Source organism: Gopherus evgoodei, chromosome 3 (assembly GCF_007399415.2).
Source record: "Gopherus evgoodei ecotype Sinaloan lineage chromosome 3, rGopEvg1_v1.p, whole genome shotgun sequence".
NCBI classification, from domain to species: domain Eukaryota; kingdom Metazoa; phylum Chordata; order Testudines; family Testudinidae; genus Gopherus; species Gopherus evgoodei.
The window spans coordinates 203530298-203674476 of record NC_044324.1 but is presented as its reverse complement, the minus strand read 5'-3'; the positions used below and the strand labels follow the sequence as shown (position 1 = coordinate 203674476).

The 144179-nt window shown below is 43.6% G+C and overlaps 1 protein-coding gene across 1 annotated transcript; it reads right to left on the bottom strand.

The window, feature by feature from the left end:
* Nucleotides 1–24185: 24185 nt before the first annotated feature.
* Nucleotides 24186–121192, bottom strand: PAPOLG (poly(A) polymerase gamma). The gene is made up of 22 exons (XM_030558373.1): nt 121050–121192; nt 114190–114315; nt 80533–80691; nt 80389–80455; nt 78398–78479; nt 78203–78312; nt 73232–73285; nt 67666–67777; nt 66522–66611; nt 51038–51176; nt 50778–50850; nt 50570–50690; nt 50000–50084; nt 45654–45707; nt 40817–40936; nt 40120–40229; nt 35534–35655; nt 35259–35431; nt 35036–35145; nt 34729–34955; nt 26267–26326; nt 24186–24284 (listed from the first exon to the last, which is right to left on the bottom strand). Exons 1-22 carry the CDS (start codon nt 121190–121192, stop codon nt 24186–24188), a joined length of 2436 nt encoding a protein of 811 aa, XP_030414233.1.
* Between the last annotated feature and the right edge of the window lie 22987 nt (nt 121193–144179).

Genomic DNA, 144179 nt, shown 5'->3' with positions numbered 1-144179 from the left:
GGAAGGCAGTCAGGAACTGCCCTCCACTCCAGAGGTGTCTAGCCAGTCTCAGCAGTTGCTCTCTGGTGAGCTAGAAGCAGGAGAGGAGAAGCCTAGTAAGTGGCTGTGACTTGTGTAGTGCAGAGGTGGGTTCAGGGTATAGAAATGTGGAAGGCTGGCTGTGTTTCTGTGAGCTGGACATTTCCCTGTGTATCTAATCAGTATGGCAGAATAGGGTGTTGATGCACGCTGAGATCTCACAGGCAGAGTATCAGGGCAACCACTCTGGGCCTCACGCTCTGGGGGGGCCCCCTGGGCCAGTGTGATTCACCGGTGCCCGAGACCCTGTGTTCATGGGGCAGCAGCCAGAGGAGAGGCAGTAGCAGAGCCCCGGGCATGTGGGGCTGGCAGCTGGGACCCTGGGCACCAGCTGGTAGCAGAGCCCCAGGCCCGTGGTGCCAGCAGTTGGGACCCCAGGTATGGGACTCGCAGCCGGGAGCCTCGGGGTGCTGCAGCACCCCTGGCACTCTTAGTTCCCGTGCCTATGGTGGGGGATGATTTGTCCCAGGCCCCACACCCACCTAGGGATGGCCGTGCTCACAGGAATCCTTCAGCGAGATCTCCAGGAAAGTTTTCTGGAAGTACTTGGTAATCCTCTGCCGAAGGTTCCCTGGCAGAGCAGCTTTGTTACTTTCCCACACCATTCAGCAATCACTTGTGCAGGGACCAAAGTGGCACATAGGCGAGCAGCATAAGGAGCAGGGTGGAAGCCACAAGCATGGAATAGATGTACCCTCATTTCCCTGCTTTACCCTTAGTAATGCGATGTCTGCTAGAATGACCCCCCGCCTGTGGAAAAATGTGGGAGAATTTTATTTTTTCCCCTAGTTGGCTGCACCACAACCCTTGCAGAGTGTGTGCTCTTTTCCCCATATGGAGTGCCCTGCCCCCCTCCAACACTCACCATGCTTTGTGTGTGCCTGCCAAGGGTCAGTGAGAGAGTGACTGTTATGTTGCAAAAGGTTTATTTAACTGAGTTTTTTCAATGTTGTGCGTGAATTTAACAATCCTGCTTCTGTGCATTGTCCCTTATGCTTTGGCAGATGTGACCTTCAGGAACTCCCCACACACCCCAGCCGAGTGTCTCAGCCAGATAAAAAAGTACCCAAGATGTAGTGAAGAAGACATGTTCCGGGAGGTACTGAACTGCTCCAATGCAGAGAAAAGGGAATGCAAGGAGTGCTGGGAAGCCAAATGGCAGGACAGAAAAGAGAATCAAGAGTTTGTTAAGGACTCAGCTGAGCAGAGAATTAAAGTAATGGAGGAGCAAACACAGATGCTGAAGTCTTAATTATGCTGCAGAATGAACAGACCCATGCCTGCCCTCCCTTGCAGCACATTCAGAACTCTCTTCCATGCCTCCCAAACTTCTTGGTTTCCTCTTCACTCCCCACCTTTGGACTACTTTCACAATGATAGCTGCACCTACACACAGCAACGAAAGTCTACCCTTCCCTGGTTCCTCCTTTCCCACCAAGCATCTTTGTGCGTTTGTGTGCGCTGTTTCTTGTTCAATAAAAGCAAAGTTTTTAAATGATAACTCATCTTTATTTGTTTCCTACAAATTGAGATAGCAGGCACTACCAATACATGCACAGGCATTTTAATAATTTGCTTACTGGAATGTAAGGTCCCAAATGTCACCATGGCTTCCTAGGAAAACTACATGTAATGTAACATTGCAGCACCAATCACAGAGACATACATTACTGTAATCTCATTTTCAAAGTGTAGCCTCAAAGCCACCTTGATTCAAATTGCTCCCCTCTGGGCTCCTTTCAAAGCCCTCATATCTGGCTGCTCAAAACCAGCAGCCAAGCAATCTGCCTCAACACTCCACCCCTGAGCAAACTTTTTACCCTTAGCTTCACAGAGATTATACAATGTACAGCACACGGCTATAACCATGGGAATATCGTCCTCATTAAGATCTAACCTGCCATAAAGGCATCACCAGCGCACCTTTAATCTGCCAGAGGCACATTCAACTGTCATCTGGCACCTACTCAGCCTGTTGTTGAACCGCTCCTTATTGCTGTCCAAGTGACCCATGTAAGCATAGGTGCCAACTTCCTCTCTACCCAGGGGGTGCTCGACCCCGCCTCCATGCCATGCCTGCCCCCACTCCACCTGTTCCTCCAAGCCCCCACCCCTGCCCTGCTTCTTCCCACTCCTGCTCTGCCTAAGGCCCCACTCCACTCCATCTCTTTCCCAAAGCCCCACTCCTTCCCTGCCTCTTCCTGCCCTATCTCCATCCCTTCCTCCCTCTTTCCACTCCCTCCCCTGACCACACCCCATCTCCGTTCCTCCCCAGCACCTCTTGCACTCCTCTGAAAGGCTGTTCTGTGATGTGGAGGAGGCACTGGGAGGGAGAGGGAGGAGTTGATCAGGGAGGCCGCAGGTGGGTAGGTGCAAGTGCTGCATGGAGGGAGAGCTAGCTGCCGGTGGGTGCTAAGCACCCACTATTTTTTTTCCATGGGTCTGCCAGCCCTGGAGCACCCACAAAGTTGGCACCTATGTGTGTAAGGTTTCATGAGTCATGGCTGTAAGGGGTACACCGGGTCTCTCAGGATCACTATGGACATTTCAACATCTCCCACTGTAATCTTCTGGTTTGGAAAGAAAGTCCCCACTTGTAGCTTTCTGTACAAGCTGGTGTTCCTGAAGATGCATGCATCATACACCTTCCTGGACCATCCCATGTTGCTTTCAGTGAAATGCCCATGGTGATCCACAAGTGCCTGCAACACCATGGAGAAGTTGATATACTCTGTTGCAAGGTGGTCTGGTGCTGAAATTGGAATGTGTGTGCCATCTATCAACCTTCCACAGTTAGGGAAACCCATTTCTGCAAACCCATTCACTATTTCACGCACACTTCCCAGAGTCACGGTTCTTCATAGCAGGATGCAATTTATTGCCCGGCACACTTGCATTAATGCAGCCCCAGCGGTCGACTTCGCCACTCCAAATTGATTTGTGACCAACCGGTAGCAGTCTGGAGTTGCCAGCTTCCACACAGTGATTGCCACATGCGTCTCTACCGATAGGGCAGCTCCCAATCTGGTGTCCTTACACCCCAGTGCAGGGGCGAGCTAAACACACAGTTCCAGGAAGGTGGCTTTCCACATCTGAAAGTTCTGTAGCCACTGCTCATCATCCCACACCTGCATGATGATACGATCCCACCAGTCAGTGCTTGTTTCCTGAGCCCAAAAGCGATGGCCTACCCTATCCAGCTGTTCTGTGAATGCCGAAAGCAATCTAAAATTGCTCCTATCCATATCACGCAGCACGTCAGGCACCTGGAAGTCTTCTTCAGCTAGGAACTTCATGATTAACTACACTGCCATCTGCGAGATGGCGTGAGTGGACGAGAGCTGAGGAAGCCTTGTTCCAGGTCGGCCATAAAAATATTGGCATATTGTGGGGCCAGGCAGATGCCCATAGCTGTGCCACTGATCTGGAGATACATATTGTCATCAAATTTGAAATAGTTGTGCGTGAGGATAAAGGCACAGAGCTCAGCAGCCAGTTGTGCTGTAGCATCATCAGGGATACTGTTCCTGACAGCTTGTATTCATCTGTGTGTGGGATGTTTGTGTAGAGAGCCTCTACATCCATGGTGGCTAGGATGGTGTTTTCTGGAAGGTCACCAATGCATTGTAGTTTCCTCAGGAAATCAGTGGTGTCACGGAGATAGCTGGGAGTGCTGGTGGCATAGGGTCTGAGTAGAGAGTCCACATATCCAGACAGTCCTTCAGTGAGAGTGCCAATGCCCGAGATGATGGGGCGTCCAGGATTTCCGGGTTTGTGGATTTTGGGTAGTAGACAGAATAATCCTGGTCGGGGCTCTAAGGGTATGTTGATTTGTTCCGGTGTTAGTGTAGGGAGTGTCCTGAGTAGATGTTGCAGTTTCTTAGCGTATTCCTCAGTGGGATCTGAGGGAAGTGGCCTGTAGAATTTGGTGTTGGAGAGTTGTCTGGCAGCCTCCTTTTGGTAGTCAGACCTGTTCATGATGACAACAGCACCTCCTTTATCAGCCTCTTTGATGATAATGTCTGGGTGGTTTCTGAGGCTGTGAATGGCATTGCGTTCTGCATGACTTAGGTTATGAGGCAAGCGATGTTGTTTTTCCACAATTTCTGCCTGTGCACGTCGGCGGAACGCTTTCTCAGCTCTCATCCACTCACGCCCCTTCTCTACCTACGCTACACCGATGACATCTTCATCATCTGGACCCATGGGAAGGAGACTCTGGAAAAATTCCACCACGATTTCAACAGCTTCCACCCCACCATCAACCTCAGCTTGGACCAATCTACACAGGAGGTCCACTTCCTAGATACCACGGTGCAAATAACTGATGGTCACATTACCACCACCCTATACCGAAAACCTACCGACCGCTATGCCTACCTTCATGCCTCCAGCTTCCATCCCGGGCACATCACAGGATCCATTGTCTACAGTCAAGCACTGAGGTACAACCGCATCTGCTCTAACCCCTCAGACAGAGACCAACACCTACAAAATCTCCACCAAGCATTTCAAAACTACAATACCCGCATGAGGAAATAAGGAAACAGAGCCAGACGTGTACCCAGAAGCCTCCTACTGCAAGACAAACCCACGAAAGAAACCAACAGGACTCCACTGGCCATCACATACAGTCCTCAGCTAAAACCTCTCCAACGCATCATCAGGGACCTAAAACCCATCCTGGACAATGATCCCACACTTTCACAGGCCTTGGGTGGCAGGCCAGTCCTAGCCCACAGGCAACCTGCCAACCTGAAACATATTCTCACCACTAACTGCACACCGCACCATAATAACTCTAGCTCAGGAACCAATCCATGCAACAAACCTCGATGCGAACTCAGCCCACATATCTACACCAGCGACACCATCTCAGAACCTAACCAGATCAGCCACACCATCACCGGTTCATTCACCTGCATGTCCACCAATGTAATATACGCCATCATATGCCAGCACTGCCCCTCTGCTATGTACATCAGCCAAACTGGACAGTCGCTACGGAAAGGATAAACGGACACAAATCAGATATTAGGAATGGCAATATACAAAAACCTGTAGGAGAACACTTCAACCTCCCTGGCCACACTATAGCAGACCTTAAGGTGGCCATCCTGCAGCAAAAAAACTTCAGGGCAAGACTTCAAAGAGAAACTGCTGAGCTTCAGTTCATCTGCAAATTTGACACCATCAGCTCAGGATTAAACAAAGACTGTGAATGGCTTGCCAATTACAGAACCAGTTTCTCCTCCCTTGGTTTTCATACCTCACCTGCTAGAACAGGGCCTCATCCTCCCTGATTGAACCACCTCATTATCTCTAGCTTGCCTGCATATATATACCTGCCCCTGGAAATTTCCACTACATGCATCTGACAAAGTGGGTATTCACCCACGAAAACTCATGCTCCAAAACGTCTGGTAGTCTATAAGGTGCCACAGGACTCTTTGCTGCTTTTACAGATCCAGACTAACATGGCTACCCCTCTGATACATGACAGTTACAGCGCATAGGAGAGCAGTGTGGGATCCAACCTTTCTCACAAAGATGCCGAGGTGCACAGCAAAGAAGGCTGTTGCAAAAAAGGCCACAAAAGAAAACCCAGGGAGTGCTGGGACAGAAAGCAATGCATCACAGGATATTGAGCCCAGTCCCAAGATGCACTACGATCCACTCCACCTACCCACAGCACTTAGCAACAGAAGGTGTTGAGCTGAACTGTGAGATAGGTATTAACAGTGCATTGCTCACACTGTCGATGATAGTGCTCTAACTGTGGACACACTCTGCCTACAGAGGGAGCGAGTGTGAACATGACATTTCAGTTTTCAATATGCCGATTTCTGAGTGTGGACATCACCTTTGTTGACAAAACTGGATAGTATAGACAAGGCCTAAGATAGACTTTACTAGACTATATATAATTTAGTAACAGGAAGACATTTGTTTATCTTTGAAGCCATGCAATACATTTAAGTTAAAAATTTAAGGCCTAATGTTACACTCCTTTTGCAGTCAAAACATCCATCAAGTTAATGGGAGTTTTGGGTGAGGATGGACACAAAACTTTTTTGAATGAGGCCCTAATAATGAAAATACTCTACTCACTTCAATGTAGTAAAAGAGATGGATACCAATGACTAAATCTAATCTCCATCAGACAGTTACAAAAATTTAATACATTTTTACTTTAGATATGCATATGACTCAGTACCTATTTCCTCTTTCCTAAATAAATGCATCTTGTTTCCACTAAAGTCAAGGGGAGTTTTTATACACACACACACACACACACACTCTCTGAAAACCTTTACTAAGGACATAACCTCCAATATGCAATCTCCCATTTTAAATAATAGACACCTGTACAATCAATTTCTGCTATGGCCTGGGGTGATTTCTTAGGAAAAATTTCACTATTAGTAAAATTTGCACCACTTTATTTTTGAGAATCACTTCATCTTCCAACTCCCCTTTCAAACCCCCGCCCCCAGCCCAAAATACACCAGAACTAAACTGTGAGAGCTCACACACTGGCACAAAGTGAGTACTTAACTCAGAAATGCTATTTCCAAAGTGGTGCCCATTTTTGCTGCTATTATCAGGGCCAGCGCAACCCATTAGGTGACCTAGGGCACTGACATTTGGGGGGTGGTGACTGCGGCGGCCGAACATCTGGCTGCCACAGTCGTTGGCAGTATTTCGGGGGTGGGACCTTCCACCGCCTCTCTCGGGGGTGCCATTTTGGGGGCGGGACCTTCCGCTGCCTAGGGCACCAAAAAGGCTGCCGGCACTCCTGGCTATTATTAATTATGCTGTTGCAGACAGACAGCAATAAACAAGGACCTACGCTGTGGTCTTTTCTGCTCTGTTAAAAATCCCCACTGCTGATGTAGACACGATGACATTAAAGAGGAAGGATCATATTCTGATTAAAGCGCAGAACAGTCAGGAAATCTGGCTTCTATTCCTGATGCTGTCACAGTTTTCTGTGTGACCTTGAATAAGTCATTCAACTTCTTTTTGTCTCAATTTCCTGTCTCTCAGGGGTGTTGTAAGACTTAATTAATATTTGTAAAGCACTTTAAGAACCTGAGATGGAAGGTATAAAAAAAGTACACAGTATTATCATGTGCTTTTAGAGAAAAATGCAGCTATTAGCAATGTTTGTCTGGTATCTTGGGCTTACATTCCAGGTGAAGATTTCAGAACTGTGCAGACAGCAGTTACGTTCAATCTATTAATTCTCATTGGCAGAGGATTTTCACAGTTTTCCCACAGAAAATCTCTGTTAAGAAAAAGAATAGGGATGAAGAAAAGAACTAAATTCACTAATACACACATACACACAAAAGAGGAAGAACATAAGTAATCCAATCCTTAGTTAATTATCGGAAAATGTTGGCATTTATTAAGAGTTTGTGGCAATTGCTAAACTTAAGACCTCGGCTTACAGCTTTGCTCTTCTATTTGATGTTTTAGTTCTTAATATAATCAAAGATAAATAAAGGTCCTCCTGTATTGCAATCACCAAAATTAATGACGACTTGAATTTGAACACCTGTGAATTTTGGGGACATTTGAATCCAGACCTGAGCTTCCCTATGTAGGCCCATCTAACAGAAATTCAGCCCTTCTTTGTTACTGGTAAGTGATATGAGAACAGCTATAACTCAGCATACTATGCCTGGAGAGGGTGTGGACACTTCTTTTTCTGAGTTTCTCACATCTGAATCAACAATGAGGGTACATCCACACTACCCGCTGGATCGGCGGGTAGCGACCGATCCCCGAACATGCTCCCATCGACTCCAGAACTCCACCAAGGCGAGAGGCGGAAGTGGAGTCAATGGGGGAGCCGCGGCCGTCGATCCCGCACCACGAGGATGGGAGGTAAGTCAATCTAAGATACGTCAACTTCAGCAATGCTATTGTCATAGCTGAAGTTGCATCTTAGATCTATCCCCCCCCCAGTGTAGACCAGGCCTTAATAAAAGAGGGAAATAGGATTAAAAACTAGTGATAAGACATTCCTATACAAAAGGAATATCATTTGATGAATAGGATTCATAACTTTCCAGGTATATGTTAAGTACCCACCGTGAATTACAAAAGTCTTTGTATTTATACTACCAATCATTCTCTGTTACACGAGTGATTTTTTTAGTTGGGAAACAGAGGCAGGGAATTCCCCCTCTCTGTTGTCTGCTACTTACTTTTCTCCTCTATATATTAACTTAGCTGAATACGTCACATAACATTAATTTACCTCAGCCTGTGGCTTCCACACCTATGTGTTGCTCTTCCCCCAACAGTAACTGCACAAATAAATCTCTGTGAGCAACTATTATATTGAAATTACGACTGCATAGCTGTCAGATTATATTACAAATCATGAATAACATGAAAGTGGTTCTTGCATGTAAATGCTCTGAATGAAGTGTAAATAGTTATACAAATTTTAATCAAGTCCCTTTTATAGTAAAAAAAATTACAGTGAGGGAAACATATGTAAAAATGTATTACAAAAATGAGTCATATGAGGGTATGTCTACACTAGAACCACTACAGCAGCATAGCTACAGCATTGTATTGAAGACACTTACTACGTCAGTGGAAGGGGCTCTTTTGTCACTGTAGTAAATCCACCTGTCTGGAAGTGGCAGCTAGGTCGACAGAAGAATTCTTCCATCTACCCAGCAATGTCTACACTGGGGCTTAAGTTGGCTTAATTATACTGCACAGGACATTAAATATTTTGTAACCAGAGCAATATAGTTAAGACAACCTACTCTTGTAGTGTAGATCAATGATTCTCAACCAGGGGTCCGCGAACCGGTTTCAGGGGGTCCGCCAAGCAGGGCCACCTTTAAACTCACTGGTGCCCATTACAGAAAGCCAAAGTCCTGCAACATGAGGCTGAAGCTGAAGCCTGAGCAATGTAGCTCAGGGTCCCTGTGGTATGGGGCCCCAGGCAATTCCCCTGCCTGCTATCCCCTAATGTTGGCCCTGGCTTTTATATGCAGAAAACCAGTTATTGTAGCACAGGTGGGCAGTGGAGTTTTTATAGCGTGTGTGTTTGTGTGTGTGTGTAGGGGGGGGCGGGCTCAGAAAGAAAAAGGTTGAGAACCCCTGGTGTAAACCAGCCCTAAGTCACATATACCAGGATATCCAGACATGAGCAAAAAATGCCTGCAGCGACCAGTAGCAAAAAAACAGCCACTGATCCAATTAAAAGTCTTCAGTTTCCTTGCAGAAGATTCAGAACCAGAACCAGTTTTTGGACTCCCCATTGCCATGGACTTGCCTAATTTGGAGGACCAGATCTGCTGTCAGCTAATATAGTTACTCCTTTAGCTTAAGTAACAGACATCTGTATTGCTGCTGTGCTGAAGCTCCTGGGTTCAAACTGTGCTGATCACTAACAAAGAAGGTTCTTGCATATGATAAAGCACAGATCTGTTCTTTTAAAAAACTTGCGAACTATATACATATAACCATATTAAAAAGACAATATGATATTGCAAAATCAAACATTCACACATTAATAACCATGCTACCCTCGTTTGCCTCCTTGTGTGTATGCATTCTGATAAGTAATCACATGATCACATACTATTTCTTCCACATGACCATGCCTCATTCAGTGAATGAGGGTGCAGAATTAAAGTTGCACAGACAACATTAATTCTGGCATTTCCTAACTTTTTGAGTCCTTGGCTTTTGTGACTTTACTAAGGTTCTTTTAACAAAGATTTCTACTATGTTATTAAAGGCAGAGCTGGTAATGCTGCCTATCATTTAGGTTGCCAAACACTTCCCATTATATGACTATTTTCAGTTGCTCATAACTTTGGCAAACTTTAATGTATGGACTGAAATTTCCCATGCTAGGTGTCTGGTTCAGGCTTAATTTTTCTGTAAAGTTAGTCATTTTTGAGAATGACATTAAGGGAAAATATATTGTTTTACCTATATTAAAAAGATTCTTATAACTTTTGTTAAGTTCTGGCAACTACATGTTATGCAGTGGGAATTTGATATTTGACAGGGAGATCACCCTAGCATCAGGCATGTGCCTTTTGCTATTTCAATGAAAAACCACCCACAACTAGCCAATTTTTAAGCCTTTCAAAAATCTCAGTTTGTACATGCTCAGCAGACACTTGAGTTTAGTAGTTAAATTCTCTGACGTTTCTGTCTCCACTGAGTATGCTCCAGCCTACGAACGCAGGGACTGAACGGTACATTCCCTGCAATTGCTTCTTTTGGTTGCTGGCAGTGAATGAGGCTGGATTTCTCACTGCTCACTTCCACACTTATTTTCTAGCCAGGAAAACCAAAAAGTCACGAAACCTGGAGACAAAGTTGCCGCTGCTCCAGCGGGAGACCTGGAGCCCTTCACCCGCTGGCTCCCCGAGCCCGCCTCAGCGCCACTCCCGGGTGGAGGCGGGGGGCGAGCGGGCGGAGACTGTGCGCTCAGCGGGCTCTCTTCCCAGCCAGGCTTCCCCAGCTTTCCCCGCGCCGCTGCCAGGGCATTTCCCGGGCTGGGAAACACCCCGCCCTGAATTCGAGGAAACCCAGGCAGCCGTGGGACGGCCCGGGAAGCCGCGGCCGAGAGCGGCGGCGCCCGCGGCCAGTAGCGCAGCCCGCGGCCGCGCTCCCGAGCTGAGGGGCCCGAAACCGCGGGGCGAGCCCGCGTAGGAGGCGAACGACGTCGGCGCGGTCTGGCGCTGCTGCGAGGGGGAGCCTCGCTGCGTCCCACGCGCCTGTCCCGCGAGAGGGAAACTGCGGCAGCCGCCCCCACCCGGCCGGGCCGGGAGCCGTCATGTGCGCCTGACGCGCCCGCTGACGCGTCGCTGCTCTCGCTCTCCCGGCCCCCGGCTCGCCCCGGGAGCCGCGCGCCTCGCCCCCGGGCGCTGGGCTTCCTCCGTTCAGCGCCGCCCCTGCGGCAGGGCAGGACTCCGCCGCACGGCGCCTGGCTCAGCGTGGCGCTAGGGTGGAAGCACACCGCCCCCCCCCCCCCAGCTGCTGCGCGAGGTGCAGGACACCCCCGGCGCAGGGTGGCGTGAGGCAGGAGAAGTGAATGCCAATAGGGTTGTCATGCTCTCCCCGCAACTCCTCTGTGCATCAGCATCCCCAGGGCCCCCCACAATTAGAGGTCAGTTAAGCTGTAGGAGACCCCGCTGTTGCCTCTGAAGCAAGTGGAAGGAGGAAATTGACTACACAGTAAATGACATAGATAGGTGCAAGGGTCCTCCTAGTTTATTACCTAAACAGCTCAAAGCATTGAATTAAGAATGCGTGTTCAAGGCTATATTATAATTAAAAAAACGGAGGCATTCAGCGATCCGTTACTTGCTCCTTTTAAGTTTTAACTTACTGAGTGCATGCAATCAGGGCCAGCACCAGCAAACCAAGCACGTGCTTGGGGCAGCACATTTTCAGGGGTGGCATTCCTGCAGTGTTTTGTTTTTATGCTTCAGGCAGCAAAAGCTTAGGGCCAGCCCTGGCAGCAGCAGCACATTGTGCGCTGGGGGAACACCCTGGGGCCACTGCAGGGGAGCAGTGCCCACACCTTTTGGCTGAGTCAGGCAGGCTCCGAGTGGGGGACACTCAAGCTGAGGGCTGCCCTGGGGTGCACATGGAGCTACCTCCAAGTGCTGCAGGGCGGCCGCCCCCCAGCGTTCCAGCCAGGGCCAGGTGAGGCAGCCCCAGCCACCCAGGGACTGCAGCAGGGTGCCAGAAGCAGCAGCAGTGTCACAGAGGGTGGGGCACTGCTGGGCAGGTCCTGTGTCCCACTCTCTGGGGCTGCTCTGCCCCAGCTCTTCAGCCTTCTGCTGGGGATGTCCTCTGGCTCTGCCCTCCCGGGTCCCAGCCAGTTCTGGAGGGACGCTGGGCTGAGACGTGGCCCAGGAGGCACACTGCTTACCCCGACCGTGCCAGCACCAAACCAGCTGGAGGCAAGAGGGGAGCAGGCAGAGGCAGCAGTCTTGTCTTCGAACAGTGGTCAATGCCAGGTGCTCCAAAGGAAATGAGCAGTACAGGTAATCATCAAGTGATCCATCCCATCATCCATTCCCAGCTTCTGGCAAAACAGAGGCTAGGGACACCATCCCTGCTCATCCTGGCTAATAGCCTTCTTGAATGTACGTAGGTCTTTTTGAACCCTTTTATAGGCTTGGCTTTCCCCACATCCTCTGGCAAAGACTCTGGGCTGAGGCATGGCTTGGGAGGCCTACTGCTTACTCCGACCTTGCCAGCGCCGGACCGGCTGGAGGCAAGGGGGGGAGTAGGCGGAGTCAGCAGTGTAGGGGGAGCCCAGGGCTGGGGTGGCAAGAGGTGGTGGGGGAGCGTGAGAGCCCAGGACTGGGGTGGGGGGCAGCCAAAAATGTTTTGGCTTGAGGCAGCAAAAAACTTAGAGCCAGCCCTGCATGCAATGTTCATTTTTACTTGGCCACTTTTATCTGTGGCCCTGTGGCAGCAGAAACATTTCAATAGTACTAAGATGTAGATGATTTTCATTAGCTGGTCTCTTCACCTTGCATTACCCAAAAACTACAGGAGAGAATTGCAAAACATGGAGACTGATTTTCCTAACAGTGAGCCATTCTTATTAAAAAAAAATACTCCTGAACTATCTTAATGGCTGTAAGAAGCCCTTTTTTTAAATGGTTAGAGACAAGGCACAGTTTAAGTTTAAAGCTCTACGTAGGCTTTTTCTTTTGACAGGTTACCATATATACTCACTCATTAGTCCATTCATTTATAAGCCAACCCCTCCCCCCCGGCTCGTTAGGTAAAAATAGCAAAAACTGTATGAACCTTTCATAAGCTGACCCTATATTTCAAGAATTGGCAAACTTTGGCTCCTAGCCTGTTAGGGTAAGCCTCTAGCACCACTTCACGCAGCTCCCACTGGCTGGGAATAGCAAACCACGGCCACAGGGAGCTGAGGGGCTCCGTGCCTGTGAATGCTCCAGGTAAACAAAACAACAATGCATTAGATATTCAATTCAATTATACCATAGAGTTTAAAGTCATCAAATTTTGGTGTCGACCCGTTTATAAGCCAAACCCCGCTCTCTGATACATCACTTTTTACCAAAAATATTCAGCTTATGAATGAGTATATACGGTAACTAAATTCCTTTTGCTGCATTGCTCAAACAAAAACAAGCCCACAAGAAAATCACTACACCAGAAGTGGCCAGCTAGAGAAACTGAGGGGAAAGCACAGTGTTGCAAGATTTTTTGCTATAAGCATACTGACATGAACTCCCATTTGTGCAGTCTTTTTACAAGGGCAATTCCCATAGCCTAGTTAGTTCAACATACACAGCATTACACCCATATTAGAACAGAAAGCATGAACAAAAATTACTGTAATAAACTCTATTTGAAGAGCTGTTAGATCTTACCCTTCAAAAGGAATGGGCGATAGCTAAGAGACCAAAGTTCAGAGTAAGTGATGAAACTACCAGATTACTGGATAACAGTGGGGTAATAATGCTCTCTTACAACATCCACTGGAAACTCCACAACAGTAAAATACATTCTTGGTCCAGCATATGGAGGTGGTATTTAATTCAGGGTATAATTAAGAAACGGAGAAAATACATGATCCTGTTTAGGCAGGAGCAAATCCCAGTGAGTATTTAATTAGAAGCTTATTTCCATATAAGGCACAATCTGTTTAAAGCATCTGAAAAGCAGGAGGAAAAAAATTGAACAAATGTATTTAAAATGTGAACTGGAAAGCAGTATTGAAAAATGAGTAAGTAGATGCCTGGATAGTAGGTGGGGTATTGAGCCCAACATTTTTTTTCAAATACTCATTCCATTACACTGTAATTGTCTTGTTACTTCATACTGCAGAGGTATTTTTCTGAGCTAGATGGACAACTCTTATAATTTGCAATCCTTTTACTATGACATCACACACTGGGATCACAGAATCATAGAAATGCAGGGCTAGAAGAGACTTCAAGAATTCATCAAGTCCAATTCCCTGCGCTGAGGCAAGACCTGCTAAACCTAGACCATTCCTAACAGGTGTTTGTCCAACCTGTTCTTAAAAACCTCCAGTGATGGAGAATTCCACAACTTCCCTTGGAAATCTATTCAGAACTTAACTACCCTTTCAGTTAGAAATTTTTTTCAAATATCTAAAACTTTGCTCCAGACTAAGCCCATTACTTCTTCACCTACCTTCAGTGGACATAGGAACAGCCATACAGGGTCAGACCAAGGATCCATCTAGCCCAGTATCCTGTCTTCCAACAGTGGTCAATGCCAGGTGCCCCAGAGGAAATGAGCAGTACAGGTAATCATCAAGTGATCCATCCCATCATCCATTCCCAGCTTCTGGCAAACAGAGGCTAGGGACACCATCCCTGCCCATCCTGGCTAATAGCCATTAGTGGACCTATCCTTCATGAACGTATGTAGGTCTTTCTGAACCCTGTTATAGTCTTGGCTTTCCTCACATCCTCTGGCAAAGTTACACAGGTTGACTGTGCGTTATGTAAAGAAATACTTCCTTTTGTTTTAAACCTGCCTGTTAATTTCATTTGGTGACCCCTAGTTCTTGTGTTAGGAGAAGGAGTAAACAACACTTCCTTATTTACTTTCTCCACACTAGTCATGATTTTATAAATCTCTATGATATTCCCACATAGTTGTCTCTTTTCCAAACTGAAAAGTCCCAATTGTATTAATCTCTCCTCATACGGAAGCTGTTCCATACCCTGAATAATTTTTTGTTGTCCTTTTCTGAACCTTTTCCAACTCCAATATATCTTTTTTGAGATGGCGCAACCACATTTGCATGCAGTATTCCAGATGTGGGCACACCATGGATTTATATAAAGGCAATATATTTTCTTATTATCTACCCCTTTCTTAATGATTTCCAACATTGTTAGCTTTTTTGACTGTTGCTGCACATTGAGTGGATTTTTTCAGAGAACTATCCATGATGACTCCAAGATGTTCCTTGAGTGGTAACAGATAATTTAGACCCCATCATTTCATAAGTATAGTTGGAATTATGTTTTCCAATGTGCATAACTTTGCATCTGTCAACACTGAATTTTGTTGCCCAGCCACCCAGTTTTGTGAGATCATGTTGTAGCTCTTTGCAGTCTGCTTTGGACTTCACTATCTTGATTAGTTTTGTATCATCTGCAAATTTTGCCACCTCATTGTTTACCCCTTTTTCCAGATCATTTATGAATATGTTGAATAGAACTGGGCCTAGTACAGACCTCTGGGGACCACCACTATTTACCTCCCTCCATTCTGAAGGCTGACCATTTATTCCTATGCATTGTTTCCTATCTTTTCACCAGTTACAGATCCATGAGAAGACCTTATTTTGCTTAAGAGCCTTTGGTGAGGGACCTTGTCAAAGGCTTTTTGAAATTCTAAGTACATTATATCCACTGGACCCCCTTTGTCCACATGCTTATTGACCCCCTCAAAGAATTCTAGTAAATTGGTGAGGCATGATTTCCTTTTACAAAAACCCTGTTGACTCTTCCCCCAACAAATTATGTTTGTCTATGTGTCTGATAATTCTGTTCTTTACTATAGTTTCAGCCAGTTTGCCCGGTACTGAAGTCAGGCTTACCGGCCATTTTTAAAAATTGGCATCACATTAGCTATTCTCCAGTCATTTGTTACAGAAGCTGATTTAAATGACAGGTTACTAACCAGTTAGTAGTTCTGCAATTTCACATTTGAGTTCCTTCAGGATTCTTGGGTGAATACTATCTCTGGTCCTGGTGACTTATTACTGTTTATCAATTTGTTCCAAAACCTCCTCTAATGACACCTCAATCTGGGACAGTTCCTCAGCTTCGTCATCTAAAAAGAATTGCTTGGGTTTGGGAATCTCCCTCACATCCTCAGCCACGAAGACCGATGCAAACAATTCATTTCGTTTCTCTGCAAGGCCCTTATAGTCTTTGAGTGCTCCTTTAGTATTTCGATTATCCAGTTGTCCCACTGGTTGTTTAGTAGGCTTCCAGCTTTTGATGTACTTAAAAAAAATTGCTATTACTTTTTGAGCCTAATTATATTTTTACACTTCACTTGCCAGAGTTTATGCTACTTTCTATTTTCCTCACTAGAATTAACTTCCACTTTTTAAAAGGATGCCTTTTTGCCTCTCTCTGCTTCTTTTACTTTGTTGTGTAGTCATGATAGCACTTTTTGGGTTCTCTTATGTTTTTTAACTTGGAGTATACATTTAAGTTGAACCTCTTTATGGTGTCTTTAAAAAGTTTCACATGGCTTGCAGGGATTTCACTTTTGGTGCTGTACCTTTTAATTTCTGTTTAACTTCCTCCTTTTAGTGTAGTTCCACATTCTGAAATTAAATGCTACTGTGTTAGGCTCGTGGTGTTTTCCCTGCCAGAGGGATGTTAAATTTAATTATATTATGGTCACTATTACCAAGTGGTCCAGCTATATTCACCTCTTGGACCAGATTCTGTGCTACACTTAAGACTAAATCAAGAATTGCCTCTCCTCTTGTGGGTTCCAGGACTAGGTGCTCCAAGAATCAGTCATTTAAGGTGTCAAGGACGTTTATCTCTGCATTCTATCCTGAGGTGACATGTTTCCAGTCAATATGGGGATAGTTGAAATCCTCCTTTATTATTGAGTTGTTTATTTTTATTGCCTCTCTAATCTCTGAGGATTTCACAGTCACTATCATCATCCTGATCAGGTGGTTAGTAGTATATCCCTACTGCTATAGTCTTCTTATCTGAGCATGGAATCACTAGCCAGAAATTCTATGGTACAGTTTGGTTCATTTAAGATTTTTACTTCATTTAGTTCTATGCTGTCTTTTACATATAGTACCACATCTCTACCAGCACAGCTTATTCTGTCCTTTCAATATATTGTGTGTCCTGGTATTACTGTGTCCCATTAATTATCCTCATTCCACCAAGTTTCTGTGATGTTTATTATACCAATATTCTCATTTAATATGAGGCACTCTAGTTCACCCATCTTATTATTTAGACTTTAGCATTTGTACATAAGCACTTAAACTTGTCACTTTTTAGCTGTCTGCCATTACATTATGTAATTGAATAGGACTCTTTTTCATTTGACTGTTTCTCATAAGAGCCTACCTGTATTTAATCATCTTCCATCCTCTCCTTACTAGGACATAAAGGATCTCCATTAATAGATCCTCCCCTAAGGGATGTCTCTGCCTGAACCACATGCTCCTCTGCACCTGTTGGCTTTCTCCAGCCCTTAGTTTAAAAACTGCTCTACGACCTTTGTAATATTAAGTGCCAGCAATCTGGTTCCATTTTGGTTTAGGTGGAGCCCATCCTTCCTGTATAGGTTCCCCCTTTCCCCAAAGTTTCCTGAGTTCCTAATAAAGTGAAACCCCTGCTCTCTACACCATCGTCTTATCCACACATTGAGACCCTGCAGTTCTGCCTGTCTAACTGGCCCTGTGCATAGAACTGTAAGCATTTCAAAGAATGCTATCACGGAGGTCCTGGACTTCAGTCTCTTACCTAGCAGGCTAAATTTGGCTTTCAGGACCTCTCTCCTCTCCTTCCCTATGTCTTTGGTACCTATATATACCACCAGCTCCTCCCCTACACTAAACACAAGTCTATCTAGGTGCCTTGAAAGATCTGCAACCTTCACACCAGGCAGGCAAGGCATCATGAGGTGCTCCTGGTCATGACATACCCAGCTATCTATGTTTCTAATGATCAAATCCCCCCCATTACTCATCTCTTCCTAATAACTGGAGTTCCCTCTGCTGGAGAAGTATCCTCAGTGCGAGAGGATACCACATCATCTGGGAGGGTCCCAACTATGGATTGTTTTCCTCTACTGCAATTTGATGCTCTCCTTTCCTGAGACTTTCATCCTCCTGAACAGCACAGAGGCTGTCAGAGTGGGGGTGGGACTGTTCTACTGCATCCCAGAAAGTCTCATCTATGCACCTCTTTGTCTCCCTTAGCTCCTCCAGCTCAGCCACTCTGGTCTCCAGAGCCTGTGTATGGGTTTTGAAGGCCAGGAGCTCCTTCCACCAAATGCACACATACGCCATCTGCCAGATATCATACATGCTGCATTGGGTGCAATAAACTGGATATTCCCCACTCTGTTGCTGGACTTCTGCCTGCATTCTATTTTTACTCCTGCAGCTCATTTCATTGTTGATGTTTTGTTTTCATGAGGGAGTGTTTTTGGCCTTAAGTTTAAAGAATGTTATGAGTATCTAGCCCCCTACTCTCCTGCTCTAAACTCCCTCACAAAACTCCCATTAGCCGCTCCTGTTCACTAGTTCTTCGTGAAGAATTGATCTCCATCCTCTTTCTGGCAGCCCTTAACATAGTTGAAGACTTATAAGGTCTTCTCCTCAATCTTTTTTTTCCAAATGCTCATTTGTAAACCTTTCCTCACAGGTTTTCTAAGTCTTATTTTTGAAGCTCTACTCCCCACTGCCTCCCATTTACTCACATTTCCTAAAGAATGGCTCCCTTAGACTCAATAGTCCAGGTGAGGCTTCACTAGTGCCAAGTAGAGTGGGACAATTATTTCCCATGTCTTTACATACGACATTCCCATTAATATACTCCAGAATGACATTAGCCCTTTTCACAACTGCATCATATTGTTGACTCATTCAATTTGTGCTCCACTATAACACTCACATTCTTTTCAGCAGTATGACCTCCTAGTCAGCTATTCCCCATTCATAGAATCATAGAAGATTAGTGTTGGAAGAGACCTCACGAAGTCATCTAGTCCAACTCCCTCTTCAAAGCAGGACCAATACCAACTAAATCATCCCATCAAGGGCTGTGACATGCCAGGCCTTAAAAAACCTCTAAGGACGGAGATTCCACCACCTCCCTAGGTAACCCATTTCAGTGCTTCCTCACCCTCCTAGTGAAATAGTGTTTCCTAATATCCAACCTAGACCTCCCCCACTGCAATTTGAGACCATTGCTTCTTGTTCTGTCATCTGCCACCACTGAGAACAGCCAAGCTCCATCCTCCTTGGAACCCCCCTTCAGGTAGTTGCTATCAAATCCCCAACCAAAACTCTTCTCTTCTGCAGACTAAATAAGCCCAGTTTCCTCTGCATTCCTCATGAGTCATGTGCCCCAGGCCCCTGATCATATTCATTGCCCTCTGCTGGACTCTCTCCAGTTTGTCCACATCCCTTCTGTAGTGGAGGGCCCAAAACTGGAAGCAATACTCCAGATGTAAGCTCACCACTGCTGAGTAGAGGGGAATAATCACTTCCCTCCATCGGCTGGCAGTGCTCCCACTAATGCAGCCCAATATGCCATACGCCTTCTTGGCGAGAAGGGCACACTGCTGACTCTCATCCAGCTTCTCATGCACTGTAATTCTCAGGTTCTGTGTTGCGGAACTGCTGCTTAGCCATTCTGTAGTTGTGCATTGGATTTTTTCCTTCCTATGTGTAGTGCTTTGCACTTGTTTTTACTGAATTTAATCTTGATGGTTTCAAATCAATTCTCTAATTAGTTAAGGTCATTTTGAATTCTAATCCTGACCTCTAAAGTGCATGTAACCCCTCCCAGCTTGATGATATCTGCAAATTTTATGAGCACACTCCCTCCTCCATTATCCAAGTCCACTACTGGACCCAGTACTAACCCTGTGCATGACACCATTATAGATGGCTTCTGCCTCATTCAAGATATCAAGCCAACTTCATATGAAATCTCTTTTACATTTGTTATTATTCTACATGCTGGTGTGATGGAACACACCCCTGTATTCACACCCTACACACTATTACAAAGTATGCCTTGTAAGGTACCATTTGCAAACTCATAATTTGCTAGTCAGTATTGTTCTGGTTAATTGCGTGGCAACACTGTACATGAAGTTAAAAGATTCCCCTATATTATGTTACCAACACATATTCCAACCCCCCAGCACAGTCTAGGCAGAAGTCAGGTTTATTCTGAACAAAAAGGAGGAATGTGTGCTTTTCTTAATTTTGCATTTAACCTGTAAACAGTCATCAGCCAGGAAGGGAAAACAAAGGAAATTCAGACAGGTGCAAAAACAGCAGGGAATATCCTTCCACAAAAGAGACTGTCTCCTGGTTCTCAGCTGGAAATGTTTTTCGGGGGGGGGGGGGGGGGGAGAAGAGGGGAGAGAAAGACAAGCTATAAAAGAGAAGGACCAACATGCCAAGGCATCTCTCTCTCTCTGTGTCCACCTCTGAGAAGACAAAAGGGAACAGCCACTGGACTCTGTGGGAGGAGTCCTGACCTGAAGAGTTTGGTCAGTACACTTACTGGAACCATGGTGACAGTCTGCTTTACAACTAAGATAGTTTAAGGAGATATTAGTAAGCCTTTTGTTTTTATTTCTATTGTAACCAGTTCTGACTTTTCTGCCTCATTATTTATACTCAGTTAAAATCTTTTTGTAGTTAAACTTGTTTTACTGTATTCTCAGCCAGTGTGTTTAAATGGAAGTGTCTGGCTAACTATTTATGGTAATAAACCAGCATATTAGTCCCTCAGAGGAATAACTTAATATATTTGTACTGTTCAGGAGACAGCTGGGAAGTATAGGACATAATATTTGTGAAGGGATGACCTGGGACTGGTGGTATGTTGGGGTCACCATGTAGTATAACCTAGGCTAGTGAGAAACAGGGTAGAGCTGGCAGGCTCCAGTTACACAGCCACTCAGGGTGTGGCTTGCATGCTGCAAGGCTGTTTGTGAGCAGTGAGGTGGGAGTTACTACAGCAAAGAATTGTAAGGCATCCCAGGTTGCAAGCATGGGTGACACAGCCCACCACTGGTCTGGATTGCGTTCTGGTATGGCACAAGTGGTTGGTAAATATTAAAAACAAGACTAGTTTTAGTATTTGTTTTGCAGTTTGTCACTTTGATCACCTTTAAATCAGTTCTCTAATCTTTAAATTCATAAATCTTCAGATACAATATACAGATGTTTAGCATGTATATAAATTACAGTCAAACCTATAGTTTTTGTATGACGATCTGACAATTTAAATCAGGCTATTTAAATTATAGAATTACAAAAGTGAGCGGTAGCCACATTTATAATTTTAAAGAGTAGTTCTATTCCGAGAAGCCACTAAAATGGCACGAGTGTTTCTCTCTTTCCACATTAAATTCCCATTTCAACTTTTCTTAAACAGAGCCCTGCAAACCTGCCATGATGAGTGAAAGTCACATTGCATTGATGAGTGGGCCAGGGAGTGGGGGCGGGGGAGGGAGAGACAAACCCCATCCACCCCAAAAAACAAAAATTAGATTCAGATACCAGGGAGAGCTTGCAGTTGAAAAGGACACAACTGATTAAGTAGCCTTTGAGAGAAATATAGAATCCCAATGTCATTTTTACAGTAATTTCTCAGATCAGACCTGCACGATGAGGCACACTTGAGAACCAAAATCTATAGGTTAGAGCTTTAGGTAAATCATGCCAAAAGACATGATGAAACTTTTCTGTGCTGGACATTAAGTTTCCATATCTGTGTGGAAATAAGGTAAGAGGAAGGCCTGGCAAGACATGTATTTCTCTCCCTTGCTCCCATCCCTTATGTCTTAGGGATTTTAAAATTAGATGAATTGAAGTTTAGAGCTGTGATCTATTTCAAGCAATTCTTATTCTTGAAAAAAAAATCCAGACACACTATGATCAGGATGCTGAACTAGTACCTCAGCCATCAACTCAGCTGTCAGATGCAAAATGTAGGGATTGTAGTACAAGAAAAGCTGTGTTATCTGGCACTTTACCAGCTCGAAAGATCTATAAACTGGCATTTCTGATCTTCAGTGAAAGTCTGGTTTATAGTCTGGTTAGCATGGGGCTAGCAGGCTCCCTATCTGGCTCCCTGCTGCTTCTAGGTGGAGGAATGATCACAAGGGGTTTGGAGTGCAGAAGGGGGTGCAGGTCACAGGCTCTAGGAGGGAGTTTAGGTGTGGGAGGAGTCTCAGAGCAGGAAGTTGTGGCACAGAAGAGGTTTCTGGGTGCAGGATACAGGTGGTGCTCACCTCTGGCGACTCCCCGCAAGCAGCAATATGTCCCGGCTGCTCCTAGGCAGAGGCACAGCTAGGCAGCTGTGCGTGCTGCCTCCACCCTGCCCTGAGCACTGGTTCCCCAGCTCCCATTGGCCAGGAACTGCTGCCAATGGTAGCAATGGGGGCCGCACCTGTGGGCAGAGGTGGTGCGCAGAGCCACCTAGCCACGCCTCTGCCTAGGAGTCGCAGAGATACGTTGCCACTTTTGGGGAGCTGCCAGAGGTGACCACCTGGATCCGTCACCCCGCACCACCTCACATGCCTCAAGCCCCTGCCTCGAACCCAAGCTCCCTCCCAGAGCCCCTTCTCACACCCCAACTCCCTCCCTCTTAGTTAACTGGAATTTTTGACTTACTGGCATCCCCCCATTTCCCCCCACCCCCAAAATACCAGATAAAGCTTTTACTGTATATACGTTTTAGCAAGCTGCACCAGATGTTACTACTTTCTAATGAAGGCACACACTGCATGGTAAGATTTTATTTAGTATTTGTCTCAAAACTATTAGCGTTTCTGGTTGCCTTATACAGCTGACAAATGAAAGCTGTGGTACTGAGGGAAACCTACCATTAAGGAGTATCTGCAAATTAGAATTCTATTCAAAGCAGAGGTATTGCATATATTCGTATGTTCTTCAAAATGCTTGTATGTTAAGGGCTTTTAGAAGATTTGACCTACGTAAAAAAAAGTGAACTGAAGAAGAAACTGTAAAGTTTTTAAACTTTTCTTTTTGAAAAGATGTTATCTTACAGTACATACAAAAATACTCTGAAAATACATACAACTTCATTTACAAAACATTAAATAAATTACAAGAGAAATTACATAGTCTAGGATTTGCTTTGTAGAAGATGCATTTTTCCCCTGAAACTTCACTCTATTTAACTGGATAAGTTGTATTATGATTCTGTTTGTTTACATGAAGACTGCAATGGTCCTAAGCCAGAGTTCCATAACCATTGTTATTCAAAAGGAAATGTTTTCAGGCATTTTATTGAAAACAATGTCTGTTTCTGCATGCCTAATCAGTGAAGAATCGTTCTGCATTACTGCAAAATGAGTAGACCGTAATGTCACAACAGGTTTTTTCTAGTCTCAATATTTAGCTATGTCTTAAAATATTTTGGGTAAGAAATGTTGCTGCTGTGGGGAAATTTGTTTAATTAACCAGTGAAAACTAGAAGTCCTAAGCCTGTTTCAGAACAAGATTTACAAGAATCAGATTCAATAGCATAAGACATCCCTACCATTTCAGTATCTTGGCAGATATCCTTAATGGTTGAATTTTTATTTTTATATTACGGATTGATTTTTTGGGCCTCCATGGGAGGCAGTCTGTAAAGCTTGGGCAGTGCCTGGCTACGTGCTAAATACCATAAAGCTATTGCCTATAGATGCGGAGCATCAGCGTGACAGATGTAGAAAAGAATGTGTGCTAAACCAGAAAAAAAAATTGAAGTTCACAAAATAATGTATATCTACACCATTAGGAAAGCAGAAACAATACTAGGACTTACATACACTTCTAACCAGAATGTAGCTCCAGTGACTAAAGTAAACATGTTTACATACATTCAGAAAAATGGTATCACGGGACTTTTTTTTGTATTTTTCAGAACAATTTTTTTCGTCTCAAGACAATGGATTATAACAAGAATTTAAAAAAAACAAGGACTGCTGTTGGAAGAGTGTTCAAAATGAAAAGTAGTAGATCAGTCAGAAGTAGCAAATATTTAAACTAAAGGCAATTAAAAAAGACAAGCCATGATTTTGTCGACAGTGGCTTGTCAGCAGGCGATCTTGGAAAAGCTATACAGTAATGGAAGTATCCTACAGCATCTGCAGGTCAAAATGCAGACAAAAAATTAATAACTGGAAAAATCTCCAATTCGGTGGCAGTAACTCCATATTTTATGTGGGACAGCAACTGCAGTTTCAAAGTTAATTGCTTGTGTAAACCACTAAACAAGTGCATATTATCTTTACCTGAAAAGGCACTGTAGTTACCGGTTAAGGGTCAATCTGATCGAATGTTTAATGACACGAATGTTATTTGTTGGAACAGGAGAAGATGAATCTGGTAGTTCTTTACTGGCAAGTCTCTACAATAGAAAAATGGAGAAGGGGAAAATATTTTTAAATATGCATAATGTAAAACAGAAGTTGGGTAGAAAGTGAAACTGTTTCAGCTATAAACAAGACCTACAGATTAAATTTCATGACCTACCACACCAAACCAAGAGGTTTAGAATATGCTATTCCCCCCACCATAGTGATTATCTGCCAATTCTCTACTAGAAGTTACACACTTGCAGGTGAAGTGTCTGCTTCTCACTGTGATGGCATTTATTCACTACAATAGTGTAGGGAAAGGACATTCCCCCATCCTGCACAGTCTTCCCTCAAGAGTTCAACTGAATTAGGCAAACCAGCATCAAGCGTCATGTTAGGGTTGCCAGGTGTCCAGTCAAAAAGGGACCCTGGCTGCTCTGAGGCTGGCAGGCTCCCTACCTGGCTCGGTGTGGCTTCCCAGAAGTGGTGACATGTCCCTTGGCTCCTAAGTGGAAGGACGGCCGGGGGGGCTTCACGTGTTGCCCCTGCTCCTGCCCCAAGTGCCGGCTCAGCAGCTCCCATTGGCCAGGAACAGTGGTCAATGGGAGCTGCAGGGGCAGTGCTTATGGGCAGAGGCAGTGTGGCTGCCTGAGGTAAGCGCCACCCTGAGCTCACACCACTCACCCCCTCCTACACCCCTGCCCCAGCCTTGAGACCCCTTCTGCATCCATACTCCCTCCCAGAGCCCATATCTCACACCTCAATCCCTTGCCCCAGCCCTGAGCCTCCTCCTGCACCCTTATTCCCTCCTGGAGCCAACACCTCCTCCTGTTCCCCAGCTGCCTCGGCTCCAGATCAGAACCCCCTCCCACACTCTGAACCCCTGGCCCCAGCCTGGAACCCCCTTTGCACCCTGAGCCCCTAATTTCTGGCCCCACCCCAGACACCTACCGCAGCCCAGTGAAAATGAGCAAGTGAGGGTGAGTGATAGAGGGAGAAGAGATGGAGTGAGTGGAGGCAGAGCCTTGGAGATAGGGCAGGGCAGGGATGTGGCAAAGGTGTTCAGTTTTGAGTGATTAGAAAGTTGGCAATCCTATAGGAGAGTCCAAACTGTTGGCTGAGTTTAAAGAGTGGTGTAAAAGTCTTTAATATTAAATTTCAGACTGCATATCTTGATTGGCCTAGCTTTAGATCAAGACTGCATGAAAAAAAGTAGGCTTCAGAATCTGAAGTGTATTGCTATAATTTACTGATGTTTTTGAGCATATCCAGTTTTTGACATTCAAGTCCTGCATGGTTGATATGAAGGTTGATTAACAGCTCAGAGCACTCAGTAAAAAATGTGATTGAGGCAGAGTATAGATTCTAGTGACATTAAAGGTATGTCTACACTACCTAATGGATCAGCAGGCAGCGATCAATCCAGCGAGGGTCGATTTATCATGTCTAGTCTAGACACGATAATCGACCCCGAGCACTCTCCTGTCGACTCCTGTACTCCACTGCCGCAAGAGGTGCAGGCAGAGTTGACAGGGGAGTGGCAGCAGTCGACTCACTGCAGTGAAGACACTGCCGTGAATAGGTATAAGTATGACAACTTAGATCCATCTCCCCTCCCCCAGTGTAGACCAGAGGTAAGAAGGCAGTTTGGAAAGAAAGGGGCTTTGTCTAGTTTTTTGAAGGAGTTGTGAAGTTTGAATGCCTGAGATGGTAGGAGACAGATGCTTGTGCATGCAAATGAAGTGTTTTCAATCTTTGGCTGGATGCCTAAACCTTTTAAAGTAAGTATGGCAGTTTGGGGCTTCTGTCTGAGAGCTGCTAAAGCAGCTCTCCAAAATACCACTGCATAGTGTTTAAGTGAGAATCTCAGTTACCCTATGTTGCCACAAGAGTTAAAGAATTATAGTAAATCAACAGAAAAGTACTTGACACTGTCAGATAGCTTGTGTGTGTAAACAAATATTACCTTAATGTATGCAGGAAATATTCACTAGTTTATGTTCACTGATAAAGCAAAAGACTCAGACAGTACCTGTGATCTTGATGTGTCAATAGTTGGAATAGGCATGGATTCCCCTCCTCTACAGCTATCCTAAAAACCCAAAAGTATATAAGAATGGCGTACTGAATGCATTGCAATTAAGTTCCTTTATATGGAAAGCACAAATATCAGCTAACAAACAAATGTTAGCTGGAACCAGAAATATAGATACAGCAGGCAAGAAAGTATTTATGAAACTTTAGAAGTCTCATGACATCTATTCTTTATGTGGAAGGCATTTTGGGTTATTTTATTCTTCTGTAAAGGAAGGCCTACGTATGTACCCAAAGAGATGAATCACAGGGTGTGCCCGCTCAACATGATACTTTTTAGCTAGACTTTTGTTACATGAGACATTCAGACCTTTTTCACAGGAAAGGGGAAGTGAGAGAGAGTGTCTTTAAAATTGCTCAAAATTTGAATTTACATAAAACAGATCATTCATTTGACATGGTTATTTTACATATAAATCCAGGCTCTGTGAACTTACCTAAGCAGTGCCTAGCTTCTGCCTATAGGTTGGCTGCCTTTTCTTTAAATGTTTGAAGGAGACAAGATTTAAATTTTGTTTGTTATAGAAGAGTTAGAAGAGCTGAGCAAGTAACTGCTTTTTTGGTTTACTAGCAGTTCTGAAAAAAAAAATTGATTTGGGTCGACCTAAATTCAAAAAAGTTTTTGCCAATGTGAAAAAAACACTTTAGCTCATACAAAATGTTTAATTTGATCCAAAAATATTTAATTTCATGGCACTTTTAAAATAAAGCAGCAAAGGAAAGGATTCTCAAGATAGCCAGAGGTAGTGGTTGTACCTCCCTTATACCTTCTATCCCACTGGTCAGGGCACTCAGCTGGGATGTGGGAGACTGGGGTTCGATTTCCCCTGCTCCCGAATTGAGTTTCCCACATTGCAGGAAAGTGCCCAAACGACCATACCATAGCATGATCTGGGCTGGGTGTCTCAATCGCTCCCACTGAAGCTGTTCCTCTTGGTATACAGAAGTATTTGAATAGTCATTGGGAGAGACAGACTATAGCCATATGATTAGGGTACTCATCTGGAAGGGGAAGACCCAAGTTCAAGTCCCTGCTCCAATGACTAAGAGATTGAGAGACCTGTCCCATAATATTCCATAGCCCAGTGGCATAATGCAACATCATATAAAAAGAAGGCACCACCTCCTCCCATTATTTTGTGAATGGTGCCTAAGCTAAAAACATTGGCTGAAATCATTGGGCAAATTCGTATCAAAAATTCAAATAGTTTAGAGTTGACCAAAACTGAATTTTTCATCCAATAAGCTATTTGTCAAAAAAATTTCACCCAGTTCTAGTTTTAGGTCCAGAAATAATTCAAATGCTCCGAGAGAACTAAACCAGGTTACACTTTGGCTTCCCAGCAAATAATTTCTGGGTGTGATGTGTAGAGAAACAGGAAAATGGATAAAGCTTGATAAGAGCTGTAAGTAATACAAAAAAGTTTGTCTAACCGTGATTAACTGAAATTTATTCTTAGTCATGTCATTAAGTAGAATATCTAAGGACTTTCCCTTAAACTAGTTCATTCAGGATTAAAAAAAATTAAGATGAATGCCTCAAATTATATTTTTTCCCTGCAGATTCTCTCTTTACATCATCTTGGATGTGACAATCTTTGAATGTTGAATCCAGTCCAAGATAGGATACATAGTATCAAGTCATTTATATGGTTAGAGCTCATGGACCAAACTACACTCAGATACAAGTACAGCTTTCATTCAAACAAGAAGGAATTGTGAGAACATATTGAGGCTGAACTTGACCTAGCACAAACAGTCCTTAGTGAAGAAAGCATTGCTGTTTGACTACAAAACGCAAGCAAGAACAAGAGGAGTTGGCCTATTCTGCGGCCCAATAGGAACTTTCAATTAGTTGAGAATTAAGAAGTTTAAATTTTTGGGAATGTATAAACTAATTCAAAAAATTTAGTGTTTTCCAGCTCTTTCTTGCCTTTCCACAAAAATGGAGGTAGAATTAGCAAAAGCTGTTTTTCCCCCCAGGGAAATGGAATTGATAAAAACAACATAGTGCTCTGTCAATGTCAGCTGCTGATAACCTGTCCAGCAGGTTAAGCGTTTGCTCCCAAATGCCACCTGCACTTGATATTATACAAAAAAAACAAAAAACACACTACAGGGAAGATCAATCATAGTAGGAATACATCCTACAGCCATTTTCTCCAGTGTATTACCCTTTTTATAAGTATATCAGAAGACACATACTGTGACTGTCAACTGTGCAACATTGGACAAATGAACTCCATTTCTACCATTTTAACCCATCTTTGTGGTTTAATCATTAACGTTGTGTAGGGAAGATTCTGTAGTTTTCTTGGTCTGCTACCTGTCAGTGCAAATTTTACAGATTAACCAGGACTCACTCCACAGAATTTTCAGCTAATCCGAATAGCTGATGAACCTTCTTAACAATCAGTTTCATCTATAATTTTGCTATACTACCAACACCTATATCTACTAGAAGTGGTGGGAAAGGAATTATTTACTTCAGCCAAAATGCATAATTAATGCTTCTATAACTAATTCTATAATCCATATTTAAGATACTTGATAGCAATTATGGAGTAAACAAGTGTGGCTTTATGCAACTGGACTGCAGAAATGGAATACTTCCTTACATAACTGCTGCTTAGACCAATGAGGTTTTAATTTTTGAAAGATGATCAGCAAAACATTTGGCTTGTATTTTTTGATAATTTGACATAGAAAAAGCCCTTTCGGGCTTCATTCTTTTGTCATAAAAATTGATGTTTTGCTTAGAAGCTTGCCTGAACTAGTTAAATGACAGCATTTCAAAAGTTGGTGACAGCTGAGCAATTGAAAGTGGAGGTTACTTACCTGTAACTGGAAGTTCTTTGAGATATGTAGTCGTTATCATACGTTCAGAGCCAGAGAAAAATAGCGTCTGTTGGTGCCTACATGCAGCCTGGCTCACCTCATTGCCTCCTTCTGAAGTGATACAGGGTTGGGTGGACCAATTGCCTCTTCAGTTCCTTCTCTACAGGTGAATCAGATAAGATCCAAAAGCAGAGAGGAAGGAGGACAGGTAGTGGAATATAGATAGTGACCACACATCTAAAAGAACCTCTAATTACAGCTCAATAACTTCCTTTTCTTTGAGTGATGGTCCCTATTGTATTCCACTGGAGGTGATCGACAAAACAGTACTTAAGTAGGAAAAAGGGTGCAAGGACGTAGACGGTGGGCTGAGAGGAGCACTGTGGTCCTAAAGGAGGCATAAGCAGAAGAGTCCTGCACCAGAGCGAAATGTCTTGCTCATGTGCCTGCTTTACAGGTGTCCAGGAGGGGTACCTTCTGAAGAGATGCCATAGTTGTTGCTTGTGCTCTGGTGGAATGAACTCTTATCCCATCATTGGAGAGAAGATTTGATAGCAACAGAATTGAATGCAGCCAGAGATCCATTTAGAAATTCTCTGGGTGGAGATTTCTGACTTTCTGCTGTAGTGATGAATAGTCTCAGGGATTTCTTGATTGGTTTTGCTCTGTGCAGGTAAAAGGGAGTGGAGTTTTCGTTCCTTTGTGGAAGTGTGTGGTTTTGGGAATAACACAGGTAAGCGAATCAATGTGAAATTCCAAAAAACTATTTTAGGGGTGAATTTGGGGTGTAGACACAAAGAAACCTTATCTTTATGGAATATAGTGTATGGAGAATCTGCCATCATTGCTCCAAGTTTGCCAGTTTTTCTAGCTGAGGTGATGGCTACAAGGAAATTGCCTTCATGGAAAGGAGAGATATGGTGCAAGAAGCTAAAGGTTCAGAAAGGGGACGGGGGCACCTTTGAGTACCAAGAGAACACGTTTTAGGTGCCACTGGAGAGTAGGCTTCTGAATAGCTGGGAAAGTTCTTATTAGGCCTTTCCAGAATCTAATGGTCAGAGGATTTGCCGAGACTGGGTAGCCCTGAGAAGGTGGATGGTATGCCCTGATCATCACCAGGTGGACTCTCAAGGAGTTAATGGACAAACTTGATGTCTTCAAAAGATAGGTTTAGTCCAAGATGAGAGGAATATCTAGTTTCTAGGAGAATGCTTCTTTGATATACCCAAGAAAAGCGCTTCCATTTAGCTAGGTAACATTTTCTAGTAGAGTCCTTTCTATTAGAGAGGTCTTTTACAGCTGTGGAGCATGAACATAATGATGATGCCCATCCAAATACCAAATCCTGATGTGAAGAGGATGTCAATCAGGATGCCTGATCTTGCCATTCCACTGGGTCAGGAGCTCAAAAAATGTTGGAAGGATGATTGGTGGTCAAGATAAAATGTGTAGGAGTTCGGGAAATCAGAACTGTGGAACAGAAGAGGGCAATCAGGATAACCTTCTGGACATCCTGACACCCCAATATTAGGGTGACCAGACAGCAAATGTGAAAAAGCGGGATGGGGTGGGGAGGTAATAGGCACCTATAGAAGAAAATGTCCCAAATATCAGGACTGACCTTATAAAATAGGGACATCTGGTCATCCTACCCAATATTCACCATTGTCATGTAATTAGGACACATTTTGTACAAAGTATATCTTTGAGGTATCATTATAAAAGTCTTGATCTGCTAGACATTAATATCTTGTTGGACTGTGTGTGCTATCGTCACATGTGAAGTTAGGCTATGTATGTGTTACTGAAACTTGTTGTGAGGGTAAACATCCAAAAGCAGCTTTTCAGGTACAACAGTAAAAAGGCCAAACAATGGTAATGGCTTATTGAAGAAATGCACACAAGCACAAGGATTACCCCAGGAACTGTGTACAATAGAAACCTCTGAGAGATAGCACTGTACAATGGGAACTGTTTGACCCATGTCACAGCAAGAGAGCTTTCCAGCAAGTGGAAAGATATAAGAGGAGGACAATGACATCATGAGGGTGCTAGACTCGAGATGTCCAGGTACTGTGAGCTGTGTGATTGTTCATGTGGGCTTCCCATCCCACAGGGATGCATCTGTAGTAATGGTCCTGTCTGGAGAGGAAGGGAGAAAAAAGGAGCCCATGCACAGCTGACAAGGATTTGGAGGTGTTCACCATAGCAGAGAAGACACTGGCCAGAACGGTCATCATGAGGGTCACTGACTGACATTTTGGGAAATACACCAACTGCTGCATTTGAAGGCAATGAAAGTCAAGTCTTGCAAGTGGAGTGCTGTAGTTGCATGAGACAATATGACCTAGTAGAGAGACACATGACTTGACCAGTACTTGAGACTTGTTTGTGATGTAGACTAGGATATCGTTCATAGTCTGGAACCTGTACTCTCTTGCTGTACAATTCAAGGTTGCTTGGATGAAATCCAGAGATCACGTGGGGGGTGAGAACAGCTTTTTCAGTGTTTACACTGACTCCCAGTGAGGAGAGCAGGTGTAGCATCATGGAAGTTAACACACAAGTTTCCCTGCAGGACTTGATAACAATGAGCCAGTCATCAAGGTAGCGGAAGACAATGAGACCAGTGTCTGACATGGGCAGCTACTACAGAAAACATCTTGGTAAAAGACTCTGGGGACAGTCGCTGTTCCAAAGGGGAGTACTCTGTACTGAAAATGGATAGAGCCCACCATGAATCTGAGGAAGCATTTGTGGGTGGAATGAATGTCTACATGGAAGGAAGTGTCTTTCATATTGAGTGCCATAAACCACATGCCCTTTTCTAAAGATGGAATTATTTCTGCCTACATGACCATGCAAAATCCTAGTTTTCAAATGAAGTGGTTGAGATGGGAGAGGTACAGAAGTGGTCTCCAACCAAACTTTTTTGAGTACCAGGAAGTCAGTCAAGTGAAACCCTCTCCCTTGGTATTGAGGCAAGACAAGGTCTATTGCTCCTTGCTGCAACAAGCAGTTCACCTCTTGTTTGAGAATACTCCCAGAGTGGCTTCTAAAGGGAGCGGGCCGGGGTTTTTGAAGGTGGTACGGATGCATACTATCATAGCCTTAGTGGATGACATTCAGCACCCACTTATCTGTTATTGCAGCAGTCCAAATGTTGAAGTAGCATAGAAAGACCCCCAAATGGTATGTGTGTGGGGGGGAGGGGTCAGGAGGTGTGAAGCTTGGTGTTTCGTGGCTCTCAAGCACCCGTCAAAAATAGCACTGAGCCAGGAGCTGATATTGAGATGCCGAACCTGTTGAAGAGGATGTATGAAGCAGGGCTTTTGAACCCTCTGTCTCTTACATGGTTCATAGGGCCTCTGATGGAAAAAAACACAGCTGAGCCATGTGCTTATGTGTGACCGATGTGCAGTGAAACTTCCTCTTAGAAGCAGGTGTGTATATCCCCAGCAAACAAAGGGCAGCCCTGGAGTCCTTCAGGGTACAGAGGGACTCATCTGTTTTCTGATTGAAGAGGTGTGATTCATTGAAGTCTTCAATGTTAATTTGGACTTCTGAATGGCCTTTCAGAAGTGGGATGGACCACCACAGAATTGGGAGTGGGTGAGAAAAGATTCTGTTTCTTTGGCTGGTATGTAATAATGCTTTTCTGCCCTTTTCAGGGTAGGAGTGCAGGTGGCAGAAGAGCACCAAACTGTTCTAAATGGCTCCAGTATGGCTTCATTAGCAGGGGGACCTGGATGCATGGAGGATGTTTAAGAATTTGTGCTGAGAGTCCTGGATCTCCTGGAGAGGAATCAAGCTCTCTAGCAACTCTATGGAGATGATCTTGGAACTTCCTGAAGTCATTGGGGGAAGAGAGGTGGAAGGAGACGTAGAAGTCATCGCTTCATCCAGGGATGAAAATGGCAATCTTACTGGTTCCAGTGGAACCACCTGATCCATAGCATAATGTCCCTCCTCCTCCTATGCCAGATCTGGGGGAAAATTGGAGTGTCCCTTTAGAGGGGAGGCAAGGGGTGACTCCCTGGCAGATCGGCTAGACTCTGCATGGGACTACTGGTCCCAAGGCCCCCAGTAGGAAGGGTCAGTAAGTGGTCATGAGGATCCCGATGGCATGAAGTACCAGCGGCTCCAAGTTAGATGAGGGAGAGGTTGGTCCCAAACTGGTGCAGGTCTCTTGAGTGGTGGTGAACACATGGGTAGGGGAAGAAAAGTTCATGGGATGACTCAGAATCCCCTGAAGAAGAGAAGTCTGATTCAGGTTTCAGTGGTGGTACTGTCAGTGCTGTTGGAGGGGAGATGTGTTCTGTGTATGGGATAGGTGATAAACTCCTTCCCATGGTCAGTTCCCTCAGAGGTGGATCTGACTGGGGCCTCATGGCCTACTCAATGAGGTATTTGTGCCTTTCTTTGGTATGGCTGAGGGACAATTGGCAGATAGCCCACATCATGATGAGGTGCAGTTTCCCAAGGCAGTACAGACTGAGGTGTTCATCGCTGACCAAGAAGGATCATGGGAAGGAAGCATGGCATTTGATGCCTGGAGTCCTGGGCATAACCCTGTACCTAAATGGGTTGGTTGTCCCCAGGAAACTGATCTATAAAACACTAGACTGTTAAAGCTGTTTACAAACTAGGTCATTCTTATTTTGTAGGATGTAGCCAAAGCTGCAGACACTGAAGATTCCAACCTGGACCATGCAGTGGTGAGAAGAAACTGAAGAGGTGATCAATCTGCCCTGCTCTCTATCCCCTCGGACAGAGGCACAGGAGAATCAGAGTGCATGTGCAGACCAACAGAAATTACAATCAAATTCTCCAGCTCCAGATGTATGGGTTAAGCATGCACACCACAGTGGAATACAATAGGGATCATCACTCGAAGTAGAAGAAATTTAGACTCTTTAGTCAAACTTCAGTGACTAATGAACATTTTGGAGAAAGAAAGGCTTTGGTAAATATTTCAATACCACCCCTATAATGAAAGGCACTAACAATATGCCTCTAGGTCATTCAACAAAAAGATCATCATCATTGTTAATTTTGGACTATTTCCATGGTTAAAATAAGTGTAACAATAGGAACTTTGGGCCCTCTTTATAAATCACTAGGCAACAAAGGGCACAAGCCTAGTTTAAAAAAAAACAAAAAAACACAAAAAAACATCTTTTCCAGGTTATTTAAAAATGTTTCAAAGCTTCAGATTAGATGTTGTTCCTATGAGACTGTTTCTCTCTCTTCCTATAGTATCTAGTGGTAGGTGTGGTATAGCAATGGTTTCAAACTTTCCAAGAGCCTATAATCAAAGTTTAGGATTCAGTCACTGGATTGCTGGAATGAAATGGTCATGTCAGATCTGAAAATGCATTCTACATACATGAACTCTGAACATTAAACACTAGGGTAATTCTAGCAGCCAGTATTTTCTTTTTAAAGGACAGTATAAGAAATTGAAGAAGATAGGATTACCTGCAGAGTCTTTTGGAGTTTATCTATACACATCTCTCCAACTCCTCCTCTCTTTGATTCCATATTGAAGTGTGTTTTTACTTTTTCTATATCTTTAAGTCTTTTAGTGCATTCTTCTGAGGAAGGTGAATGAGGTCTTTTAGGTGCAGCATTTTTAGAGTTTATAGTTGAAATTCCATTTAGGAGCTGTTGTCCCTGTGCAGAAGGAGGTGTAATAAGTCGAGGAATCACATTTCGTCCTACTACTGTAGGTATGGTGTATCCAGTTGGAGGTAGGACTGCTTTTGTTGTACCTGCAATCTGGGTCTCTGCACAAAGAAAACAGCCTTTAAAATATAATTACATAGAGTTAAAGGTTACATTTTCCTCACTATGTTTGGATACATACTTGAACCAATAACTGGAATGGACAGTCCTTTAACAGGCACTGATAGCATAGTGACATTCAATGGCTTCTCTCTATTGGTAGCAGCACTGGTTCTCTGAAGTACAGTGTTCCTGTTAAATAAGCATTGTATATGCTCTTACACATTTTAGGTTACAAAGCTAGTCTATCAATTGGTAACAAGTGTACAATCTCCTTGAATTATCCAAGTTTACAAATTACTAACCTTTCTGTTTCTATCAGAGAGTTGTTGTCCAATTTAGAGATCCTCGTTAAAGAAGGGGAGCTATATTGTGTTCCTGCATCTGTGGTTGTGGAACCATCCAAAGAGCTTACATCCACTGAAGCCCTTTTGGATGGAAGTCCACTAAAGTTTCGACCAATGTCTGGTATACTATGCTGAAAACAAAAGGTTACAAGATATCAAGATAAATATATATTTTTAAATTAAAGAGATGCACACATGAAAATGTTATGTGAAGGATCAAAACTTCATCATACCTTCTTTCTTTTCTGGAAGATTTCAGCAGGCAAATAATAATGTAGTTGCTTTTTCTTCACATGAGTTGCTTCAATCTTCATGCCTTCTTTTAGCATATTGATGTTATTTGCCTGCCTATGAACTGTAACATGCAATTACCCAATTTAAAAGCCACAATACATGTAGATTCCAATTCCCTCAACTTAAATTATATTTTTGTAAAATTATGTTTCTGAATGAAGAAGCCAACAGCAGACCTTCATTAAGTGTTTTTACACTGAACATATCATATTGGAATATTGTCAATAATATGTTGAAGCTCATTTAAACTAAAGCTTCAATAACAGAAGGTTACCAGGAGAGAGTTTCTAAATTTCATGCTAGTTGATAAAAATGGGGGAAAACTGTTACATTTCATAACCAACTTGATCCATTTGATATTTGTAGTCTGTCACCATCCTGTAGTCATTTTAAACTTTGTTTAAAAGAACTAATTACAGGTGTCTGTGCTGCTTAAAAAGGTTGCAAACAATGGTGGAAAGTAGGAGGAATGTAGGTTTTTTAAATAATCTTAACTTTAATTCCCTCTGATTCACAGGACTAAAAGTTCAGTTAACTTTAGCCTCTGCAAACAGTGTTGGATTCAGATGTGTAATTTGCAGATCAAATAACTCAGCTGTTTAAATATTTAAATCTAAAAATGCAGACCAAAAAAGCTTGAGGCAGTTTATTTCGTTTTACTAGCATGACTGACCACAAATTGAGCAGACAGGCAAAGCAGAGGTAGACAAAAATAGAACTGATAACGTAAGTTAAAATTAGGCACATCTTTTTTGATAGTGTCCCTTTAAGACAGCATCTTCAGTTTCCATCCCCTATAAACCAAGTACAGTGGTACCATCCTTACTCTTACTGATTCAGAGTTTAATACTGGGCATCACATTTGTGGATATTCAGTCTTAAGGGTTTACTTGTTGGACTTTATATTCTGAATGTGTTTAACTGATGTATAGCAATTTAAGTTTGTTGTTAATAGGCTGCCAAGAGCATGTGGAATACTAGAATTAAAAGATCCTGGGCTTCAATTGATCTTTCACCCTGCTCCACTCAAAACCCCCACATCTAGATCTAAATCAGTGGGTTTATGTACCAATTTAACTATGTACTATTAGTATAAAGGTGTTAATATTGGTAAGTTTATGTATAGCTTATTTACCAATGTAAACCCCTTTTCATAGGTATAACTGCAAATACACTAGTGAGCTGCACCAATTTAGCTATATTGATTTCAAATCAGTAGAAAAGACTTAAGGGCTTACCTAAACACAGGGTTTCTGTATCACCCCTCCCCACTGCCAATCTGATTAGGAAAACCTGTGCCTCAGGGCAGAGTTTGGGTAAGCAAGGAATAAGCTGTATCATATAAAGCAAATTTCTAATGTGGATGCAGTTATACCAATTTAGGTGTTGAACTATACTGGTTATAATTAAAATGGTACAATTTGTTTAGAAAGGCCCAACATTTGCCTAAATGACTTCAGAACTGGTGTCTGGTAACAGAGTTGCACAACAAAACATCCATAATGACATCCATAAATGCATTCATAGAATATCAGGGTTGGAAGTCCAACTCCCTGCTCAAAGCAGGACCAATTCCCAACTAAATCATCCCAGCCAGGGCTTTGTCAAGCCTGGCCTTAAAAACCTCTAAGGAAGGAGATCCCACCACCTCTCTAGGTAACCCATTCCAGTGCTTCACCACTCTGAGTGAAAAAGTTTTTCCCCAATATCCAACCTAAACCTCCACTACTGCAAGTTGAGACCATTACTCCTTGTTCTGTCATCTGCTACCACTGAGAACAGTCTAGATCCATCCTCTTTGGAACCCCCTTTCAGGTAGATGAAGGCAGCTATCAAATCCCCCCTCATACTTCTCTTCTGAAGATTAAATAATCCCAGTTCCCTCAGCCTCTCCTCATAGGTCATGTGCTCTAGCCCCTTAATCATTTTTGTTGTCCTACACTGGACTCCTTCCAATTTTTCTACATCCTTCTTGTAGTGTGGGGCCCAAAACTGGACACAGTACTCCAGATGAAGCCACACCAATGTCGAATAGAGGGGAATGATCACATCCCTCGATCTGCTGGCAATGCCTCTATTTATACAGCCCAAAATGCCGTTAGCCTTCTTGGCAACAAGGACACACTTTTGACTCATATCCAGCTTCTCATCCACTGTAACCCCTAGGTCCTTTTTTGCTCAACTGCTGCCTAGTCACTTGGTCCCTAGTCTGTAGCAGTGCATGGGATTCTTCCATCCTAAGTGCTGGACTCTGCACTTGAACCGCATCAGGTTTCTTTTGGCTCAATTCTCTAATTTGTCTAGGTTCCTCTGTATCCTATCTACCACTCCTCCCAGTTTAGTGTTATCTGCAGACTTGCTTAGGTGCAGTCCATGCCATCCTCCAGATCATTAATGAAGATATTGAACAAAACTGGCCCCAGGACCGACCCTTGGGGCACTCCACTTGAAACGGCTGCCAACCAGACATGGAGCCATTGATCACTACCCGTTGAGCCCGATGATCTACCCAGCTTTCTATCCACCTTAGTCCATTCATCCAGCCCATACTACTTTAACTTGCTGGCCAAATCATTATAACAACTTAAACACAATAAAAAAATACATTGGTTCACTATTAAAGTTTTAAAAGATTAAATAAGACAGTTGACATTCAAATATATACATGCACAAAAGCTTTGCAGTGTAAGTATCAGACAGTCCACTCCTAAGTCTAACAAACTAGCATACTGGGCTTCCACACTAAGATTTTCAAATGCTTACACATTTGTATGCCAGATTTCTTCAAGCTTCTCAACTGCTTTAACTCTCAGTGACTCTTGCCCTAGGAATTTTTAGAAGTTACCATATTATCCAGGTTTCAGAGTAGCAGCCATGTTAGTCTGTATCCGCAAAAAGAACAGGAGTACTTGTGGCACCTTAGAGACCAACAAATTTATTTGAGCATAAGCTTTTGTGGGCTATAGCTCACTTTAACTGATCACTTTCATTAGAGTGTATATGGTAACATCCATTGTTTCATGTTCTCTATGTATATTTTATATACATCTTCCTACTGTATTTTCCACTGCATGCATCCGATGAAGTGGGGGGTAGCCCACAAAAGCTTATGCTCAAATAAATTTGTTAGTTAGTCTGTAAGGTGCCACAAGTACTCTTGTTCTTTTTGCATGTTATCCAAGCACCACTGCCACCTCATTTACAACTGAAGTCTAACAAGCACCTTTTCCATTTCCCATCAGATGCCCATGTGGAATTTAACTTAATTTTTCAGATAGAATCATTGGACTAGATGACCAGTTCCAGTTCTGTCACCTGCACTCAAGGCAATACGTTCACCATAGCTCCAACAACATACTGAGAAACTAAGTCAAAGAGCAATGAGCCAGATTGCTGTCAAATGATCAAACTAAAACACAAACTTTTTCCCCCAATTACAGTAGCCTTGGGAATTACTTGTAACAATATTAAGTAAAATATTATGGGATTAAATGAATGTTGTCCATTCAGATCTACACTTCAGTGGCTCCAACATATCACAAATGAAAGGGAAGAGAAGGGAAGAGTTGATAACCTGATGCTCAAGGTGGCTAATAAAGGTTGTATGTTTGTAACATTAGAATAACTCTGTGCTCAAATCTTGAGAAGAGTATTCTACATTGGTAAAGGCATGAAGTGTCCATGACAATACAATACGTTTTCTGATGTTCAATCTAGTTTTAAGACTCAGATGGGAGTTAGTTCAGAACTATCAATAGTATAAAAATTTTGGGTTTTAAGTTCTTGGTTGCTACTTTTGACAATTCCTATTACAAATTACATACAGCAAGCCTGTTCTGATGGTCTTAAATATGAGTTTCCAAACTTCATGCCCCTTTTTGACTTCCATACATATGATGCCTTCACAGGCATCTATTTCAAATCACTGGCACCAGCTTTGCTGCCTTTGGCCTAGCAAGTGCAGGGTTAACATCACTGAGCCAGCTGTGCCAACTATGCCAGAGAAGAGGTTCACACATCTACTGTGCTGCTTGAGTTTTAGCTCTTCCCTCATTACCCACTGTGCTACATGGATAGAATATGTATTTTAATTGTTTTACAGGTAGCTCTGATGTTATGATTTTTCTACCACTAAGAAAAAAAGAAAATATGATGGATGTAAACAGTGTCATATTTACAAGTCTAGCAGAACTCTTTAGAGTAAGAGACTATAGAGTGCTTCAACTCAGAGTCTTCACCACGTTCCTAATATGGTTTGTGTATCTGACAAATAATGTTCCTTCTCACTTATTGTATGGCTATAGCCATACATGTCCAAGATAGATATCTGTTTTGTGGCCAAAATAGTATACTTCCTATTTTAAAATGAAACCTCCACATGCTCTGCACTGAGAGCTTCACCATAACTACTCTGGAGGAGGCAGAGTTTGAGAAGAGTTTAACTGATTGTCTAGATAGCCAATATAATCTTGTAAGAGAGTCAAATTAAAAACTATACCAAGACTAAAGTGAAATATAAGCTTACCTGTATCTGTGAATGACTGTATGTCATATGTTAAGTCAATGTTAACACTTTCTGCATTTTCCATTTTCCTAAAAGTTATTCCAAGGAACCACATTGATACATAGTTGCTCCTTTAAATAAAATAAAATCAATCAATCACAGATGTGTCTCATTTGTGTGTTAATGTCAGTTCTATTTGGATGTTTCAAATTGACCGTCAGGCAGTGGATTAAATAAAATAATCTCCATCATTTAGCTGTTCATTAATATTAGAGTTTCAGATTTAATCTGTAGTTTAGTACTTACATGTTTTGGTATACTAGTCAGAGGTACAATATTTCACTCATTCTTCAATGTTACGACATGTTTAGATGGCCTTTTCTTGAAGATACACAGCTGTGAAGCAATGTTTGACTAGCTTGAAATACCTCAACATCAGGGCTGGCTCTAGGCACTAGCAAACCAAGCATGTGCTTGGGGCAGCACAATTTCAGAGGTGACATTCTGCTCCCCACCCCTTTATTTTGGCACGCTTCGGCAGTTGCGCTCCCGGAGGTTTTTTTGCGCGCTTGGGGTGGCAAAAAACCTAGAGCTGGCCCTGCTCAACATGCATTCTTGCAAGATATCTAGAATGACTGAAGACTATCAGATTTCAATTTAATTTTAACAGTGACCAAACAACCACATTCTTAAAAAATTTTAAAAAAATGAAACTTACTCTTTGCAATGTTCCTTGTTGACAGGGAAAGACTGAGGATTAACGTGTGCAAGGTTTATAAATTCATTCCTTTCCAAGTTCCCAACAAGTACACGAATTTTAGATTCAACTAGACCAACCCTAATAAAAACATCAAGTGTTAGGTTAGTTTGGTTTTACTGAATCAGGCACAATACAATAGTTTGAGCTACTAGTTAGAGTTTAAAAAGTGTAAGACCAGTACAATCGGCCCAACATGACACATAGCTCAGTGGGATTTAAATACAACCACCCAAGGCTGGATCCCTCAAAATTTATGTTCACTTTAATTAGGACTAGAGGAAGTTCCCTTTAGACAATAAATATTGCTTTACAAGACTGAAAAACTTGTCACAAGTTCATAACCATCATCCTCTAAAGGAGTTAAAATACAGCCCTTACCATTCTAGCCTATGTCATCAGGGGGCTGTAGGATCATGATACTAGGTTGCAAGTTCTAACATTGGTTGGATTGTAGGAAGGCAGGAAAGTCAGTCTGAAACAAACTATACTTGGAAAGGTACCTTAGTTTGTAGCTTGAGATGTCATGGGCGAATTGTGTTTTAAAAACTGCACTTTAGAGCTTTTTAGCTGGAAGAGCAGAGTTCTTGCTAGAGCAAAGTGGAGAAAGTTCTGTTTCTGAAATATTTAGACATTCTGAAATTTGATCTTGTTCTGATTTGGAAGGTAAGCAAAAAATTCCCCGTAAAAGGGAAAGCAGTGGAATACTTGGGTTCTGTTGGAGCTTCTCCTGTGTCCCATCAGAACCTTGCCTAAATCTAACCAACATGTTTAGATTTTGCCAGCAAAACAGTTGGTTGGCATTTTCCCAATTAGCTCTAGCTGTCCATCCTTATGAAAGTGTAAGGAGAATGCCTTCCTCTCCAAACCAAAGAGGAAAGTCTGTAATGAGGATAAGCAGGGGTGGCTCTAGGTATTTTGCTGCCCCAAGCACGGCAGGAAGGCTGCCTTTGGCAGCTTGCCAATGAGAGGTCCCCGGTCTCTCGGATTCAGCGGCACGCCTGCGGGAGGTCTGCCAAAGCCGCGGGACCAGCGGACCCTCTGCAGGCATGCCGCTGAAAGCAGCCTGCCTGCCACCCTCATGGCGACTGGCAGAGCGCCCCTCGTGGCTTGCCACCCCAGGCATGCACTTGGTGTGCTGGTGCTTGGAGCCACCCCCGAGGATAAGGGCAGAATAACCCAAGTTATTCTGGAACACACTTAACATTATGTTGAAGACCTGAACAGCAGTGTGTTTTCCTCAGTTACTTAAAGGAATGCTGTTAACCTGAAGCCAGTTTAAAATTTAAAAAGAAAAAATTAAAAATCAAATTTTCTAGTCAATTCCATAAATTTCAAAGAATTCAGGTACTGTATTGACCCCTGAATTCACCTGAAAATTGTTTGACTTTTAAATTATATTTTCCTAACTCTTATGTCTGTGTGGAAGGCAAACAAAAAAGAAAGAAAGACTTGACATCTCTTTCTGTTCACAGTGACAAACTGACTAATTTCCCCCTTTTCGTTAATACTTTAGCATAACTATTGCATAAACCAGTAAGTTTAAAAAGTCAAACAATTAAACATGATACCATGAAAAGAAGTGTTAAGGACAGGAAAAAGACCAAACTTGTCCTTATGTTGCTTTATTACATAAAGAGTGATTTAAAATAAATATATTTTCTTTGTTCCTTAGAATGTTATTGTACGTAAATTGTTTCATCCTACATTAGAACTGTAACATTAGATATCAGTCATGCTACAATTAAAAAGCTACATGGATCATGTCAAAAGAAACTCCTTAAGTGTACGGTAACAATTGTTAGCCAATACATACATATATGTTAGGCATAGTATACACTACATTAATTGGTATTATGTACACAGTGTTAATATGTATAGGTATTGGAAAGTTATGTTAATTGGGTGTATTATACTCTTCTCACAATCCTGTTCACTCATGTCAAGTATCCCACAACACTGCAAAGCTGAAGTCAGCTTTGGCATTAGAAAATAAGAAGCCTGTCAAAGCCAAATTATGCAAATGGTGTGTCTTATAGGTAAATCTCAACCTGTTCTAAGTCCAGCTGGTTTGGAATGTGGTTTCCAAAACAGAGATAATGAAAGGTACAGAACAACATGTTAAGGAATGGTGGGCTGGATTGTAGGTGATGTATAAAGTGCTTTTAAAACTTGTAAACAATCATGATATAAATAGAGGTAATTTTGGAGGTGCCTCTTCAACGCACACTTACTGCAGAAGGTGAACATGCTGCAAGGTAAGAATTGCTTCCTGAAAGGTGGATATGTCTATCTGTCTCCTTTTTGCATTGTATTTCTTGTCTATAGGCCATACATTTTGGTAACATTTGGTTATTTGGGCTTGAACATTTTTCATAATGAACCAAAAGTTTAGTGAAGCAATCAGTTATACTATTAATCAACATAGCATAAGTTATATCCTCAGAACAGCCATGTTTTACAGATAGATTTTGCTCGAGTAGCCACCTGTGACAACTATTAGTTCAGTTAAAACAATATTTTATTGAAACTGCGACAAGCATGTTACTGCATTTATATAGTGTGTCGTAGGTTACTCCTGCCTGTATACATACACACACACACTTAGGGTTGCTACACTAATATGTGACTCAAATCCACAAAAACAAACGGATGTGTCAACTCAACAGTACATGTCCTCTGACACCCAGACACCTTATCATTACCACAATTATTTACACTACAAACTTTACTCTTACCCCTACACATGCCAGCCTTTCATCACCTCTGAGTTATCCCCTCCCAGTGGATCACAACACACACCACTAGGAGAGGGTCATTTGGTAGAGGAGCGTGTGAAGGGAAGGTTGAGGGGAGCAGCATCTGAGTGAATGAATGGTGGCATATACTGTACTGTTTTGGCATGTGTGCATGCAAACATACATCCATTTTATAAAGAGAAAGCTGCCATTGGATGGTCAGACTGCCAAGGAAAATGAGAGCCAAACTTCAAAATCCTTCCTATTAAAATGAGAAAAAGTCAAGGCTGCACAGAAAAATCAAAGGGCCTTAAAAAAAAAAGTTTTGCATCAAAAAGCCACTTAATTTTAGAGCAGTAACAGAGATTTATGCTCCATTTTAAAACAGAACCCTAACTATGGAGTTTCTAGCATGCAGCCTTAACACAGTTAAGCACTTCATTTGAGAAACAAAAACTAATGCTTAACGTAGGCTATTATGACATAATACATAGTTTTGGCTTTAAAAATGATTGGTATTAAATATGGTATTGTTTGATTGAAATGAACACATTTGGATTGTTACAGAACAAAGAGGAGGATATTGTGAAATATGTACCTATTACCTGGTGTTGCTACACATAAGATAAAGTATTATAACCAAACTTCATTAGAGCAAATAGAAATAGGTTAGAATATAGCAAGTGGTGCCAACCAATTTTTTCTTGAATTGTTATTCTGATATAGTGCTCTCACAATGAGTCCTGCAGATTAGTTTAAAGCTGCTAGTGGGGGTGGAATAGGTGGTTTGAGCATTGGCCCGCTAAACCCAGGGTTGCGAGTTCAATCCTTGAGGGGGCCACTTAGGGATCAGGGGCAAAAAAATCTGTCTGGAGATTGGCCCTGCTTTGAGCAGGGGGTTGGACTAGATGACCTTCTGAGGTCCATTCCAACCCTGATATTCTAAGATTCTGCAGCCTTTTAAAAGCATATGGCTACACAACTGTTTTTGAATCCTGACTGCTTTTAGCACTGAATAGAGAGGAGCTTGATCTGAAGGCAATGCTGTTGGCTAATATAGGAAAAAGTCCATCACCATGTCAGTGTTTAAATTCTCAGCCTCAGAAGTGTGATCCCACATCTAGAGCTCAGAGAAATGGTTGATTATTGAAACACAAGTCCCTATAAGAACAAATCATGTAATATGTTGATACTATAACTACTGAAAAATTTTTGAAACCGAAGCTTACTTGTGAACCTCAGCATACACTTGCAATTAAGAAAGTAATAAGGAGAAATCGTGCATTTGGAAAGATATGAATTGAAGAGCCAATTTCAGAGAAGTGACCATACAGGTGGCATAACATAAGAGGACTACACCACCAAACACTCCCCACTTGCTTCAGAGTCACCATACCAATGGAGCTTTTTAGAGAGGAGCAGGTTTACCCAAGGTCAAAAAACACAAAAACAAAAAACCAAAACAAACAAACCACAGAACACTCAAGAATATTTTTCCTTGTATGCTTTCACATACTGCTTATATCCCAATCCTTTATCCTCTTTCAAATTCCTCATCAGTATTGGTGGCCTGTGCAGAAGTTTGATCAGCCAAAATTTACCACCACCTATATTAAAAATGGTTAGTTTTATGATTAAATTGGTCACTTGATGCATTATTGTTCTCCACTGTGTGTTTTAATTGCAGGTTATCTGGTGCAGATAGCATGTCTTCCTCTTGCATACTGCCAAACAGTCAGGCAGCACTTAAACTGCACATTTTGTTTCATCTTACTAGCTCTCATCATTGCTTGTGGGGTTTTGAGAAAAAAACCCTCCAACCTTCTGGGTTAGAACCCCACTGATCTACCTTTTCAAAGAGAATTATACAGAGCTTTTCCACATTTAGCATCCATACCTGTGTTTTCAAATACACTACAATAGTTAATTCTAAGTTGTATAGTTTTAGACAAAGGAGAAGTTAGTGCTCTACCATTTTCCCCATTACATGAAGAAAATCCAACTCTAAACCATGTTTCAAATTAAAAAGAAGAATAAACCCATATTTAAGAATGACTTACCATTCTAAATGATGTTCTTCGGTAGAGGCACTAGCAGTCAACACAATATAATGCCTGAAAAACGTTAAAATATTTATTTAGTCCGTTTCTGGAATCAGAGAGCTTTGTTGTCAAACTCAATAGAAAACTCATTGCAACAATTCCAAGACTTCTTGACATGAAAGAAGTCATGGATCATACTTTCCCAGAACTACGAAGAATAAATCTACATGGAGTAGTTGTGTAACTGAAAACAGTTTGAAAGATCACATTCCACTGAAGCAAAAACATACACATGCAATTTACTCTTGTAATACATTAATGAACTAATACAATACCTTACTGCTTAACCACTCATCTAGCATTATACTATATTTTAATGAAGGAGCAATCCTAAAACATGAATGCAGTTTGAAAAGTTAATCTCTCCAAACTAGTGGAATATTTTAACTGTTCTAGGATGGCTCTTAAAAGAACTCTACTTATGTAGAAAGCTCTCTCTTCCTTTGGGATAGGTACCCATGTGTCTAGGGGTACATCTACACACTTATGGAGGTATGTAGAGACACACATATATACATATGTACAGACACTGCATGCCCTGCTAGCATGGATATAGTTTAGTAGAGTAAGCCCTGGTCTACACTACGAGTTTAGGTTGAATTTAGCAGCATTACATTGATTTAACCCTGCACCTGTCTACACGATGAAGCCATTTTTTCGACGTAAAGGGCTCTTAAAATCAATTTCTGTACTGCTCCCCCGACGAGACATTCAATAAGTTTTAAAATGCAGTGTGGCCTTCCCTCCTATCCCACCCCTCCTGGGTTACCTTGGCAGTTATACCCCATTTGTGTGATGAATTAATAAAGAATGCATGAATGTGAAGCAACAATGACTATTGCCTCTGCAAGTGGTGCTCAAAGGGGGGGGAGGAAAGGGGGAGGGTGGTTAGCTTACAGGGAAGTAGACTGAACCAAGGGGGAGGGGGGGCTCATCAAGGAGAAACAAACAGAACTGTCACTCTGTAGCCTGGCCAGTCATGAAACTGATTTCCAAAGCTTCTCTGATGCTCACTGAGCCCTCCTGTACTCTGCTTACCACCCTGGCATCTGGCTGCACATAAACAGCAGCCAGGCAATTTGCCTCAATCTCCCACCCCACCATAAACATCTCCCCTTTACTCTCAGATATTGTGGAGCGCACAGCAAGCAGAAATAACAATGGGAATATTGGTTTTGCCGAAGTTTATCCAAGTTAGTAAACTGCACTAGCGCACTTTTAAACATGCAAATGCACATTCTACCACCATTCTGCACTTGCTCAGACTATAGTTGGACAGCTCCTGACTACTGTCCAGGCTGCCTGTGTACAGCTTCATGAGCCGTGGCATTAAGGGGTAGGCTGGGTCCCCAAGGATAACTATAGGCATTTCAGCATCCCCAATGGTTATTTTCTAGTCGGGAAGAAAGTCCCTTCCTGCAGCTCTTGAAACAGACCAGAGTTCCTGAAGATGTGAACATCCTGTACCTTTCCTGACCATCCCATGTTGATGTAGGGTGACCAGATGTCACTATAAAATATTTGTGTGTTTGTCCTGATATTTCGCTCTGCCAGCAGCACTCACTATTTTTTTTGTGCTCCGCCAGTGGACCACCCTGCCCTCCCCCCCATGTGTCCCAATATTTTCTCCCTCTCATCTGATCACCTTATGTTGGTGAAATGTACCCTTGTGATCCACCAGTGCTTGCAGCACCATCGAAAAGTACCCCTTTTGGGTTATGTACTTGCTGCCTTGGTGCTCTGGTGCTAAGTTAGGGACATGGGTTCCGTCTATCACCCCACCACAGTTAGGGAATCCCATTGCAGGAAAGCCATCCACTATGACCTGCACATTTCCCAGAGTCACTACCCTTGATATCAGCAGTTCTTTGAATGCGTTGGCTATTTGGATCACAGCAGCCCCCACAGCAGATTTGCTCACTCCAAATTGATGCCTGACTGACGAGTAGCTGTCTGACATTGCAAGCTTCCACAGGGCTATCGCCACTCGCTTGTGAACTGTGAGGCTGCTCTCGTCTTGGTATTCTTGTGCTTCAGGGCAAGGGAAAGCAAGTCAGAAAGTTCTGTGAAAGTGCCTTTATGCATGCGAAAGTTTCGCAGCCACTGGGAATCGTCCCAGACCTGCAACACTATGGAATCCCACCAGTTTGTGCTTGTTTCCCAGGTCCAGAATTAGCGTTACACGGCATGAACCTGCCCCATTAACTCCATGATGTCCACATTGCTAGGGCCCGTACTTTGAGAGAAGTCTGTGCCTATGCCCTCATCACTCTTGTCACCGTGCTGCTGTCGCCTCCTCGCCTAGTTTTGCTTTGGCATGCTCTGGTTCTGCATATCCTGCAGGATAATGCACGTGGTGTTTACAGTGCTAATAATTGCTGCGGTGATCTGAGCGGGCTCCATGCTTGCAGTGCTATGGCATCTGCGCTGAAAAAAGGTGCAAAAATGATTGTCTGCTGTTGCTCTGACGGAGGAAGGGGCGACTGATGACATGGCTGGTTTACAGGGAATTAAAATCAACAAAGGGGGCAGGTTTGCATCAGGGAGAAACAACTGTCACACAGAATGGCCCCCTCAAGGACTGAGCTCAAAACCCTTGGTTTAGCAGCCCAATGCTCAAACCACTGAGATATCCCACCCCCCTACTATTCATGGAGAGAGGGAGAAGCAAATTAATACAAATTAATACAAAAAAATCTGGTCTCTTTCTTGTTTTGATCTACTCCATCTCTCTTATACATCTTAGGCTGGCAACAGATGGTGCAGTACGACTGCTAGCCATTGTCTACTGGCTGCTCGCCAGAAGACAGTGCAGTACGACTGCAGGCAGAACTTGAATTTCCATGAGATGAAACTTAAAAAGAGAATGACCTGGAACCACTCCCATTTGTGTCCAGGCGTCCCTCACAGAGGTTTGCCAGGAGCTCCCACATCTGCCCAGGTGCCCTTCACCGACCTTACTGAGGTCGGCTAAAAGAGCACCCAGGAGATGACAGCTACCAGTTGTAATGCACCATCTGCTGCCAAAAGGCAATGAGCTGCTGCTGTATAGCAATGCAGTAACATGTCTGCCAGCACCCAGGAGACATACAGTGATGGTGAGCTGAGCGGGCTCCATGCTTGCCATGGTATGGCGTCTGCACAGGTAAACCAGGAAAAAAGGCTCGAAATAATTGTCTGCCATTGCTTTCACAGAGAGAGGGAGGGGGGCCTGACAACATATACCCAGAACCACCCGTGACAATGTTTTTGACCCCTCAGGCATTGGGATCTCAACCCAGAATTCCAATGGGTGGCAGAGACTGTGGGAACTGTGGGATAGCTACCCACAGTGCAATGCTCTGGAAGTCAACACTAGCCTCGGTACTGAGAACACTCTGCCGAGTTAATGGTCTTAGGTGGGGATACACACAAGTCAATTTTTTAGAAATCAAATCAATTTTTATACAGTTTTCTATAAATTTGACCTAATTTCGTAGTGTAGAAATAAGAGTTCTACACACCTGAAGCCCTACGGTATGCAGCATACACCAGTGGTTGTCAGACTTTTGCACTGATGACCCGTTTCACATGCAAGCTTCTGCGCGTGACATCCCTTTATAAATTAAGGCACATTTTTATACATTTAACACCATTATAAATGCTGGAGGAAAAGCAGGGCTTGGAGTGGAGGCTGACAGTTCATGACCCACCATGTAATAACCCTTGGGGGGTCCTGACCCCCAGTTTGAGCACTCCTGCCCTACTTGGTGCTTTCACATGCACACAGTGTTTCCCACATCTACACTATTTTTAGCTGCTTAGGATCCCCACTGCCGGAGCCCTTCCCTGCTGCCAGAGCCTTTCACTACCACATGTAGCTACATGTGTAGTGCCTGTACTCTACATGCCACCGTAAGCTAGGAGTTATGCTCTTTAGGGTAATGCTTCTTCATAGCTTTAGAATAAATGTGGGGAATAGTTCAGCTATTTCAGCCTAAATGGAAATAAGCCTCTTCCAACTGCCTTTTCTTCAAACTATTTTCAAGCCACATTTAGAGATATTAAAAACTTTTCTGCATAATATAAAAGTTACACGTTCTTTTACTGAAGAGTAATTTGCATTTTACTTTTACTGCATTTTAATTCATTGGGCAGAATGACGATGGGAGAAAATGAAGTCCCTACAGGCAAACAGCAAATTTTGGCAGTTGTACTAACTCGGAAAATTTCTCCTTTTTTTATTTTTTAAATCAGAGCAAAAAATTTATTCCAATTACACTGTAGTTCAAAATATTTCAAACAGACAATGGAGTCATACATACTTGTACTTTTGAAAAAAGTTTGGTGGTTCAAGGAGTTTTGGCCAGTCTGATTTTCCTTGGAGAATTTCATCTGTGACAGCAAGACCTGTGTTTAAAAAAAGGTTGCTATGTTTTATTTTTGTAGACAGTTAACCTGACCAGGTAAGCACATTAAATTTCTACCCAGATCTTGGATACCAACTCCTTTGAGATTTATGTATGAAAAAAGGCTATATGAAAGCTAGTAATTATCATCCTGCACTGTTAAAAGGATAGAACAAATGAGAATTCCTGCCACTGCACAGAACGGGTCACCTACTATCCTAATCTCAATACACTATGGAAAGTTGACCCCTTGCATCACCATGCTAGTCCAAACGGATTCCTAGAAGTGAGAAACAGAAGAGACTCAGCTAATCTCTTCCATCCTCCCGCCAGTGCAGGACTGGTTCTCCCAGGATATAATTGTTTTACATGTAAATGTGTTTTCTTTTAAGGGGAGAGACTGAACAAATTTTTACTTGGCATCTATTTACTTTGGCTCTTTTATTACATCATGTAAAAAGTATGAAGAGGTTTGAAATGCTTTACCTTGCTTGAACTCCTCTACCATTACTGCTCGTGTTGAAGTAGACACATTATATGTAGAGTTCTGCTGTGGATAGGCTGGCGTGATTACGGGCATTAGATGATATCTGTCAGATGGGTTTACCTATGGCATTAGAATGGTTCAAGTAGTGTGTTTAAAGGGATTATAAATTACCGGTAAGAAAATACATCATCATCATCATCTACATACCCTAGGGTCCCAGACTGGCAAATTTAGATTGCTATCTTCAGGTTGTTTGAGCAACACAGGATTTGGCCATTCCCTGTACAAGAGACCAAAGAATGATTATTATGCATAGTTTTGTCCATTTAAAGTAATTTTTTTTAAAATTACACAAACTGAAGACAATTTAGCTTAAGTCTAATTAAGGTGTAGAGCTAGTTTGACAAGACAATGCTTAGCTACTTTTTTTTTTTTTTTTTTTTGCTATGAGAAGTGTTTAAACTTACCATTTTGAAAAAATTAGGAAGAATTTGTGAATTAGAGTAGATGCCAATGCATTTGGATAGAGCTGACATGTTCTTGCTACCAGCATTGCCCAGGAAACACCACCAAGAAATCCCAGCACATTGGAATAAATACCACGTCCTAGAATAGATACATTTTAAAGTTAGCCTTTATTTTTCAAGTGTGCAAGTATGTTTCCTTCCAAACTTAGAGCTCTAGAGAAGATTTCCAAAACTAGTTACACAACTCAAACTTTACAGATTATACTTAGTTATATTATGTCTACTTATTCATATTTATAAGCCAAAAAAAGAGATTTGATTCCAGTTGCCTCTCTCTCATAGTAAGATATACTGAAGGCCCCATTCATACTTCCAGTTTGCAGAACCAGAGTGCTCTTTGGCTGTGCTCATTTTGCACTGATTCTTGCACTGTTCTGGCAGCTGGAGAGGGGAGCCTTTAAAAATTGCCTTCCTTTTCAAGACTTGGGGCTGATGGGCCTGAACCACATACAGACAAGTGCCAACAGTGTATTTGTAGCTGCTTTAGTCAATGAGCATTTTCATCAGTGTTTTCCAGGCAGCTTTCCTCAGACCCCAGTCATGCCAGGGAAGGAAAGCATTTGTAGCCAGATTCAGCAAGTCATCTCCCTGACTTCACTGGATTTCAGGTCCTGCTCAGAGACTAGAGCTAGTCAATATTTTGACAGAGGCCTAGTAAGAATTTTCTCATGAATTTTGTGAAAAGTTTTGCCAGTTTTGGATCAGCACCGAGATCCCTCCTATGAAGGTAGATTGCAATTCTTTCCCATCTCAAAGATCATAGAATGTTTCTCAAGTTAACATATATAGTCTGGTGCACATGATTACTCATGGACTTTTCCATCCTAATCTTGTCATATTTCAGGCTGACCAAGATCATAGGCTAGAGAGGTTGTAATTTTCATTCAAAGACCAAAAGCAGATCTCAGAACACTTCACATTGCCCATAGGCAAGACAAATTAAGAGTAGCCATTGCTATCACAAAAGCAGCATCAAGTCTAGAACAGCAACAGTTCTCAGTCATCCATTTAAACATTAGCCAGAGTCAGACTGGTTTACTTTTAGAAATCAGACAAGATTAAGTCTGTTCAGGTCAAGAGTCATCTATCAAACATCTAGTTTACTGCTCCAATTCATTTCAATTCTCATAACATTTATCTTGAAGGCAATAACTTGGTGTCTTTTTTTTTTTGTTATACATGAAGGTTACTCAGTCATGACCCAATTTCTCTGAAACGGACTCTGCATATTCACTTTTGTGATATGCCATCTGACGGAACTTTCTGGTAATACGGCCAGTGAGTGCCCACATGCCCCTCCTACTAGTCCCCTCAGTGTTCAAGCATGTTGTAACGGTGTGGCTATAAAAAGGAGCCTGGTGTTGAGCACTTGCTCAGTTCTCCCCACAGCTAGTGCAGAGTACAGGAGTATTAATTAGTTAGGACTCCGCAGAAGAGGAGGTGGTCAGTGGAGAGCATGAATATGCGGAGTCCATCTGGAAGAACTCCAGTTACCTTCATTCCTTCTTTGAACGTCTTCTGCATATTCCCACTCTTGGAGTTGACAAGCAATATTCAAAGGATGGAGGGACACAAGGTCCTAATTAAATAGGGAGATTGAAACATTGCCCTGCCAAACTGAGCATCATATCTACTAGAAACCTAAAAGCATAAAATTTAGTGAAAGTGTAAATTGAACCCCAAAGTGGCATTTATTTATATATATAAAAATATATATAATCAATAAGGGGATCATATCTAACATACACTACTGAGGTAGGAACTGCTTTAGTAGAGATAGTTCTGAGACAAGATTCCTTATAAGTTTATACTTTGTCTAACCAACCTAGACAATGTCTGCACAGAAAAAGCACGGCATTTGCAATTGTCGGCACAGTCAGAATAGTTTTGGGTAAAACCCTAAACTCGTCAGTCCTGTCTAGGCAGTAAAATAAGGAGATTTTAAAATCTAAATAATGCAATCCAGATTCACGTATCAACATTAGGTTAGGAAAGGGGGAGAGAAACGGATTTTCATGTTAACCAATCAATAAGTTTAGAGAGAAATCTGGGGTGAGGCTTAAGTGCCTCCTTGTTTTTACAGAAAATTGTAAGAGGAGGGTCAGCCATCAAGGCCTACAATTAACTAATTCTTCTAGGTGAAGAGATTGCTATTATAAAGGCTGTTTCATCTCTCCATTAAAAACAATGAATTTGAGAGATGTCTAAATATACAGTCATAAAATATATAAATGACAGATTTAAGAAATCCAGTTCCTCCATGGTTATCTAATGACGGATGAAGACCAAAAACCCTTTAAAAGGTTTTTAAAAACAGAGTCAAGTGAAAATATAGATTTACCATCAATAGGATTATGAAAGGCAGCTATTTCCATAAGATGGACCTTAAGCAAAGAAATAGACAAACCCACACATTTTGGGTGTACTAGATATTCTAAGTATCAGAGGGGTAGCCGTGTTAGTCTGGATCTGTAAAAGCAGCAAAGAGTCCTGTGGCACCTTATAGACTAACAAATGTATTGGAGCATGAGCTTTCGTGAGTGAATACCCACTTCGTTAGATGTATCTGACGAAGTGGGTATTCACTCACGAAAGCTCATGCTCCAATACATTTGTTAGTCTATAAGGTGCCACAGGACTCAGATATTCTCAAATACATTGAATTGGAGCAGATGCTGGATCAATAGCCTTATCAGACATATTTTCCATTTAGAATCATAACATTTTCAAAATGATTGTTTCCTAGAATTAGGACATGCTGCACTTCTGTAGAGCAAGATCTTTCTAGATCTATTAAAGTCCTATTGCCCAAAGCAGTTAGACATAACAATTGGAGAGCTAGATAAATAACTCTCCCTCTCTGCTGGGACAATCGGACTGGTGTTACTGGTAGAAGTTTGCATTTCCTGTTGGAAAGAATTAGGTGCGTCTACCATTGCAGTCTCAGGTATGCTAGAGTAACTTGCATAATTTTGACCAAGTTTGATATATCTTTTTCACTAGCTTTAACATTATTGGGAAATCAGGAAAGGCCTACAGTAAACTGGTTCCCCAGCAGAGAAGGCAGGCATCTGTCACTTGAACAAAAACAAAGGAATTTTGTATTGAACCTGGTGCAAAAATATCCCTGTCCAGAAAGTTGCAAAGGCTGAAAATGTCCTGAATTATTGAGTCCTTTACTAAGCGCTCAAGCATCTTAGTCTAATCTCTGTTCAGCTTACCCTTGAACTGCTTGTGAGTTCCCACTACATGCAGAGCGATCAGACTGTGTAAAATACACCAGTTCCATAGCTTTCTTGCCTCCTTGCAAAGCTGAGATGAACATGTGCTTCCCTGTTGGTTCACATAAAACATTGCGGACATATTTCTGTGGTGACTTGAACCACCCTGTCCTGTACTTGGAGGAATGACTTGACAGCCAGAAAGATGGCCATCAGTTCTAACGTTCATGCGCAAGTGTGACTCTGAGAAATCCAGAGACCTTGAATAGATTGAGATACCTCTCCTCTATCCCTTCTTGGATACATTTGATGTAGCAGGAGTGTGGAGGAGGTAGAATGATACTCCTCTGAGAGCATTCTCTGGGCTCAGCCACCATATTAGAGAGAATAGTGGCTTTGGGGGGGGGAAGAGAGAAATGGTCATGACTTTGAACATACTGTCCAGCTCTAAGATTGGTCTGGGACTCCTTTTTTCTTTGGAATTAGAAATAATTGCAATAAACTCCTTGGTTCCAGAACCGCCTCTATTGCTCCTGCCTGTAACACTTTGTATGTATGTTCTTAGTACCCCCTTGTGAGATGGACCCCCTAGAAAGGGAGGTGTGGGGATGGGGTTGTAAGGAGGAAGGTATTCATATTGGATGGTATAAGCCTTCCTTTATTATGTCCAACATTCACTCCTGTTTGAAGTGATATTTTTAGAACTCATGGAATTCTAAGAGACTCCTCCTAAAACAAGGATAGATTGATCCAGGATTGGTTCATAGCACTCAAACCTTATGTCAAACCTGCAGCCTAACATAAGGCAACAAAGAATTCTTCATCCTCCTCTCATGCTTGAAGGTTCTCTTCCTCTCCTAAGACAAAGGAGAACTATTGTTGATGCTGATACTGTTTGAGTGTAGTAGGATGAAGGAGGGTAGTATTGCTAGGATATCTAAACATGGGACCAGGTGACCATCTAAAGGATTGAAACACTTCCAGTGACCTTGCAGAAAAAAAACTGTTTTTGTCTTTTCTAGAACTTCATCAGTTTTGACACTACATAAACAGTCACTCCTAAAAGGAAGATCCTCCCTCCTAGGCTGTTTCCAGAAGCAGAGAAGAAGAAAGAAGAGGAAGCGGATCTTAGCCACGTATCTGCAGAGATCAGTGAATGAAGGAACTGATCCTGATGCAGTGTCAGATACTTCAGATGATGCTTCAAGTACATGCTTTGTGATGTTTGATTTTTTAGGAGGGCATTAGCTAGTTTTGTTGATCTCTGGAAGATTTAGTGAAAAGGGAGATAATCATGTCAAGGTACCAATTTCATTTTTGGGAAACTGTTTAGTAATTGGCCACTCATGTTCAATAAAGTTTGCAGATGACACAAACCTGGGAGGTATTGCTAACACAGAGAAGGACCAGGATATCCTACAGGAAGATCTGGATGACCTTGTAAACTGGAGTAATAGTAATAGGAAGAAATTTAATAGTGAAAAGTGCAGGGTCATGCATTTCAGGATTAACAAGAATTTTAGTTATAAATTGGGGACACATCAGTTGGAAGTAACGGAGGAGGAGAAGGACCTTGGAGTATTGGTTGATCACAGAATGACTGAGCCACCAATGTGATATGGCCGTTAAAAAAGCGAATGGAGCTTTAGGGTGCATCAGGCGAGGTATTTCCAGCAAAGATAAGGAGGTGTTAGTACTGTTATACACGGTACTGGTGAGATCTCATCTGGAATACTGTGTGCAGTTCTGGTCTCCCATGTTCAAGAAGGATGAATTCAAACTGGAACAGGTTCAGAGACGGGCTACTAGAATGATCCAAGGAAGGAGTCTCCTTATGAAAGGAGACTCAAAGAGCTTGGCTTGTTTAGCCTAACTAAAAGAAGGTTGGGGGAGGGGGGGAATATGATTACTTTTTATAATTATATCAGAGGGATAAATATTAGGGAGGAAGAGGAATTATTTAAGCTTAGTACCAATGTGGACACAAGAACAAATGGATATAAACTGGACACTAGGAAGTTTAGACTTGAAATTAGACAAAGGTTTCTAACCATTAGAGGAGTGAAGTTCTGGAACAGCCTTCCAAGGGGAATAGTGGGGGCAAAAGACCTATCTGGCTTTAAGACTAAGCTTGATAAGTTTATGGAGGGGATGGTATGATGGGATAGCCTAATTTTGGCAATTAATCTTCGATTATCAGCAGGTAAGTATGCCCAGTGGTCTGTGATGGGATGGGATCTGAGTTACTACAGAGAATTCTTTCCTGGGTGCTGGCTGGTGAGTCTTGCCCACATGCACAGGGTTTAACTGATTGCCATATTTGGGGTCGGGAAAGAATTTTCCTCCAGGGCAGATTGGTAGAGGCCCTGGAGGTTTTTTGCCTTCCTATGCAGCATGGTGCATGGGTCACTTGCTGGAGGATTCTTTGCAGCTTGAAGTCTTCAAACCGCAATTTGGTGACTTCAATAAGTCAGACATAGGTTAGGGGTTTGTTATAGAAGTGGATGGGTGAGATTCTGTGGCCTGCATTGTGCAGGAGGTCAGACTAGATGATCATAATGGTCCCTTCTGACCTTAAAGTTTATGAGTCTAATTTTCTTCCTAGAGAATTAACTTTCCCTTTTCTTTGACAAGGAGTAAAATGACCAGTTTTGGATCATTTAACCATAGCTGATACAACAAGTCAGTTAAGAGGAAGGTGTACAGGAAAACAGGAATCGGATATGACTTGTCAGCTTTCTTTGAAACTGGCTGATAGGAAGAAGGGTTGGACCATATTGATTTATCTGGTTCCCAAAGTCCATCTAGTATTGGTAAAAAAGTACTTGATTTCTTGAAATGGTATATAAAATGTCAAAAACTGGATTGGTGACCTCTTCAAAAGCCACTGAAGGTAAAAATTTATCTCCCTTAAATGTAATTGTTGGTCTTCAAGATGAGAGTGCAGATACGTATTCCATTCAGGTGTGTGCATGCCCAGCGCACGGCTGCTGGTGACCTTTGCTTAGCACTACCTGTCAGGGTGGTACTCTGACCCCTCATAGTCCGCCACTGGCTATTTAAATGCAGTACCACCCTGACCTCTCTTAGTTCCTTCACACTGAACATCAAACAGAGAGTGGGTTGTGGAATAGACATCTACACCCACATATCAGTTACACTACAAGTAGGTAACAGTTTTTTCTTCGAGTGGTTGCAGATTTGTATTCCACTCAGTTGATTCACAAGGAGTAACAGAAGGACTTGGGGCTCAGAGTCTACTTAAAGCACAACTGAAGAACTTTCCCAAACTTCCAAAAGTTTCATCTGATCTAGATGCAGTTGTAACAGCATAGTATTTGGTAAAAATATGCATTGAAGGTCTTGCAAATGTCCAATATCAAAACATTGCTGAGGAATCATAGAATATCAGGGTTGGAAGAGACCTCAGGAGGTCATCTAGTCCAATCTCCTGTTCAAACTTGAGACCATTGCTCCTTGTTCTGTCATCTGCCACCCCTGAGAACAGCCTAGCTCCATCCTCTTTGGAACTCCCCTTCAGGGAGTTGAAGGCTGCTATCAAATCCCCCCTCACTCTTCTCTTCTGCAGACTATGATTGTTGTAGTCTGAATTGCTCCATATGCCGTGGTAAAGCAGGAAGTTGTCCACCTGGAAACTGTCTGAAGAAATTGCCTGATACTTCATCCATCCTGCATAGGAGACAAAGAATCAAGGCGATGAAGGAGATGGTCTAGCCTTCTCCACATAGGATGCTGTCATAAACATAGAAATGAGGTTAGCATAAAATCCCTCTGGGGCAGCGGTACTGAGCTGCTTTACCTGTAAGAGGTTAAGAAACTCAAATAACCTACTTGGCACCTGACCAGAAGGACCAATGAGAAAAAAAATAATACTTTCAAGTTGGGGGGAGGAGGAGGATGATTTGTTTGTGGCTCTTTGTTTGTTCCCTCTCCGGATGGGGAGAGAAGCCAAGCAGGAATAACATCTCTTGAAAATATACCTGGAATGATCCATCTAAAATTATAAAAATTGTAAGTAGGCAAGGAAATTCATTAAGTTCTTTTGTTTTGGCTTGTGAATTTTCCTATGCTACAGAAGTAGTTTTATTCCTGTTTTTGTAATTGTGAAGCTGAGCCAAAGGGGAATCTTCTGTTTTAATTTTTTTTTTATTACCCTTCCATTCTGATTTTGCAGGAGAGATTCTTTTACTTTTTCTTTATAAAGAAAAATTTAAGAACCTGATTGATTTTCAGTGTCCTAAGACAAAAGGTTTGGTCTGTGCTCACATTGCTAACCAATTGGTTGATATATTATTCTCAAGCCTCCCCAGGAAAGGAGATGAAGGGGTTTGGGAGAATATTTTGGGGGAATAGGAACTCCTGGTGACCCTTTCCTAAATTTTTGTATAAAACACTTGGTGGTGACAGCAGTACTGTCCAAGGACAAAAAGAAATTTGTGCCTTGGAGAAGTTTTTAACCTAAACTGGTAGAATACAAGATTTCATGCAGGTCCCCGTATCTGTATCCCAGAGTTCAGAGTGGGGAGGGAACTCTGACAAATGCCAAGCATTTTCTTACATCCAACATATGAAGCCGCAGTACATCTAGACTTGAGCGTAGCTTAGGAAAGAATACCAGTAAGCAAATTGCTCTTAATAGCTAACTGTGGAACCACTTCAGAAAATTTTTTTGAATGTGGCCTTAGGGTCACTTTATCTTTGAAATACTTGGAGGTCCTTCCATTAGAGAATTCAGTTTGCTTGCTCTCTTTGCAGATGTTATGGCAGTAAGAAAAGCTGTTTTTTAATAAAGGAGGGAGAGGGGAAAAAAAATGGCTAGCGTCTCAAACAGGTTCCATGAAGGCAGCTAATACACTGTTCAGGTCCCACAATGGAAGTTTTCTTTGGAGGTAGAAAGAGATGGACAGCACCTTTCAGAAATATGACTACCATGGAGTTAGAAAAAATGGACCTCCACTGAATCAGAGGATAGAATTCAGAGATTGCTTGTAAATAGACAGCAAACAGAGATAAACCTGAGGACTGAAGGTGTAATCAGGTAATCCAAAGTGGAATTCAGGTGAGTCTAGCTCACATTCAGGACCTGAGCTAGTGACCAAATTGAAAAAATGTTTCCACTTGGCCAAATCAATCATCATAGTGGAATGTTTTTTACTATTATGTAAAAGTCACTGAACTGCTTCTGAACAGTGTCCTTCCTCTTCGTCTATCCATACAGCATCTACACTGAGGTGCAGACTGCCTAGTGCTGGATGCCAGATTTGACTATGGTGTTGAATCAGTAGGTTGGGATACAGCAGAAGATATCTGGGAGGTCAGATAGCTTGAGGTAAATCAGAGAACCAACACTGCCTTTGCCACAGTGGTGCAACGAGTATCAGCTTGGCATAATCTCACTTCAGTTAGAGAATAATCTGAGGAATGAGTGGGATTGGCTGGGGATGGGAGAGGCATACATCATTGCTAATCCCCAGTTCAGATGGAAGGCATCAAAGGCATTAAAGAGCCTGCACTGAGATCTGCTCAAGAACAAAACTGACAGCACGGTTTGCTGTCTTTGTTCTAAGCAGGCAAGTCATCAGAATACTCCATTCTTTGAAGATGGACCTCAGAATCCTGGTGATGGACTGATTGTGATTCTGGGAGAAATGCCTGCTAAGGTGATCAGCCACTGATTCTGAGCACCCAGTTAGAGTGCCGCTGTGGGAATGATGACTTCCTTGATGCAAAAAAGTGCCAGAACTTCATTGCTCTAGGACAGAGCTGGTTGAGGCAGTGACTTGTGAGAGGGGTCCCTGAAAAGGGATGGGGTAGGGAGTAGGAAGGGGGAAAATGGACAGGAACAGAATGGCATAACCTGATCCCACAGTACTTAGGATCATTTGTTCATAGTGGGGAGGAAGAGCTCAGTGGTTTGAGCATTTGCCTGCTAAACCCACGGTTGAGAGTTCAATCCTTGTGGGGGCCATCTAGGGATCTGGAGCAAAAATCTGTCTGGGAATTAGTCCTGCTTTGAGCAAGTGGTTGGACTAGATGACCTCCTGAGGTCCCTTCCAACCCTGATATTCTATGATAGTTACTGTTTCCCCAAGCCCTGTAAAAGTGAAATAGCTTGCCCTCAAATGGAGGCGATATGGTCAGGAAGTTGATTACTGGAGTGTTGCTCTTGATAGGTAAGGGGCTGGCTGGTTTCCATTGGGACCAGAAAATCACTTCTTCTGGGACTTATGTCCCTTCCCAGAAAAAAAAGTCTTGCTGCCTAGTGGGAGAAGCTGACTGAGTGGTGTCGCTGCTTCTGCTGACTTCCATGATGCCTCTATCACTGGAATATAAGCCCCCAATTAACAAAGTAGTATGACAGTCCTTAAAAGAATGGAATATCAATTTTTCTGGAAACAAAAACCAACCATCAAAAGTTAAGCCCTCTATGCTTTGTTGGACCTCAAAAGCTATGCCAGAATTCTGTAACCATGAGGCTATTTTCATTGTTACAGCCAAGACAATAATCCTGGGGGTGTGGGAGGTGGGAAGTGTCCTCCATGTATTGCAGACATCTTGGCCACCAGACAACCTTCCACAATGAATGTCTTAAACTCTTCCCTGGAGGATTCTAGCCATTTATATGTAAATTTGGACATACGATTTTGTAAATTAGGAGGCGAACAGCACCTGCTGATTAGCAATGTGAATTTCTAAAGAAGAGGTTGAGTAAGTTTTTCCTTCCCATTAAATCTAACTTTTTAAACTCAGTCTTTAGGTGCTGACTTATATCTCGCCTGACGCAACCTCTCACTTGCTGCTGTTATGACAAGTGAGTTAGAGGCTGGATGAGAGTAGAAGCACTGAAAACCCTGCATAAGAGCACAATATCTCTTTTCAGTATGCTTCACTGCAAGTGGTAAGGAACTTAGGGTACATTTTTGCAGGCTCCAAAAAGTGCTTTATTTATAGGGAGAGCTACTCTCCCTGGAGAGAACAACTGGAGAAAATATACCAACTTATTAGTACTGTCTGTAACAAACTATCTGAATGCCCAAGCCTGTAGCCATTCACCTCAGGAGATCTTGATACGACTTAAAATCCTCAGGTACAGGATGAAATCTCCTGTAAAAACATCTGCCTTTATAACAATGGTTGAGGCTAACCTTGCTCAGAATGGAGATGAACAAAGATCAGTGACCTTGCCCTGGACTGACCTAAGCATTGGAACCTCACAGATAGAGAGAGAAACATCCCAGACAGGCCATTGAAGATTGGTGGCCAGTGGGAACTGGACCAAAACCCTTATCCCTACTGTGGGAGCAGTGCTAATCTCTGTGCTGCTAATGATCCCCAGGAGGTCTCAAAGACTTTTGAGAATGGTACTTTGAAGGTGACGGAGAGGCAGATGATGTTCCCAAATCCCCTCTTGAAGAATCTTCCAAGCAGTCCTGTGGCAATGGAGAAACCACTCAGGTAGAGCAAGCAAACATCCAGACTCATCTGAAGCCCAATGTGCAGGCTGCATCAATGCTGATGATGGTGTCTGGAGTAGCAGTAGAGGGTATTGCACTCATGCGACACTGGAATGGACATCAGTCATGAAGTCAAGCCCAGTACCAGTCCTGCAGATGTGGTCTGCTTCTAAACTGACCATTACTGAAGATGGTAGCTGCAGGGATGACCCCACAGTACCAATAAAGGGGCTCAAACTCAGCTCTGCATCCTGATTTTTAAGCGGTGCAGAAGACAGTGCTGACAGTGAATATTCTGTAATCCAGTCTATGAGGTATTGATAGCACAGAAGAGGCCACCACAGTTGAGTGCTACTGAATTAATAGAATGTCTGGGGCTGAAAGGCAAAGCAAATCAGATTTGCCTGATATGACACCGATTTTGTTTCTGGTCTGACAACGCCAATGTTGTCTCTAAAGTGTTGTCTTTGAATGACTTACTGACGGAGCACTTTCCTTTAAAAATGTGCCCTTCTCCAAGGCAGAGTAAATACAGTGTGTGTGTGTGGAGGTCCCTATTACAGATAGCTACCCCACACAACAGGCAGTATTTAAAACCTGGTGAGGGCATCACATCAGTATTTAATTTAGTTAGGATTTAGCCTAAGGGTACTTCTAAAACTATATACACAAGCTCACAGCAAAGCACAAACAGTGAAGTGTGAGGGATGATCTTACACAGAATACACCAAACCCAGCTGCATAGTGGTGAGAAGGAACTGAGGGGGCTGCCCTTGAATAGCATGAGGAGGAGCTAGAAGGGGCCAGAGGATGTGAGTGCCACCCTGCCATGTACTACTAAGTAAAGTTCCCCAGCTTTGGTGCACTAAGGCCATGTCTACATCTAAAATTTTGCAGCGCTGGTTGTTACAGCTGTATTAGTACAGCTGTATAGGGCCAGCGCTGCAGAGTGGCCACACTTACAGCAACCAGCGCTGCAAGTGGTGTTAGATGTGGCCACACTGCAGCGCTGTTGGGCGGCTTCAAGGGGGGTTCCGGGACGAGAGAGCAAACCGGGAAAGGAAACCAGCTTCGCCGCGGTTTGCTCTCTCGGTCCCGGAGCCAGCCAGCAAACCGCAGGGAAGGAGACCTGCTTGCTCGGGGTTCCGGGACCGAGAGAGCAAACCGGGAACGCCGCGGTTTGCTCTCTCGGTCCCGGAGCCAGCCAGCAAACCGCAGGGAAGGAGACCTGCTTGCTCGGGGTTCCGGGACCGAGAGAGCAAACCACGGCGAAGCTGGTTTCCTTTCCCGGTTTGCTCTCTCGGTCCCGGAACCCCGAGCAAGCAGGTCTCCTTCCCTGCGGTTTGCTGGGTGGCTCCGGGACCGAGAGAGCAAACCGCGGCGTTCCCGGTTTGCTCTCTCGGTCCCGGAACCCCGAGCAAGCAGGTCTCCTTCCCTGCGGTTTGCTGGCTGGCTCCGGGACCGAGAGAGCAAACCGGGAAAGGAAACCAGCTTGATTACCAGAGGCTTCCTCCTTCCACGGAGGTCAAGAAAAGCGCTGGTAACTGTCTACATTGGATTACCAGCGCTGGATCACCAGCGCTGGATCCTCTACACCCGAGACAAAACGTGAGTACGGCCAGCGCTGCAAACAGGGAGTTGCAGCGCTGGTGGTGCCCGGCAGATGTGTACACCTTCAAAGTTGCAGCGCTGTAACTCCCTCACCAGCGCTGCAACTTTCTGATGTAGACAAGCCCTAAGTGTGCACACCTGAGTGGAGGACATGTCTGCAACCACTGGAAGAACTTCTAAACTGGCACCTTCCTGTTCACCAGTTCATGAAACTGGATAATGTCTTCAGAAGGGGATGATGCAGAAGCAACACTCACATTCTCATCAGGAGGAGAATCTCTCCAACTCTTGTTCGAAACTCCACTTGAGGAGATGGATCCTCCTTTTCTTCAGAAGGTGTACCAGACACTAAAGTGGGTAAGTGTTCCAAATGTTTGTTCCAAATTTTGGGGATCCAATTGTCTCAAGTCTATACAGCTAGATTTCCCTTGATCTGGAACCGGGAATCCTGGCTTTTGAGAATGCTTAGGGCAACTAGGAGTCAGGCAGGATGCCCATGGCAGCATATGCCAATCTGGCCATTTACTTCAATCTGGCATTATTTCATAAAATGAACAGGATGTCATTCTCAAACTGAGCAGGGGAACAGTGTTGTGAAGAAAAAAAAGTCTACCTCTGAAATCACTTATCAACTTATCACTTCTTCAAAATGCAGATCCAATAATGAAAATTAGTGAGAATTTTTTTGATGAGTCACCAGAGTGGGAAGGTCAGACATGTTTTGATTTAGTCTTCCTTTTCCTTGGAACTGAAATACTTTGTCCTGGTATGTTATCTGGCTGTTTGGGTCCCTTATCTGAAACTGCCTCCCTACAAACCATTGTAGTAATCTTTGTACAAAATATGCTTTGTGAGGTATAATTTGAAAACTAACTAACAACTTGCTGCTGAATAAGATCATAGTGAAATATATATAGCAACATTATATATTAAGTTATGAACATAAGCTGAAATTAGGCTTGAAATGTGTTTACCGGATAAGTCTGGGTAAGCCAGTTCCTGAAAGACAAAGGACAAGCTGATGCCTCTAGCCAGTTGTCAAAATTAATGGGCAATCACCTGTCAAATGGTGATTCTGTGGCAAAGCAGCAGGGCAGGAACGGATTAATCTACATTTTAGCAAACAGCATGGAACCTCTTACCATCAGACTCCTTGTCTCCATCCTCACAGTGGGAATTAACTTTATCTGGAGGTAACCCTCAGTAAAATGTTTCAGAATGCCCCTCATTTTTACAGTTCAGTCACAGAGACCCCAAGTTATCTTTCCCTAACCATCTCTCACCTCTTTCCCTTAAGAGGAAAGAAACAGCCTTTGGGAGCAGATTCTGGCCTGAGAAATCAGTCAGCAATGTTACTGGGAACACATGGTAATGGACTTCACCTTGAACAAGTCTAGTTTATTAAGTTTTAGTACTAGGAAGCATTTTATCTTTGTTTCTCTTGTAACCATTTCTGACATTATGGATTTAGACTTGTACTCACTTAAAACCTATCTCCTTGTAGTTAAATAAGTTGGTTTCATTCTTTCATCAAAACCAATCCAGTGTTTTAAACTGTGCAGGTAACTCCCTTTAGGGTAGAAATACTGGATCCATTTCCCCTCTAAGTTATTGGGACTGTCCAGGACAGGGCTGGACAGTACAGAACATGTTTTGGGGGAAACTTCGGGAGTGGGAATATGTTGGGGTCACCTTGAAAGTGAAAACCAAGCCTGGTGGAAGCCAGAGTGTGACTGATGTGTGGATGACAGGCTTCAGTATACACAGATACTCAGGATCTTACCTGCATGCTGGAAATCTGAGTGGCCCAGCTGAGAGCTACAGCAGCAAAGCATTGTGAGGCACCTAAGTTTGCAGGGTAGTGCTGACAGCCCCCCCTGGTCTGGATTGCCCCACAGAATGTCAAAGGGGCTCCAGTGTTTTGGAACCAGATTTGACATCTTGGGTATCGATGGCTCTGTTGATTTGGAACCAGAACTTGGTGCTAAGGCAGACATTTTTACCGTGGTATTCTGCTTGTATGCAGAAATACTCTGAGCCTATTCAGGCCTCCTATCCTTTCCTTCAGATCTCTTCAACACCTACAATCCCAGAGGTCTGGCAATCAAAGCCTCCTGCAATAAGGCGGCTTGGAGTCTGTTTAGCCTCTTTCTGGCCTGGGGAATGAACATACTATAAATAGTGCAAGGCAAAGGGGAATGCCTTTCCCAAAGCATTTAAGACATCTGGTAAGGATGTCTGACTGCACGACATGACATCTTTTAAAGCCATGTTTCTTCATTTTCAGATCTGCCGTGGACACCTGTAAAGAGTCCTGCTGAATATCTGAACTACTCTAAAACCTAAACCTAACAATTAATTGATTCATCTTAAAAACAACAACAACAACAACAACACACACTCCTTCCCATCCACCACTAAGGCACTTAAAGAACTATGCCTCTGAGAGATCTAGATAAGCCCACATCCATCTGTCTGCTGCTGTTGGAAGAGGCTCAGGCAGCATTTGGTGCCAAAGCCTCAGAACGTACTCAAACACTGGGGTGAGGGGCAGGAAGGGTGTGGGAGCACTCTAATGGAGTACGCTTACCAGAAAATTGCATTATCCAAATTGCACTGGTTGGCACATCCCAAGGGTGAAAATATGCAGAGGACACTCAAAGAAGAATGTTAGTTAAATTTATACAATCCATTGTGCCAAGTAGGCACATGAAAAGTAGAGGGTTATTGTGTAAAAAAGGTTGTGTTCAGCCATTCTCATGACAAATATATGAACATGCTTAAGCTACTTTGACCTCCATGGAGACATTTGCCTCATCTTCTATGCATGACTATTTACCTAGCATCATGACTACTCAATACTCTATTTATGAGCGTTTACTACTTTAGCATGTCTGAATAAAATTTAGTTTTGAAATAAGATCACAGTTCTTATTCACGATCACATACATGGCAAGTTTGGCATTTTAAAAGATTCCTGAGTTACCCCATGAAATATTCCTCAACTGGTTAGACATGTCACTCTCAGCCTTTAGTTATCTAGACTTTTCATGAACTTTTTTCAAGCACAATTAAGCTTCTGGGTAGAGATCAAGAATGATTGTGTGTTTTACTCACGTTTTGCCCACAGTTTAATTGCTCTAAGTGTTAGTCTGAAGTTCTCCTTGTGTGGCACTAAATGCAGAATTTCATCAGTAACTCTGCAACCTGCAAGAGAGATTTAAATTGCAAATTTAATCATCTCAGGTTTTTACTAGTTTACCACTTTTTTGTCTTGGTGAAAAGGTTTCTAAAGTAAGTATTGGATAATATTGCTTTTATAAATGAAATCCATATTTTACTACTATAAATCCAGTTAGCAGACATGTTAGTATCCTCCAGTATGCATCCATATACCTTGTGAATATCACAGGTTTTTAGAGTTTAGGCTGCAGCTATAATCACTCAATTTTTTAACAAGTGAAAGGCCATTCTGCATGAGATCATTTGGGGATGGGGGGGATCTGAGAGTCAAGTCAGTCAGTTTTAAGAGCCATACACAATTAGACAGAACTCAGGATTGCTGAGTAGAGAGGTTAAGCTCGAAGTATCAGAAGACGTCAAGTAATTCATAGCAATAGTTTACTTTTATAGGTATCACCTCATGTCAAATGCTTTAGCTATTTACATACAGCAGCACTGTGTTATATCCTTGGGGCAGCCGGTTTAGGAAGAAATCTCTTGAGGCCAGACAGCAGACAGCTAACAAAACTACCATTTATTTACAGACACAGAGCTTGCCTAACCGGCCGAAGCTGGCTGGGCTATCCCCTAATAATTTAACTCAGTTGCCATAGGAACAAAAACCATGACTACCAAATCCACTACACGGGGAGCCATATTCCAGTGTGTTGTGTAAGAGGCAACCAACTGACATAAGCACAGTTAACAAAGAAGCAGGAAAATGGTGGGTATGGTCAGACGTTTGCCTGACTTAAAGCGTCTAATATCCAGAATTAACCGAACCTTGATCAAGAATTTTTTTTTTTAAACTTACCACAGTGATGGGTATCTGAATATCTCAGATCTTATCCAATAAAGCATACAGGAGAATATTAGGAATCTATGCAACAGGAGTAATGTCTTTTTTATATAAAATTGGAAAAGGTAGTAATTTGTAAACAAAACATGTCTATTTCTAATTCAACTTAACATTTTACAAAATATGTTCGTATCTCACATGAATAAAAGTTATCATGTTTAAGATTAAAACAGAAGTTACCATTTAAGCTTCGTATACATCTTATATCCAGGCTCCTTAGACGTGAATCATCTCGAAGATCCAAGTTATCAGAAATAGTCTGTACAGCCAGCCTTGCAAACACAAGATCAATCTTAGGAAGAAAAATTTAAGTGCATTATACTTTGTATCTATAGAGAAGTATAAGCTGAAGTAACAATTTTAAATTCTCCTCAACAAATGCTACAACTGTGCAAGTCTGGAGAGTTCATCACCAGATTATTATGATATAATGCATTAGATACATCAAGAAAACAGGACATATACTGGAGGTGTCAAGAAGTACGTTTCATGGAAAACATTTTTTTGCCTTGTTTGAAATTTCACATTTTTTCTTTTGACAGGAAAGGCCACTCTTCTCCACTGTTCCGCCCTTTTAAAAGGGAAGACTACATTTTGCCTATAATTTAAGTTTCAAAACAAAATTTTCAGGAAGTGGAGGTTTTCTAAACAAATTGACATTTCATTGAAAACCAAAAATGGAACTTTTCTATTCCAGACATCAGCCCCTTTCTTTAAAGAGTTTGACCAGCTCTGCTATACATGACTAAAGGCTGGGTAACTTTCTTTCTGCATTAATGGTTCCTGTGATATTACAGATGCTATGTTTATTTTGTACTCAGGGGCAGCTCCAGGCCTCAGCACGCCAAGCGCGTGGTTGGGGCGGCAAGCTGCGGGAGGTGCTCTGCCAGTGCTGTGAGGCCGGCAGGCAGGGTGCCTCTGGCGGCTTGCCTGTGGAGGGTCCGCTGGTCCCGCGGCTTCGGTGGACCTCCCGCAGGCATGCCACCAGAGGCAGCCTGCCTGCTGTGCTTGGGGCAGCAAAATCCCTAGAGCCGCCCCTGTTTGTACTTTCTACAAAAGTGTCTCTCTTTTCATGATGAGAATAGTCTTTAAATATACAAAAGTCTGTGTTACAGTTCATATGTTATGATTAAGTTTCAGGACCAGATTCTTCTGCCTGTTAAAGCTTCTTTCAGCCATTAGAGCATCACATTCTCCCTACATCTGGGAATCCTTGAGTGACATAGAACCATAATAAAAATAATCTTATGCCACCCCCTCCTTGGGTCCAGTCAAGGTGTTTGTGGGGCTGATCCCTGCATGCAGGAATAGCTAGCATAAGATCCATGAGTCTGCAGACCCCTATTATGCAATAGACCAGCACAACTGTAATTGGGGGAAGGTAAAAGGTAGCTTAGAGCAACCTTTGCCCATGCTCCTCCCATTAACTTGTGCCATGTAAAGCTCAGCTTGAAGAATGTGGGCCTTGAACTTTATGTCCTTTGCTATGCAGCCACGTGTACTTTTTCCACTATGTCAGGAAGTATTTAGACTCAGACAAGGAAGATTTGCTTTAAAAAAAAACAAAAATGCAACAATTACCAGATGCTGTTTTCAGTAGGAATGTAAAAGGTTAACCAGTAAGCATTATGCTTACCGTTAACCGACCTTAACTGTTACCCCAGCCCCTGCCATGCCAGACCGGCCAGAGTGACCTTGGTTAAATGATTAAAATTATATCATTTAACCAGTTAACTTTTAAAACCCAATATTTACAGTTTTCAGTACTGTTTCTTAATCCCCTATCCTCTGAATTTTTAGATTTTGATTTAGTCTTGCCAGCAACACTATACTGCTCTGCCAACAGCTTCATTTTTCTAGAAGGTATCTGCCCATCAGAATAGACATACTGTTTTGAGTATTCTAACTTGTCCTGTCAACACATTAAGGCAATAAAGTAATCCAATTCATTTTTGGTGGAAGAGAAATAGCAATATGACCTACTTATATGAAAGCAGTGCTTAATCTCAAGGAAATAAGGACCCAAAATACAATATCTTGTTTAGATAGTGATCCAAAACAGGAAAGATTTAAAAAACCCAGTCATTACCAAAGTTTTCTGAAACCCCCTCATTTTGCAGCTGCTGTTCCTTGATGTATATTTAGTATTTAGACAGTTTAAGTGGAATTGTAAACAATAAATCTACTTTTGTAAAGAGTTAAGTCTACACCAATATACAGCGCCAAGACTTTCTGGTGATGTACTGTTTACATATTAACCATAGAACAAGTATGTTAGCACATAGAACAAGTAAATAGCACCCTGATCCTCAGACACACTACTTCTGACAACAACATTTCCCGCAACTGGCAGACACTGTGAACCAGAACTTAAATGAGGAACTTTTAGAAGTCTTTGTTTGACACCACCTTAACTTTTGTGCCTCAAACTTTCACGTTTGTCCCATGTCGCTATCTTGGTGTTTGATCAACTAGTTTCTGCAACTACCTGCTTATTATTCTGCCCAATGAATGTATTCAACCAGCTCATATGGCTCCCCTTGCACAGCCAGGAGTTGCTGGAATATGCTTGCACCTTTCTCCAGCTTAGTCTTAGTCATAAAGGGCCCATTTGCCAGATGACTCAAGGAATCTGGGGCTGAGATTCAGAGAGAACTGGTTGCTAGTTCCCAGCTTTGTCTTTCCCAGGGTAACCATGTAGGGGAGGAGAACCAGCTTTTGCTCTTAGAAAACGCTTCCCTTGCTCAGGGACAGTTTCTGGAGACAAAATCCTGCTCTGGGTCTCTGGCAGACAGGAGCAAATGAGCCACTTGCCTCCCTCTGCTGGAATATGGTAGCCAGCCAGCAGGAAGCTAAGTGGCTATAGCAGAGAAGGGACACTAGCTGCTCAGCATACATCTGGCTCACACCAGAACTACTCCACAGAACTGCCTTCCTCTGCAACACTCTACCCCCCCGCAGTGAGAGCTAATTCAAATACTTCATTTTAAAAGTCTCTGGCTCAGGAAACACATTTTTAATTCAAGGAAACTTATTTAAATACACATTTTCTTATGAAGGGTCACAAGCAGCCTCAGAGAGGAACTGGAAAATTCTGTTCTAAAAAGGTGGCAAGTCTGTTTTGCTTCATTAATGTGATATGTTCTTCCTTGAAAGTCTCACCACATTTACTCCAGTCAATTCATGCTACACATTGTAGGGACAGAGGGGAGAAGAAAGGCGGTAACCCCAAACCCTAGCTCTTATTTTTATCCTGCAGATATTTTTTCCACTAAGGCCTAGTCTACACTAGACAGTTAAGCTGCCTTATGTAGACCTATGTCAACCTAATTATGTGAGGCCTTGTCTACACCACAAAGTTGCAGCGCTGGTGAGGGAGTTATAGCGCTGCAACTTAGGAGGTGTACACATCTGCAGGGCATCACCAGCGCTGCAACTCCCTGTTTGCAGCGCTGGCCGCACACCTGTTGAAACTCTGGTGTAGAGGATCCAGCGCTGGTGATCCAGCGCTGGTCATCAGGTGTAAACACTCACCAGCGTTTTTCTTGACCTCCGTGGAATAAACAGGTATCCCAGCATACCAGAGGAAACCTCTCTGGTAATCAAGCAGGTCTCCTTCCCCGCGGTTTGCAGGGGGGTTCGGGGAACGCGAGAACAAACCGCGGGGAAGGAGACCTGCTTGGGTGGGTGTGGGGTGTTCGGAACACTAGAGCAAACCGCGGGGAAGGAGACCTGCTTCCCCGCGGTTTGCTCTCGCGTTCCCCTAACCCCCCTTGAAGCTGCCCAACAGCGCTGCAGCGTGGCCACATCTAACACCACTTGCAGCGCTGGTTGCTGTAAGTGTGACCACTCTGCAGCGCTGGCCCTATACAGCTGTACTAATACAGCTGTAACAACCAGCGCTGCAAAATTGTAGATGTAGACATACCCTCAGTGTCTACACAACAGCCTTGCTCCCAATGAGGCAAGTGCCCTACTACATTGACATCATAATTCCACCTTCACAAGATGCATAGGGCTTACGCCCAAGTAATTAGGGCAATGCAGTGTGTGTCACTTGCATCAGCTGTTGGCTGTCTGTCAATTTCACGGCAGGAATCCTGGGTGGCTAGACCCTGCTCCTGGCTGGGAGCTGGGGCAAAAATCCCTGGATTACTAGACCATGGTCCTGCTCCCCACCAGGAAATTGACTAGGCTGCTCAGCTCCCAAGTAGGGAGCCAAAAAGCTGTGAGCAGCTTCTCCTCCGCTCCCATTCCTGGTGGGAAGTGGGGATGGAGGCAGCCTGCTGGGAGCCTGTGGGCAAAGTTGCCAGAGGAGCTGAGACAGAGGGCTCTGAACTCCCCACACTGCCTCTCTTAGGTCAGTGGAAGCACGCCTGAGGACACGCAACACAGACTCAAGGAGGGTAGTGTGGACATGCACCACAGCAGTAATTACTGTGCTGGCTGTCAATCAACCTAATATAGCTCAATTTACATTTCTAGTGTAGACATACCATAAAATAGAAGTTTAGTGTAACGCAATCTGGGCAAAGGCATGGCCTGCGTGAGAGCCTGACACTTTGCAGTAGTTTAAGAATGTGAATATTTAGTTTGTGGCAAGCTGGGATGTGAATCTAGCCCACACTAAAACTATCTGTTCAGGTACTCTGCTGACATATAGTAACAGGCTGTTAACATGCTTTGATCTAGTCCTCCTTGAAACAAGCAGGGCCAGCTCCAGGCCCCAGCGCGCCAAGCACATGTTTGGGGTGGCATGCTGCAGGGGGCGCTCTGCCGGTTGCCGGGAGGGCGGCAGGCGGCTCCGGTGGATCTCCCACAGGCGACCTTGCGGAGGGTCCGCTGGTCTGCCTGCGGGAGGTCCACCGGAGCTGTGGGACTGCGGACCCTCCGCAGGGACGCCCGCGGGAGATCCACTGAGCTGCGGGACCAGCGAGCAGCAGAGCACCCGCCGCGGCGCGCCGCCGTGCTTGGGGTGGCAAAATGGGTAGAGCCGGCCCTGGAAACAAGACTGTTAATTCATGTCAGTAGGGGGCACACAGTGAGACTGCAGCAAACTAGTGCGGGCTGGATTCACACCCCAGCTTGATGTTTGTGGAGACAAGCTCTTAGGGTATGTCTACACAGCAATTAGACACCTGTGGCTGGCCTGTGCTAGCTGACTTGGGCTTAGGCTGTGGAGAGGTTATATTGTTGTGTAAACTTCTGGGCTTGGGCTGGAGCCTGGGCTCTAGGACCCTGCAGGGTGGGAGAGGCCTAGTGTTCAGGCCCAGGCCTGGAAGTCTACACAGCAATGTAACAGCCTCACAGCCCAAGTCTGCTGACTTAGGCCAGCCAGGGGGTTCTCTTTGCTGTGTAGACATCCCTTAAGGCTTATCTGAAATGCAGCATGCACCAAAGTGCTGCACTGCAACTCCCCCATGTGGACACTGCTGGCATGAACTAAAAGGCACCTAGCTCATGTTAACATAGTCCTAACCCAAGCCAGGTGCCTTTTAGTTCATGCCAGCAGCATCTACATGGGGCAGTTACAGTGTAGCACTTTGATGCATGCTGCAATTCACACCCCTGTAATCTGAACGGCAGAGCTGTGTACACAAGCCCTTAGACCTTGGAGTACTAATGAATAACCTTGAAAAATAGATTGTTGTGCCAGTGAGACCAGAACCAGTGTTATATCATCCAAATTCCAAAGCAAAAAGCCAATCATCTGCATTTTAACTAGACACTAAGCTTTAATTCTTACCTCAATACCATCAAATTCAAACTTGATAACTGGTACATACGCATCTTCTATTGCCTGTAAAGCAGGAAGGGAAAAAGCCAAATAATTTTTGCATTTTTAAAAACAAGTTTTGTGTTTCACCTTCTGACCTTTTGTTACTCCTGGGTGTAAGGCCAGAAAAAAGTATTTTACCAGTATTTAAAAATACTAACAAATTGATTTGCTAGACCACTTTGTATATATGCAATACAATACAAGTCTTCCCATTTCTCCTGGGAAGGTGGAAAGTCCACTTTATTTAAAAAAGGTGTTTCCATTTGTCTACTGTATTCAGTAAGATTGCAACTGACAACAATTAATTCTCAGCTATCTTCAAAGTTGAGAAAAGCTTTGTTTGAAATGTGATTCCTCTAGGTGCTATAAAATGTACATGATTACTTGGATTGCCTTGAAATTCGGCATATGAGAGAACATAAGAATGGCCATACTAGGTCAGTCATCTGTCTAGCTCAGTATCCAGTCTTCTAACAGTGCCAAATGACCAAAAGGGAATGAAGAGAACCGGGCAACTTCAAGTGATCTATCCCCTGTCATCCAGTCCCAGCTTCTGGCAGTTGGAGGTTTAGGGATACCCTGAGCATGCATGGAGTTGCATCTGACCATCTTCTGCAATAGCCATTGATATCCTCCATGAACTTATCTAATATTTTTAAACACAGTTATACTTTTGGCCTTCACGACATCCTATGGCAATGCATTCCACAGATTAATTGTAAGTTGTATGAAAAAGCATTTACTTTTGTTTGTTTTAAACCTGCTGTCTCTTAATATCAGAGGGTGGCTCCTGTGTTATGTGGAGGGGTAAATAACACTTCCTTATTCACTTTCTTCACACCATTCATGATTTTATAGACCTTGATCATATCCCCCTTAGTCATCTTTCCTAAGATGAACAGTCTTAGTCTTTTAAATCTCTCCTCATATAGAAACTATTCCATACCCTTAACAAAGAAGGTCAACAAAAATTATACCTTTTCCAATTCTAATGCATCTTTTGGGAGATAGGGCAACAAGAACTGCATGCAGCATTCAAGGTGTGGACATACCATGGATTTATATAGTAGCACTATGATATTTTCTGTTTTATCATCTCTTTCCTAATGATTCCTAACTTTTTTTTTTTGATGGCCATCGCACATTGAATGGATGTTTTCAGAGAACTATCTACAATGACTCCAAGATCTTTCTAAAATTAGCTGTAGACACCACCACCTTTATATATGTGTAGTTGGGTTTTTTGTTATTTTCTTTTTGCACTTAACATTGCATTTATTCTGCCATTTTGTTGCTCAGTCAAGTGAGATCCCATTAACTCCTCTTGGTCAGCTTTGGACTTAACTATCTTGAATAATTTTGTATTGTCTGCAAATTTTGCCACCTCACAAGTCCCAGTACAGGTCTTTGGGGGAAAACCCACTATTTGCCTGTTTCCATTATTGAAACTATTTATCCCTACACTTTGTTTCTTATCTTTTAACCAGTTACTGATCCAGGAGTAGACTTTCCCTCTTATTCCATGATGGCTTAGTTTGCTTAAGAGCCTTTGGTGAGGGACCTTGTCAAAGGCTTTCTGAAAGTCCAACTACACTATCATCCACTGGTTCACCCTCATCCACATGCTTGCTGACACCCTCAAAGAATTCTAATAGATTGGTAAACATGACTTCCCTTTACAAAAGCCATGTTGAGTCTGTAGGGATGTTTGTAGAAGGATATAATTTAGAGATGCTCCCCATAAGGGGTATTGTGAACATAGGAATTTGGAGATGTGCGCTGGAGGCAGGCCTTGGGCACACAGCCAATTTGGTGTTCAGCAGTTCACTACAGAAGCTCTCCAGTTTGTTTTATTAAAAGTTTTATTCCTTTCTTGTTGATTAGTTTGTTATTTAATGAACCTCAAGATCATTACAATCTTCCCCAATATATAGCATTTATCTATGGGCCTGAATTCTGTTCTCTCCTATGGTCAGGGCTGGCGCTACCATTTAGGAAGCCTAGGCATCGCCTAGGGCGCAAGAATAATTGGCAGGTGGCATTTTGCCGGAGGGGCGGCAGGCAGTTCTGGTGGAGCTGCCACAGTAGCGCCTGCGGAGGGTCCGTTGGTCCGCGGCTCCGGTGGAGCTACCACAGTGGTGCCTGAGGAGGGTCAGCTCCTCGCGGGGCTCCGGTGGACCTCCCGCAGGCATGACTGTGGCAGGCCCACTGGAGCCGCGGGACCAGCATGTGGGGTGGCGAAATTGCTGTCTGCCTAGGGCGCTCAAACCCCTAGCGCTGGTCCTGCCTATGGTTTCCACCAATTGCTAGATACTGAAACTAGGATTAACTCAGAGGGGCACTGGGCAGAGTTACTGAACCAAGTTTAGGGTCATTTTCCTAAGAGACAGCTTCCATTTCTGCCCCCCCCGCCCCAAAAGCTTGTCTTAAGGTTGCCAGTCAGTCAACTTTGTTGCACAGACTTGGGAATCAAGCCATGGCTCTGATCATGTGCAATATGGTCTCAGTTGCTTGACATTTATTCCAGCTAGTGCAAGGCACCCACTAAACTTTTGGGGGAGCAAAACTGAATAGTATTTCCCAGGAAGCTTAGCTCTCAAGGGATGTACATGCCTAATGCTCATGTGCCAACTGTTTACACTGTGTATGTGCAGAAAGAGCCCCAAAGGCTTGCTAGCCAGCCATGAGGCACAGGACCTGAGCAGCTCAAAGGTACATATTACTACCACTGAACCTGAGCAACACCGAGCACAGTAACTTCTAGTCTGGTCGTTAGCCAAGAATATAAATCAGGACAAAAATGTAAGCATGTTTCTAAAAATCTGCCTCTGTCAAAGAGATTTTTTTTTAAATTTTGGGAACATGTATTGTGAGTGGATTCAAACTATCTTTGAAAAGAAAATATTGCACAAGAAAATGCTTCCCAGGAGGGGAGGAAGATACATGGGGAAGCGTGGCAGGGGAGAAGGGTTGGGGGACTCAGGATGAGGAGCAAGTATAAGCAGGGCCACCCAGAGAGGAGGGGGGCAAGTGGGGCAATTTGCCCCAGGCCCTGGGAACTGCAGGGCCCACCCCCTCCCCGTGAGCCACTGTGGGTGTTTGGTGGCAGTTCAGTGGCCGGCCCTTCATTCACTCTGGGTCTTTGGTGGTGAGTCCTTCAGTGCAGCCATAGACTCAGAGTGAATGAAGGACTCGCCACTGAAGTGCTGCCAAAGCCTCAGAGTGCCACCCAGTGAGTACAAGCGCTGCAAGCAGCTGGGGGAAAGAAAAAAAAAGCCGTGATCGGTGGCACTTAGGCTGCTCTACTGCTGCCGCTTCATTTCTTCGGCGGTGGGTCCTTCTCTCCAAGAGGGACCCGCCGCTGAATTGCCGCCGAAGACCCTTCCCTGCCCCAGCCCCCCTGAGAATCCTCTGAGCAGCTCTGGGTATAAGGGGAGTGGTAAGGTAAGGGATGATATGGAAGTGGGTGGTGAGGCTTATCAGTCCCATATTCTCCTATGTATGCCAGGATCTAGAAGACACCTGCCCATGTGGGTATCTAAACCTCTTTTCCTGCCCGTGTCCAACTCCCATTTCAGATCTGGAAGAATGGAGGTTTACCAGATCTCCCCTTCTCTCGGCTCCTTCCCCAAGCTGTCATCTGAGGAAGCCATGTCCCTCTGGATGGAGAATTGAGGACAAGCATAGTGGGAGCTTGCACCAAGAACACTGCTGAGACTGGAATGAGAACCAGCCAGCTTCATTCCTATCACAGGCTTGGGGAGAGGTGAACACCTAGTGAGTTGAATGGAGCAGTTCACACACCTGAGCTGTTGATTCAGGGTATATTATATGTTGTTGGGGATAGCGGGAAGAGGAGAAAGACACACCAACCTTCTTTCACATGCTTCAGTTTAGTTTTATTCCATAATTGTTACAGTATCAGTTACCCACTTAATTTAAGTGGGCAAGATCTGTGTGGCAGGTTTAAGTGTTCCAGCCCTGATGATGACCCCTGTGGTTATCACTATAATGTAACATGAGAGAGTTTGTTTTTCTAGTTTGCCCTTTATTGTTAATATAGGAAGTTACAAAAACATGGCAACCTTAATGCTCTTAAAAATCAAGCACTCAGAATTTAGGAAATGCCAAAGTTAAGGTTGCCTGTTCAACCTTCATTTGATCCCCTTGTGTGCCTGCATTATGATACAGTTTTAGTTTTTTCTGCAGGACTCTTGCCTCATTCAGTACACAGGATGGACATGCTCTGAGGATGAATTCGGGATGCATATTAAAGGAGGCTGCTCCTATAGGACTTCTGCCGTGTGTTGCAGAAGCTGGAAGGCATGTAGTGAATGAGGCAGGGGACCTTAAGAAGAGAAAGGACAGTTTCCTGGTTAAATCAGATGAATGCTGTCCTGGATAACTGAATTTTATCCCTGCCTCTGCTGCACAGTTCCTATGTAATCTAGGCAAGTTACGTAAAACCAAAAATTTCACTAAATGTGTGCATTTCTCATCGTCTGGATGCCCAGCTTTAGATCTTTGTGCCTGATTTTGCAGAAATGCTGAGCATTCAACTGCAAGTGAAATCAATGGGCGTTGTGATTTAAACATAAGTGCAGTATAATGCTAACCACTTAGGACAGGCTTTTTTTCTCAGGGTGTCTCAAATTGGGCACACAATTTGTAGAAAGAATATACTATGTGATCATCTAACTAACCACTGTCATAATGCATATATACAAAGGGGTTGATTAAAGTTGCACAGGTAACTTTGATTCTGATATTTCCTACCTAGAGTGCTTGACTTTGCAAACCTTAGAGTTTATGTACAATACTATTTGAAGACTGCTGTCAGCAACTGTAATTGTGAAAATGGTAAGTTTAAGAGTTTAGTTGACAGTGTCCCTTTAACATGGATAAGTTTATTACTCTGAATACAAGTAGAAAACTTACTCTTAAATTTCTGATTCCATCTTGAGCCTTTAGCTTTTCAGAGAATGACTGAAAGAAATCTGATCTTTCCACATGTCTAGGAGCAACACAAAGAGCATCTATGTCAGCACCTGCAAAAATATCCCATACATCTTCAGTTAATTACGCAGTTAGTCTGAAACAGTGCATGACTAGACACTGTTAAAAAGGAAATACCTTTGGTGTGTACTCCAAGTCTATAGGAACCAAACGTGAATATTTTCCCACCAACACTTGCTACAACTGAAGGTGGGAGGTTCTATAAATAGAGCAGAAATACAAGTTTAAAATACAGCTCTTGGTTCCCAAGGTCAAAAGCCCTACAAGCTATATTAGCACTATGAAAGAGCTTAAGTTGGCTCATTTTGGCAGTTAGTAAGATTTCAACAGATAAAGTGCAGTTACTACAGATGAAATAATTTGAGAATAAGATCTCAGCAATTTCTAAACAAATAAAAATTGCTCTATGTAGGGATATTAGCTTAGGCTGCCTTGATGAACAGCAACACACTGATTGCTCAGGTACAAAAGGTTATCACTGGAGTAAGAATTTTTGTTACCCATTTCCTAACCATCTTCTCTAGCCAACTGAAGTAACAGCAATAAGAAATCACAGTGGCAATCATTTCCTAGTGGAGTTACAAAAATAGAATGGAAGCATTTATTACTATAGAAGTAACATCTGCAGTGTAGGTAAAAGATACTTCCATTTATGTGAATTTGAAGAGCCATGTAAAAAATTAAATACAGCCAGTATAGGATATAAACTGGGTCATAAACTGATGAGCTACCAGTAGTTATTTCACTGCTAGACTGAGATACTTTTAAAACATTGGTCAAGGCTAGACTGCCACTCTCTGCCCTATAGAGAGGCTCTGCAGGATTACATTTTAATTGGCAAGGGTCAGAAATGTCAATTTCGGTTGATGCTGAAATTGACAAAAAAAGTTATCAGTTTTAACAGTGGGCGTGCCTGCTGGGATGAGGTATCACTTGTCTTGCAGCCATGCAGGGAGCCCTCTGCAGCCTTGTTGTTACTGGAGCAAGTGAGTCTGTGACAGTAGTGCTTCAGAGGGCTCCCTGCACTGCCTCAGGACTGGCAGCATCTGATCCTTGCAGGCAGTGGTGTGGGGGAGGAGATGAGGGATGGAGACAGGCTGGCTGTGGTTTTGGCAGGGCAGAGCAGAACCCCCTGTTTCAGGCTGCAAGAAGGAAGCAGTGGCAGCGCTCACCTTGCTGCTTAACACTTCCTGCCTAGAGACAACTTCCACACTGCTGGCTGGGAACTGAGTGGGGCCAGTGACACTTAATCTCCACAGGAACAAGGTGAAGAAAGGCTGCGATCCTGGCCAGGCTGAGCAGAGCCTGCTGATCAGGACTGGGTGGAGGAGGAGCAGCCATCCCTGGGAAGGAGCCAGTTAGCAGCAGGTGGCCTCCTCCTTGGTTAGGGATGATTCCTCCTCACAGCTCTGGCCAGGGTTTCCCTGCTCTAACCCACCAGGATCCCAGCCTTCCAGGGATCCAGTGTCACCAGCTCTGTGACAATGCAGGGAACCCTATGCAGCTCCACTCGCCTACTCACCAGCCAGGAGTGTGGAGGCTATCCCCAGGCAGGAAGTACTGAGCAACAGGGTGGCCTCACCCACAGCTGGGGCTCTTCCTGCTCTTTACAGTCCTGGCGGGGAGGTGGGGGTGAGGTCTTTATACTTTTCTGAGCCAGGATGACTGCACCTACCCCCAAATCTTGTGCCCCAGTGGCTATGGACCTTTGGCCACATCAGGAGCCCCCCTGCAGCCCTGCTGTCTGAACTACCCTCACCCCACCCCCTGTAACTATAAAAATGAAAATATTTACTAGCAAAAAATCTTTAACATATTGATAAGATCATGGAAGTTAGAAAAAAAGAAATCACATTTTGCCAGGCCCTATACTCATTAGATAGTTGTCTGGTTCTAATTTGTATTGCTAAACACAGATTTAGTTACAGACAATTTACAAATTCACTTAATTTCTAGAAAAATGTTTAAGGATCTAGGTAGTTAAAAGTCTTCCAAACCTTAACGTGAATGACAACTGCTGCAAGTCTATTGCCCAATATGTAAATGGAAAACTTATTACAGAATACAAGACTGAGAATTACTAGAATTGGAATTTTAAAAATGTTTACCTTACTCTCACTGAGTTCTGAAATCCATTCTTTGACTAATTTATTCAATTTACCAAGAACAATCAGCCTGCAATGAGAATCAACATTAGACTTAGTTTTAAAAGATATTCAAGCAATGTGTTTCAATTATATTAAAAGTTATACCTGTGATTTAGTTCTTCTTCATCTTCAAATACTCCAAATGGCTTCATGGCTTCAATTAATTTCTGAGTGTAAATATAATCTATTTCCTTAGGAGGAGTCAAACTAATTGGAGATGTTATTCCATAGTGCTTCTGAGGCGGATTCTCCAGCATAGAATTTCTGTTGAAGGAAACAGTAATGTTAAATATAACCAATGCCAGAAATGGTACTCTTACTGTAGTCAATGGTTACACCACTTAAGCCTACACTTTCAAAACCAACCTCTGCTCTTTCACCCACAGTGACAAGCAGGGGCAAAATCAGAAGTCAGACTTAATCCTGACTGAAGAGAAAGTAATGATTATTCATGAGCATATCCAAATACAAGAGCTCAAATTAATGGCATTGCAATGATGATGAAAGCATTATATTTTAGTAACCAATATAGATGTAGGAGGAAAAGAAATTTACTGCTGCCATGCTCAAGACCTTAATTCAAGCCATCTACATATAGAATCAGGTGGATGAAGCTGGTCACTGGGCCAGTAAAGATAACAGTGGCTATTTTCAAATTTTACTTTTGTTTTGTTTCCCTACCTTCTTTTTCAAATTCTAGTCATTTTCAATTTCCTGCTAACTCCACACCCAACAAGATGAAGACACATGCAGCAAACATCTCAGTACTGGTTTACTTTTAGTTACGTATTAAATACAGTAAACCAGAGTCATTTAAAGTTCAGCAAAATTAGCCTTATAAACCATTTTTGAGAAAACTAGTGGTAATCTGGGGGTATGAATGAAGTACCTATGGCAGTAGGAATGAAGTGCCTTCCTGGAAAGACCCCACTACCCCTCTGCTACCAGCTCCAAAGTAGGGCTGGAGAGGACATAGGGAAGAAGGAAAATGGTAAGAAATGGGCTGTGAGGAGCATGTTTATGTCAAAGTTAGAATCAGGACTCTCAATTTGTCAGACCACTCTGTTTCATTAGCGCAACGCTCCGCCAATAACACCCAGATAATGTGAGTGGCCATGTAAGACCCAAACAGTCTTATTTATACAGATAAGAGTGGGAATTAGACAAAGGGACAAAGAAAGCAAAACAGTAAAATTCACCAGGGGCACAGCATGCATATCCTATTTCCTTACTAACTCTTATTGATCTAAGGCTAATACTTCACCAATTGCCCTTAAACGGTGCAATTGTTCTATGTGAATGTCTGTATTCCTGATACATGGATTGCAGCATTCCAACAGTTTTGCTTAAAGGTACAGACAGCATTTCTTTAATCCTTTCTATTTTCACAATATAATTCATTCTACTTTCACAATCTCTCCTTTTGGTCAAGCACACGCCATGACCAACAATTACTGGGTTCCACAAATTAACTGTTCTTTATTTTTTTGTTTATCAGTGATATTTAAAATCATCATATTAGCACTCTGTTTTGGGGCAGTCATCTGGGTGACAATTTTGGATACAACAGATTAACTGAAAGCATACAAAAATCACTAAGATTTCAAACAGGATAGTTAGGGCTCCCTGAAACAACCAGTTTCCTATGCCAGAGAAATTGAACAGGTTACTTAGCCACTTCCATAAAATACTTGGCTCTACTTGGGGAAGATATGCGATTTGTTCTAAGTGGCTAGCGCGATCTATTACCTCATTGGTATCGTCAGGTATAAACACAAAACATGTTTTTCCAATGAGAGCACAGGTCCCTCCTTTGGCCGCCAGCACTATGTCTAATGCCTGATGGTTTTGAAGGGCCACCTGTCGGATCGCCCCTGTTTCTTTGGCCAGGGTTTTTAAACTCTCTCTGGTTTCATCTGCCATTATTTTAACTACTGCTTGTAACCTTAGGAGCCTTTTTGCCTGGTGTATTACTCCCCCAACTGGGATAAAGGAACTGCCAATAGCCTCTGCCCAGGTGTCATTACTGTTCCATATTGTGTTAAACGGACAAGGTCCTCCAGTGAGATCTGGGGAATTGAATGGGTAGCCAGGACAGGAACACTAGTTTGAAAGTGGGCTGGGATGTGGCTGCAGACCTAGCATTTAGAAACAACAAGGGTCTGAGCTATCCACACTTGCTGCTGGATAAAAGAATTGTCATTGTGAACTCCTCAGACCTTAAGACACCAGCAGTCGAGGAACAGGCACCACCAGAGGCGCATGTTGGAGGCAAGTCCCTTCTGGTTCTGACAACCTCAGCTGAGGAAACCGCAGTCACAGTTTTATGTCCACCAGGCAGCAGGCGCTAGGCTCACTATTGCTTCTTCTTGGGCCTTGCTTGAGGTTGTTGTCTGCTTCTGGCAACCCTTATGAGAACGTAGATTGTAAGGTATTGCAGGCTGTTTCTTTACGTTTTCTTCTGGAGTCACAGTTGACTCTGTGGTCCTGAGGTGATGATTGGTTCACTGGGGGTGGTGCCTTTTTACACGGCGAAGCATGTATCCACTCTGAGATGCCAGACAGTTTAACAGCCGTTGGGGTAGTAAGCAGTGCCTGGTGATTCTTTGATGTTTTTAAAGTTTTTTTACTACTTTTTTCTTGACTTTGGCTATAACAATGGCCTTTACACCTTATCTTTTCCTGATGCATACATTCCTCATTCACACAAATAGGTGAGAATACAAACAGTAGTATTTTATATCGAGCAAAAAAAAAAAAAAAAAAAAAAAAAAAAAAAGCATTGCAAATTAAACCTTGCTAAGTTTTATAATTAATAACCAAGACAATTTACATTGAGACCCAGGCCTTTAATGTTTTACCCCTTATTACAATACACTGTACATGTTCTAGGGAAAATGCACTTCTTTATACTATAACTTCTTAAAACATTAGCCATATTAATTTTTACATAAGGTGTAACTGTTTGTTTTGTTCTTAGAGTTTTTATGTACCCTTATAAAAGTGACAATCTGATTACACACAGAGATATTTTAAGGCTCAGTGTTTTTAACATTGCTTTTGTTTTGTGCACCTTACCTTTGCTCTTGCTTTAGAGGGTCACTGTTAATTTTTATTCTTTCATTACAGCTTTTATTTGCTATTCTTACAAAAAAAGCCAATCAAACAAAAAGACTTCAGAATTTCTCCCTATTCTCCTGATTTTGACTGCCCTATTGCAGCCATGACTTGGTCTTTATTTAAAAACATTTTAATTTTTGTAAAGAATCAAGATACCCCTTAAGGGTTAAATGCTAAATTCCAAAGCCAAACAGCACTAATTACCTGGATCTTGCAAAAAGGTCTGTCAGTTTTGCAACTTTGAATTAAAGAGTCCAATGAATTTGTAGTGGCATTAAAAACAAAATCAATTTATTTTACACCTACAAAACAGGAGTTTTACAAACCAGATGTGCTGGTTTAGATTTTTAGAACTTTACATATTTTCACAGACAGATACATACACATTTTCTTTTCCTTAACATTCCTTTACACTGCTTTGTTTTTACATAGCTGTATATATATTTGGATTATTTACAGGCATTTTTCTGGAAAAGGGCCCATTTTCCCTTCAGAAAGGCTTCAAAGAAACCAAGAATTCTCTTTTTAACATGGTCCTTTTTTAACATTTTCACAAAGTTTAACTGCTTAATTCTCTCCAGCCTCTGTAGAGTTAACTTTTCACTCTTTCCTTAAATCACTTGTTTATGTCCCAAAATGACACCTTTATCACCTCAGATTTTACCATTTTAAGTATTGTTTCAGGGGTTCATGCCTGCACTTACTGCTTTTTTTACTCCTGACACTATTCCCTTAGGGCTTTTAACCAGTTTCTTTATCTGTTGCTTGCCTGGGCCCGATCTGGCTTTTTCCAATGAACCGTTTGAGAGTGATATTGTGGTCATTTCACAATTTTGAAATAAATGTTCAAGGAAAGGGACCAGGAAGGGTGGGGGCTAGTTGAGGAGCCCACCCTCCTTGATGAATTGGTAGTGGAACACTAAAGAATCAGTTTTTAAGGCAGACAACAAAGGGGAACAGAACAAGGGGCTTTTTGTCCTTTTTACAATGAGATGGGAGTATGAAGGGGGTTGGATCGATCTGGGGTTTGGAGAACGGGGTAAAGGGGAGCGCTTAGTCTGGTGGTGGGAGAGGAGGCTTTTAATAAAGCTTTTAACTTATCTGAATATTTGAGAGAGGCAAGTTTTGATTTTGTTCACCTATGATTTGCCTCTTGCCACCACTGCATGAAACAATTAACCTCTCCTTTAGCCAATTTAGTTTTAGGTTGGCTGAGTTTGTCCTTTAAGATGTTCACTCAGTTTTTGTTTCAAGATTTTAACAGTGGCCACTGAGTTTTGGGATCCCCCTGTGTTAGCCTAGACCATTTTTCCAGAAATTTACAGGAGTCCAGACCCATCCTAAATACATAAAATGAGCTGGCGTTCATTTAGGGAACGGTCCCGACATAGATGTCTGGTTACCAATACAAGAGGACTTCACACACCAATCACACAAGAAGGAAATTTGGGTTCGTCAGAGCGATGCCCAGTGCAACACACAAAAGGAGCCCACAGGCTACTGCCTCAATCGCCCTTGCTTTCACACCAGGGGTTTTACCCAAAGTGCGGTGCAGCTGCGATTGTGCAGATTCCACTCACTCAGACCACGGGGACAGGAACTCCTTGGTCGGCCTATCCCCGGACGGAGACGGCACCCAGACTCAACACTCCACAAGAGGACGGAGAGACACAGACAGGACAGTCCTCAGTCTGGACAAACAGAAATAATTACCTGACCAGATTCCTGATGTCAGATCCCAGGATCCCTACCAGAACAGAGTGGGAACCAACAGGTTCGATGGCATAGACCTCACTGTGGCTGTGCGCCTTTCTGCTCTAGTGGAGGACCGCTCAGACCAAATGCCCCGGTGCCGGCTACCACGGTCATCCTACAAAAATGGTCAGGAATCACACAGCCCCAGTGAAGACGGTTGCCATCTCGGTGGGACCTCCAAATTGTCAAAGTTAGAATCAGGACTCTCAATTTGTCAGACCACTCTGTTTTATTAGTGCAGCGCTCCACCAGTAACACCCAGATAATGTGAGTGGCTATACAAGACCCAAACAGTCTTATTTATACAGATAAGAGTGGGAATTAGACAAAGGGACAAAGAAAGCAAAACAGTAAAATTCACCAGGGGCATAGCATACATATCCTATTTCCTTACTAACTCTTATTGATCTAAGGCTAATACTTCACCAATTGCCCTTAAATGGTGCAATTGTTCTATATGAATGTCTGTATTCCTGACACCTGGATTGCAGCATTCCAACAGTTTTGCTTAAAGGTACAGACAGCATTTCTTTAATCCTTTCTATTTTCACAACATAATTCATTCTACTTTCACATTTACCAGCAGTAAATGGGAGAGCGGGAGCTCCAGATTTCCTGCTTCACTTCAGTGGTAGTGTAGGAGAAGGAGCTCTGCATAACTTTCTGCAGCATACAAGGATTGAGATGGAGGAGTCATTTTGCACCTCTGCAATGAGGTGTTCTTCCCCTACCCCCATAAAAGGTATCCTAGCCCAGCCACTGTTGCAGCATACCAATTTTAAAAATGAATCTCCTTATGCAGATGGGCTTTAAATCAAGTATTAAAATGAGCTCTTTATTAGCAGGCTGTATCTGTACCTTTGGCCAGATGATCCCAAATTTTCACCAAAAGTATATCCTTGCCCCTGTTGCAGGACAACATTCAAGACAATTTAACTATCCATGTGAATTTTAGCACATTTTTAAAACTAAAAAGTAGTTTTTGGGGATGCATTTTGGGAACATCATCAAGTAACACTGAATTTGAAGCACAAACTCCACCCCAATTTTTAAAGCTATTTCCTTTTGCATATCAATTTTAAAGCACTATGAAATTTATAAGCAGTTCATTCTGGAGGTGCTGTATCTCAGGAACCCCCTTCACCAAATGACCATAAATCTGCAGTACAGCCACCACCCATGTCCCAGTGGCACATCTGGACATACTTCACCACTCAGCTACCAAGTCCCACTTCTTACAGATTTCTCCATACACCTGGTAAACTTCAAGGGGTTACGCAAGAAGGGAAGGTGGTGGGGGCAGTAAAGAGTATATGTACCAGCTGGAGCCAAGAAGGGAAAGGAGCATGGAGATACAGACTCCTCACTCAAAACCTGGCCCTACCATAAGGGGAACAGGCACTGCACACCCAACTGTAGCACAGGAGGATAGCAAAGGTATAAAGTGGCCCGTTCTCAGGTTCAGCAAGGCTTTCCTGACAGAAGTGTATTAATTTTAGTTAGCTAACAAGTTAAGTACACTTTTTTCCTAGGGAAGACAAGACTCTAGAGAGAAAGTTGATAGCGAAGGTATGTGTCTGCAAGAGAAGCAAAGCTGAATGAATTTGTGTTAGTTCTAAAGTTTTTCTTCTCATGGTTATAGAGCTCTGTGGCTCCATCATAACATATCAGCTGGAGAGAACAGCTGATCAACAGTGGCAGAACTCAGGTATTAATGGAGCTGTGAAAGAGGGGAGGAGAGGGGGAAGAGAAAGGAAAGCTAGTTCAACCACTTCTTGATAGAGAATGAGCATAAGGATAATGATTTACAATCTTTAACACCAGAAGAGGAGGATAGGGAAGCAGTCTCTGGGGGAGGGATATAGAAAGCAATGACTAAAGTTGCATCTTCCTGAGTTGGTTTATTTTTTAGAAGTGAACAATTCACAAAATGGACAACACCCGTATTTTTTGTGGATTGGCTTAAGGTTTATCAATGATAAAGTCAAGTTAATAGAACATGCAGCAGCACTGTGTGACATAACTAAGGATTTGAAAGCTAATCTCCCTCAGTAAGAGCATTTATTTATTTGGAATGTATATCTGTAGGTGCCTCAGATCTGGCCTATCAAGTATTTATGTGAATTTGTTTCCTTTAGTGTTACCCTCCTTTTAAAGTCTCATTAAAAAAGTGAAATTATTTTGATTATGAAGGCATCATATTTCTAATAAATTAAGATTACTTCTAATTTAATATATATGTGTTATTCTCCAATGTGCATGCACCATTGTAAAGGGTGTACAAAGTCAATATTTATGACAGGACAAATGTGTGTCTTTGCCTTCGCATGAGGAGTGTCAACAGCTCAGTGTCCATATTCAAATAAATCACTGGACAGTTATGCCCCTCTAGAAGTAGATATGGTACTGCAAGTCAAAAATTGCTAACAATGCTATAACAATGGTGAATTATAGCAGCATTTTGGCATAACATTTTAGTTGTGGCATAAAAGCTTCTGTTTCCTATTAACGCTTGCTAAAACAGACTTTTAAACAAAGAATTTAAGACCAGAAGACATCATCTGATCATCCAGTCTGACCTTCTGTATATCACAGGAGGTTAACTTTCACTCTGTTACCCCCTGTACTGAGCCCAATATTTTGTGTATAGCTACAGCATAACATCCAGAAAGGCATCCTGTCTTGATCTGAAGATATGAAGAGATGGAGAATCCACCACTTCCCTTGGCATTTTGTTTCCATAGTTAATCACCATCCCTTACAAATCTGTTATTTGTATTATTATTAGTTATTTCTAATTTGAGTTTCTCTGGTTTTAGTTTCCAGCTGCTGGTTTTTATTATGCCTTTCTCCACTAGATTAAAAAGCTCTTTAGCACCTGGTATTTCTCCCAGCACAAGAACTGCTACAGGGTAATCAAGTCACCTCAATCTTTTGTAGTAACTATTTAATTCAGATTGCCTTGCAGTGAGAACTTACATAAATCAGTTTCTCCAGGCCTCAGACCATTTTTGTGGCTCTTTCCTACACTCCAATTGTTCAATTCTTTTTAAAATATTGACACCAGAACTATACGCAAGTATTCCAGTACCAGTCGTATAAGTGCTGTATACAGAGGTAAAAAATCCCCTTCCCTATTTCTACTTTCTAACTCCCCTGTTTATATATCCAAGCATAGGATTAGCCTTTTTTGCCAGATCATTGCACTGGGAGCTAGTATTGAGTTGCTTGCCCACCATAAGTGCTACGCCCTTTTCAGAGTCACCCATCATCCAGGATATTGGCCTCCATCCATTCTGTAAGCATGGCCTGCATTCCTTGTTCCTAACTTTCTAATTTGGCACTTGGCACATTCAAGAAAATGCATTTTAATACAGCCATTTACCAAATGATGCAGATCATGTTGTGTGACTGCCCTTTCCTGATTTACGACTTGCCAATCTTCACATCATCTGCAGATTTTATCAGCAGTGATTTCATATCATGTACACTAAATCTATGCAATTACATTTATCTTGTCATCTCAAATAGAATCAGGTTTGTATAACAGGACATTTTCCATAAAGCCACATTGATTGTCATTAATTAAAAGGACAGAAATAATTCTCTCAGTTAAATCCCATATTTTGCTAGGACTGATATCAGGCTAAGTGACATATTACCTGGGTCATCGAGCTCACCCTTTTTGAACAAAGGTACAACATTAACCCTCTTCTGGAATATTCCTGGTATTCCAAGGTTTAATAAAGGACAGTATCAGCAGGCCAGAGATCTCCTCAGTATGTTGACAACAGGACACATTGCATTTAACATGTGCAAAACTGGCTGAGCTTTCAGTGGCTTTGAGAGTAGGGAGCCTTGTCCATGGTATTTTGTCAGTGAAATCTCACCTTTATATCCTAGTCTAAACAAAGCCTACATGATATTTAAAATAGAGTTTGTCATCTATTGTTTAAAATTATCTTTTTCCTAATCTAGACAAGGCTGAACTCAGCAGAAGATGAATAAAAAAAAAATGAATGGAAGGGACTCCATAGCCATCACTGAGAACAGACATTGTTGAGTGTGACATAGGCCCAATGGGGATCCCCACACTCCCTTACCAGTAATGTATGGATTGGGCAGCATTCCCTTTAATTTATGCCCATAAGCAGAATGAATTTTATTATCTGCACCAATATGGAGGCGATGTGTGGTGGGGATGGGGCTGAGGTTTGGGATGCTGGGGGGGGGGGGAGGGAAGGGAGGTGAGGACTCTGTCTGGGGGTGCAGGCTCTGGGGTGGGGCTGGGGATGAGGGGATTGTGGTGTAGGAGGTGACTCAGGGCTAGGGCAGAGAACTGGGGCATGGGGGGTGCAGGCCAAGGATGAGGGGTTTGGGGTGCAGGCTGCCCTGGGGGTGGGACTGGGGGGGGGTTGGAGGGGAGAAATAGTCTCAGAAAGAAAGTGTCTGGGTCCAATGACACTCCAGAGAGCCAGAAGAAAGGGTCCAGGGGCCACTCCCAAACCTACAATAAAGTAGCCCCCAACCCTAGATGTTACCCAGTAGATCCTCACCCCCACATCTACTTCATAGCCTTCATCACAAGCTGTGGGTGAGAGAAACTGACCAATGCTCCTCTCCAAAAACAACCTGCTCCCACAGCCAGTCTCTGTATAGCATGGCCAGCAACCTCAGCAACATGGCCACAGCTCACAGCCTTCTCAACAACCTCTGCAGGGAGACCCCCCCACCGCAACCTTAGGGTTGCCAGGTGTCCGGTTTTTAACTGGAATGCCTGGTCAAAACTGTACCCTGGTGGTTCCAGTCAGCACTACTGACTGGGCCATTAAAAGTCCGGTTAGTGGTGCAGTGGGGGCCTGGGGTCAAAGCAGGCTACCCGCTTGCCCAGGCTCTGCACATCTCCCAGAAGCAGATGCCAGGTCCCTGGGCAGCCAGGGAGGCTCCACACACTGCCCCCTCCCCAGGGCCAGCTCAGCAGCTCCCATTGGTCAGAAACCATGACCAACGGGAGCTGGGGGCCAGTGCCTGCAGGCAGCATGCAGAGCCTCCCATATGTCTAGCAGTCACAAGGGCCTGAAGGCCACTTCCTGGGAGCTGCAGTAAGTGCTGCCAGGACCCTGTGCCCAGAACCCCTTCACCCCAAACCCCTGGAGTCCCTCCCCACCCAAACTCCTTCCTAGAGCCCACAACCTGAACCCTGCCAACCCTCTGCCCCAGCCCTGAGCCTCCCTCTGCAACCCAAACCCCTCATCCCCATCCCCAACCCCACCCCAGAGCCCACACCCCTATCCAAAGCCCTCACTCCCCCAGACCCTAACTCCCTGTCCCAGTCTGGAACCCTCTCCCACACCTTAAACCCCTCATTTCCGGCCCCACCCAGAGCCCTCAGCCCCCTCACCCACACCCCAATCCCCTGCCCTAGCCTGGTGAAAGTGAGTGAGGGTGGGGGAGAGCAAGCAGGGGTCAGGGCCTCAGGGAAGGGGCAGGGGTGTTTGTTTTGTGAGACTAGAAAGTCCCCCACAAGTTGAGTAGGGAACAGGAAGTGCACAGTCAGGGGAAACTTAGTAGTTGTCCAGGACTCCCCACACAGATTCTGTCCCTAGCTCCCTTCAATCTTTGGGAGAAGATTCCCTCACAGACTCCGGCCTGGCCTGCCTTCCTCCTCTCCCCCATTCCTTGGGGGGATAATCTCTAACCCAGTTCCCCTCATTCACTGTGGGGAGACTCCTTCGCACAGACCCCAGCCATCTGCCCCCATTCACTGGGAATTAATTTCAGACTGGTGACTCTGTCTTGCATCTGGAGGATTTTGCTAGGTCTACTTGGCAGCAATATATACCAGCATGTCAGGTGTGGGATTCCCCAGTTTGGGGAAAGGGTCCTAGCTATATGCCTCTGCATAAACACCAACCCTACTCCTAGGGGTCAGAGTTAACCCCTGTAAAAGGTACCACATTATAACAGAACACCACTTTTATCTAACAGGCAAAGTTGGGAGTAAATCCAGGGTAGAATTTCTAGCAGACATTACAGCTCCAGCACAACATACTAGGTTAGAGGTCAGGGCTGTGGGGTGTAAGACACACAGACTTTCTGCCCCACATCAATGCAACCCCCTCGGGTCAGTCCAATCTTTCCAGGCACTCAGACACTGGTGTGCGCTGAAAGCTCAAAAGGGTGCGTCTGACTCTGCAAAAAAGGGGACCCGTGCGGGCACAATCATCAGTACAGCAGCTGGCTCTCCTTCAAGCAGCTCTCAGTTCTGACTTCACACAACTCTGGGCTTCAGCATCTTTCTGTGCTGCTGAAGTCCATCTGAGGCAGCTCCAGCTTCTTTTGTTCCCCCTCCAAACCCTGCTCAATGGCTCAAACCCTCCCAGGTGGTCTGTTAACCATTTGTGCCCTTGTTTTGGAGTGCACTACCCCCAATCAATCATGTTTTGTTGTCCTGTGCTAGGGGTGTGTGGGGAAAAGAACAAGGGGATGGTGTTCTACTGCCCTCACAGGGCACAGGCATCCCTCCCAAGAGCTGAATCACTTAAGTGTAAAGCCAAGTCTGTGGAGAGCTTGCACCATAGCTCTGACAGGTGTGAGCTGCCCCACTCATCTTAGTGCTAAAATAGATGCCAATTGATACTTCGAATGTTAACTATTTCACTACCCAACAAAGCATGAAAGCAAGAAATGGATCATATTGAAGCTCTAAGCAATCACTGAAACTCTTTTCAGTGCTGTCAGCTTGAGAGAGTATATTTCTCCATTGCAGAGTTAACTTGGGCATTTACTCAGGTGTTGCTCCTACCTATTCACACACAAATCCCTGTCACTCTAGATTAGGGGTGCTTTAAACACAGGTTAAGAGACAGTGGAAGATGAGTAATAAAAATGGGCTGAAGGGACCCTATAGCCATCACTGGGGAAAGACAGACAATAAGGACTCCCACACATACTGATCAGGAATGTGTGGATGGGCTAATCAGTCAGAAGGAAGGTGAGGGACACTGGCCTCAAGCAGACCCTGTGCCGCCACCCCTCCCCACACACATCTCCCAAAAATGAGGAGGAAGGTGTGTGAAGCAGCATGATTGGATGGAGGGGAGGGAAACAAGCAGGCATTAAAGAAAGGCCATATATGGTTTTCCACAGCAGAGCTCCTCTGGGGTCTCACTTCACCCTGTCTAAGGCTTAGTAAGTGTGACCATGACCCTAGACTGGAGGTCCCAGAAAGAGTGGCTGGGTCGAGGAGTAACCCCACCAGCCTGGGGAAAAAGCAGAGGCTTGAGGAAAGCAGCCAAGTCCAAAGACCTCACTCAAACCCCCAGGAGAGGAGGGCCCTGGAGACCACCTCCAAAGCTACCCTGCAACTACAATAAAGCAGCCCCCACCCTGCCCCTGAGTTGCATAGCAGATCCTCACCTTCACATCTGCTGCTGCAAACTCCATAAGTGCAAAACAGACCAACACTCCACTCCAAGAACAACCCAGCCCCACTGCTCTACCTTTATATGGTGCAGTGCAGCACCATCTGCAACATAATGAAACATCCACTGGTTACAGCCATCCTAGCAGCCCCTGCAGGAAGAGGCCATCCCCCTCAAGCCTCTGAGAAGTGTAAACAGTCCATGGTAGGAAATGCACACGCAGGGAGATTGAGTGGTTATCCAGGACACCCCACACGGATTGTGGCCTAGGTCCCCACATCACTCATGACTCCTCACAAAAACCCTGACTTGCTCCCCCAATTTTTGGGGGGAGGTGGGGATACTCCCTCACACAGACCCTGAACTGGGCACCTCCTCACACAGGCCCTGCCCTCAGCCCTCCTCACTCATCAGCAGAGAGAAGCAAAAACTCTCTCACACAGATGTTGCCTTGGGACCCCCTCACTCATAATGGGTAGAGGGGGAGGAAGGACTCCCTCATACAGCCCTTCCCCAAAACCCCCTCACTCATTGAGATGGAGACTCCCTCACACAGATTCTGCTCCAGATCCCCACCCCCACTCACTGGAGATTAATTTCAAATTGATGACTGTCCTTTTTATCTGGAGGATGTTATTTTATGGAGGAGGGCATAAACTGGGGCTCTCCTTGGCAGGAACACATACCAGTACCTCTCCCAAGAGAGGAGCAAAAAGTAAAGCCATGTCTGTGGAAAGTTCGTAGCCATAGCTCTGATAGGCCTGAGCTGCCCCAATCATTTCAATGAGTGCTGACTCTTATGCCAGTGATGGGGCTTTAACTATTTCACTGCTCATCAAAGCATATAAGAAAGAAGCAGATCAGACCTAGTCTAGACCTAAAACTTAGGTTGACCTAGCTGCATCACTCAGGGCTGTGAAAAAATCTCACAGGGAAACTGGCCACAACTGGTCCCCTCTTCCAAGAAAGGAGGCAGGAGAAAGGGGGCATAAAGCAGCATGATTGGATGGGGTATAGGGAGAAATGGAGACAACTAGATATTAGGGAAGAGCCTGGTCATACAGTTCGACACAGCAGAGCCAGCAGCTAATTTTACCCCTCCTAAAGTCCACCCCAAAACCTCAGACAGCAGGGCCCAGGGAGAACAAACAGCTCTAGTGAAACCTCCACCCACCCTCAACAGCCATGGTAAAAAGAAGGACCCCAGGGAAAGTAGCCAAGTCCAAGGACATCAAGATATAACCAGAGAAGGGGGGCAGGAACCACCCCCAAAACTTCACTGCTGCTACAATAAAGTAGCTCCCCAGGACTGTCCAGCTATCCTCACCCACACATCTCCTTCATCACCTCCACTCCAAGCACTGCACACGTGAAACCAACCAACACTGTTCTCCAAAAGCAAGCAGCTGCTAGCCCCTGCCTGCCTTTATATAATGCCACGCCTCTTCAAGTCACAGCTTTCCCAGTAGCCCCAGAGGCCAAAGACTGCCCCGCCCTTCCCTCAGCCTGCGGCCTATTGGGGAATGTAAACAGTCTCTGATGGGAAATGCACATGTTCATGTAGGGAGACTGACTCTTCACACAAACCCTGTCCTGTTTCCCCTTTCACTCCTCAGGGGGACATTCCCTCACAGAGACCCTGTCTCACTCTTCAGGGGGACACTTTCTCATACAGACCAGTCCTGAACCCCTCTTGCTTATGGGAAGGAGACTCCCTCCCACAGATGCTGCTCCAGGCTCCCCTCACTCAGTAGGATTCAACTTCAAATTGGTGATTCTCCTTTGCAGCTGGAGGATGTTGCTTTATGAAGGAAAGCATGAGCTGGGGCTCTCCTTGGCAGTAGTGCATACCAGCATCTCTCCAAAGAGTTGAAACAAGGGTAAAGACATGTCTGTGGAGAGCTTACATACTGACATACTGACGTGTGATCTGCCCCATTCATCTCAGTGAGTGCTGACTCAGATGCCAATAGTTAAATGCTGACTATTTCACTGCCCATCAAAGCATGTAATAAAGAAGTAGATCATATTATGAAACTCTAAGCAATCTACCTGAGTGACAACTCTTCTTGGTGCCATCAGCTTGGGAGAGAATGTCTTGGGGAGGGTATTACTCCATTGCAGAGTTAACTTGGGCTCTGACTCAGGAGTTGCTCCTAACCCCCTTGTGTCAACACAAATCCCTCTCACCAAAGTTGAGAGATGCTGTTAATGTTAACTGAGGGTAACCAGCTTATCTGGAGCTAGAACAGAACCAGAGTCAGACTTTTGTTGAGGCCTTGTCTTCAATGCTAAAAAGGTGTGTTTTTAAATCTCTGGGTAACAGACTTGTGAGATATCCCAAAGTGAAACCAGGGTGAAACAAGGAACTTTAATTTTACCACAAAATAAACCAGGTGAGGTTTGCACAATATCCTTACCTGGGGTTGACCTCACCTAGTTTACCTCATGTTAAAACTAAAGTGCCTTGTCTTCACAGTGGGTTTACCTCAGGATAGCACATGCATGTTAGCTACTGCAGTATAAAAACACACCTCTATTAGTGGTGAAGTAAAGTCTTTGAGCTGGTTACCAACCCCCTTGGCAGTAATAGTCCCACAATTCTGCCCAGGGAGGGACAGACAAGTTCTCCCACAATTTACCAGGAAAGAATCATAGAGCTGAAGCACAAAGAAGCATGGGATGTGTCCCCAGAAGTTATAGTGACACACAAGGGGGAGTGCAGCACGAGTGAGGACACAGTAACTCAGGCAGAGCTTTGCAATGTGGCTGCTCACACCTGGATGCTGGTCACTTGGGCAAAGTTGGCAGTGAAGACAAACCCTAGGTGGTGGGATTGAAGACGGTTGGGGTGTCTGACTCTCAGCCATGTTACCTGTTTCTCCAGTAGCTGCTGAGATGTAAGGTAATTGGGGTGTCTGTTTCTGCTGTGTTCTCCCCTTCCCCAGTAGGTGCTGGGGCAGGAGGGGATCAAGGTATCTATCTATCTGCCATGTTCTCACTTTCCTCTGTAGGGTGGTGGGAAGAATGGGTATTGGGGTGTGTGTCTCTCTGTCCTGTTCCCCCTTTCCCTCATAGGTAGTGGGGCATTGGGCATTAGGTATCTGGCTTTCTGCCATGTTCCCCCTTTCCCCTGTAGATAGCTCACACCTGGGCCGGGCTAACTCAGGTTAACTCTGCAGTGAAGACACCCTTATTTTTTCTGCAAAGAATCAAGCCCAAGCAGCCCAGATGCACTTCTGAGTCCCACTGTCAAGGGAGAGGGAAGTTAACCTGAGGGAATCAACAGAGCCCCTAGGGCACACATGATCTTATTTATTTAATATTTATATTGAAGTAGTGCCTAGAAACTGACCTGGCTAGGACCCTGTTATGCTAGGCGCTGCACAGACATATAGAAAATGGCAGTTCCTTTCCCAAAGAACTTAAGTCTGCACAATCTATTGTGAGTGACACCTTATTTTGGTATCTCAAGTATGCAGTGCATATTTTGTGCATCTTGCCTTTGTGTTTTTCAAAGAGATATTGAATCTCTCCCATTCACATTGTTCTCACAGTGGAAACCACCAAGGTGTACACAAAAGATGCTCACACTCACTTTCATTGTACTTACTTGCCCTAACAGCTTTTGATAATTAAAATTAAAACTAAATAATATATATATGGTTTATTGTATTTCACTGAATGTTTTTGGATGGGGAAACCAAAGTGGTCATGATCATTTCTTGCTTCTCTTGCACCAGTGCAGTGCTGGGGCTCACAACATGGCAGAACAATGTTATTATCATTTTGAAAATTTTCATTAAAATCTGTGAATATTTTCTTTATATTAAGTTGTTAACCCTCTCAAGCATATACACCATAACTTTTATAATATCTTCAGAAAATTGTTGGTCTAAAAGAAGCCAATAGTATTAATTTTTAAAAAGCCATCTGTGTGCAAACATGTAATATACTCTTGAGTTTCATTCTGTCCCAAACAGAAAACCCGAGTGCTCACCAAAATAATAATTTTGTAGATCTTTCACAAAGATAAGACATAACTTTGTGAAAGTCTTTTACTGGTTTACACTGCAACTATTAGCCTCACAGTTCTTGTCTGGAAAATCAGGTGGAAGGGATCTTTATTGGATTTGCACACTAATTCATCTCAGTTCAGGGAAAAGGGTAAATGTAATTTAAGGTCCATCTAATGGTAGAATATCAGTAGTTCAGTTTTCTTTATTCAGTTCACTTAGGCACCAATTCTGGAAAGTGATCCACAAGAGCTGACCCTTCTGCCTGTGCAGAATCATTTTACAGGACCAGTACCTGCCACAGAAACTCTCAGTACACTTTACAAGGGTGGATAAAGATTCTTACTTTCCATTGCTCTCCTTAAGTCATACTGTGTCTGTGTAAATTTAGTGCTTGTGAAAGTTACAGAACTGATAGCAGTATCTGTCTATTGTAGAATTTTATAAGGCATCTGCATACATGAACCAACTTGCAGGATTGGGGCCTAAGTCTATGGGCAGGGGGGTATCATAGGCTGGGGGAGGCTGTGTCTCCACAAACAACCAGGCACAGCCCCAGCCATGCTTCATCCCCAGACCCGCTCCTGCATCCCACTACAGTTCCCCCTGTGCAGTTGCCCCAGCTCGGCGCTCCGGGAGGGGCCCTGTGGCTGTGCCACCTGCTCTCATGGTGCTCCGGGGCAAACAGGGGGCTGCACTGTCCACCCTCCTGGCACTCTGGGGCTGGGGGGCTCTAGCCTGAGGCTGGGGATTGGCAGCCATGGAGGGTGTGTGTGCAGAAGGGGTAGGGCCTCAGGCAGAAGAGGTGGAGTTGGGGCTAGCCTCCCCCAGCCGGTGGTTCATTTGCCACCCATGCATTTGTATATATTCACAAAACAAGTATGGCAGTTGAAGCTTAGGCACATAGTCACCCTAGGTCAGATTTGAAACAATGGCAATCTCTGGAGTTGAAAGGGTAGATCAGTCTCCATACTTAGCAACGAAGAGTCCCATGGCACCTTATAGACTAGCAGAAGTATTGGAGCATAAGCTTATGCTCCAATACTTCTGTTAGCCTATAAGGTGCCACAGGACTCTTTCCAGACTAACACAGCTACCCCTCTAATACTTGTCCCCATACTTGGTCATTCTTGGTCTCTTTGATGAAACTGACAGAGAATACTAACTGGTCATTTTTGTGATGTGGCCACCGGGATCTGAACAGAAAGCAAACTCATTTCTCAGCAGGGTACCAAAAATCATCAGATTGTAACAACCTTGGGTTACTGCTGACTAAGTAGTGAAAGGCCCATGTCAATTATCCAGTCCCACTTAGGAAAAATTCTTAATCTTTAACTCTACTCCATTTAAAATAAATTCTTCTTCAAGAGTTTTAAACATCACATTTTACTAAAGATACAGATAAGATATAACAACTTATTAAAGAGTAGCTAGTGCCTTGTGGAAAATGTTTATAACAATCTGCCTAGACACAATTCTGGATCTATGTGATATTTTCATTATTTTGTTCCTTCCCCCCCATTTTGTAATAAGTTACATGAAAACAGTATCTTTTTTGTATCTCCTCTGCAGTAGTATACACAGAATTATCAATATGTTTGAAGTCAGTTATTATGCACTTTATATTTATATTCTGTGCACTGAATGCTCCTTTCTGCATTGCTGATCTCTTATTTAATAAAAATAGCTCATCTTAAAACAGTAAATGGAATAAAAAATCAATGGTATTTTATTATTACCTTTAATATTGAAAAGGACAGACTCTTATTTATACCAAAGGGGGTCTCCCCTGGAACTTGTTATTTAAATCAAAGTAAGCTAGATGCCTAAAATAGTAAATACAAATATCAATCCCATGGAAGAAGAAAGTAAGGGGAGCTCTTTTAGACACTTACTCCAGTGTCTAACTTTACTATCCCACACAAGCCCATTAAAAATCACTGGAACTGTTCATGGCAGCATTAATGAACTGGGTGGAATCTTTTTGGGAGGCTGCATTAAACCGCCATTGATACTGATATGTGCGAGCTCACCCTGTAATTAAGTGTAAGCATAAACCCCCACCTAAGACCAAAAGAGCATCTGAACCAGTCCAGGAGCTGTTGGCTGAGTATTGTTTTGGGTGTGTGGTAAGGCAGAAAAGACAAAAGTCAAGAACAGAGAGAGAGGCAGAAAGGCATAGGTGTGAGAAGTATAGGGTGCTACAGCACCCCCAGGTTTTATGCAGGGCTGCTGACCCCACACCCCACTCTCTGGCTTGGCACATAAATCCTCAGGGTGTTTCCCATGTCTATGCCCTATTCCTAGCTCTCCACTCACACTCTGCTCCCCAACCCCTCACCTCACCTCAGGCTCAAGTCCTGGTCGCCAGCCCCACTCCCCAGGCACTGCACCTGTGCTCAAGGCCCTACTCCCGGCCCCAGCCATCAGCCCTATGCCTGGCCCCACCCTCTGCTCCCAGGCTTCCATACTCAGCCCCCATCCTGGCCCAGGTTCTGGGGTCCTGGCTTCCAGCCCTATGCCTGGCCCTAAGCTCCCAGGGCTCTCTGCTCTTGGCTCCAGGGCTGCTGGCCCTGTTGGAGGCTCTGCTCCTGGCCCCACCCACAGCTATGGCCTTGGCCCACTTACCCCATCCAGATTCCCTCTCCACCCAGAGATACAGCTCTACTCCCAACCTTAGCAGGGCAGGGGGGGCAGATAGGAGTAAGTGGGCTGGATTTCAGCACCCCTCCACTACTAAAAATATTCCAGCACTACTGCAGAGGGGAGAAAAAAAGCAAAGCAAAAGTAATGTGATCATGCAAACATCACAAACCAGGATGAGGGGGCTCATGCCTAGTGGTTGGAGCAAGAGTCAGGAACCACAGTCAGAGGTCACAGCCATCACCAGGAAACCAAAGCCAAGAGATCAGCATTAGAATTACAGCACCCATATGGAGGGGAAAGATAGCACAAGCATTAAGTAGCTAGAGAGCACCTCTTGCTGTTGGGGTTAAGAGCAGGTTTGCTGACTTCCCCAGCCAATCAGGAAGTGGAATCAATTAAGTAGCCCTGCTGTGGTTCAGCTGTGCTCATAGGCTGCTTCCAGACTGGGCAGCTACAGCTGCAAGTTCTCAACCCATCCTGACAGTGACCCTAGAAAAAGATAGAGAGCCAGGGCTTGCCTTGGTTGGTAAAAGAGGCTTAAAATGGTAAGCTAAGAAACTGCTTCTTTTTGTCTCGATTCCTCCTGCCTTCTGAGAAGGACTTTGTATGTTCCCTGTAAATAAATAAGAATTAAGGAAAATACCAGACTCCATCAGTCTTTACTTCCATCCTCAACTTTGACTGCTTGGTTCAAAAAGGGTCAACAGTAGTAAAATTAAACACATGCATAAGTGTTTGTGGCATTGGGGCCTTAATTTGTATTAGGGCCCTGATATTGGGAGTCTTTCCATTGCCTTCAATGGGAGTTGGATGACGTGGGTGGGGAGGGTGTAGTAGAAGCAGAAGCGATAGGGGATTATATAGGCAGAGAAGGCCCTAGAACAGGAGTTCTCAACCTTTTTCTTTCTGAGGCCTTCCCAACATGCTATAAAACCTCAATGGCCCACCTGTGTCATAGCAACTGATCTTCTGCATATAAAAGCCAGGGCTGGCATTAGGGGGTAGCAAACAGGGGAATTGCTTGGAACCACAGGGAGCCCCATGAAACTAAGCTGCTCTGGCATCGGCATCAGCCCAGGTGTTGGGGCTCGGGTCCTCAGGCTTCAGCCTTATGCTGTGAGGCTTTGGCTTTCAGCTTTAGGCCCCAGTGAGTCTGATGCTGACCCTGCTTGATGGACCCCATGAAACCTACTCATAGCGCCCCCCCAGGGATCCCAGACCACTTCCCTAGAGAAGTAGGACAGGAAGTTGGCAGTAGCTGGCTTGGTGGGTAGAATAGGAGCAGAGGAGGTCAGGAAGAGGGGGGGAAAGGATCAACAATGGAGGAGGGGGACAGGAGTCAGAGTGAAAGGGGATTGGATAGGAGCAAAGTGGATGGACAGGACGGAGTTTGGATATGTGGGGGGATACAAGCAGAGGGAGAGAAGGGCAAGGAGCTGGTATGGAGGAGTGGATGGGGGATAGGGACAGGAGCTGTGTTGGGATGGGTGGGTAGGAGCAGATGGGGAAGGAGATGTGCTAAGGGCAGAAGTATCTATAACCACTATCTCACACTCCTATGCAGAACCTGAAATTGAGCTCATGAGTCCTGTCAGTAAAGAGCTGAGAAACCTTTTGGCAAAGTGTTCTAGTGACTGGTTCACATAGAGGATAACAGGCTTCTACTGTTACCATTAGCTGAAGTGGTAGAGGTATGTGCTGTGGATCTAAACCCTGAGCTCTGCTAATGACCCAAGTTATGGGTTTGTAGGGTTCCTCATCATGGTATTTCTGTTTTTGTTTTTTTTTTAATTAGGAAATGACATAAGGGTTGCAAAGTCAAGCACTCAAAAGTTAGGAAAGGCCAGGATTAAGGTTGCCTGTCACATTACTAGGCATATGTAAATATATTTACTGACAAAAAACATTGTTAATACAGAGTTAAGGTTACCTGGTGATATCTTATGTCCTTCCTAACATAAACTTCAGCAAAATTCAAATTTCTGAAAACCAGGAAATGTAAAGTTAAGATACATACCAATGTGATCTCAACTCTGCCCTGTGAAGCTGGCAATAGCTACTGGGAATTTTCTGCATGCACTTCAGCTGCATTCACTGTATTATGTGTAGCTGTACTGCATGGTGAAAGGATTAGTTGGAGCAGTTTGTTAGAGCTGTGTTTGTGATATGAGGTGAGTCGGGGGGCGCATGCCCTTCTGGGAGCAGGTTGAGTCCCTCTCGCAGATCCCTAGCTGTGTGATCAAAGGAAAGAGGTGCACGTGTACACTGAGAGATCCAGAATGCCTGATTTCAGCACTGCATTGTTCAGGTTGTTTCAGTAATAGGGCATAGGGGTCTTCCTGCCATGGGGATTGTCAGCAGTTGGGTGGGAGATGAATACGGTCTGTGGGTTTAATGAAGGATAAGCAATGTTAGATGGCATCATGTGCATAAGGATGAAGGGATTGTAAAATTTAGCATATATTCTTTCTGTGGCGTAGTCTAAGTATAAATTTGAGTGGAGGGCTGGCATACATAGCTCCTGTTCAGTACAGTGCAAATGCAGAGTGCAAGTGTAACCCATGTGCCTAATAGGGAGAGAGCTCTTTAAGAGACCCATTGAGGGGAGGTAGGAGTGAGTTGAGTCTGGGTCATTGTTGCTAGGCAGCGTTAGTACTCCACATCCAGAAGCTTCTGGAATTGGGTGTGGTAGTTTTGGGTATGCTCCAATGGGTTCCCTTGTTGCTGGCGTCAGACTCCATAAGGGCAAGCAGCCAGGGTAGCTGGTTTAGTAAAGGCCATGTGTCATATGTGAGTTGGGAGAAGCTGAGCCAAGGAGCAGAAAGCAGGTTGTTGTCCCTAACTTAGAAGCATTTTGCAGTAGGGTTTTTTTTAAACCTGTACATTTGTGACTGCGTGATTGGTTAATCAGTTAGCTGACTGACTAGTGGTGATTTCAATGGAGGAAGAATCTGCATGGATTCCAACTGAAGATTCCTACAAGCAGGTGGAGGGAAGATGTTTTTTTGACTTAGCAGACTGTCTGCATTTGGTTATCAATGACTAACTGAGACTTAGGTGAACTAAACCTAAACTTTTGGGAACTCTCAGTTTCTTCAGGGACTAAACTGTTCAGATTTTGGTTTGTTTTCTTTCTTTGTCTTCACAGTTATACATAAACATAATGTCTGTGAGTTATAAAACAGCCATGTTATGCTGTAAAAAAATAGATTTGTTTATTATAAGGTTTTATAAAGTTATTTAATTAACTTCATTTCTTTAGTTCCTTTTGGGACTTGAATATGGGAAGGTTGATGCTGTGCAATCCTTGCTGAAAATCCTTAGAAACTCTGGTTTCTAGCTGCTTTTCTATGGGAGTTGGGTTTTTTTTTTTTAGGCACTGGAGAAGGGCAGTGGAGTGAACTCTAGCCCACCCCAAGGTTACACAAGTATGTGCGTTGGGTGTATTGGAGAACTGCTTAAAGAGGGCAGAGTTAAGGTTACCTTAACTCTTTATTTCTGGGGCTTTAGAAGTCTGAGTTTTGCAGAACTCAGCATTCTGAGAGGGTATGAGATATCATTGGGCAATCTTAACTCTGCATTAAGTTTTTGTCCATTAATTTTTTATAAGCAGAAAGAAGTGTTGTTGGTAGGAGTTAGTGGTCATTTAGGCAGTGGTAGTTGTTATGTAGGTTTGCAATTGACATGCTATTGTGGCCAGGTAATGATAATTATACCTAGCTGCTACATAGTGCTTTTCATCAGTAGAGCTCAGAGCACTTTACCAAGAAGGGAAAACATAATTATCCTCATTGTACAGATGGGGAAACTGAGGCACAAAAAATGACTTGAGTGGGGTTCTACACATCCATCTACAACATAGGGGGCTTGGAGAAGTGTGAAGTGGCCAGTCATCTCAATGTGATATTTTCAGATGAATGAGAACACCTTGCTGTGATGAATACAGTCTGAAAAATAGCTCTGAGACATAGGAACTTCTCCATTCATCTCAATGGGTGTCTTAGTACTCTCCCCCCTCCACCACACCTACCTCAATGCTAGTGCTTGAGAACCTGTGATATGCATCAAGCATGCCCATTCTCAACTCCTCACCCCAGCCTCAGCAGTGTATTCTTGGTGCATGCTCCCAGCATGCCTGTTCTCAGCTCTCCACTCAGCTTTCCAGAGGGGCTGGGCTTCTCCAGATGCTGGTTCACATGGGGCCTCCAGAGGTAGGTGTAGTGGAGGGGGGGTACTAAGCCCCTAATGCCCCCCACTCATCCTGCTATCTGCCTACATGTCACCCCTTCCAGTATTTCACCTCTTCCCTCCCATTTCCTTAATCCCCACATCCTCCCCTCAACGGGAGTCCCCATCTCCTATCACATGTTCCTATGCATCCCTCTTCCCATAATCTCCCTCCGCTTGCTGTAGCCCCAAAGCCCTCTCCTCCTATTCCCCCACCTCCATTTCCCTCTCCTTTCCCAGCAAGCATTTATGTATATCATTTATTTTTCTTTTGGAAAATACTTTGGGAGTCCTGAATTTTCTGCTTGTGGTAGGGTTACATTTCCTCAGCATAACCCCTCTTCTCCCCCGCTAAAAGCCTTTGTCAGAGGCCGATGGTAGCAACATGTCTACATTTCATTTTCAGATTTCTGCCCAAGGTTGGGTTTGAATTTGCGGTGCTTGAATGTTGTGCAGTTTAATTGGCATAATATGTCCCAGCCACACAGAGCCGGTGAATAGCGGATGGCTAGCCACCCTCTTGGGCACTCTATCTGCATACGATCCGTGTGTTCCTTTTGATGTGTGAGCATTAGGCATGACCCTGTCTGTAGAACCTAACACTTTCTTGAATAGTATTTCCAGTATTGCTGCTCCAACAGGATAGTGGATGGCAAGCACTAGCTGGGTTAGATGTTGAGTGTGTGAAACCCTTTGGGGCCCAGTCAGAGCCCTGGCTTGCAAAAAATGTTCATAGAATCTGTCTTGCTTAAGGAAAGATGTTTTTGGGGAGACTGTACATCAAGCACCCCGTACTCAAATGGCCCCAAAATTAGCTCATTAAACCTAACCCATGCCCTCATAAGGCACACCAAATTTCAGAGCAATCCAAGTAACCATGCAGATTTTAGAGCACTTAGAAGAGTCATCCATTAAATAGAAAGTGACTCTTAACTTTAACTATAGTGGAACTGGCACTCTGCTATAATACGTACTCAGAAATTGTCTTCAAAGAACATGGATCTGGATATTTAGCCAAGAAAGGGACTTCACTGCTAGCCTGTGGTATGTAATTTTTCTGACTGAGCTGGTTTGCCACTAGTGGCGTGAGCTATTCATGTCTAGTACCGACTGTTGTAGTTGAATCCTTGCCTGTTTTCAATTGCTTGTTAAGACTTCAGCTTGAACAGTTAGGCTTCTGCTTGAATCGGCGAGAGACAAACAGTGATCATCTTGCCTAGAGAAGTCTCTTAATGTTGTGCTCTACTTGGCACCCATGGAGTTCCACAAGATTTTCTATATTTTTTTCACCCCTTCAATGGAAATATCTTTGCGGGAGACTGTACATTACTTAGTCTGGATCCCAGTGGACACTGGGATTAGTGTGTTGAACAGGTCATTTTCCCCCATTTCACTCCAAATTGAAGCCAAGATTAATTGTGGTATTCACCAGCTTCTAAAACAAGTTAGGTTATAGAAACTCTCTGTGAGCTCACTGAAGCAGCACTAATCTCACTGCTCTCAATGAGGGTCTCTTCCTTTGATCAACTCATTCTCTCTCAGCAGGCCAAAAAATAGCCACAGGATACCAGTGTTTAGTTTACAATCATGTTAATTTTGCGTCTAGTTTGTCTTTAGCCATTGGAGATTAATGAATAAAAGTGGTATTTAAATTTACAACTAGTTCTCTTCTAATCATTTGGCAGTATTATGGCTGGTAGTTTGCTACTTTGATTACCTGAGCCAGTCTTCTGAAAGACTCCTCTGTTCCATTTAAAGCAAGACTTTTCAATAGATGGGGTGCAACCCACAGGTGGGTTGTGAGGGGCTGCTTCCTGATAGCTACCCCATGGGTTGAAGAAAAAAAACAATTCCTAAAATGTCATGGTCTCCAGCAGAAGATCATGAGGGGAGGTAAGGAGCTGCTAGTTCTCTCCTTGCTACGCTCTCTCTGACCCACCTCTATTGCACACTTACCCAATCTGAAAGAAATTGTTCATCCTCCTTCTACTTTACTCCCTCTTTCCATACACTGCTCAACTCTGGTGCTGCTCTGTAAAAGGGAAGTGTGTCTCAACACACTTCATACATTTCAGAGTAAGAGCAAACTAGGACTGATTATTAGAGAATCGGGAGTTTGATGAAAATCTCTCTTTGCCACCTCTCCTCCCTTTAGCATGGGTAGCTTTGGGTTTTTGACAGTAGATGGATTATACAGCTCCTTCCACACATAAGGTATCTAAACAACAATCCTCCACCCAGACCCTACCAGTTCTTGAAAATCATTGCAACACATAGGTTATGTAGACAGACTCTTTAAAATCTTCTTGCCCAGCAACCAGCTCTGTTCAACTGAGCACCTCCAGAATAGAATGGAAAACTGATAGAGCATAGTAAGAGGGCTTTGTAATGGTTAGTTACTCAGTAACTGAGTTGTTTAAGGACACGCAGCGAGAAGCTTTAGGTGTGTGGGTAGAAGTTCACATTAATTTGATGATTATTGTGAAACTGAGTGGAATACCTATATGATCTTGATTATTACAATTCTCATAAGTATTCAGTGACCATTGTATTTCTCAATATTAGAAACGGTAGGGAAAGTTTACTGGTGCATGAGATGTATTTCTATATTATCAGCAAAGAATCCTGTGGCACCTTATAGACTAATAGACGTTTTGGAGCATGAGCTTTTGTGGGTGAATACCCACTTCGTCAGATGCATGTAGTGGAAATTTCCAGGGACAGGTATATATGTGCAGGCAAGCTAGAGCTAATGAGGTGGTTCAATCAGGGAGGATGAGGCCCTGTTCTAGCAGTTGAGGTGTGAAAACCAAGGGAGGAGAAACTGGTTTTGTAATTGGCAAGCCATTGCCATTCCTAATATCTGATTTGTGTCCGTTTATCCTTTTCCGTAGCTACTGTCCAGGTAGGCCGATGTACATAGCAGAGGGGCATTGCTGGTATATGATGGCGTATATTACATTGGTGGATGTGCAGGTGAATGAACTGGTGATGGTGTGGCTGATCTGGTTAGGTCCTGTGATGGTGTCGCTGGTGTAGATATGTGAGCAGAGTTGGCATCGAGGTTTGTTGCATGGATTGGTTCCTGAGCTAGAGTTACTATGGTGCGGTGTGCAGTTACTGGTGAGAATATGTTTCAGGTTGGCAGGTTGCCTGTGGGCGAGGACTGGGGTGCCACCCAAGGCCTGTGAAAGTGTGGGATCATTGTCCAGGATGGGTTGTAGGTCCCTGATGATGTGTTGGAGAGGTTTTAGCTGGGGACTGTATGTGATGGCCAGTGGAGTCCTGTTGGTTTCTTTCTTGGGTTTGTCTTGCAGTAGGAGGCTTCTGGGTACACGTCTGGCTCTGATCTGTTTCCTTATTTCCTCGTGCGGGTATTGTAGTTTTGAGAATGCTTGGTGGAGATTTTGTAGGTGTTGGTCTCTGTCTGAGGGGTTAGAGCAGATGCGGTTGTACCTCAGTGCTTGGCTGTAGACAATGGATCGTGTGACATGCCTGGGATGGAAGCTGGAGGCATGAAGGTAGGCATAGCGGTCAGTAGGTTTTCGGTATAGGGTGGTGGTAATGTGGCCATCACTTATTTAAACGGACACAAATCTGATATTAGGAATGGCAATATACAAAAACTTGTAGGAGAACACTTCAACCTCCCTGGCCACACTATAGCAGACCTTAAGGTGGCCATCCTGCAGCAAAAAAACTTCAGGACCAGACTTCAAAGAGAAACTGCTGAGCTTCAGTTCATCTGCAAATTTGACACCATCAGCTCAGGATTAAACAAAGACTGTGAATGGCTTGCCAATTACAAAACCAGTTTCTCCTCCCTTGGTTTTCACATCTCAATTGCTAGAACAGGGCCTCATCCTCCCTGATTGAACCACCTCATTAGCTCTAGCTTGCCTGCACATATATTCCTGTCCCTGGAAATTTCCACTACATGCATCTGATAAAGTGGGTATTCACCCACGAAAGCTCATGCTCCAAAACGTCTGTTAGTCTATAAGGTGCCACAGGGTTCTTTGCTGCTTTTACAGATCCAGACTAACATGGCTACCCCTCTGATACTTTCTATATTATGTCTGTCATAAACAGATAGTAGGAGTTAATAGAACAGAAGTACTTTATATCTCTTTTGCCTGTAAAGGGTTAATAAGATCCGTGAGCTGGCTGTCACCTGACCAGAGGACCAATCGGGGACAGGATACTTTCAAATCTTGAGGGAGGGAAGGCTTTGTGTGTGCTGTTAGTTTTTGGTGGTTGTTCTCTCTGGGTTCTGAGAGTGACCAGACATGCAACCAGGTTTCTCTCCAATCTCTCTATTACAGTCTTTTATATGTCCAGAATAGTAAGTACTAGGTAGATAAAGCCAGTTAGGCTTATGTTTGTTTTCTTTATTTGCAAATGTGTATTTGGCTGGAAGGAGTTCAAATTCGTATTTTGCTGAAAGGATTTTACTTTGTACTTGTATACTTAGGCTGGGAGGGTATTCCCAGTGTCTATAGCTGCAAGACCCTGTAACATATTCCATCTTAAATTTACAAAGATAATTTTTACTGTTTTTTCTTTCTTTAATTAAAAGCTTTTCTTGTTTAAGAACCCGATTTTTTTTTTTATTCTGGTGAGACCCCAGGGGACTGGGTCTGGATCCACCAGGGAATTGGTGGGGAGAAAGGAGGGAAGGGGGAGAGAGGTTAATTTCTGTCTGTGTTAGGATTACTCTCTCTCTCAGGGAGAGTCTGGGAGGGGGAGAGAGAAGGAGGGGGGAAGGTGGATTTTCCTCTCTGTTTTAAGATTCAAGGAGTTCGAATCACAGTGATCTTCCAGGGTAACCCAAGGAGGGAAGTCTGGGAGAGGCAATGGTGAGGGAAAGAGTTTACTTTCCTTGTGTTAAGATCCAGAGGAACTGGGTCTTGGGGGTCCCCGGGCAAGGTTTTGGGGGGACCAGAGTGTACCAGGCACTGGAATTCCTGGTTGGTGGCAGCGCTACAAATACTAAGCTGGTAATTGAGCTTAGAGGAATTCATGCTGATACCCCATCTTTTGGATGCTAAGGTTCAGAGTAGGGGTTTATACCATGACAATGTCATTAGCGTTCATTATTTCTAGAGTGCTGTAAGAGGGTCAGGGGGCAGTGTGATGCTGTTGCAAAAAAAGCAAACGTGATTCTGGGATGCATTAACAGATGTGTTGTGAGCAAGACACGAGAAGGCATTCTTCCACTCTACTCTGCGCTGGTTAGGCCTCAACTGGAGTATTGTGTCCAGTTCTGGGCACCGCATTTCATAAAGAAGTGGAGAAACTGGAGAGCGTCCAGAGAAGAGCAATAAGAATGATTAAAGGTCTAGAGAACATGACCTACGAAGGAAGGCTGAAAGAATTGGGTTTGTTTAGTTTGGAAAAAAGAAGACTGAGAGGGGCCATGATAGCAGTTTTCAGGTATCTAAAAGGGTGTCATAAGGAGGAGGGAGAAAACATGTTCGCCTTAGCCTCCAAGGATAAACAAGAAGCAATGGGCTTAAAGTGCAGCAAGGGAGGTTTAGGTTAGACATTAGGGAAAAGTTCCTAACTGTCAGGGTGGTTAAACACTGGAATAAATTGCCTAGGGAGGTTGTGGAATCTCCATCTCTGGAGATATTTAACAGTAGGTTAGATAAAGGTCTATCAGGGATGGTCTAGACAGTATTTGATCCTGCTATGAGGGCAGGGGACTGGACTCGATGACCTCTCGAGGTCCCTTCCAGTCCTAGAGCCTATAAACCTATGTTTGTTTTTTCTCTGCTATTTGTCTCTTGTCATATGCAAAGATTGTAGCCTCTTTGGACAGGGACTGTCCTTTCATTACATGTACGTATAGTGCCTAGCACAATGGGCCCCAGATTACAGCCTCTAACTCAGAGGTGGGCAAACTACAGTCTGCAGGCCACATCTAGCCCCTGCCTGGCCCCTGAGTCCGAGCCAGGGAGGCTAGCCCCCAGCCCATCTCCTAATGTCTCCCCTACCCAGCAGCCTCAGCGTGCCGCGCTGCCTGTGCTCTGGCCACCGCTCCGCCGGGCAGCATGGCAATGTGGCTGACTCCAGCATGCTAAAGGGGTGGGGAGTGGGGGGTCCCGGGAGGCAGTCAGGGGACAGGTAGCAGGGGGCAGATGTTTTGGGGGGGGTCAGTCAGGGGATGGGGAACAGGGGTGGGGATTCGAGAGGTGTGGGATTCCCAGGGGGCCTGTAAGGGGACAGGAGTGTGGATAGAGGTTGGGGCAGTCAGGGAGAAGGATCCCGGGGGGGTAGTTAGAGGCGGGGGGTCCTGGGAGGGAGTGGTCAGGGGACAAGGGTGGGGTTGGATGGGTCGGAGGTTCTGAGGGGGGCAGTCAGGGGGTGGGACGTGGGAGGGGGCAGATAGGGGTTGGGGACCAGGCTGTTTGGGGAGGCACAGACTTCCCTACCCGGCCCTCCATACAGTTTTGCAATCCAGATGTGGCTCTCAGGCCAAAAAGTTTGCCCACCCCTGCTCAAAGTGATAGTGCAGTATTAATAATTCATGGCGCTGACTCCAGCTGCAGTTTGATTACTGTTTTCTGTAAAAAGGGTTGATAATTTGCTAATGGGCAGGGAAAAGTAATGCATCAGACTCAAGTTAACACCGGTAGCAGCGAGGTCAAACTAAAAGTTGTGTGGATATAGATGGCTAGTTATGACTTTGAATCCCTCATGGCTGGTAGCCTTAGTGTTAGAGGATATTACATTAGAAGTGGACAACCTCCCAGCAAAATCAGGAGAGGGACTTGTTCTTATGTTTCATTTGGAAACAATGACAATGGAAAAAGTAAATTAGACAGGGCTGCCCAGTGGATTCAGGGGGCCTGGGGTCTTTGGCGGCGAGGGGACCCCCACTTCCGTTGTAATTCGGCAGCAGGGGGTCCTTCTGCTCCGGGACCCACCGCTGAAGTGAAAGACCCCGCTCCAGGGGCCTCAAAAAACTCTCATGGGGGGCCCCTGCAGGGCTTGGGGTCTGGGGCACAATGTCCCATTTGCCGCCCTTCCCCGGCAGCCCTGAAATTAGAAGACAAATGTAATCCGATACAAAAATATTATGTTAAAATCAACTTAAGATGGAAGGGATTTATCAGTGTTTTTAGTGTATATTACCTTTCAAAAATGTTAGAGCTAAAACAAAAATCAATAAGAACAAAAATAACTTACAAAGAAAGAAGAAGTGGGGCCGCTATACACTGAGGATGGAATGGAGGTTAAGGATAACCTAGGCATGGCCCAATATCTAAATAAGTACTTTGCCTAAGTTTTTAATAAGACTAGTGAGGAGTTTAGCGATGATGGAGGGATGATAAATGGGAATGTGGATATGGAGGTGGATATTACCGCAACTGAGGTAGAGGCCAAACTTGAACAGCTTAATGGGATAAAATCGGAGGGCCCGGACAATCTCCATCCGAGGATATTAAAGGAACTGGTGAGTGAAATTGCGAGCCCGTTAGCGAGAATTTTTAAGCAATCGATAAACTCGGGGGTTGTGCCATATGACTGGAGAATTGCTAACATAGTTCCTATTTTTAAGAAAGAGAATAAAAGTGATTCGGGTAATTATAGGCCTGTTAGCTTGACGTCTGTAGTATGTAAGGTCTTGGAAAAAATTTTAAGGGAGAAAGTAGTTAAGGACATAGAGGTCAATGGTAATTGGGACGAATTGCAACATGGATTTACTAAAGGTAGATCGTGCCAAACCAATCTGATCTCCTTCTTTGAGAAGGTGACGGATTACTTAGATAAAGGAAATGCGGTAGATCTAATTTACCTCGATTTCAGTAAGGCGTTTGACACGGTTCCACATAGGGAACTGTTAGTTAAATTGGAAAAGATGGGGATGAATATGAAAGTTGTAAGGTGGATAAGGAACTGGTTAAAGGGGAGACTCCAGCGGGTCATATTGAAGGGTGAACTGTCAGGCTGGAAGGAGGTTACTAGTGGAGTCCCTCAAGGATCGGTTTTGGGACTGATCTTATTTAACCTTTTTATTACTGACCTTGGCACAAAGAGCGGGAATGTGCTAATAAAGTTTGCGGATGACACAAAGCTGGGGGGTATTGCTAACACGGAGAGGGACAGGGATACTATTCAGGAAGATCTGGACCACCTTGTATACTGGAGTAATAGTAATAGGATGAAATACAATAGTGAAAAGTGCAAGGTCATGCACTTAGGGATTAATAATAAGAATTTTAGATATACGTTGGGGACGCATCAGTTGGAAGTGACAGAGGAGGAGAAGGACCTTGGGGTATTGGTTGATAGCAGGATGACTATGAGCCGCCAATGTGATACGGCTGTTAAAAAAGCAAATGCGATTTTAGGATGCATCAGGCGAGGTATTTCCACCAAGGATAAGGAGGTGTTAGTACCATTATATAAGGCGCTGGTGAGACCCCATCTGGAATATTGTGTGCAGTTCTGGTGTCCCATGTTCAAGAAGGATGAATTCAAACTGGAACAGGTCCAGAGACGGGTTACTAGGATGATCCGAGGAATGGAAAACCTGCCTTATGAAAGGAGACTCAAAGAGCTTGGCTTGTTTAGCTTGGCCAAAAGAAGGCTGCGGGGGGATATGCTTGCTCTATATAAATATATCAGGGGGGTTAACGTTAGGGAGGGAGAGGAATTATTTAAGTTTAGTACTAATGTAGGCACGAGGACGAATGGGTACAAACTAGATATTAAGAAGTTTAGACTTGAAATTAGACGAAGGTTTCTAACCATTAGGGGAGTGAAGTTCTGGAACAGCCTTCCGAGGGAAGTAGTGGGGGCAAAAGACTTATCTGGCTTTTAGACTAAGCTTGATAAGTATATGGAGGGGATGTTATGATAGGATAGTTTAATTTGGGCAATTGATCTTGGATTATCACCAGATAAGTCTGCTCAATGGTTTGCGGGGAGATGTTGGATGGGATGGGAACTGAGTTACTGCAGAGAATTCCTTCTTGGGTGCTGGCTGGTGAGTCTTGCCCACATGCTCAGGGTTTAGCTAATCGCCATATTTGGGGTCGGGAAGGAATTTTCCTCCAGGGCGGATTGGCAGGGGCCCTGGAGGTTTTTCGCCTTCCCCTGCAGCGTGGGGCATGGGTTGCTTGCTGGTGGATTCTCTGCAGCTTGAGGTCTTCAAACCAATTTTGAGGATTTCAATAACTCAGTCCTGGGTTAGGGGTTGTTATAAAAGTGGATGGGTAGGGTTCTGTGGCCTGCCTTGTGCAGGACGTCAGACTAGATGATCATATTGGTCCCTTCTGACCTATGAGTCTGAGTCTATGAGTAAAATGTGCACCACAAAACTGTCTGCAATTTTTAAACAAAACTATGATTTTTAATTTGCCATTCTCTGTGCAGTCTTCACTGTAATTAACCCAGTTGTGTCCATGCTTCTAGGATCTGAAGCAAGTCTTCACATTTGTGCAGTGACCCAAAATGCATGTTATACACATAAGGTAGGGAAAGGAGGACATGCCAGGGGACATGCAAAATTAGGGGATTTTTTGACAGCACTGTTTGCACTGTTCAACATTTGATCTGTGCACTGTGTTTGATAACTGGTTGTTGTGTGGGTTAATTACTGTTGTTTAGGTGTTCTAGTGGCAGCTGGCTAGCCGGGCAATGCTCTAATATTGTTAGTTTTGTAATACAAATGATGTGGTCACTACATCACATCTTATCATTTGTATTTTGAATAATAAAGATAAATACAGGGTATATACAGTGGCAGATTACCCACTGGGCTAACGGGGCCCGTGCCCAGGAACCCAAGTCAATTGGGAGGCCCTGGAAAAATGGGCACCACCACACCCTGACCTGCTTCATCCACTCATCCAGCGATCCTGCCAGGGAATGGAGTCAGGGCGTGGGGGCTTGCCCTGCTCTGCCCACCCAGTGCTTTTGCTGGAGAGTGGGGTTGGGGTGTGCAGGGCTTGCCCTGCTCCAGCTGCCTGGCACTTGTGCCGGGGAGCAGGGAAAGCCCCTGCACTCCAATTCTGCTCCCCAGCAGGAGTGGGCGGGGATGCAGGCAGAAAGGGCGGGGAGAGGCCCCCACTTGCTCTGGCTCAGGACCCCAGGAAAGCTTAATCCCTCTCTGGGTATAGAGGTATATGCTTCTCCCAGAAGGCCAAACCATGGACACGTGGGTTTCCATTTGGAAAGCCTATTCTCTCAAAGCCAGTAATTATTTTAGGAGTATTGTTTATGCCCATCACTTTTTTGCATAAACCACATGCCTCGTCAGTTCAGAACCTCTGCCACCACTTTACCTACAGTTGACTTCCAAACATCAAACTGGGTTAGCAATGGATCTGTGGCAGTCTGGAGTAGCCGGCTTCCAGATGCTTATAGCAACCCGCTTCTGGTCTGATATGGCTGCCCTCATATGGGTGTTGTGATGCTGGAGGGTCAGGGCAAACAGCTCACAAAGATTCAGAAATGTAGCTTTCTTCATGCGAAAATCCTGGACCCACTGCTGGTCATCCCAGGTCCACTTGATGATGTGATCCCACCAGTCTGCACTTGTGGCTCTGCTCCAGAAGTACCTGTCTATGCAGGGGGCATCTGTGGCTATTCTGAGAGTCATAAGCAGCATCAGCCAGTTGGGATCTTCCATGTCTATATCCTCCTCCTCCTCCTCCTGCTCCATCATTAGTTCTGTCGGGTTCCTTCTGTGGGTCAGAAAACACCACCAAAAGGTCCATCAGCATTTCATTTCAGCTCTGCCTGTCTCCTGAAATAGGAGTAAAAGCCTAAGCAAGAGAAATTCTTCAAATGGTGACTCTTCCATGTTGCTGACTCTGGTTGCTGGGAGTGTGCAGAACAAAATGATGGCTCGACAAGATGTGTTGGCAGGCTACAGAAACTTCCTGTGATGTAGGGTGGTCTGATGGGGAGACAGTTAAGTTTTCCCACACAACACCATGGACTAAGTGCTAAAGTGGCCACATTTTGGGGGGGCACTAGGTTGTTTTGGATATGATTGGACTCAGGTCTGCCTACTGCAGTGAGGACTCTGGGGTCCTGGTGTGAGACCTGGCCTCAAAATTTCTTAACCTGGGGTCTCCAATGAGTGTGGAGAGTCAAGCCCTGGGCTTTCAAACCCAGGTCCATGAACTGGGCTTACATTGCAGTGCAGACATACTCATAGTGAGGAACTCTCAAATCCCTGGCTTCCTGCTGTATCTTGGTTGTTTCTTGGGCTTTGAGGAAACCATGGGCCAGATCCTCAGTTGGTGTAAATTAACAGAGCTCCATGGAAATCAGTGGGAGTATGCCAGTTTTCATCAGCTCAGGATTTGGCCCACGATTTAAAGGAAAGCTTCAGGAGAATAAAAAATAGTTTCCAATGATCTGATTGAATGTAAAACACTAAATCACTAATGAGAACTTGTTACAAATGCTCCTTGTATAAAAAGTTAGAAATTATTGAGCTGGAATTGGACCCATAGTCAGTGTGATCAGGAGGATGCAACCTGCAGGCTGTCAGAGATAGACCTCATCCCACAATGGGTGGGTGGACACCTGTGCAGGTGGAGTCCCATTGACCTCGAAGATTTCCTCAGCTATTATTAGGTAAATTCCAGATTTGTTCTAGATTTTTAAAGTTTCTGTTGTTTACTGCGTGCATTCACCAACTATTTACACTTCTGGTCAATGCTGGAGGTGCAGGGGGATCAAAAGAGTGTAAGCTGGTTCTACAAACTCCAGCTGTTCCCTTTGTGTCTGCCTCCATTTTGTGCTCCCACTCTTGATAGACATAATTGGGATGCATTTGCTGTGTAATTATCATTAAACGACGTGACAAGGAACTTGGGAAGGGAGGAAACGGTTACAGAATAAGGTTATGTGGTTACATAGTTTTATGTGCATATCCTGAAGCTGTTTTACATGTTTGTACATAAATATGTATATATGAACATAGCACTGTTGCCTTGATGACTAGTAAACAGAGACAGAGCGCATGTTGTATGCAAGTAGGAAAGCAGCTCCTCTATGTGCTTTCAACCATGTAAAAGTTTCACAGTTCCCCTTCACTGTGTCTTCTTTCAGTTACAAGTGAGGGACCTAATAACCAGTATGTTATACTCCTCCCTGTCCACCAGGGACATGATCAGACCATTGGTTCCATTCCTCAGATCATCCTAGTAGCCTTTCTCTATACCTGTTTTAGTTTGAATTCATCCTTCTTAAACATAGGAGACCAGAACTGTGCACAATATTCCAGATGAGGTCTCACCAGTGCCTTGTGTAATGGAACTACCATCTCCTTATCTCTACTGGAAATACCTTGCCTGATGCATCCCAAGACCGCAGTGGTTCTCATCTTATTACACAATGTATTACCTGGGCTGCAGGGGCTGGGTGGCAGGACAGCGGTAGCCTGGACCTTGACTCTGGACCCCCACCATGTGGGGCTGGCTGGCTGCCCAACCCAGATCCCCACCTCACGGCTGCACCAGTCAGACCCTGGACCCCGTGGGGCCGGCTGGCAGCCCCAGACCCCGCTGGGCAGGCCAGCAGTCCCAACCCGGACCTCTGCTGCGCTTGGCCAGCTGGCTGCCTGCCCCAGAACCCCTACCACACTGGGGTGACCGGCTGTCCCAACCTCCGCTGCGGACCCCAGCACGCAGGCCTGCTTTTAGTCGTATGCAGCCCACGGGTTGAGAACCGCTGGTCTAGCTAGAGCAGCAAAGAGTCCTGTGGCAGCTTTATAGACTAACAGATGTATTGGAGCATGAGCTTTCGTGAGTGAATACCCACTTCGTCGGATTCAGTCTAGTTAGTATCCTGCTTCTAGCAGGAGCCTAGTGCCCTAAAGGAAGGCAGGACAAAAATGCATCTAGCCAGTGGGTATAACTATACATAAGGGACACATTACTCCATGATTCCTGCATGTATCCTGAATCTCAGATGATGTACTAGGGAGAAATTTTGCATCCTGTTGTTTTTTTTTTTTTTGCTTGCACAGCTGTTAATTTTGTTATCTCAGATTTTTAGTTCTAGCCCTCATATCGTCTGAATTACCTGTGCATTGAATTCCATGGGTTGTCTGTGCAATGCAAATAGCACTGTTCCCCTTTATTGGTGCTGCCTGTTAACTTAATTAAAAATCCTCTTGTTCTTGTATTATTTAACATTGTAAAAAGGAAAGACAAATCAGTTTTCACTATGGCCTTCATAATTCTAAATTCCTCAATCAAATCCCCCTTTGCACTTCTCCATTCCAAGCTAAATAACTTTAACTTTTGCACTCTCCTTCTAATCACAGAAGTACCATATTGAGCTAATGAATCTCCAACTGTTGCCTGCAAATGTGCTGCTTTGGGAAAAGCAGTGAGCAGCTTTTTTAAACCCACCAACCCACATTTCTTCTGCGCTGTTCCCTATACAGCTGGTCATAGGAACGGCTCATGAATATAAAGCATATGAACAATCCCATCTCTGGTCAGCAAAGTCCCTAAAGCACATGCTTAAATTTATGCACATGCCTTCGTGCTTTCCTCAGCATGGAGGGATTATTTATGTGCTTGAAGTTAGGCATGTATTTCAGTGTTCGACTAAACTGAGACCTTAGGAAGCAGCTCAGAGGTTCAAAGCTTTGTCTTTGCAACACATAATTCAGATGGAAGGACCTCTATGCCATCTCCACAGAGCTCCAGTAGATCCCCCTCCCCAAGGAATATGTAGGCTTTTGGTGAGTGACAACAGGTAAGGGGAGCAATCAGGAGAGAGGAGCTAAAATAACCCCCACAACCAAGGAGAAGTATAAAATTAAATAAAAAGAGAAGTTAAAAGAGAGAGAGAAAGCAGGGAGGAGAAGGGGGAAAAAAGAATGTGAATGGAAAGGGGTTGGAGAGAGAGAGAGAATGGACAGAAAGATGTACAGTCATGACACCTGCTGGAGAATCGGGCAAATGTGGGTCTATCTATCAATCTCTCACAATGGGTGAGGGGCTCCAACAGAAATGAAAGCAGGGAACTACTGAAATATAGGGCCTGATTCTTACGTACACTAAGGTCACTTTCCACTGTGCTAGCAATGCAAAGGAGGCATTAGAGGGTGTATAAATACAATTTACTCTCACTTTAAGACTCCTTTGCACTACCAGAATGATGTAACGTGGCCTTAGTGTACCTGAGAATCGGGCCCACAGAATTCGGGTGCTATAACTCAGTGCATCCCTACTGTATGTGTGTCAGTCACTTTTAGATTTGTACCATTCTGTTCCATCCACATCCTGTTAAATAATGTATATTTGCTTTTTTTCTTTTAGGGAACACGATTCCAATTTAATCTAAAACCTTCCACTTAATCTACTTGCTGTCTGTGATAATGTAATAAAAAGGGAAGTGTTTGCAGTGTAGATGCCGGTACATTGCTTTCCAATGTACTGTATTATTATTTTTCAAGTAATCTCTTTCTTGATGCAGTAGGAATTTGTCAGTAGATAAGGTTTCCATCTTTGAAGCACTTTGTTCTCCTTAAGGAGCTCTTGTTTAATTGATGAGAACTAGATATGGTAGCACCTCTTGGGATGGATCAGTTCACTGTTCAAAGGCAAGTCTCTTGCAGCTCTGCACTTTGCTATTTTATACAGTAATATTTCATTCTTTGCAGATATTTAGGGAACAGTATTAATTAATTTGCGCATAGTTGTTTTTAATTACGTTCTCCTCTGACAAGCTTTGGGGATGTTTTATTATAGTGTGAGGCTGGGGACAGGTACAAGATTAAAAAGTCACACTTCAACACTTGCTTTTTGTACATACTTTTCTGCCTTTCCTACATAACTTGTGCAAACAACTAGCATTTACAGGGATTAAAGAGTTACATAGCTAAATCCATATGCACCTTAATGAAGAACAAATTCTGGCAGAAAAGCCACATAGACATAGGCATGAAAATAAAGGAGTATGTCAACTTAAGATAACTGAAAACTGCTAGACAGTGAAAATACATGATGCTGCAATTGTGCCTGAGGGGATAAAAACAGACGTGTATCCCCATGTGTCCTATAGGTGAATGTATGGCACATGGAAAAGGGGTGTTGTTTATTTACAAGTGGATGTGGCCCATGTCCACACCAATATCCTGTTTGACAAACCACAACTTCCTTCTCTTGATGGATCATTGATTTGCTTTTTTTAATGTATGTAATGGCACCTATGAACTGTGGGAATGCGTGCTAATAACAGGGAATAATAACAAATAACAAATAATTGTCGGTTGCAATGATTCCCTGAATAAGACAAGTGGCTGTCTATTGGGATGATTTTTTACTGAAGTGAACCCCAAAGTACTTCAAAGGTACTTCAAAAACTGAAAACTCTTCCAAGTCTTGGGGATTGTCTATTAACACCTGATTTAGAAATCTGAACCATGATCTGGGTAAACATCACACATTATCCATCTTTGTTTTCCCCATGATTTTTAAAATCACTTTGGGCCAAATCCTGAGCCCTATGCAAAACTTATTAACAGGGAAGTGTGTAGGGATTCTCAGTGGGAGAATGGAAGCTTTTCTGCTCCCCACACAGCAGAGTACCCATTGTGGGGCTTTTCCATGGCTGTTAATGCACCCTAAAGGTTGCAGTAGTATCTGCAGCCCCTATCACTGCCTTCATGGGAGGTTTTGGCGTGTGGTCTAATTGCTGCACACCTGTTGCTTCCTGAAATTACCTCTGATCGCAGTGGCATGGAGAGTTACTACAAAACACTGCTCTGTACTGCATGGCAGGGGCAGAGTGCCTCTGGATAGACTTCACAGCTGGGAGCTTCCAGCAGCAGAACTGTAGAGGTTCTGCTGTTCTGAGGCCTTTTGTGACCCTTTCATAGGGTACAGGATTTGACCTTGTCTGTAGTAGTGTGAAGGTAGAAACATAGAGGCTGATTTTCATCCTGGCTTTAAATGAGTCTCCCTGTTTGTGCCTACAATATAGTGGTGCCAATACTTGCAGGCACAATTTAGGTAAATTTTTAGATGTCAAAGTAGTAGAGTGCTATCAAGTACCAAGACCTCTAATAGACTAAATTACACCCACAGATGCAGTTTTTCATCAGAGGAAAAAGAGAGCCAACTTGTCAAATATCTCACTCATTGATGCAAATTCTATAACGTGGAGGCAAGGTGTTCACATGGGAAGTCCCTCTTCTTTGCATCTTTTAAAGAAGTCTTCCCCTCGTATAGCTTTTATAGCACTATAGAATGCTTTGTCTTAAAACCTCTCTTATTGGTTGGGATTAAAGTAATATTTACTGTTAATACAGAAACAGAACAGGAGCTACTAACTTGCTGCCTTGAATCTCAGCAACCACATATTCAGTTCCATCCCTCTAGAGCAGATAAAAGGATCTGTAGAACCAGGAATTAAATATAGGTCTAAACTGAAAACCACAAAAACGCTGATCATGACCACTGCAATTACTATGCACAGAAGCTCATGGTTTCTGGTGTCGGGCCTTCCTGTGGAGGACCAGAATACCATCCAGGACCTCCCCTTCGGCTGTGCTGGTCTTTTTGCAGAGCAGACAGACTCACGGCTGCACAGTTTGAAGGATTCTAGGGCAACCTTTAAGTTTCTGGGAATCCACACCCCGGCTCCGCAGAGGAAGTCCTTCAAGTCCCAACATCCCCAGCACTTCTACTTGGGGAGCATGAGGCAGAACTTCAATAGGAGGGGCAGGAACAGGAGGAGGAGGCCATCAAGATCCTCTTCTTATCAGGGCCATGGTTCATCCAAAAGCCTATTGGCCCTAAGCCTAATTTTTGAAGATGTGCCCGAGGACAGAGCACCAGTCCATCTCCCGGATCCTTTTCCCCCCTTTGCAAACCGTCTGTCCCAGTTCTCCGTGCCTGGGCCCAGACTACCTCAGATGGCTGGGTTACTGAGCATGGTAGAGGTGGGATATTCTATTCAGTTCTGTTCCCGCCCTCCCATCCCCATTCCCCATCCCTCTTCAGGGATCCCTCTCATGAGCAACTCCTTTTACAGGAGGTGCAATTGCTCCTTGCTCTCGAGGCGATAGAGGAGGTTCCTCAGGAGTTCAGGGGAAAAGGGTTCTACTCCCGACACTTCCTCATCCCCAAGGCCAAGGGCAGGCTCAAAGCTATCCTAGATCTGTGAGACCTCAATGTAGTCATAAAGAAAGTAAAGTTTTGCTTGGTCTCCCTGATATCCATCATTCCTCCCCTGGTACACCGCCCTCAACTTGAAAGATGCATACTTCCACATCTCTATCATCCTGGCCCACAGATGATTTCTCTTGTTTGTGGTCAACGTCCAGCACTACCAGTTTATCGTGCTCCTGTTCGGGCTCTCGGCAGACCCTTGGGTATTCACAAAATGCATGGCCATCATGGTGGTCTTCCTCCGCAAACATAAGGTCCAAGTCTTCCCGTACCTGGATGACTGGCTCATCAAGGCCAGGTCGCAAGCACAAGTGGAGGCACACCTGGCCCTCACTCGTGCCACCTTTCTCAGGTTGGGCCTCATGCTGAACGTTCCCAAGTCCACATTGACCCCAATGCAGAGGATAGCATTCATTGAGGCTCTCCTGGACTCCACACAAGCCAGGGCATCCCTGCCCAAAGCCCACTTACAAGTTCTCAGGGACATTATTGAGAACCTCCACTGATTCCCCACAACCACTACTAGAAACTGCATGAAACTGTTGGGGCATATTGCAGCCTGCACTTGTGTGGTCCACAATGCCAGGTTGCATCTCGGTACCCTACAAATGTGGCTGGCACAGGTATACAAGCCCAGTCAGGACTCTCCGGACAAAATAGTCACACTTCCCTCTCAGGCTCTAGAGTCCCTTGGTTGGTGGTTGCAGGTTCAGGTGTCTGTGGGGGAGTACCCTTTGCCAAACCACAGTCCTCACTAGAGTTAGTCATGGATGCCTTGGCGCTTGGGTGGAAGCACACCTGAGCACTATCAGGACACAGGGCAGGTGGTCCCAGGCACAACTATTGCTGTATATCAATGTCAGAGAGTTGAGGTGGTCCATCTGACATACCAGGCATTCCAAGCTCACCTTCCTGGCACCTGTGTGTTGATACTGACGGACAACACCTCAGCAATGCTCTTTATAAACAAACAGGGTGATGCTCACTCTTCTCCCCTGTGCCAGGAAGCCCTCAACCTGTGGGACTTCTGCATCGCCCATTCTGTCCACCTGGAGGCGTCATATATCTGCTGGGAGCTCAGAATGAGCCAGTAGACTGGTTCAGCCGCTCGTTCAGTGGGCACAAATGGTCCCTTAGAGTGGATATCATCCTGGACATCTTCTGGAGGTGAGGCTTTCCCCACTTGGACCTATTCGTGACATGGTGCAACAAGAAGTTTCAGCACTTCTGCTCCTTCCTGAACCACAGCCCAGGTTCCATCATGGATGTGTTTCACCTGTCATGGGCGAATCACCTGCCCTACATGTTTCCGCTTTTCCCTCTCATACACAGGTTCCTCCTCAAAGTCTGCCTGGACAGGGCCTCACTGATCCTCATAGTGCCAGCATGGACCTGCCAACACTGGTTCACCACGCTGTTGGACCTATCAGTGAACAGGCCCTTAGCCCTTCCCCTGTTCCCAGACCTCATCACACAAGACCACGACAGATTACGACATCCCAACCTGGAGTCCCTCCACTTCATGGCGTGGAAGCTCCATGGTTAAACCAGTCTGAAGTTCAGTGCTCCAACTCAGTTCAGGAGGTCCTTCTTGGAAGCAGGAGGCCCTCTATTCGAGCCATTTACCTTGCCAAGTGGAAGTGGTTATCTATTTGGTCTATACAGAAGGGTACTTTTGCACCACGAGCCTAGATCCCGTTTATTTTGGACTATCTGCTCAACTTGAAATAGCAGGGGTTGGAGACCTCTTTGATCAGGGTTCACTTGATCGCTGTCTCTGCTTTTCACTCAGGGGTGGAGGGTAGGTCGGTCTTTGGAAACACAAAGGTAAGCTGCTTCCTTAAGGGGCTTGATAGACTGTATCCTCAGGTGAGGCAGTTTCTTCCTCCTTGGGACCTCAATCTAGTCCTCTCCAGGCTTATGGATACCCCCATTCCCACTTTGAGACCATGGTGACATGTTCCTTGCTCTACCTATCTTGGAAGGTAGCTTTCCTCCATGGCCATCACCTCAGCCAGAAGGGTCTCCGAACTCAAGGCACTGACATCTGAGCCCAGTGGCATAGCCAGGTTTTCAGGGTAGGGGGAGCAAAAAACATAAAAAGGTGCCCTCCTTGGCTCCCCCTCTGGCTATGCCCCCAGACCAGACCCTCCTCCCTGCTCACCTTCCCTCCTGCGTTTCCAAGCTGGCCTGCTGCCACACGGCTCCTCTGGCCGTGTGGCCGACAGGCACCGCTTCCGCGCCTGCCGGCCTGAGCAGAAGCAGCTCCTTCTGCTGAATCCCACCAGCTACGCTACTATCTGAGCCCCCTTACACTGTCTTTTATAAAGACAAGGTGCAACTAGGCCCATGGCCATGTTTCTCCCTAAGGTAGTCTCTCAATTCCATAAATGAGGACATTTTCCTACCAGTGTTTTTTCCCAAGCTGCAGGCCAATAACAGAGATCACATGCTTCATTCCTTGGATGTGAGACGCACCCTGGCTTTCTATATTGAATGCAAAAAGCCATTTTGGAAGTCTCCACAGCTCTTCATTGCTGTTGCAGAGAGGATGAAAGGGCTTCCGATCTCCTCCCAGTGCATATCATCCTGGATCATGTTGTGCATCAGGACTTGCTACGACTTGGCCAAAATTCCAGCCCCGACATTGATGGCACACTCTACAACTGCCACTTTCGTAGCTCAAGTGCCCATTCAGGATATATGCAGGGCAGCCACATGGTCCTCTATCCATACCTTCACCTCGCATTATGCAATTTCGCAACTGTCCAGAGATGATGCAGCGTTTGGCAGGGCAGTGCTGCAATCTGCAACCAGATGAACTCTGACCCCTCCTCCAAGAGTACGGCTTGGGAGTCACCTAATTGGAATGGACATGAGCAAACACTTGAAGAAATAAAAACAGTTACCTACTTCTCTTAACTGTTGTTCTTCAAGATGTGTTGCTCATGTCCATTCCAATACTCACCTTCCTACCCCTCTGTTGGAGTACTCCAGCAAGAAGGAACTGAGCAGGTGGCGGGTCAGCAGGAACCTATATAAACCACCATAAAGGCGCCACTCCAGGGGGCTCCACAGCCGACCCGGCGGTTACCGCTAGAGGAAAAGCCTTCCAACAATTGTGCATGTGACATACGCACACCTAATTGGAATTGACATGAGCAACACATCTTGAAGAACAACAGTTATGAGGGGCAGGTAACCATTTCTTTTCTGGTAAACAGAGGGGCATAATAAGTGCAGGTTGTGCAGCCACTGATTCAATCCCTTTGATACTGACTAGATGATCTTGAGAATTTTCTAAACAATATGAGTTTAATTTCAGCAAAGCAGAGTTCATTTGTGATAAAGAGATTTCTAGAAACCAATTCATTATGTCTATAGAAAATCCTAAAATTTCTAATCTTTGACAAAATAAGAGAACAGACTTTTCTGAGTTTGCAGTAAATCCCAGAGCTGATAGTGAATGCTAAACACATTGAATATGAAAAGAAAGGATCTCCTTGGAACTTGCTGCCAATAATATATTCTCTAAGTCAAAGAATAGTCTCATCCCTAAGCTACTTAATAATGAAAGAGTGGTCAGAGAAGCATAGCAGTGAATGTTCTTGGAGCTCTAAAAAGGCTAAAATGATTTAAATTAATTTTCTAAATCTATCAAGTGATTATTATCTCTGAATACAGCCCTACTTTAGAAAACCAGAAACCAAACTAAGTATAAATGTGAATAATATTTAGGAAAGAGAAGGGTAAAACCTCTTATAGCAGTATTAGGCAAGGGAGGGAACAAATACAAACCACTCTAAGCTGCTAAAGGCCTGGGTAGCATAAGGAAGTCAATATATGTGTATATATAAAAGGACCTATAGAACCAGCAATTAAAGATAGGTCTAAACTGAAAACCACAAAAATGAATGCCCTGCTGAAGTTTGGCGTGGGGTGGGATGAGTCCACATCGAGATTGGAATTGCAGTTAACCTGAATTTATTTCCTCCACGTTCCACTACAACTGAAGCTCTCCACTCTATTGGGGAGCAAAAGGGATGAAAAGTGGGTGAGATTGATGGGAAAGGCATGTTGTTTTGAAATGCAGAGAGTTTTTAAGCTGTGGGATTTTAGGAGGACCTTGCTATTTAGGAACTCTAGACCCTACTTCTTATGTATATTTTTATAATGTTCGTAGATGAGTGTAGACAAGTGGTTCTCAAACTGATTTGATCATGTCCCCCTTCTGTGTGTCTGTAGTAGTTTATTCCCCCACCCCCACTACACAAGAACATATACTGAAAAAAAAAATCAACACTCAACTTTTACTATTAAAACAGTAAGGCATTGATTCAAACAGAGCCAAGGATCCATTGTAATAAGAGCAAAAGCAAAACTGTGGTTGTGGTCAGTGCTTACACTTAAATGTGCACACCACATCATAGAAAATGGATTAATGTATAGAGGGCAACGACTTTGTATAATGCTATGCAAGCTTAACAGAAATCCGTCAAAATGCACAGTGCCATCTAGGATCAAATGCATATTGTCATATGAGGAGCTGATATGCTGGAGGAATTAGCTTTGTTATTTATTGCTGTGGGTAAAATGTGCACAATACGTTTTTTCCCCCTAAAGCATCTCAACCCCTCTTCTCCCTGGCATGCCCCACTAGTCTGAGAACTTGTGGTCTAGAGCATTGGAAGAGACATGTTAAAAAAAATCTAACTATATATTAAATCAAATCAAGGTAAAGTAAATAAATAATGAACTGTGAAGTTTGGTTTTTGTGACTGTTTTGTGACTATTGGATTTAGCCAGTCATATCTGTATGTTAGAACCTGCTCCTGAAAGAGGCGGAGTGCTTATTTGCTTTAACTGAGATTTCCAGAGGTGGGCACTCAGCATTTCTCAGGTTATGCTTACGGCCATATAGGATCTGACCCTTAGATGATGCATGGAGAACCTTTAGGAAAGGTGACCTCCTTTAACTGCAGGATCTTAATTTGCTCATAGAATAGCAAATACTTCTCTATTTAAGCAGACAGAGATTCCTTACAATGACAACACAGAAAATACCTTTGGGAAAGGGTCTTGAATTAATTTTCTGTCACCAGGTTTTACCTGATATTTGTGCTGATACAGCACTTGGAAGAAGCAGCTCTGTTGGATGTGGGCTATTATAATTACACTGTTTGCATAAATGTTAGACAGGATAGAGAATTTGGTTATTTTTTTGTTTCGTCTCTTCCTTGCTTAGAAATAATGGGCCAGATCCTCAGCTTGTATATATCAGCATAGTTCCATTGACAGTTTACATCAGCATATGATCTAGACCAAGATACCTAGTACAGTGAAGGGTAGAATTTTTCAATTGTCAGGCCAGTGCTGCTAATGAAAAATGATCAAGGCCAGTGCTATTAGTGAATGACATGCTAATGAAAACGTGCATGAAATATGTCTACACTATGACATTAGGTCAAATTTATAGAAGTTGGTTTTTCAGAAATTGTTTTTATACAGTCGATTGTGTCCCCCCACACAAAATGCTCTAAGTACATTAAGTCGGTGGACTGTGTGCACAGTACCGAGGCTAGCATCAACTTCCGGAGAGCTGCGCTGTGGGTAGCTATCCCACAGTTCCTGCAATCTCCACCGCCCATTGGAATTCTGGGTTCAAATCCCAATGTTCGATGGGGCAAAAACAGTGTCGTGGGTGATTCTGGGTACATGTCATCAGCTCCTCCCACCCTTCCTCCCTCTGTGAAAGAAACAGCAGACAATTGTTTCATGCCTTTTTTCCTGGGTTACCTGCACAGATGCCATACCACAGCAAGCATGGAGATGGTGCATTATGAGTGGTAGCCATTGTCGTCGTACTCCTGGGTGCTCTTTTAGCTGACCTTGGTGAGGTCAGTCAGGGACACCTGGGCAGACGTGGGAGTGACTCAGCCAGGTCATTCCCATCCTCTGCCGAGCACCCAGGAGATGACAATGCCTAGCAGTCATAATGCAGCATCTTCTGCCGAGCACCCAGGACATGATGATGGCTAGCAGTCGAACTGCACTGTCTGCTGCCAGCCTAAAGATGTAAAAGATAGATGGAGTGGATCAAAACAAGAAATAGACCCGATTTGTTTTGTTTTGTAATGGCAGCGCAGTGATGAGAGTGATGCGGACATAGACATGAACATAGACTTCTCACAAAATATGAGCCCCAGCAATGTGCACATCATGGTGTTAATGGGGCAGGTTCATGCTGTGGAATGCCGATTGTGGGCCCAGGAAACAAGCACAGACTGGTGGGACCATGTAGTGTTGCATGTCTGGAACGATTCCCAGTGGCTGTGAAACTTTCGCATGCGTAAAGGACACTTTCATGGAACTTTGTGTCTAAACTCACCAGGGATTGGGGGGCAGGGGGGCGGAAGGAAGGGAATGGTTAATTCCTCTTTGTTTTAAGATCCAAGGAGTTTGGATCTGTGTAGCTTCCCAAGGCAACCCAGGGAGGGGAAAGTCTGGTGGGGGGAAAAGAGGGGGGATAGTTTATTTCTCCTTGTTTTAAGACCCAAGGGGTTTGGGTCTTGGGTTCCCCAGGGAAGGTTTTGGGGAACAGGAAGTGTGCCAAACACTATATTTTTGGCTGGTGGCAGCATACCAAATTTAAGCTAGTAATTAAGCTTAAAAGTGATCATGTAGGTCCCCAGTTTTTGGATGCTAAAGTTCAAAGTGGGGGAAAAACCCTTGACAGCGTCCCTGTTATGGCCTCTGTCCTTCATACCCTTTGAGACTTTTTCTAATGTTTTGGCATTTCGTCTACTGGAATGGAGCTCAGCTAGCACGGATTCGTCTCCCCATATGGCAAGCAGATCCTGTACCTCCAGTTCGGTCCATGCTGGAGCTCTTTTGCGATCCTGGGACTCCATCATGGTCACCTCTGCTGATGAGATCTGCACTCACTTGCACCTTGCTGCACTGGCCAAACAGGAAATGAGATTCAAAAGTTTGCAGGCCTTTTCCTATCTACCTGGTCAGTGCATCTGAGTTGAGAGCGCTGTCCAGAGTGGTCACAATGGACCGCTCTGGGATAGCTCCCGGAAGCCAATACTGTCGAATTGCGTCCACACTACCCCAAATTTAACCCGGCAAGGCCGATTTCAGCGCTAATCCTCTCGTCAGAGGTGGAGTAAAGAAATCGATTTAAAGAGCCCTTTAAGTCGAAAAAAGGGCCTCATTGTATGGACAGGTCCAGACTTAAATTGAGGAAATGCTGCTAAATTTGACCTAAAATCGTAGTGTACACCAGGCCTTAGTTTGTTCAAGAAAGAAATAGGTTGATAAATCTTTGGCTCCGTTAAGAGAAAAGTGAGACTATAATGTAAATATAGTCTCTCACAATTTCTCTGGGAGTGCACGGGTAATTAGACACACAATGATTTTTTGATCTAAGACAATTTGACTTTAATGGGATGTGTGCGGCTAAATAGCCATGCAACTCTTTGAAAATGTAGTAACTGGGTTGAAACAGGTCATAGTGACCCTGGTGAACACAGCAGTGCACCTCAAAAACAATATTGTAGGTGGAATTGCTGGCCCAGGAAACCCACTTATTGACCTGAAATTAAAAAGCCAGAAAGCGACAGTGAAGTTATTTTTCACTCTATCAAGTATTGCAAAAGGAGACTTCATTTCTTTAGGATAAAAAGTATAGAATTAGATTTTGTGGTACACCTTTTGGGAGCCTCAAGACAATTCTGGGCTGCCGTGGGGGCTGAAGCAGCCTCCATCAGGATGTACTTAGCACTGCACACCTCCTACCGCCCTCCTGGCTCTGCACCCAGCATGCTGCCCAGGGCAGGCCTAATGAATGGGCCTGTGCCTGGGGAGTTCTCCTGTGGTTGGCTGCATGCAGTTGCGGTGTGTCATATGGACTCTTAAGGATCTAGATAAAAAATAATGGGCCAACTTCTGCAATCCTTCCTTAGTTATTCAGGCAAAAGTCTCATTGACTTTGCCTGAGGTAGGACTGAGTAAGGGTAGAGTAAGAACTTCAGGATCAGTGAACAGGATCAGTAATGATGAATTACTGCTGTGTATGGAGGCCAAGTAGATGTGAAACTGAAGTAAAAACTGTAGGGATGTTAGCCCTAGTGACTGACCAAAGTCTAGTTTCAGTTATTCCATTCTGCTGGCCTACAATTCCCTTTATTTCAATTGGCCAAAGGATTCTGCACTTTCTATCATAAAATGGTTGTGTAGTGTTGCTACACGTTGTTAAACAGCTGCTGTGTTTTTTCTCTAGAAGTGGTTGAATTTTCTCTAGAAGTAATATACAATAATACTTAGTTCTGATATAGTGCTTTTTATCCATAGATCTTAATGTGGTTTACAAAGGAAGGTAAGTATAATTAACCTCATTTTGCAGGTGGGAAAACTGGAACAGAGAGATGAATTGACTTGCCTCAGGGTACACAATAGTGGCAGAGCTGGGATTGTGAACAGAACCCAAGGTCTCCTGACTAGGGTTCAGGATGCTAGGTGTGAGGTTCTGAACAAACTACTTTGTAATCACTTTGTATACCTCTTTGGAATTCTGGATGAAAGTCACTAAGTTGTTATAATTTGTGTTCATTTATTTAGGACAATTTTTGGATCTTAATTAAAATAAATACATAAATTTAAATATTAGCTGCCAGGAGTCTTAGCTGGAAAACTAAGTTGCAGTCCTGTGAGCCTTGTACGGAGGGTTTGTTTAAATGAAATTGGTTCAATCCTGGGGAACAATGGGAGTTATACTAGCCCCTGATAGCAGGGCCTAGAAGAGAAGATGGATGCATGGTAGGAGCAGAAAAGGATGGCAAAAGTACCTTAGATACTGTGGTCTCCCCTGAGAAACAGTTATGGACCTGGGCAAGTCCATACCCAATTAAGCCTTAAGCAATATTACAAGGCTTCTCACAAACATTCTGTTTTTTGGAGAGGGGTTGAATAGACTTGAACTTTGCAGAGATTTTTGTGTTCAAAATTGGCTTCAGATTCAGTATATATTAAATTGTGATTGTAGTAAGAGGAGGCCCTGAGATATAAACCTTGGTATCAGAGGCCTGGTTTAAGGCTTAAGGCCTGAACTAAGGTAATGGTCAAGACTTTGCTAACATAAAGCAAAGTTAAGCTGTGAGCCAGAGGCAGGCCCTGCTCACAGAAGCTGGCAAGGAAAGGGCTGGTACTGCAAAAAGAGACATACCTAAAAGGTACTGGACACAAGATATCAAAACATTCGCATACTTGCACACTCAACACAGATAACAAGGAACAGGCTGACCCATCCCAATGACAGGGCCAAAAGGGGAATATGATGAATAGAGTTGTTTTGTTTGAACCAACATGTACAAGGTGAGAGGCGGCACCTTACTACGTAGAGGGGTTGTACCTTGCTGCATAGAAGGGTTGCACCTCAATATGGCAGGAGTGATGTGTAACTTCTTTGTACCTGTGTATAAGAATGCATCCCTGGGGCAGTGTCTTTGTCCAGCCTAGGGGGCAGTGGAAAGTCCCGCCACTGACTGAGTTGAGTCTATTGCCAGGAAGCACATAAGTACTGGCTAGCTGTACCTTAGCAGCAACTTGGACTTCGTTTGCCAGAGAGCTGGAGACTGTGTTTCTCTTCGACAATAAACCTGGCCAACATGCCTTCGTACCTTACTGGAGCCTGTGGTCATTGGGGGTTCTCTCGGGGTCTGCTGTGTCAGCTATCTGTGCAGAGCTGGGGCAGCACACAGAGGGAACACATGCACGCAGCTGATTGATATCAACATTGAACAGAGCAGAGCACCACACCGGTAGCATCTGACAACAGTGATTATAAACTAGGTTCAATATCATGAAAATTTCAAAGGTGTGAAACAGCTTTTAAGTGTCTTCATATTTGGACCCGAAGCAGCCCACAGCTTTCTCTCTTAGTCATCAACAGTACAAATGCCACAAGCTTTGATGGAGATGCTGGAACAGCTCCTTCAGATGTTTCATTACACCTTATATAGGTGAAGAGGGGGCTACATTTATTGGACCCAATAACTCCATTGTAGACAACCAGCTGTGTAACTAAGAACAGAATTTACATAGATATACCAGAAAAACAATGAGGAGTCCAGTGCCACCTTAAAGACTAACAGATTTATTTGGGCATAAGCTTTTATGGGTAAAAAACCCACTTCTTTAGATGCATAGAGTGAAAATTGCAGATGCAGGCATAAATATACTGACACATGAAGAGAAGGGGGTTACTTTACAAGTGAAGAACCAGTGTTGACAAAGTCAATTATGTCAGGGTGGATATGGTCCACTCCCAATAATTGATGAGGAAGTGTCAATACCAAGAGAGAGAGAAAATTGCTTTTGTAGTGAGCCAGCCACTCCCAGGCCCTAATCAAGCCCAAATTAATGGTGTTAAATTTGCAAATGAACTGTAGATCTGCAGTTTCTCTTTCAAGTATTTTTTTGAAGTTTTTTTGTTGAAGGATGGCTACTTGTAAATCTTGCATCCAATGAAGTGGGTATTCACCCACGAAAACTCATGCTCCAATATGTTTGCTAGTCTATAAGGTGCCCCAGAACTCTTGGCCACTTTTACAATCCAGACTAACATGACTACTCCTCTCATATTTGTAAATCTATTGTTGAATGTCCAGGGAGATTGAAGTGTTCTCCTACTGGCTTTGGTAGGTTACCATTCCTGATGTCTGATTTGTGTCCATTTATTCTTTTACGTAGAAACTGTCTGATTTGGCCAATGTACGTGGCAGAGGGGCATTTCTGGCACATGATGGCATATATCACATTAGTAGATCTGCAGGTGAATGAGTCCCTGATGGTGTGGCTGATATGGTTAGGTCCTCTGATGTTAGTCTGTATCCACAAAAACAACACAGCTACCCCTCTGATACTTGGCACCATGCAAAGCACTGAATTTAGCCATATGAACTGGAAATCCATCAACTTCATGAAAAAACTCACATAGATTCAGACAGACATCATCTTCCTCTCCAAGTGCAAACAGATGGACATCATACTAAATGGACTGAAGGTAAAAAAAAATCCATTGCAATCAACATACTACACTGACTATGGTGAGAAATTGTGCCACACACTCTCAAAGAAACTGAGGAACCACCTGATCTGCATCCTGTACAGCAAACAGGATAAGATCAAGAATGAGCTCTCAAAACTGGAGACTCTTACACAAAACCAACCTTCCACACAAACTTCCACATGGCTGGATTTTACAAAAACCTGATAAGTCATTTACAATGCACACTTTACTTCTCTACAGAGGAAAAAGGACAGTAAACTATCTAAACTTCTACGTGCCACGGGGGCTACAACAGTGGTACCCTTAACTCACCCAACAATATTGTTAATCTATCCAACCAAACACTTATCCTGGCAGAAGAGTCAGTCCTATCTTGGGGACTCTTTTTCTGCCCCACCACCCTCACGAATATGATATAGTTCTGCAGTGATCTGGAAGCCTACTTTCGCCGTCTCCGACTCAAGGAATATTTTCAACACACCACTGAACAGTGCACTGACCCATAGGAACCCTCCTACTAACACTACAGGAAGAAGAATTCTGTGTGGACACCTCCTGAGGGTCAAAGTGACAGACTGGACTTTTACATAGAATGCTTCCACAGACGTGCATAGGCTGAAATTGTGAACAAACAGTATCACTTGCCCCATAACCTCAGCTACACAGAACACAACGCCATCCACAGCCTCAGAAACAACTCTGACATTATAATCAAAGGGGCTGACAAAGGAGGTGCTGTGTCATCATGAACAGGTCACATTATGAACAGGAGACTGCCAAACAACTCTCCAACACCGCATTCTACAGGACACTATCCTCCGATCCCACTGAGGAGTACCAAAAGAAAGTACACCATCTGCTCAAGAAACTCCCTTCTACAGCACAGGAACAAATATACACAGACACATACCTAGAGCCACAATCAGAGGTATTCTATCTGCTATCCAAGATCCATAAACCTGGAAATCCTGGATGCCCTATCATCTCAGGCACTGGCACTCTTACAGCAGGATTATCTGGCTATTTGGACTCTCTCTTCAGACCCTATGCAACCACCACTGCTAGCTATCTTCGAAACATCACTGACTTCCTGAGGAAACTATAATGCATTGGTGATCTTCCTGAAAACACCATCCTGGCCACCATGGACATAGAAGCTCTTTATTCCACATGAGGATGAACTACAAGCTGTCAGGAACAATATCCCTGATGAGGCCATGGCACACCTGGTGGCTGAGCTTTGTGACTTTGTCCTCACCCACAACCATTTCAGATTTGGGGATAACTTATACCTTCAAGTCAGGGCACTGTCATGGGTACTCGCATGGCCCCACAGTATGCCAACATTTTTATGGCTGACTTAGAACAACGCATCCTCAGCTCTAATCCCCTAGTACCCCTCCTCTACTTGCACTACATTGAGGACATCTTCATCATATGGACCCACAGGAAGGAGGCCCTTGAAGAATTCCACCTGGATTTCAACTATTTCCACCCCACCATCAACCTCAGCCTGGATCAGTCCGCACAAGAGATCCACTTCCTGGACACTACAGTGCAGATAAGTGATGATCACATAAACGCCACCCTACACTGGAAACCTATTGGCTGCTATACTTACCTACATGCCTCCAACTTTCATCCAGGATACATCACATGATCCATTTTCTACAGCCAAGCCCTAAGTTACAACCAAATTTGCTCCAGGCTCTCAGACAGAGACAAACACCTACAAGATCTTTATAATGCCTTCTCAAAACTGCAATACCCACCTAGGGAAGTGAGGAAACAGATTGACAGAGTGAGATGGGTACCCAGAAGTCACCTACTAGAGGACAGGCCCAACAAGGAAAATAACAGAACACTTCTGGCCATCACGTACAGCCCCCAGATAAAACCTCTCCAGCATATCATCAATGATCTACAACCTATTCTGGAAAACGATCCCTCACTCTCTCAGACCTTGGGAGGCAGGCCAGTCCTCGCCCCCTAACCTGAAGCAAATACTCACCAGCAACTACACACCATGCCACAGAAACACTAATCCAGGAACCAATTCCTGTAACAAATCCCATTGCCTACTTTGTTCCCATATGTACTCTAGCAACACCATCAGAGGACCTAACCACATCAGCCACACTGTCAGGGAATCATTAAGAACATAAGAATGGCTGTACTGGGTCAGACCAAAGGTCTGTCCAGCCCAGTATCCTGTCTACCAACAGTGGCCAATGCCAGGTGCCCCAGGGGGAGTGAACCTAACAGGTAATGATCAAGTGATCTCTCTCCTGCCATCCATCACCACCCTCTGACAAACAGGCGAGGGACACAATTCCTTACCCATCCTGGCTAATAGCCATTAATGGACTTAACCTCCATGAATTTATCCAGTTCTCTTTTAAACCCTGTTATAGTCCTAGCCCTCACAACCTCCTCAGGCAAGGAATTTCGCAAGTTGACTGTGTGCTATGTGATGAAGAACTTCCTTTTATTTGTTTTAAACCTGCTTCCCATTCACCTGCACATCAACTAATGTGATAGATGTCGTCATGTGCCAGAAATGCCCCTCTGCCATGTACATTGGCCAAACCAGACAGTCTCTATGTAAAAGAATGAATGGACACAAATCAGACATCAAGAATGGTAACCTACCAAAGCCAGTAGGAGAACACTTCAATCTCCCTGGACATTTAATAACAGATTTACAAGTAGTCATCCTTCAATGAAAAAACTTCAAAAACAGACTTCAAAGAGAAACTGCAGAGCTACAATTCATTTGCAAATTTACTGCCATCAATTTGGCTTGAATAGGGACTGGGAGTGGCTGACTCGCTACAAAAGCAATTTTCCCTCTCTTGGTATTGACACCTCCTGATCAATTATTGGGAGTGGACCACATCCCCCCTGACTGAATTGACTTTGTCAATACTGGTTCTCCACTTGTAAGGTGGACTAACACGGCTACCTCTCTGATACATAGAGCATCCTTTGATTAATAGATAATGGACCAATGCTGCTCTGGTATATCTATCTCCCAACACGTCTTTTGTCTCTCCATTGATTTGAGAGAGTGTTTTTACAGTCCTTGTTACCTGACAAAAGTAATTTTAGACAATTTCCTCTTTATATGCATCTTAACTGGCAAAGTTCTCCATTGTCAGAGGGTAGCCGTGTTAGTCTGGATCAGTAAAAGCAGCAAAGAATCCTGTGGCACCTTATAGACTAACAGACGTTTTGGAGCATGAGCTTTCGTGGGTGAATGTCATGCATCTGAAGAAGTGGGTATTCACCCACGAAAGCTCATGCTCCAAAACGTCTGTTAGTCTATAAGGTGCCACAGGATTCTTTGCTGCTTTTAAAGTTCTCCATATGGTTTTAAGAAACCTGAAGATTAAACCCTAATCTGCTGGGGAATAGAATGTTTGCTAAGCAAACAACATTGTTTTTTTTAAGGAAAATATACCTACTGCTCTCTCTCCTGGTATTATATGGAAAACATTTAAAGTTGTCAAAAGGGGGGCATCCTTGCTTTTTCAGACAAATGAAAAATAGGCCATAAAATAAATTTACATTTAGAGTTATATTCACTTTGATAGCCATTAGAAATTGCCTGAGTGGACAGAGTCTTTAGCCAATGCAAATAGAACAGATGGAATATCAAATATCAAAATTGGTTCACAGACTAATCTAATTTTTTCTTTTGTGGACTTTATCTATCTGACCTGATGTAAGGTTTATCCAGAGTGCATCAATTAATGAAGCAGCAAAGAGTCCTGTGGCACCTTATAGACTAACAGATGTATTGGAGCATGCGCTTTCGTGGCTGAATGCCCACTTCGTAGGATGCATCCGATGAAGTGGGCATTCAGCCACGAAAGCGCATGCTCCAATACGTCTGTTAGTCTATAAGGTGCCACAGGACTCTTTGCTGCTTTTACAGATCCAAACTAACACGGCTACCCCTCTGATACTCAATTAATGAAAACGTTTATCGGTTTGGTTACAAATTTGCATTCATCCATACCAGTCTGATGGCTTCATTGTAATGTGTGCAGGTTTGCCTGGTGATCCCAGCCTTTCGGTGCTTAGAGAGAAGAGGCAGGAGAAAGACCGAGGAAGAACATTTTGGGGACCACTATCAGCTGTATGAATTGTCATCACCTCCAGTTGCCACTGTATGGTAGCTATACATAAGAAATCTGAGTCTGTTCTGAGAACACATTTATACTGGTGTAATCTCAATGACTTCACTGCGGCCGCGCCTTATTTACAGGAGTCAGAACACAAGTAGGATCAAGGTATTTGTACCAGTTTTTGTTCAAGCTAGAGAAGAAAATACTGACTAGATATTGCCCATATGAGTAGATCAGGTAATCATTTACTTGTAAAATGATTCATATGTATAGCTATTAGTATTGTGGGTGGAATATGAGTATATGAGCTGTATTTCTCCTTTAAAATCTTATCTGAGATCATATAGTTCGGTCTTACATGTATATCTTCATTTTTCTCTCCCTCACCTAGGGGTTCATCTCATTCAGCTAAAATGTGTTAAAACTATGACTTTCCCTGTCTACATTCAGATTTTAAAATGTTACCATTGTGTTTAAAAAAAAATCCACTTTTATTCCAACTCAGATTCTGTTATTTTACACATTTTGATTAAGTGCAGTGGAACATGAGGGTTGGTAAGAAAAGCAACAGAAGTTGTAAAGTGTAACTCTTCATTGGGTTACTCTATACTCACTTAGCACAGCTGTAAATAGTCACCCAAGTTGCAAGGCTGTAGAGAATCAGGCCCAAGGGATTAAAACTTGAAAAGGGAGTTGAGTCAAAATGAGAAGGAAAAACAAAACAAGGGATTATAAAAAATGAAAACCTGAAAATATAACAGGGAAAGCCATTAAGTATAATCTATCCGGATGAGTAGCTGGAATAGAATTGAAATAAAATGCAGATAAATGAAAAGGAATTACAATTAAGATAACCAATTTTTTTTAAATGAGTAGATGAAAAATATACTGTGGCATATGTATGTATGTTTCCTGTAGAAAATGAAGAGGTGACAGAGATAGGGCTCTTCCATGGCTTGGTGCATGAGCATACACATGCTAGGATGCCGCCCTAAAGACCTCCTTTTTTTCATCTAATGTGATCATTTTCAGGATTACTGACTGCTGCATTAAAAAAAAAAAATTCTCCATTTCATGGCTATTTTGTACTTCCTTTCACCAGCTGGTGCTCCTTCAGGTTGACTGCAGCAGGATATAAATACAAAGATTGCCAGTTTGTTTTGGGTCAGATGATGCCCAGGTGTGTGGGTCAAGTGCAGATTTACTTCAGCACGAAGCAGTGGGTGTCTCAAGACAATAATTCATTGCACTGAGGTTTTTAAAAATATGAATCTATCTTCAGTAGCAATTGAACAAAATAACACCCCCAAAAATTTCATATTGAGAACACATTTGCTGGCATATACTGTTAAGATATTTAACAATATAAAGGCTATAAGCTGTTTTTTGTTTTGTTTATTTATTTTGCATTGTGAAATGGACATATTTTGAGACAGATATGTATGGTTACTGCACAGAACTGGATCAGATTAAATGCTTCAGTTGACTCAATCAGAGAGCACCTTTTTTCCACAGCTACTTCTGTGAGTCTCCGGTCCTTTTTGCTAGCACCCTAACCTAGACATCACTTCCACAGTTTGCACATTTGGCTAGTTTAGGGCTCAGTTCTGCTAGGTGCTGAGCCCTGAGCCAATAAAGCACTTACGTGTGTACTTACCTTTAAGCAAATAAGTAGACTTCATTGGAACAACTTGTGTGCTTAAAGGTAAGTATGTATTTAAATGCTAGGTCTAAATGACTACACAAGGAGCAAGGCAGTGGGGAATGAGGCCTCAGGTGTAAATTTGGCAGAAAGATCTTTAGTCTATTCTTGAAATTAACCTAGGTTTCTCCACTTATGGCAAACTGCAGTTTCACAAGTCTACATTCATTCTCTCTAAACTGTCACTTCCCTCTGTCTGTGTTATACTCTTGTATGCAGTGTAGCTGAAGCCATGTCAGTCCCAGGATGTTAGAGAGACACACACTTTCCTGTGGCGCCATGAACTGTTGGTGATTTTCGCTGCTGTTTTATCACTTTTCTTATCACTGAAGTTCATGGTGTGATTCTGTTCTATAAGTGATAGTGAGTTTGAAACAGTACAGCTGTATCTCTGTAATTGTTTTATTGAGCTGTAGCTGGCATTGCTGAGATGCCTCGGATTGCTTGAATTTACCATTGGCTATGGAGTTCCTGGATATACTGCTAACTTATCACTGTGTCGCAGCACAAACAACCATGGCTTTCCACTTACTTCCAGTTTAGATTTTGTGATGATTGGTCTTATCCACAACTCATTGATGTCCCTGGGCTTTGGATCAGGCCCTAAATGAAGATCCCTTTGTCTACATAGTTAAGTATCTAATAACCTCATCAGCATGCACAAACCTAGGTGTTCTGGGTTCACGAATACTTAGATGCCCCAAAATGATAAGAGATCCACTTCCTGGACACTACAGTACAAATAAACAATGGTCACAGAAACACCACCCTATACTGGAAACCTCCTGATCACTATACTTACCTACATGCCTCCAGCTTTCATCCAGACCACATCACATGATCCATTGTCTACAGCCAAGCCCGAAGATACAACTGCATTTGCTCCAACCCCTCAGACAGAAATGAACACCTATAGGAGCTCTATGAAGCATTCTTAAAACGATAGCACCCACCTGGGGAAGTGAAGAAACAGACAGAGCCAGAAGGGTACCCAGAAGTCACCTATTACAGGACAGGCCTAACGAAGAAAGTAACAGAACACCACTAGCCATAACCTACAGCCCCCAACTAAAACCTCTCCAGTGCATTATCAAGGATCTACCTATCCTGAAGGACAATTCCTCACTCTCACAGACCTTGGAAGACAGGCCAGTCCTCGCTAACAGATAGCCCCCCCGACCTGAAGCACATACTCACCAGCAACTACACTCCACACAGCAGAAACACTAACCCAGGAGCCAATCCCTGCAGCAAACTCCATTGCCAACTCTGTCCACATATCTATTCAAGGGACACCATCATAGGACCTAACCACATGAGCCAAACCATCAGGGGCTCATTCACCTGCACATCTACCAATATGATATATGCCATCATGTGTCACCAATGCCATTCTGCCATGTACATTGGCCAAACTGGACTGTCTCTACGCAAAAGAATAAATGGACACAAATCAGATATGAAGACCTATAACATTCAAAAACCAGTAGGAGAGCACATCAATCTCCCTGGACACTCAATAACAGACTTAAAAGTGGCCATTCGTCCAAAAAAAAAAACTTCAAAAATAGACTTCAATGAGAAACTACAGAACTAGAATTGACACCATCAAATTAGGCATAAATAAAGATTGGGAGTGGCTGGGTCACTACAAAAAGTAATTTTCCTTCTGTTGATATTCACCCCTTCTTGTCAACTGTTGGGAATGGCATTTAATCTGATCCAATCCTGGGCAGCAACCATACATATCTGTCTCAAAATATGTCCATTTCACATCCACCCTGATTGAATTGGCCTCGTTAGCATTGACCCCACACTTGGTAAGGCAAATCCTATCTTTTCATGTGCTGTATATTTATACCTGCCTACTGTATTTTTCACTCCATGCATCTGATAAGTGGGTTATAGCTCACGAAAGTTTATGCCCAAATAAATTTTTTAGTCTCTAAGGTGCCACTAGGACTCCTCATTGTTTTTGCTGATACAGACTAACATGGCTACCCCTCTGAAACCAAAAACTATATGCAAGTTTAGAAGCAGGCCTGAGGTCATTTGAAAACTTGTCACTTAAGGACTTAAATTATCAACTCCAGCCACAGGATGATTTGGAGCTAAGGATTGTATAAAGTTAACTGCTTCTGAGAGGGGAAATTTCAGAAGTATATTAAGGCCTGATACGGAGAGATGTCAAGTGCCTCCCGCAAACTGCTGAGCACTCTCAACCAGCACATATTTGGGGGCATAAGTATTTGTTTGCTTAGGAAGCTTGGATTTGCATATGCAAATTAGGGTGACCAGATGTCCCTATTTTATAGGGACAGTTCTGATATTTTGGGCTTTTTCTGATACAGGTGCCTATTACCATGCCCCCACTGCCATCTTAATTTTTCACACTTGCTATCTGGTCACTCTACTACAGACCAGATAGTTAGGCATCTAACTACCAATTACTGTGCACATTTGCAGTGGTCTCCCTGACAATTTTCATGAACATAAGGAAAATGCTTACCCTACACTCTCAGAATGAATTATTTATCATTGCCAAATCTAAACAGGAAATACGTGAAAACCATGATTGTCTGTGCAGCAGCACTGCATCAAATAAGCAGTACATCCAGGAAGTCTACAGTCAATGGTAAATTCACGCAATCCAAGCCGTCTGGGTAATGCCAGCTATGGTGCCACAAAATATTGTAGCTGCAGAGAACTTGTTTCAAGCTCACTATAGAGCAGAATTATGAGCTTCCATGATACAAAAATTGATTCAAGAGTAACTGAAACCTCCACTGGTTTCCTACACTACTGAAAAGTCTGTTACAACAAGGGAGTAACCCATACAGATAGAAGCTACCCTTTAAAAAGAATTAACCCAGATTTGTGAAACTGCACTGACATAAGGAGCCATAAATGATCCGATGCTGTACTGTTGTACCAAAATGAGGTGCTGCGTGCATCCTGTGAAGGGCTGAGCATCCCCAACTCCCATTTACCTTGATGGAAGTGGAGGTAGCTCAGTGCTTCAGAGCACTGGCCCCTTTATTTACACTTTGTAGCTAGTCTTCAGGGCAAGGATTGTCTCTCTTCTATGTTTGTACAGTACACAGCACAATGGGGCCTTAATCCTGACTGAGACCCTTGGGTGCTATTGTAACCCACACACCTTGTGGGTGTCGTGTTCTGTCCCATCTAGTGGCACTGAGACCACTTAAAGAGAGAGGTAAAAATGAGTCTGCTCTACAGCCTTAGCTAACAGCCAGTTGGTTTTTAGCTCAGGCTATAGAGGCTCATGCACTAAACTCCAGAGGTCCCAGGTTCGATCCCGCCTGCCGCTGTCGGTGTTATACTATCACCATACTAATAATGACTATAATATGTATGTGCCATGTGCTTGTAGAGAACAGCAGAACTGTGAAGAACACTCAGCATATAACTCTTCATTAACAATTTCCTGCTTTAATTTCAGCCAGCCATGAACTTTGCCATGCTAATTTTGGCTCTTCAACAATACTTACGAGGTATCAAAAAATGATTCGATGGGCTTGGTTTTCATGTATATTAACAGACGTGCAAGCAGTGAAAAGGGTGACTGCTAGAGTGATGTAAAAATGCCTTAGAGTTAAAGAGAATCTGGCTCAGGAGTTTTGCTATTCTGTTCCAAGACAGTGTAGAACTTTATTGCCAGGCTACACTTCAATTTAGCAGTAAACATCCCTGAGGTCAATTGGTCTCTATTTAAAACACATGATCTTGTGGGCAACAAAATCTTGGACTATCAAGAACATTCAGAGAAAGACAAAAGCAAGCAGAGTATATCAATATTGAAGTTTATGGAGTTACCCTAGAAGTGAATTTAGCTTACTATTTTGTCCATAATGAAACTGAGGACAGTTAGTATTTCAAGTCAGAGATGGGCCTGAATTGAAAACTCTAATTTGACACCTATGAACTTTTGGGACATTCAGAGATGAGTCAAAATTTCCTATCTAGCCCCAGATCAAAATCCTGAATTGAAACATTGCAAAATGATGAGAAAATTTGGATCTAGATCTGAACTTCTTGGCTCAGGCTCATCTCTATTTTCAAGTAACATTATGTGGAATATTTATTCTGGAGTAACTAACGTGTTAAAAAAATAAAAATTAGAAAATAGCAAATGAAGCAGTGAAGGCTTTTTTGTGGAGAGAGCAGGTGGGTGGGAGGGAAGGTAAAAGCAGAGTGGAATGATAAATAATGTGCTTCTCTCCTGTAGGAGATTGTCCTTTTATTCCAGAGTCTTACAGCATCAAAAAGATGTCTTACTGATTTGACTTTCTGTGCTGAAGAACGTGCAACAGTTACTTAGTAAGTGCTTTTATAGGGATTCTCACCCACACCTTATAATAAACTGAGCTCCAAGATATGATATCTTTTGTGCTTTTACAGAGCTTAGATGATAACTGTGAAAAATTATCTGGTGAAAGTTAGCAAACTGTACCCTTGGCCATTTTCTCATGACCCTAGCATGATAAAGTTTATTATCTTGGATCATGGTGCATTGTCAAATAACAGGTTTGCTTGTCTGGCCAACAAGAAGTAATTGAGGATGACCTGAACAAAATAGGTCAGCCTTGAAAGAATACATGTTTCTCTTATTTTTCTTTGTTCCTGGGTCCTTCTGTATGTGTGATTCTGTTTAAAAGCAACGGGAAACACATTGTAATACAAGGACAGTCCTGTTGTAATTCCATTGAAATACACAAAATCACAATTTTAGTCTGTACAGTCCAGTGCAATTTTTACAGTTTTTTAAATCTACATTTTTATTTCTGGATCTTCATGAATTTAAACAAGCAATTTCACATCCTCTTGTAAATTTGGAATTAGGAAATCTGCAACAGCTGCAACTGTTTAATACTGGACATTATGCTGACCTTAGGTTAGGTGTCCTCAAGCCATGTATTTTTTTAGGTACAAGGCCAAAGTATGGAGCAGGAAAATTACCACTCTCTCCAGGAGCCACCAGCTCCTGCCCACTTCCCTGCAACGGGAGACTCCACCAGCCACTCTCAGATCATGTTCTGAGATATGTAAGTAATTGCTAAACCAGTAGACTCCTCTCTGTTTAAACTAACCACATTCTTTCTTTTAGGATCTCAGGCAGCAATATCTGAGCAGACATATCCCTACAGCTGAGTCCCCTGATTTGATCAATACCCACTGACTCCTTGATTAGCTCGGTAGTTCTCCAGTACTTAAATAATGTAATCCTCAGGAAGAGTTTTATCTTACCACTTTAAAGTTCTATTTCTCTATCAAAACAGTCCCAACGGAAATATTGTAGCAAGACAAAAACTGTAAGACAAGATATATTGCACCCATTATTTTTCAGAACAATGTTTTACTAGAAAGAGGAAGCAGAATAAAAAAGCTATTTTGGCTACATACAAAGACTTACTAAGGCTCCTGTAGAGAAAAGGAGATGCCAGAATGGTGCCAGAAAGCATAAAAGATAAGTGTGTTATCTGGAAAAAGCTGTGAGTATGTTACTGACTGACTAGTGGCTAGAACAGTCTTTAGAATACTAAGTGGTAAATTAAGACAAGGCCCTTGGATTCTGGGTCCTGCGGACAAAGGGGCTTGGCTCACTGGTGAATTGTAGGCAGACCAGCAGGTGGTGATATAGCACATGGCTGACTGCAACTATACTCTGTTCATTTTAGGCTGTCCTCAGGAATTGGGTGACAGGTTCGGTCTGGATCATTTGAAGGGAAAATCAGGAACATGAGGATGACACAAGTTCATGTGGGATCTGGTAGCAGCAGCGTCTCAAGGCACCAGCGCTCCGAGCGCGTGCCTGGGGCGGCAAGCCGTGGGGGGTGTCCTGCCGGTCTCTGTGAGGGTGGCAGTCAGGCAGCCTTTGGCGGCTTGTCTGTGGGAGGTTCCTGGATTCGGCGGGACCGGGGACCTCCTGCAGGCAAGCTGCCAAAGGCTGCCTGACTGCCATGCTTGGGGCGGCAAAAAAGCTAGAGCCACCCCTGTCTGGGAGGCAGAGAGTCTGATGGAGTGAGGAAAGGAAAGATGGGAGGAAAACTCTCTTTAAATGGAGTGAAGGAAAAGAGACAAAAAGGTGTTTTAGTGGAACCAGTTTTATTCAGTCTTTAACCATCCCTGAACAATCTGAAACATCATGAATAATAAGGGACTAAAAGTTCTGAGGGCCTGATAGTCATAAAGTGAACCCTGAGATCCAGGCACATCCATGCAGTCATAAATTGGGTACCTACTTTTGTATGTGCAAATGTCATAACTGTATGCACAATCAGGCATTTATGTGCACAAATAGGTTTAAATTAATTTCACATGCAAATGACCAAGTTACATACACTACTGCAGTAAATGCACTCAAAAATTACACATGAGCCTTGCTTTATGGCACTAGTTCCCAAACTGTAGTCTGTAGATGCCAATGGTCCACAGAAGAGACCATGGAGAGCTGACTGGTTATATGCAGCTG

Coding starts and splice junctions, on each gene's coding strand:
- PAPOLG (XM_030558373.1), bottom strand. CDS start 121,192: ATGAATGCTATCCTCTGCATTGGGGTCAATGTGGACTTGGGAACGTTC. Junction 114,316..121,049: donor TTGATGAGCCAGTCATCCAG/GTACGGGAAGAC, acceptor TCTGACCCACAG/AAGGAACCCGACAGAACTAA. Junction 26,327..34,728: donor GACTTAAAGATATAGAAAAA/GTAAAAACACAC, acceptor TTGGGTTTTTAG/GATAGCTGTAGAGGAGGGGA.